This window comes from Mustela putorius, unplaced genomic scaffold (genome assembly GCF_011764305.1).
Source record: "Mustela putorius furo isolate JIRA1106 unplaced genomic scaffold, ASM1176430v1.1 tig00000813_pilon_pilon_pilon, whole genome shotgun sequence".
Classification (NCBI taxonomy): domain Eukaryota; kingdom Metazoa; phylum Chordata; class Mammalia; order Carnivora; family Mustelidae; genus Mustela; species Mustela putorius.
In genome coordinates, this window is record NW_025421485.1 from 8,869,428 (window position 1) to 9,013,606 (window position 144,179).

Genomic DNA, 144,179 nt, shown 5'->3' on the forward strand with positions numbered 1-144,179 from the left:
ACTCCAACATGACTGCTCGTTCATCATCCCTCCTGCGCTCTACCAGAGGGTAGATCTGGGGGGAGGAAAAGCCTCGTCAAAAGTCCAGCTAACCCAGAGGGGGTGTGTCTGAAAAGCACGTGATTGTGTAGGGGGAGAATTCCGTCAAGCAGGATGGAAAAGCTATCCGCTGGGTGGAGATGGACAAGAGGCCTTTCCAGGTCTCACTCATTCCTCTTCTTTCTGGACAGGCCAGTCTAACCCCATCATCTTACCCCGTCTGTCCGATTGCACCACAATTGCTGTTTTCACTATGTTTGTTCTGTCAACAGGCGCATAGAAATGGAGCCTTAATCTTCCCTACACGTCTCTGTTACTAGAGTTTGGAATGATAATAGCCCAAGTGTCACACATGTTCTATTTCGAGGAAATAGAAACTTGATTGGAAGGTCCCCTATCCAGAATATTGGCTGGAATTGGTGGATTTGCACTTCTTTATAGTTTCTTAGACTTCTCTCTCTGGCCTCACTTGGACACCCTTACGTCAGAGCTGGACGATCACCCGTTGGGGATGCCTGGTGTGACCTCAGCGGGAATATCCAGAGGAATTTCTGAGAAGCACCTGTCAGGCAAGAAGTAAAGTTTCGTGTACCCACATCAGCTGTGATCGCTAGTTTTCTCCAAATCCCGTAGAAAGGTCTGGGCATCGAAGCCAGGAAGACATAGTTTCCTTGTCCTTGGGGTGCTTCCTTTGGAAGGAATCCCACACTTCAGAAGTGCCTAACACATGATGGATTCTGGAATATACATTTTCTCTACACGTTGCTACTTGTTGGGTTGTGCCAAAGTGCCAGGCGCTGGGTTAGCCACATCGTTCGACATGTGGCGTGGAGTCTGGATCCCCCGAGGAGCTCTGCAAGGAGGTCATTAGATCCTCCAAAGACGTACACACTGAGACATCCGGAGGGTAAGTGTCTCGCTCAAGATCCAGATTGCTAAGTAGAAAATCTGGGGTTAACACAAGATTTTAAAGTTGTTCTTACAGTTATCCTCTGGGCACTGAGATCAGAAAGCAGACTATTTGAAACCTCGTGCGTCCACGCCAGGAGTCCTTTCTGTAGTGGAATGTTCCATGAGGCTCTCTTACCATGGCTTTGAGGAAAATGGCTAGAGTCATTGGGGACATCTCAGGGCAAGCAATGATCCAGGAACAGAGTCTGGGAGCTCCCGAGTTTGAGGCTCAGTCTTCTACCACTTTTACCTTCATGGTCTGAAATTATTGGAAAATCACAGCGAGGAAAACTGGCTCAAAGTTACTCAATAAAGCAATGCACAGAACTTCAGTTAGCTCCTGGTGAGCAGAGCGACATTTAGAAATTGGAGCGGAGGATGGGCAGCAGATGTGTTTAGTGTGTGAATTGCAGCCACTTGAAGAATTTACAAGGAGTTACATAAAGTGCAGAATAAATTTGTGAAATCTACCCAAGTGTGTGCTGGGGATCTGGGAGGTGCCCACCCAGTGCCAAGCGTGGGGGCAGATGCAAGGCATAGAGGCATGGATAAGACAAAGTTTTCCTCTTGGCTGAGGGGTCCTTCTAGTAGGGAATCCAGGCAAAAACGTACAAAGAGCGGTTTGAGTGTGGGCTCCACATGCGGTTACCCTGTGCTAGAACAGGGGCGACATGCTTTTCTGGCAGAGGGAATGGTGTGAGCTCAGGCCCAGGAAATCTTGAGGAGATCAGGGGAAAGCTCAGATACTTAGAAAACATGTGCCAGGAAGGGATGGGGACCGAAAGCAGCAGGAGAGCAGGCTCTATGCACAAGTAGGTGTCAGCCCTCCACAGGCACCCTGTCTTGCTGAATTCCCACTGACCGAAGCAATAGTAAGCTTGGATTCAAGGGGTGAACAACTCAGCCTCCTCTCTCCACAGAGTTCCTGCAGAATTACATAGTGAAGAGCCCTCAGGAGAGGAAAGCAAGAACTCAAGACCACGTTTGCGATCAAGCATGGATGATGAAGACCAGCATCGCCCAACGAAACATTCTGCAGTGAGGGCAGTGCCGTCCAACACTGGAGCTCTAGCCACATGTGGCCACGGGGTGTTCGAAAAATGCTGCATTTAACTATGAATCTGAATTTTAATTGTATTTAATTTTAATGAATTTAAATGTAAATGGCCATATTGCTTAAAGTTTACTGTAGTAAAGGGGGAAAAACACATTCAAACATTTTTGATGGAGTCCAGCTTCTGAAGTTTTATTTTTAATCTTCCTTGTGTTAATCTGAGCAGGAAGATAGTTTTCTGAAGCCTCATCAGCAAAGAAGTAGCCTCTTTCCATGAAGTGTCAGTCATTTGGAAGCTCTCTAGCCTGATAAAAGTGGCTTATAGTTCCTGGAAGCTTCTGGCAAGTGGCCGTAGTCCCCTGGGAGGTGTTGTCTCATACGGTCTCATGGTGTGGCCAAGTGAATTCTGAGCTGGGTGTCTAGGACACTGATGACTTCCCACTCCTAGAATCTCTCAGAGGGCTGTGGGGGGGTTGACTAAAATGCCTTGGGGTGGGGGGTGTCTGGGCTAGGTGCAGGCCATCCGTGTGGAGGTACAGGCAAGCTGTGGCTCCAGAGGCAGTCCTCTCCTGACAGTGCCAGACGTCAGCAGATAAATGCCACCGCCCTTCCGTCTTGTGGAGACCAGTCTGGCACTCACTGTCTCTGGGTCCGTGGAGCATTCCCGGGCCGCAGGACTGCGGTGGCTAAGTCAGTTGAAGGACGCCTGCCTCGTGGTCTTTCGTTCATTCTCTACTTCTCTCCAACTCCTCCTACCCCACTTTCTGGGATCCCCTCCCATGTAAGTTAGTATCAACGGAGTTTTTACCTAGGACACTGCTTTTGGGGAAATCCAGTCTGAGATATGAGGAGATGAAAAGAATGCCCTTTCATGGCCCAGGTGATGGGAATAACAGTGGCTCAGACGCGTTATCCCTGGGGGAGACGAAGAACAGTGGGCGCGTTTGATGTACATCTGAGAGACAGAGTTAAGGGAACATGAAAGTTGATTTTCTGTATGCAGCAGGACAGAAGAAAGTGTGCAGTGTGATTCTCCAGTCTGGGACACGATGTAACCAGAGCTGTCTTCTACAGGCAGAGAGAGTGGCATCTGGAGAAGTAGAGATTTGAGTGGACGATCAGGACTTCAATTTGGGGTATGTTAAGTCCAAACCAAGTTAAACACGTGAAAGGTCTGCATGGAATAAGTGTGAGTAAAGGAGTCCATTCTTGTGCTCTGTAGCTGTCTTGTCTGCAGAAGGAAAGTTATCATACCTGCTGCTCAGATATGCAAGAAATGAATGACTACTAAATCGAAGTTCAAAACACTCCACATTTGTGTGAGGGTAAAGTAGTGTGATTTGCTTTATAGATAGGAAGCTAAATAATTTGCCCAAAGATACCTTTTTGATTTTATCACATTTCCCCCTGCTCATGCAACTGAGGTGTGTTTAACCCTCTTGGCAATGGTGATTTCCATTTCTCTTGTTCTAAACTGCATCTTCTGTGGCTTCTGGTAAAGCACCATGAAGGACACCGTGGTGTCTTTTAGGCACGCAGATCATCAGTTTATCAAATAAGGAATAGCATTCAGTTTCAAAACTAGTATTTTCAGACATTCTCTTATTTGATTTCCCCTGAATTGCAAATATATTTGAGCACGTTAGGCATAGAAGGTAGACTCGCCTTCCCATGCTATATGTCAAAAAGAGATAATTAGAAAATTACATAGTCCAAAATCACAAATAAGAAGGTAACAAAGGTAGGACATGGACCCATGTCCTATGAATTTCAGCCTTGCTTTCCACAAATTATATCATACCTTCTAGAACCTTCAATCTAAATTTTGTGTGCAAAGCTTAGTTCAAAGGAATCTCAACATTCAGAGAACTATCCATTCCAAATATTTAGTCTGCTTTGGCATTTTGATTTCCAGAGCGCTGAAATGAAACTCCTGTCTCTCCCCCAAACAATTCTCTTTAACTGTTGTTGAATGCCAGAAATCTTACAATTGCTGTTTGAAGATTTGGCCCAAGCCATTCAGAGATCGTCCCCCACCATATATTATGGAAAATTCTCCTAGGGAGCTTCCATATCAGGTCAAATAATTTGCTTTTGTCTTAATGTGAATAGCTCCCCTTGTAAAAAATCACAAATCGTCCACACTTCCTTCTACTGTCAGGTCTGCACCATGGCGCACCCATCCCCGAGGCCCGGTGGCTCTCTTCCGGGGGCAGACTGCAATCAGCAGGAAGTGGCCCTGGGGACGGGTTCTACTTCTTGAGCACGAGCTTTGTGTTGGAGACCGTGACTGATGCTTCCCTCTGATGGTCCACTTGATTCTTCCACATCCGTCTGGGTGGCCGGGCCATCCCTGTTTTTATGGATGAGGACACCTGACTCAGGGGTCGGTGACACACTGGCCACCACACAACCCGTCAAAGGTATAACCCCTCTTCTCATTTTCTGTGATGCCAAACACTTTATAAGAGCCCCAGTTTGGAGAGTCCCAGAAAGCCCAAAACAAAGAAGTTCTGAGTCCCCATCTTAAAGGTTGACCGTGTGGATTTTTGACAATCCACCATGTTTGACAAAAGCAGCAATTTCATGGGGCCCCACCCGAGTCCTAGCATGGCAGCCCCCACTGGGACTCGGTTTCTGGCCCTGTAAGTTGAGGCCCCAGTTTCCTAGGGTCCTGGGTGTGCTCAGGCTGCACACCCACCTCTGTCACTCCGTCCCCATGCCAGCTGCCGTGGGGAGAGGCTGGTTCGGTGCTCTGGATGAAAGTGTTGGTTATTTCCCCAAAATTCCCCCAGTGAATTACCATCAGTTATAAACATCGTATGATAAGATGCCGCTCCATGACCTTAACCTGGTGTCGTCCTGAATCTCTGAGCGCTCGTCCCCCATGCGTCCCGGTCTTGTTCTTCCCACGTAGCGGCCATCGTGCATGGCCTTAACCTCTCCGACGGCTCACAAGAGACCGCTGGTTTGGACTCTAGAATCAGGCTTGGCTGTATTCATTTAGGCCCCCTCAGGAGCAGGCCTTGACACACGGTTTTGAGTTTATTCTGGACGTGATCCTGGGTATGAGATGGGGAGGGAGGAGAGGCAAGGAAGGGTATGTTATCAAACAAGTTACATCCACAGTTCACTCAGTTTGATCCTTCTAGGGAAATCTGAGACCCAGTGGGGGCCCCAAGCCCCAGTGTTCATAAACCAAAGGATCAAAGGTCCTGGGGCATCTATACAGCCAGATGTTACATGAGCCTTGGTTCAGGAGCTTCCGCTCTACTTGTAGGCAGACAGAGGGGCTCTGGTAGCCAGAGAAAGCCTGCAGGCAGGAACAGTACAGGCTCTGTCAATCAGAATTTGGTCAGCTTGCACCGAAACATTCAGGGATCGGGGGTAAAGATGGGGTACTGAGCCTGGTTTTGAATCCAAACTGTGGTATTATGTGACCTTGGGCAAATCTTTAACACATCTGAGCTTTCATTTTTCCAATAAAACTTGAAGGTCGTGGTCCTTCACTCATGACAGCAAAGAGTGAAACCACCGCTGTTGCTCCAGATCAAACAGAGATGCTCTGTGTACGTAAAGAAACATTTTATCTGAAACACATTTTACCCCGTTGGGATCATGCTTTTTTACAGAATTTTTCCCTATGTCTGAATTCTATTCTTGAAATCTGTGAGCAAGAATCCTGAATCCTACACGACTACATTATGTTTGAAATTGTCCGCAGATTCCATTTGGAAAGCATTTGCCCACTCCGGGTTGGCGAGGAAATAGGAAGGTATCTTGTTCTTGTTTGTTTTTCTTTGTTTCTGTTTTGAAGTTTCTTCCTGACACAAATTGTGGCTCCCTAAGCAACTGGGTCTCTAGCAAGCTCTGGCATCTGGCTTTTGTTTGGGATTAATTGTTTTGTAAGAATATTTTATGCTGTCTCAGAACTGACCTGAAACATATATAACAAAACACGAAGATAAAAGGTCCTGGTGAATTTGATTTAGGCAGACCCTGGGCTCGAATTCAGTCAATATTGATCCCTTAGTTCCCAGAAGGGGAATGGAAGTGATTTGGGGTAGGATGGATGACCGCGGTGAAGAAGTGGGTCAAAATCCCCCATTTTCCAAAGAGAATCCCATTTCCAGGTGATCTGTAGCTTTGAACAGCCCACACCACCGTCCAGATCCATCTCTCTCGCGTGCGAATTGTGCAAACATCGCCGGCAGAGTGAGTAACCAGCAAGAACGGGGAGCCGTAGCGGAAAGGGGTTCAGGGGTTGGAGTTTATTTGGTTGAATATGGGTAGATTTAGCCTTTTGCAACTGCCAAGCAATTTGGTCTTTGGATGTAGTACAGACTTTGAAGTGAGACAGACCTTTTGCTTGGATTCCCCTCTGCCCCTGGAAAGCTAAAAATGATAATGGATCTCTCTGTCTCCATTTTTATATAAAACGAGAGCAAAACAATCTACTTTACAGGATTATCGGAAGTCTTAGAAATAAGTCTTGTAAAATTATTGGCACAAAGCATATTCTTGATACCTTACAGACATTTATAGAATTTCCGACGGGTCTGCTTAGAAGACCCATTACCACTTTAAACTCAACACGTCAAACATCAAGCGTATTCACTTCTTCCCAAACAGTTTTCTCTTCTGATTTTTCTTTTCCTATTTCCACCCCCCTCCCCCACACACACATTTCCTTCTCCCTTCTGAGTAAATTTGGCCTGTGGAGCTCTTTCTTTTCAGCTCTTCCCCTTCGGTGAGTGGCAAGGTTACCCACCACGAGTCACTAAGTGGCCACCTGTCCACACTCACCTCCTGCACACTCTAGGGCATCACATCCCCCTCGGATGCATCTGATGCTCAGTGTTGTTTTCAGGACTGATGAGACTCTTAGCCAGGAGCCGTGCGGTGAACAGGGATCAACAGGGAGGGGCCTCGCAGAATCAGACCCCCCTCACGGAGCAGGGGCGGGCAGCCGTCAGGGCAGAGAGCCCTCACAGGCAACAAGGATTATCAGGGAAAGCGATGCAGCAGGATCCAAACCTCACGGGTTCCCACACTTGTGTGGAAGCCACTGGAAAGAGGTTCCACTCTTCCTAAGCCTTGGAGCACTGTGTTTTTGCACAGACTCTGAGAGTGAACACAGCGCAGAGGACAGCAGGCTCAGGGGTGGAGTGGCCCCAGCCCAGGTAAGGCCAAGGATCCAAGTCCGCTCAAGGCGTAGACTCTGTTTCACTTGAGCCAGCGATCGGTGTTTTCTTTCACAACCAGAACACTCCCTCGGTGAGAGTGTGCGGCACCAGGGTGTCAGGCTGTTCAATACCGCATCTACACACCGTTGAGTTAAAAGTCGCGCGACTTTCAAATCCCCTGCTCAGAACCTGTTTGCACACGGTGTCCTGGGTGCGTGAGAGCAGCTACTCCCTTGTGGATCCGGCCGCGCTCCTTGGTCAGGAAGCGTCACGCACAGACTCAGCAGCAAGCAGACCGTGTCCAGCTTCGAGGTCAGCCCTGGCTGGGTGCTGTTGTCTACACCCGCACGGACTCCCCCTCCCTTCCCCAAGCAGCCAGCCCTTCCAGGTTTATGTTCCCTACTTCTTGGTGCGATTCCCTAGAGAGCACATGAAGTTCATGGTTTCTCTGAATACCAAGTTTTATCCAGTATTCATCCCTCCCCGAGACCATATCCCCCGGGAGGACCTGGTCTCCCCAGTGTCATCACGAGCTCCTGCAGAGCTGTACACGGTCTTTTGGGTGGGATGAGTGTGGCTGGGTTTTCAGAGCAGCTCAGCGCCCTCCTGGAGGGGCTGGGCAGAGCCTGTTCACTGACAGGTGCACCTTGGGCCCCAAGTAAGGAATTATCCCACCTGTGAGAATTTCAGAAACTGTGATCATATGAGCTTTTTCTTTTTTTTTTATAATTTTTTTTTTAAGATTTTATTTATTTATTTGACAGAGAGAGATCACAAGTAGGCAGAGAGGCAGGCAGAGAGAGAGGGGGATGCAGGCTCCCTGCCGAGCAGAGAGCCCGATGCGGGGCTCGATCTCAGGCCCTTGGGATCATGACCTGAGCCGAAGGCAGCGGCTTAACCCACTGAGCCACCCAGGTACCCCACTTTTTTTCTTTTAAGCCATGTTTTTCACACCGGGGTCCACCAGCATTTCTACCAGCTGCCCCGAGAGCTGCGGCCGCAGTAGCCCCCTCCTCAGTGCCTCTCAGCACACACGGCCACACTCACGCACACTTAGACACACACGCACGTGCACATTCACACTCACGCACTCTCAGTGGTTAGTTTATGAGGAGCTTCTTCTCTATGTGAAGGTGAATTTCAATAACTTTTTAGGCTTCGTGGCTAATAAATCCAACATATAACAAAAATATGAAGCACTAAGAGATAGTAATGAAGACACTCCAGACCAGATGATTATACTTGGTTTACCTGTTATCCTTGAGTCACACCATCATGACTGAAATACTGCAGAAGCCCTCTCCACGGGTGCGCCGCAGGGTTAAGCGTGCGTGGACACTCTCTGATGTCTGACGAAGACAGCCAGCCATGACAAGAGACCTCTGCTACCGGAGCGAGCCGGAGAGCCCTCATTCTAGACCGAACACGCTGACCTCACAGTGTGCGTGTGACCGGGCTGCGGCGCGCTCACCCCGGGATCTGTGCTCAGCGTGAAGTGTGAGTAGTTACGAGGCCGTCACCGGTGACCGTGTAGACCAAATCCATCATCTTCCAGACTCATCGACGGTGCAGCTTCTATATTCTTAGCATCTTTTTCATCTCTGAGTGAACTTACTTTCCAAGCCCCAAACCATGGTGGTTTGAGGCTAAGATGGTTAAAAGAATACCTTAGCCGTTATTTTGTGAGAAATGCTTCTTTTGCGCTGTAAGAGCAATCCTAGCAAAGACACAGCTCCTCTAAGCATTTCCCCATTATCTATTTGGTTTTGACAAACATTTGCATTAATAAACATATTTTCTGATGTTTCCTCAGGTTTTCGAAGAGGGAAGGCAACGTACCTTACTTATTTCTTCCGACTCTGTGGCGCAGACTGAATGTGTCCACCAACGCTCATGTGTGGAAAACTAACCCCCACAAGGACGGGGTGAGGAGGTGGGCCTTTGGACGTGATTAGGTCGGGAGGGTGGAGCGCTCCTGAATGGGGTCAGAGTCCTTATGAGAGATGCTCCAAAGAGCCCCCCCTGTGAAGGACACAGCAAGAAGAGATCTATGAAAAAGCAGTGCACCCTGGCCACTGTTGGCACCCTGATCGTGGACTCCCCGGTCTCTGTGAGAAATACGTGACTGTTCCTGGAGCCACTCATCGGTGGTATTTCCGTCATGGCAGCCCGGATGGACTAAGTTAACATGTGTGCATTCTGGGTGGAAACACATGTATGTGTGTGTGTGTGATGGAGTCAAGTAGACTCAGACTTACTGCAGAGCGGGGAGCCGCCTGGCTGGGCCTGACCATGAGCGGGCGTGAGCTGAATTGAGCTCATTGGGTTTCCCTAAGGAGAAGACAACATGGAGATCGTAAAGGGACCCAGTATCTTCACAGAGCAGGTGTGCCCGGGAAATTGTCAGGTTGAAGTGGTCACCGTCAAGACCTCTTTCTCTCTCTCGTGTCACTGATCCTCCTGTGTCCAGCACACCTGGGTGCGCAAACAAGCCTGGGAAACCTGGAGCTTTGTTTGGAGTGGAAAAGTCCTATTTTCCTTTTAGAGGTAGGAAAACACGGGACTAAGAGAATTTGTAACGTTGCTATTCCGATAACAATGGTGCGGTCTCAGATATTTAAAGCAGAAGCAATTCACCTGTGGGAAATGTCTTCTCTCCTATAGAAATAGCAACACCAAAGGTTCCTAGTGAGGAAAGGAGTCCTTCTACCTCATTCTGGTTCATTCATTCATTCAACAAACATTCTTTGAGGACCCATTCAGTTCATCACAGCTGCGATTCTGAGCAGGAGCTCAGTTGTACAAACACAGAAACGTTTCGGCCGGTGTGGAAATGTCTTGTTTGGGGATCTGTGTCTAGTTCTGGTGTCCATAAGACACAGCAAGACAGATGCCCGAGAAAGCAATGGATTCCTTTTATGAGTTTGGGGAGAGGGATCTCTCGATAGTATATTAAATCATTTTCTTCTTAATGAAACAGATGCTTAGAATATTTGTCTCACCCAAAGGGATTATTTTTTTTTAATGCTATGCTCTTGCTTTTAGCTGTGTTTTAATTTTCAGGAGAGCCTTTGTTTGTTTTAGTGGGTGGGTTGCGCACGGACATTCCTCGCCGATTCCTCGCCGTTTGCTTAAATGAACTCCAGGAGAATGTCAGGTTTGAACTGCTTCTCTTCCCTTCTGTGGTCGGTCTTTATTAGTCCCTAAGCCTGTGTCATTCATTTAAAAGTCATTAGTTAAAATGAAAACAGAAACATTTGGGTTTGAAAGCACACAGAATTATTTCATGTAAAATTTTCAGCAACTTCCTTGGCTGCCTGCTGCCCCAAAGAGGGCCAGGCCTCGAGCTCCCAAGCAAAGCTTCCTTATGCGTGTGACACCTATTTTGGTTTCTCCAGAAAAATCATAAACCTGAGCCGTCCCCCGTGTTTAGCTTTTCCACAGGTACCACGGTACCCTTTGCGTGTCAGAGTCCTGGATTCTGCAGCGTTCACAGGACCGCACGAGCTCGGCGTTGCCGTAATTCCTTCTTTCTTTTCTTTCTCTCCTTCCGTCCGTCCGTCCGTCTGTCCGTCTCTCCGTCCACCTTCCGTCCGTCCTTCCTAGGGAGGGAAGGCGGGCGGCGCAGGGAGACAATGTCCAGCAGGCTCCGCGCGTGGGACAGAGCCCGACTCTGGGCTGGCTCCCAGGAGCCTGAGGTCTACCGTAGGACGCGGCACGGAGCCCCCGAGGTGCCCCTGCGCGCTTTAACTCCCTTCCCGCAGCACAGTCTTCTCCGTTCTCTATCGGACGCTCATAACCGAGGACGGAGGGTGGAAATAATCCCCGTCATCACCCGACGTCCCCATTTTAGTGAGGAAATGGGAAGGCGGAGAAGGCGGGTGTCTGGTGGCCCACGGGGACGCTGCTGGCAAGGGACAGACGCGCCCGAAACCCCGCGCGTTGAGAGCCGGTGCGTCCGCCCTGCGGTCCACCCTGCGCCCACCGGGGCTCCGACGGGGCGGGGGCGGGAGCCCCGAGGTTCGGGCACAAGCCCCTGCGGGCCCGCACAGCGCCACACAGCGCGGGGCCCTGCACTCCGACCGGGGCGTCGTCGGGAAGCTCCGGAGCGGGTGGCCGGGGGAGCCTTTCTGCCCCGAGGCCGCAGGCGCTCCGAGGGGCGCTGAGTGCCCGCTGTGGGCTCTGGACCGTCGCCCCGCGCAGGCTCCGCGCCGACACACCGGCGCCCCACGTTTGGGAAAGGCCCGCGCGTCTCCCTGAGGCTCCCGGGCTGCGGCGGCCCCGCTGGGTCGCATCGCGCCCAGATCTGCCCCCCACCCCGGCCCCGGCCTCTGTCGCCAGCGGCCACCTGGGCCTCCTCGCGCGCACACTTAATTTTCACCGTGTAACACGTTCACTGTGTAAAACCGCAAGACAGCTCGCGAGCGCCTTTGCCCCTCTGGCCGCGGCCTCCCCGTGCGCGGCAGTGGCCGGCAGTTTTATAACCTCCCAAACCACCCGCTGTCCCCATGTCTCCTTTCGTCTAATAGAAATACGGGAGGCTGCAGCGGAAGGAGACAGAACAGGATGAAAAAGGAACAAACCGTGACATCCCAGACTGCTGGAAGGTTGCTAGGACCGCTCGGACTCGCGTTTCCACCTCTTTCTCTGCAGCCAAGCGGACTTTCTTTTCCCACCAAAAACCCTACACGGAACACAGCTTGCTACCACGGAGACATTCCTCTGCAGGAGGGGCTTGAGGGGGGCTGCAGGTGCAGCGGGGCGGGGGGCGGGGGGCGGGTAAGCTCCCAGCTTCCCAGCCTCCCCGGGCTCTGCTCCTGGAGGTACCCTCGGGCTCCACGGAACCCAGAACCCAGTTTGAAATCCACTGAGGTAAGACAACCTCGGCATTTCAGGTTGGAGGAAACTGATGTTCAGAGAGGTTAGGCGACTAGTCCAAGGTCACAGAGGTCGGTGGTGAGGGAACCAGCACGAAAACCCACACCCAGGAGCCTCTTTTCTGTGCCTCAGGCTTCGATAGCTGATTCCCACCGTCAGCTCTCAGGATGTTTTCCCACTCCTCGTGGCAGCAGAAATGACTCTCTTTCCTCGCGTATTCCATTGCAAAGGCGCCAGACTCAGCGGTTCTAGAAAGGCAGAGCTCCGCTCCACACCTAGTCAGAGCAGCCCCTGGCCCTTGTCTGTCTCTTGTCTCTGTTCAGCAAATGTGTTCCCGGGACCAAACCAGATGTTGCCTTACTTTCTGTGGAAACTTCTGGGTGGCCTCTGGAAGTTCCCCGAGCCAAGCTGTTCCCTGTAGTCAGTCTGAGAATTTCCACAGATAAAGAGCGGGGCCCCGGCAGGGTCACCTGAAGTCTGGGAGCAGCTGCAGAGCGGGGTGCACGCGCCCCAGGTTCCCCCCATCCAGCTCGGCGGGTGGGTCAGGCGGCGCTGGGGGCTGCCGAGCTCTGCTGGCTGCCCCTGCCCCTGCGTCCCTGTGTTCACAGGGGCCCTGGAGTCCTTGTCCCCGAGGCACAGATACAACAAGCTTGTTTCCTTTCATCTAGAATGTTCATTTAATCAGAAGTCAGCGTGGCGGATCAATTTACCGCCAGGGAGAAATATAAAAGTGTGGGGAGAAAACATCGGAGTGTGAGTCAGCGTTGCCAGTATCCCACGGGATGGACACACTTACCCCCCAAACGTGTTATTTACTTAAAGCTCAAATCTAACTTACTGTCCTGTCTTTGGTTTTGTGTTTGTTTTCACCAAACTGTGACTCCCTGTCTTGGACTTGGAATTATCCTGTCGTCCTTCTGGCTGGTTCTCCGGCATTCAGACCGGCTTCCGACCCTGTCTCCACGCTGCCGCATGCGAGAGCTTCGTTAACATAAAATTATACTGTTGTTCCTGGTTCAAAAATTCTTCAGGGGCTCCTCAAGTAGAAATCCATTAGGCCCCTCGTGGGGCTTTGGCATCCTGCCCCCGTCCTGCAGGATTTTTCGCCACCTCCGCCTGGCCCCGGGTGCTCCCACGCTCTGAACGCCCCTGGATTTCCCCAGACGCGCCATGCTCTCTCACACCCTCGCATCACCCCTGCCTGCAATCTCTCCTGTTGGCCAGGTGTTCCTGAGGAAAGGTGCTTCCTCTTCCAAGAAGTCCTCCTTGATTCTTTGGACAGGTTTGCGCGTACTTTACACAGATCTCCACGATGGCAATTGTAATGTCGACTTACTTTGCCTGCCTGCTCTTCTGTTCCTCCTTCTATAGGTCATGGACCACGTGGCTGCTTACCTCTAAAACCCTAACTCCTGTGTGATGGTATCAGGAGACAGAGGCTTTGGGAGCCGGTGAGTCCGTGATGGGATGGATCAGTGCCCTCCTGAGAAGAGACTTGAGAGAGGGTGTTTCTGTCTAGGCTGCCGGCTAGCTCAGGGCGCAGGAGGAGGCTAGGAAGGGAGCTCTCCCTGGGAGTGGACGTGGCTGCACCCAGATCCCGGACATCAGCCTCTAGAACTGTGAGGAATCACCACCTGCTGCTTTGGCCCTCGGCTCGGCGGTCATCCGTCACAGCGAGCGCAGTCTAAAACACCACACGGCAAAAACAGCCACATCAGCAAAATGACCGTGGTGAGCACAGCTTCACCTCTGTTCAAAGGACAGCAAAACTGGAATTATGAGATTGAGATGTTAAAACTTCAGATTTGGAAATGGTGATGTGTTTTTACAGGGAAGCTACCAGCATCCAACAAGCTATTTTGCCATTTGTGTGCCCCATAGATTTTGAAATCCTACAATACACAGACAGCAAAATGACTTGTCGCTTGCCCTGAAGAAGGCTGATTACGTGGGGAGGGACCTTCCATAACGACCCCAGGGTCAGGCAGTGGCTGAGGGCCCGAGTGTCCGGAGAAGGTGGGCCTCGAGCTCCCAGCAGCTTGACCCGGAGCGAGCTCCCGCCTTCTCTCAGCGTCAGCTCCTCGCCATGAAAGCCGGGGACGGGAAAGCCGGTCCCACAGCGTCCTTCTCTGCCTCATTGCGACTTTCCTTCCACCTCCCGTTTGCTCTGTGGGGTCCACGCATGCTTCCAAAGAAGCCGCCTTTTGCCCAAACACTCACCAGCCTGTGTCCCGTTCGTTCCGGGGGACCTTGGGTGGCAGGAGCTTAAGAGCCCACTGGCCTGGCCTCCTTCTGGAGTCGCCTCCCTCACCGGAAGGGACTGGCACGCCCGGGATAAGGCAGGGAAGAAGGCTGGGCAGAACTCACCGCCTGCCTGCTCCCTTGTTCGTGCTCACACTCTGGCCCAGGGATTCTCGGCATCTCCTGATCCTTCCTCCTGGCTGCCTCAGCCCTGCACCGGCTCCGGAAGCACCCTGGTCAATCTGTGGAACCAAGGGCCTATGGCATGACGTCTTCTGAGCTGCGGGTATCTGTTCTTGCTTCATGCTATGGATTTCTAGCGTGACCTTCCAGATATGGGCTAGTTTTTATTTCACTGAGGAGATAGTATGCCTGTCCCCCTGTGTGACAGTCTGAAATTCTGCTCCCCCTGCCAGCCCTCAGAATCCGCCAGCCCCTGTCCCGTGACTGGGGTCCGGGTGCAGACTCGACTCTACCAAGTATTTCCAAGGATGAGCTGAAGGTTCTTGGTTACACAACATGTAACCTTCCTCCGGGTGCTCGAGTAGGTAATTCTTAAGCACATTCCCCCCCACCATAAGTGTGCCTTTGAGCGCCCGATTCCCTTTTCTGGAATGCCTCTGTCACTAAGCTGTTGAAAAACATTGTCCTCACTCGCTGGGAAAGTAGGGAAGGGAGCTTCGAAGCCTTGCTCTGGCACCTCCTCTACAGCAGCTGGTCATTGAGACTGGGGATTGTCATTCAGTGGCTCGGCCTCTAGGATGGAGTCCTCAATGTGGCCCTTATAGGTCTGTTGGAGGAGGGAGCGTATGCTGTGGTCCAGAACATCTGCACAGAACCAGCATAGCCTCGTGAACTGTTGATGCTACTTTTCATCTCCGGTGCTCCATTTGCGCTCTCTCTCTGCCCCCACTGTGTGTGTTTTATTGTAATGTTTTATGTATATTTAACGTCCTACATCCCTGCCCCACCCCCAACAGCTTCAGGTCTGTAGATGCTCTGAGAGTGAGTCTAGTTCGAATCAGACCAGGGCATAGCAGGGGCTGAGCACGTGTTTGTGGAGTCCAGTCCGTGTATAACTGTAGCGTTCAGGGTCCTAATCTGAAAGAACAAGTCATTCCCATCATTTTAGTCGTGGGAGATGGTCCTTGAGAGAGATGTGGGAAACTTTTAGGAAAGAAACACAGCTTTCAGTGATTCTTACCCCTGTGCTAAACTTGATCAGTGGCCACTGAAAATACTCTTCAGTCATTGCCGCGGGGAACGGGTTTCTCCTTGATGCATTTATAATTAAATTATGTTTAATTTTTTCATGAGGATTCCCAATCCTCCCCTTCAGTTAGAACACCTGTGCAAAGAATGGAGGAAAGTGGGTGATTTGAAACTATTTAGGGGCTGTTTTGCTGTGATTTCCTCTGGCCTCTTTCTTACTGGGGCGGGGGGTGGGGAGGCTTTTGAAACCTGAGGAACTCGGTGGAAATATTTATCAAGAAGTGGTTTCTTGGGGTAGCTGAGTGGTGGAGTCGGTTAAGCGTCGGACTCTTGATTTTGGCTCAGGTCATGATTGCAGGGTCGTGGGGTCCAGCCCCACGTTGGGCTCGACACTCAGCACAGAGTCTGTTTAAAGATTCTCTCCCTCTGCCCCTCCTCCTGTGCTCTGTCTTGCAAAAGTAAATAAATAAATCTTCAAAAAAATTTTTGGAACAAGAGCATAGCTATTACCGCTTTCTGACTATTCTTTAAATTTGTGTGTGGAAGGCGCTGTGTCCAGAAAGTAGCACAAAAACCAGATGCTTCCAGCACCTTCTTTCTGGATACACCCGGCATTCTATCTTCATTACACAGGGGGCACCTTCTGGGACCAAAGCATTTTTCTCTGATCCTCCTTGTGAGTCAAACAGAAAAATCCCTGTAGTCGTGCCCAGAGTACTAGTGCTGCTGTCACGGAGCCTGTCCCAGTCTTTGCATTTGAGAGAACGAAACAGTAGAGCCAGCAGGAGGTGGCCAGACAGCAGGAGCTGCGGGAGATTTTGGTGAGCCCAGCCCAGGAAGTGGGCGAACTATTGCCACTTTGCATGAAGGCCACCGACCCCGGAGCTCTCGCCGTGTTACCGTCCCACGCACTAGACCTGTCTGATCTCCATGGGGTTAGGTCTGGACTGGGGGCTGCTGGTTCATGATTCAGCCTCTGGCAGTTTAGCAGAATCCAGAACATTTTCACACTCATTTATAGTGTCTGAGAGTCCCATGACTATGTTCTGTCGAGGGAAAATTCACTGTTTTGTTTATTTGATCCAAAGTTCTATTGAGCATTCACGAAGGTATGGTGCGAGGAAGCGGAGATACAGCTCTGCGGATCAGAAGGTCTCGTCCCTGGCAGTACCAGGTCCAGAGTAAAGTACTCACAGGAACATGCAGCTTCATTGGTGCGAGAACACAGGTAAGAACGTGACACCCCACCCCCATGGCTACGGTGTATCCCGGTCTTCCATTGAAGGAGGGGACACAGAAGCTTCTGTGAGAAAGAGCACAAGTTAATTGACCATGACTGTGAAAATCTCCAGACTTTCCCTGGGAGGAAGAGCAAGAAAGCTGGGAAGAGAGGATAAGATTGTGAGTCTAAAGTCTAGACAGGTAGAGACTGACCATGCCTGTTTGATTTACTCTGTATCTCTGGCATGTGGTACCAATATGTGTTAGCTTCATCATCGGGAGGGCTTCTGTGTTTGTGAATTGAATTAAGGCTGAAGACCGAGTGGTGCCATAAAGCCTCAGGAATCTGGACAGCCCACACATAGAGCACTGATGTCCACACACACGATCCCATGAGTCCATCATTTGTTGTAAAATCATCCAGTGTCCACCTCAACCCATTGTTCAGAGGTAGACCAGCAGCTCTCAGAGGTTTTCATCTCAGAACTCCACTGACTCTTAAAAATTATTGAAGACCTCAAAAATCTTTAGTTTGTGTTTGCTTTATCAAAATGTAACATATTCTAAATCAAATGTTTAAAATACAAGAATAAGGAAGCACACCTTCCATTCACTGCCAGAGCAATGATATCGTCACACATCAGAAAATTTCTGGAAAATTCTTCCATACGGTTATTAGAGAACGAGACTGAAAAAGACCAATGACATCTTAGTTTTATTATGAAAATCATTTTATTTTCATGGATCAATGAAAAGTGTCTCGGAGATCCTCAGAAGCTCTTGGATCATACCCTGTGAGCCACTGATTGGAATTAACACTTGCATTACCCCAAGGCTGACCCCAGCATGACTAGGACCTCCTGTAGGTTAGCTTCTCTTAAGGTGTAGACCATGGGCCCTCCTGTCCTACTTCTATCTGTGCTAGTCATCTCCCTACCCACCTCAATGTATCCCTAGCCCATCGCCGCTCAGTCCCAAGTGCCATTCTTGAATCTGGTTCTGTACCTGACTGAGGTTTGATTTCTCCAATGATGATACTCAAACTCATAGATGGATTTTTAATATCTTTCTTGAGTTATAATTTACATATTTAAGTATCATAGTATTCCTTTTGTTAAAGAGTGCAATTCAGTGATTTTCTTATCTCCACAGGCTTGTTTAATAATCATCACCATCTATTTTAAAGACGCATTCAGAGTACCTGGGTGGCACAGTCAGTTAAGCATCCAGCTGTGGGTTTCAGCTTAGGTCCTGATCTCAGAGTTGAGAGATTAAGCTCTGCATCGGGCTCCAAGCTCCGTGCGGAGCCTGCTTGAGATTCTCTCTTCCTCTCGTTCTGCCCCTCCTGCTTATACTCTTCTCTCCCTCTCTCTGAAATAAATAACTCTTTAAAAAGATTAAAAAAATAAAAATAAAAGCAGGTTCATTGGCCCCAAACACCTTGTATCCATTAGCACTTACTGTCTGTACCCCTTTCTCCAGTCTGTGGAAATTACTAATCGGCTCTGTCTCCATGGATTTGCCGACTTTGAACTTCTTGCATAAATGGAGTCATATCACATGTCATCTTTTGGATTGGATTCTTTCACTTAGCGTAATGTTTCCCCATGTCGTAGTGCACCTCAGTATTGCATTCCTTTCTATAAACAAATAATGCACATTGTAAGGAGGGGCCACGTTTTGTTTATCAGTTGATGGACATTCGAGTTGTCTCCACATTTTGGCTCTTGCGAATAATGCTATTATAAACATGCATGCGCAGGTTACCTTCCTTTCTCTTGGGTCTATATCTAGAGGTAGATTTTCTGGGACATATGGTAATCCCATGTTTAACATTTTAAAGAAATGCCAAAATACTGTCGGAAGTGATGGCACCATTTTGCATCTGCGACACCAATGAATGAGGATTCTAATTTTCCCAGACCCTGGCATTGTCTGTTTTTGTGATTATTGCCATCCTAATGGGTGGGAAGCGGCAACTCGTGGTGGTCTGGGTTTGCGCTTCCCTGATGATGAGTGATGTTGAACATCATTCCATGTGCTTACTGGCCATTTGGATGTCTTTCACAGAAAAATACCTCTTAAGATCCTTTGCCTTTGTAAAAATATATGTTTTTAATATAAGTACCTCATTGACTATAGGATTTGCAAATATTTTCTCCTATTCTGTGGGCTGTATTCTCATTTTTCTGTCCTTTAAGGGTCAAGTGTGTCTGATTTTTATGAATCCAACATGTCTCCATTTTGTTTCATTGCTGTGTTTGCTATCATATCTAAGACACCATTGTCTGACTCAGTGTCACAAGAATTTACTCCTATGTTTTTTCCTAAAAGTTGTATAGGTTTAGCACTTACACTCAGGTCTATTATTAATGCTGCACTACTTTTGTATTTCGTGGAAGGTGTGTGAGGTCAGTATTCAACTTCATTCTCCTTAATGAAAGTACTCAGATTTCCCAAAACCATTTGTTGAAAGACTATCTCCCCCCCACCCCACTTTGTAAATGAGTGAATACCTTCTCACCAGCTCTGCTACTCTTGAGTGCCTGCATGCCAGCGTGAAGGAGCCAGGCCCTCTCTCTCCCCTTGTGGAACTGATCTGCATAAACTTAGCATCTCTTGCAAGGGAAGGGTGGGCAGCTTTATGGTGGACGCACATTACGGCAATTCCCCAATTTTTCACACACTCAGGACACTCTGGATCAGCAGTGGTTTTATAGATGTTGAGGCACGCTGGACTTGAAAATCTGAAGAAGTCAGGTCTGGACTAACCTCTGCTTTAATCGATTATATCAGGCAGATTTCCTGTTTTTGTTTTGTTTTGTTTTGTTTTGTTGTTTTTTAACTTTTAAAAGTACAGGAATGATCATGAAACTTGATGTTTAATGTACCTGATCATTTGCTCTTTTTCAACATTCATCATCATACAGTGAGGATAGAATTCCACAGAGTGAGAAAAGCACTGCCACAGCACTTGGCTAATAGTAAAAATTAATGTCCTTTTCCTAATTTTTTCTTTAGTTTGTTTTTTTTTCTTTCAGCTTTGACATGTGACATAGGAGGTGAAACACGACTTGCATTCAGTCTAGATGTGTCTCTTTTGGATTAGTCAATTTTGACATATTGGGAGTTTAGTTATTTTTAGAAAATGAAAGATAATAATTTTTGAAATTATTGTTTGGTTATTATGTGTCAGATAGTTTGCTAAATATTTTACATATATTTTTACTTAACCCATACTACTCCTCATGGACTAGTAGTATGATTATACTCTCCCTTTCCAAATGAGGACAATGAGGCTTTAAAGGAGATATGCAAATTGCCAAAGCTCACAATTTCTATAAAGAAGAGCTGAGAGATGACCAACAACTTTGACTGGAAAGTTCATATTTTTAATCGTTGAAGTTGGAAATTCTAGGAAACCTACCTACTCAATTTTTCCACATCATTTGTAGTTCCAGATTTATACCAAAACATATCTTGGGACTTTTTTTTTTTTTTCAAATGGTGGGTTCAATAAATAATAACACTTATTTTTTGTTTTGATTCATAATTAAGTTGAGAAAAAGAAAAGAAAAAAAAAGAAAAAGAAAGTACTACAAGGTCATTTATTTTGAAGAGATGTACCTAAATACTGAAGTCCATATTCTAGTTAGGAAAGACAGAAGGCTAATCAAGGCTAACTGACCACTCCAGTCTGGTTGGAACTCATGGATGACAGTAACATAGATCAAAGGATGGGTGATTTTTACAGAGTTCTGCAGGGTCAGGATTGCAAATGTTTAAGCTCTCCTGGCATTATTGGGAGAAAAATGATGTTTACCAGCAATATGGAAGGCTCTTTGGACCTGTAGATTAATATTAACTCGATATATTGTCTCCTTGACATGATTTCAAAGCAGTAGAAGTCATAGAAGATTTGAGGAAAAGAAGAGTGTCAAGGCTCCTGCCAGTATCTGGTTGAACCATAACATTTTGTGGCGGGGGAAATGACTTTGATGGTACCAAGAATCTCCATTGCCCAACTCCTAAGAGATTGACAAATAGTTCTTGAGGTCAGTGTAAGGGGCAGAAGCCTTAATGATAGACTGGAGTTCTATGTGTATTTTAGTTTAGTGGATGAGAGATTTCATGAGACAGCTGTGTGAAAGTCCCTGCATGGCAAAGTCAGCAGGAGTGCCAACTTTTAGGAGAAGCCTGCACCATGAATCTGAGAAGGAAGAACACTTAGGATGTAAGGACTCTAGCTTTCCAGGGGGCAGGAGCTGACATGGAGTGGACTTGTCCATCAACTTGAGAGAGAAAGAGTTCAATTGTGGACCACCTTAATATGAAAAGGTGTCCAGATTCTGAGGTAGGGATTCTGGGCATTTCCTCTGGAAGAAGTGACCATTAGGAACTGGAAGGCAGACAGAGCTTTTTGCATTTTGGTGTTATTTATCATGGGAAAAAAGTGGAAATTTTGCTAATGTCCAATAGTAATGAAATATTTGAATATGTTATCATTTAAACACATGACAGAATATTATACAATCATTAAAGTGAAGGCTATAAAGAATTTGTTCATTCTTTCTGATGGAATTTTGAATGATAAGTGCATGATGCAAAGTTACATGTATAATATGATCAAAACCATAAAATTATATGTGGACCTCTTTACAAAAAAATAAAATCTCTTTAGTTATGTGAAGAGGGTTGAAATTCAATAAATGAAAGAAAAATTGGCCAAAACTAATCAACCTTTGAAAATGTTTATATGACATAATTCCAAGACTACAGAGGAACCCTAAGGTGGCAGAATTTCAGAGGTGAGTTTAATCTGAAGGCCAATCACTTCAAAAACCTACTTTTGGGTGAAGCATCTGAAGCCCAGGAGAAGTGGCATGTTGTTGATTAACTTAACATCAGAATTGGTGTTAAATGCTGTATATTCACATCTCTTCTCAGATTCTTGCAAGAACTTTCCATGTTCACTGATGTCACTACCTCCTCTTCCTTCCCTCCTCTCCAGCCTCTGAACCCACCCTGTGCTTGGGCAGAGGTGAGTCAGGATGAGCTGGATGGGGAGGGGTGCAGGAGCTGCACTCAGCAGCTTCACCTCAGCTGAAGGAAGCAGCCTGGAGCTCCCAGGTCTGAGATGGTATGGTGTGGTGTGATACCACACTGTGGCTTTCATTATTTATAAATTCTCTTGAAGTGTGAATAATCTGTTATCAGTAACAAGTTATTTCATATTCACCTTACCACTCATCTTAGCACAAACCCTATGGTTGAGAACTATACTCTAGGTCTCCAGGTCCCTTTCTCCAAAGGTCTAGCTGTTCTGTTAGAACAGGAAAAACATACATAAAAATCCCTCATCACTGCATCTGAGAATGCTGTATTTTACGGTTGCCTTTTTTTTTTTAAGGGGGGATGGGGCAGAGGGAGAGGGAGAGATAGAAGCTCAAGCACACCCTGCTGAGCACAGAGCCCTAGGTAGAGCTTGATCTCGTGACCCTGAGGTCATGACCAGAGCTGAGATCAGTAGTCTGTCACTTAACCAACTGAGCCACTCAGGTGTCCCTTTAGTCACCTGTGTGTTAAAGCAGAGGGAATGTTTCTCTGTATTTCCTTCTGCCCCATCCAGACAGAATGACAGAACAATATGCCGACTGTAGCAGAGGCCACACCAGTGTTCAGAACCCATCATGGGACCTGAGGATCTTCACCAACACAGGGTCTGTTTGTCTTCAGATTGCACTCTTACACTCCCAACTAAAGGTCGTCTTCCCTATGAAGAAAAGTGTTGATTATCAGAAAGGCAGAACAATCCTAAGCATGTGTGGGCTTCATTGCAGACTTCACACCACGATGAGTAAAGCTCACAAAGGTTAAGGGACAAAGAGTGGGCATGCACCCTTTCTCAGGATTTCACACAACAGTAGTCTTCCCTGCATAAATACAGAGAGCATTGGATGACACTATCAATGGAATTGATCTAATTACCATTATAGAACACTACCTCTAAAAGTAGAACAGCTTTCTTTCAAGTGCTTGTGGGTCATTCATGAGATGGACCATACACTGGACCATAAAATAAGCATCATTAAATTTCAGGAAGTTGGAAATCTTACAAATTCTGTTATCTTTATCACAAGATGTGAATTATATTTTAGTATATGTGCTGCCGAAGCGAGCACTCAAGATGTGAATTATAAACCAAGAGTTGGTATACATGAAGAAACCACAAGTAATTTGAAAATAAACACCACACTTCATCATGACCCCTGTGTTAAAGGGGGGAAGAAAGACAAAGAAGGGAAACTTTAAAACATCCCAAACTAACTGAAAATGAAAACAAAACATAAAAAGTGGAGAATGCTTTTAAAGCAGAGTTTGGAGGGAAATTTCATCTCTAAATGGTTATATTTAAATAAAAAAAATAAAAACAAAGACTTAAGATTATACAGTGTAAGGTGAGAAAAACAAGTGCAAGGAAAATCTAAGGTAAACAGGGGAAAAATAGTAAGTTAAAGGCCAATGAAATAGCAAGCAAACAATATAGAAAACTACCAAAGCTAATATTTGGTTCTTCGAGAAAATTAATAATTTGAATAGACTCTCAGTAAACGGTTAAGAGTGAAAGAGAAGAATCACAGAAACCAGTATTAGGGATGAGCCAGGGGATTCTGCCGACCTTCCTGATATAAAAGTGTAATAAACGGAAGTTATGAACAACACGATGTCCGTAAATTTGAAGTGGATGAATTCCTTGAAGAACATAATTCCTGTCACAGAAGAAATAGAAACTTGTAACAAATTATGTGTATGGGAAAAGTTGCATTTGTAATTAAAAACCTTCCCACAAAGAGCAATTCAGAACCAGATGTCTTTGCTGGTAGATTTTTGTCAAGCACACAGGGAATAAATACAAATCTTACCAAAAGTCTTTCTAAGAACTTGTTACTGGTCTTCAGATTTTCTCTTTCTTCATGATTCAGTCTTGGTATGTGTTTCTAGAAATGTATTCATTTCTGCTAAGTTACCCAAATTATTCAGGAGTATTTTCTCATACTTTTTTTTTTTCCATTTCTGTGGCATCTGTTGTAGCATTTCTTCTTTCATTTCTGGTTTTTAGGTATCTGGGTCTTCTGTCTTTTTTTTTTTTTCCCCCTTGATTAATCTGGCTAAGAGTTTGTCAGTTTATCTTTTCAAACAACCACCTCTTGATTTTGTTGCTTTTTTTCTCTTGTTTTTCCATTATCTATTTTGTTCATCTTTGCTCTAATTTTTATTATTTCCTTCCGTGTGTAGTCTTGCATTTAATTTTTTTCCTGGTTTCTTGAGGTGTCAAGCTAGATGGTTAATTTGAGATTTTTTTCTTGTTAATGCACACACTGACTAAAGACTACCCTCTAAGCCCTGCTTTTGCTGCTTCTCATAAATTTCAATATGCTGTTTTCATTTTCATTTGTCTTGTTATTTTGAAATTCCTCTTGTGCCATCTCAGACTCAATTGCCGTTTAAAGTATGTTAAACCACATATTATTTTTTGTTTTATCTGTTTATTATTTATTTTATTTCCACATATTGTGTATTTTCCTGTTTTCCTTGTGCTATTAATTTTTAGTTATATTCCATTGTGATTAGACCAAATACTGTGTGATCTCAATCGTCCTGAATTTATTACAACTTCTTCTGGCCCAATGTGTGGTCTCTCACGGCAAATGTTTCATGTGCCCTTGGGAATTTACATTGTGCTGCTGTTAGGTGGAATGTTCCACATATGTCTGTCAGGTCCAATTGGTCTGCAGTGCTGTTCAAGTACAAATTCTATTTCCTTATTGATCTTCTATTTGGTTGTTCTGGCCGTTATTGATGAAGTCTCCCTTCAGGGTCTATTTTTTGGTCAAGTCTGTCAAAATTTCCTTTATTCATTAGGAGCTCTGAGTAGCAGCAAACAAGTATTTATAACCCTTGTGCCCTCCTGGTAAATTATGATCATTATATGATGTCCATCTTTGTATCTTTAACCTTTTTTTATTTAAAGTCAAGTTTGCTTGATGAAAGTTTGGCTACTCCTGTTCTTTGGTTACCATTGACGGGGCTTCTCCTTTCTGCTTCCTTCCATTTGCAGCTTACACATGCCCAGAGATCTCAAGTGAGTACATATAGACAAAATAGAGTGGGCTTTTTTTTTTTTTTCCAAACTCATTTAGCCAATCTGTCTTTTGATTGGGGAGTTTAATCCATTTACACCATTTACAGTTAAAGTAAATTTATTGTTATTTTATTAACTGTTTTCTGTATTTCTTGTAGCGTCATTGTCTCCTTTTTTCCTCTCTGTCTTTCTTTTGTGTTTCTTTGACGTTTTATGTTGATAAAAACATGATTACCTTTGATTACCTTCTCACTTCTATGTATACCCTATTGATATTTTCTTGTGGTCACTATTGAAATTACAAAAACCATTTTAAAGTATTATATTTAAGTTGATAACATCTTAATTTCAATTGTGTAGAAAACTCCCTTCCTTTACCTAATTATATTTTTATTTACCCAAAGCAAAGCAATTGGAAAAGTCTAAAATATTCCATTAATAATGTCTTCAAGAACCATGAAGTTCATAGCAGGAAGCACTAGTTATGCAACAACTCTATACTGGAAACTGTAAAATGTTGCTGAGAGATACTTTAAAATGGCCTATATTAAGAGAGAGATATTTCATATCCATGAATTGGAAAACTCTGTTGTTATGATGGCAATTTTCCTAAATTTGATCTATATACTCAACACTGTTCCCAATCAAAATCTCAGTCTGTTATTTTTGTAGAAGTTGACAAGCTGTTTCAGTTTATGTATGTGTGTGAATATTTATTTCTAAAAAGCCAAAAGCAATCATAAAATGAAGAACAAAGTTGAAGGGTGTACACTATCTGATATCAAGATTTACTAGATAGCCTCACTAATCAAGACAATATGTTCAGGATAGACAAATATATCAAACAAAAAGGACTCAAGAAATTGACCCCTACATATGTATCCCATTGGATTTCAGCAAAGGTGACAAAGCAATTCAGGGGGAGATACTAAAGTATTTTTTAGCATATGGTAGTAGAAAAAAAAATAAATACTATAAAAAATTACCTTGACCTCCACCTCATATCACCACATAAATGCATCATGACAGAATATTTAACACTTCTAGAAGACATTATATATTTAAAAGCAAAATTTATGTTACCTTAGAGTAGGCAAAGAATTTTTAGGTAGGAAATAAAAGCATTATCTCTAAAACAAAACCCCCAAAAATAATAAACTGGATTTTATAAAAATTAACATCTTTGAAAAGACTCTTTTAAGAAGATTTTTAAAAAATTTGCAGACTGGAAAAATGTAACTCACAATACATACAATTAGCAAAGGACTTTAAGTTTCATATATCGATTTCTCTCTCTATATATATCTTCTACAAGTCAATAATAATAAAAAGAAACCTCAATTAAAAATGAGCAAACTACTTGAACAAACATTGCACATGGAAAACTGTAGGTGGATAATCAATCCGTAAATGAACACAAGTTCACTACCATTAGTCTCCAGAGAAACACCAATTACAACCACAGTGAGATGACTAAAGGCTACCCCTTTCTACATGGCCCAAAATACCATAGACTAAGTCAAAATACAAACAATAAGCCAAAAAAAAAATGTAGTTTAAAAAAACATTTTTTTTCAGTGTTCCAAGATTCATTGTTTATGCACCACACCCAGTGCTCCATGCAATCCGCGCCCTCCACAATACCCACCACCAGGCTCCCCCAACCTCCCACTCCTCTCCCCTCCAAATCCCTCACTTTTTTTCTCAGAGTCCGCAGTCGCTCCTGGTTTGTTTTTAGTGAGATAACACAGTGCACTCTTGAGAACAGCTTAAATGAATAAAATTGGCCATAGACTGTTGAAGAAATGGAACACTTAACCATTGCTTAAAGGAGAGAAAGGTTAACCACATTTTATTTATTTTCTAAAGATTTTATTTATTTATTTGACAGAGAGAGAGCGAGCGCGCACAAGCAGGGGAGAGCAAGGAAGAAGGAGAAGCAGGCCGGTCACTGAGCAAGAATCCTGAGGTGGGGCATGATCCCACCTCCGCCAAAGGCAGACCCTTGACTGAGCCACCCAGATGCCCTGTTAGAAACATTTTAGAAAACTGCGCTGTATCATACCATACACAAGATTTAACAGTCCTACTCCTAAGCATTTATCCAAAAGAAATAACAATAAAGGCACACAAAAGGATGTTAACAAAAATATTTATTACACGTTTATTCATAATGCCCCAAATTGGAAACAATCAAAATGTCCATCAACGGAATAACTTGGAAGAGTTTATAAGCAATTATTGAGACATTTATACATTAGAATACTATTCAGAAATACGAAAAAAGAAATAGTGGTATTTGTACTAATGTAGATGAATCTAAAAAGAAAAAAAACAACAAACTTTATGTCGTGTGAAAAAAGCCAGCTACAAAATGTATAACTCGATGATCCCATTTAGGTGTAACTCCAAGAACAGGCAAAACCAAGTCAGAAAAACTTTGTCGGTATGGAGTGAGGAATCGGGCTGCCAGGAGGCTTGAAAACCCTTCATCAGGGTGATTGGAACTAACAAGTGTATCTGTAGTGCTTACATTTGTTTAAACTCATCAGCTTGGGAGAGAAGATTAGTGTATTCTCGGTAAGTACATGTTACTGCAATATATATGTATGTATATATGTGTATGTGCACACACATGCGATTCACCCTCATCAAAGCTTCATTGTTCCCTTTGTGCACCCCCCCCCCACACACAAGCCTGGAACTGGTTTATAGCCAAAAGCCTCAAGGGTGTTTGTTCTCTTTCTCCAGAAAGGGGTGTAGTGTGATGGAAAGACCACTGGCTCTGGGCCCCCTCCTTAGATTTCGAAGGCCTTTCAAAATAATCTGATGGCTTGACAGTCTGTCTCTGTCACTTGCTTATTCACTCAAAGAGGCCGAATAGCCCAAGAATAATTTTGTCATTTTCAGGCAGTGGAAGGCTATATCTAACGTATAGGATCATTGCAAAATGTTAAAGATTAAGAAAAAAAAGTGAAGTGTAGTGTTAATTGCATTTAGCTACACAAAACAAGTATCTGTTCCATTCCCTTGTCTCTGCCGAGGGACATCCTGCAGGAAACACGCTCATAGGAGGAAGGACAAGGAAAAGAAGAAGGGACAGGAGACCCAGTGAGCGTGTCTTACCCTATTAAAATGGCTTCTTTCATTCTGCAGCTTCTATTTATATTCCTTAGTGCATGTGCAAAAGCCCATATTCGCAACGACTCGATCTCCTGTAGGGCAGTGTACAGGCTCACCACCTCTGTGTTTCTGGTCACCACTCCTCACCTCCTCCGTAGTGAACCGGCGCCCGCGGATCCGAGGGGGCGAGGGGGTTGTCCGAGAGATCATGAGGCGCGTCCTGTGGTCTCCACACAGACGTGAGTTCATTTTCTTTGTATAGATTATCTAACGGAGCAATGAGGAAACAGAAAAACATGGACAGTGAATTGATAAAATAGAAAAGATAAAACACACTTCAGAGAGCAAAGCAAACCTTCCCTCCCACTGTAGATGTTCCTAATTTGGAAACATCTGAAAATGATTTACTTGTGAGATGTTGGAGTTCAGGAATGGAATATGGGCCTTTTCTGAAAACACTCGATCTGCACTGTGGTTTATAACGGGGGCATGTCAGAAATAGTCCGTGAGAAGTTCTGGGAGGAGGAAAAGGCCATCTGGCCCGTCATTCCCGACTCTCGGTCTTACTCGCACCGCCTGCCTGCATTTCCACTCTGCCTTTAACCCCTCCGTCTTCCCGAAAAAGACGGGAGTCTTATTGAACGCATTTATACTGTTGCCTTCAACGGGCTCCCCCGGTAACCTTTTCCATATGTTTCTTAGCCTTCGCTTTAAAATGAAAGAAACGTGTCTGACTTCCCTTCAGCATTTCTGTATGTTCAGTGCGGCGATTACAGCGTGCTGTCTTTTCCTCTTCCCAGAAATGGTCAGTTTCTTGTGTGTGTGTGTGTGTGTGTGTGTGTGTGTGTTTTAAAGATTCTACTTATTTATCTGACAGAGAGAGAGAAAGCGAGAGAGCACAAGCAGGGGGAGCCGCAGAGGGAGAGGAGGAAGCAGGCTCCCCGCTGAGGAGGAGCCCCGTCCCAGGACCCCGAGATCATGACCTGAGCCAAAGGCAGAGGCTTCACCCACCGAGCCACCCAAGGGCCCCAGAAATGTTCAATTTCTATCTATTTGGCTGAGTTTGGGCACAGTCCTTCTTTACTTTGTACCTCAGTGTCTTCAGTGACAATGACGGTGTCTTCTGATGGCTTGACACACATGTTCTACTCGCAGGCTTCCTGAACTGGAGAGTCTTGCCGGGTTACTCACAACTGAAGAGAAGATGGCCACGTGTGCTCGTCAGGACGCAGTGAGCTCCGCTGCAGGAGTCAGCGATCCGAAGTTTTCAATTTCAATTGCTTAGTACAACCGCGAGCTTTGCCTGCCCCGCTGCATATCCCGAGTGGCTCAGCCTCGGAGCTCCCGTCCTCCTGCTCACTCCAGGTCCCAGGCTAATGGACGCCCCACCTGGATGCATGCTTTCAGGCCATCCTAGGATGGAAATAGGGCTGATGCACTCTGGCTTCTCATTCTTCTCTTTGGAAGTGACGCGTGTTGCTTCTGCTCTCATTTTCCTGGCCAAAGCAAGTCTTGCCACTAGATGTTAAGGAGGTAGAGAAACACACTCTCTCGATGCCAGAAAGGAGCCACTCTGAGACTACTGGGTGAACACTGGTAACAGCCACCAGGTTCAGTGACATTGAATGTGTGGACCAGGTACCCCAAGTTGCTGCTGCTGGTTGGGGGATATTTCAGGCTGTTCAAACTGTAGAACAGACTACCATAGACCAAGTGGCTTCTATAGCAAACATTTCTTTCTCATAGTTCTGGAGGCCAGATGTGCAAGGTCAAGGTGCTGGGAGAGCGTCTGAGGAGGACCAGTTCCTGGTTTAGAGAGAGTCATCTTCTCTTGTTTCCTCACTCAGACAGAGAGAGACAGAGACAGAGAGGAAGCGAACTCTCAGGGCTCTTTTCTAATAAGAGCACAAACCCCATTCATAAAAGCTCCAGCCCCGTGACCTAATCACCTCTCCTAGGGCTTTACCTCTTAATACCAGCACACTAGGAATTTAGGCTTCAATATGCACATTTTGAAGCAATACAAACATTTCATCCATAGCAAAGGACAAGACTGGCTGGCCGGAATGAAAAGTTTGAGCACAGACCATGCAGAGTCATGGATGAAGTCTTCGGCAAGGTAACGATTCTCACCTGCTGCTGCCCTGTCTTTTGATCTGACTATTTCCTTGAAGGGAGCCTGAGCTCATCTTAATTGTGCAAATTAACAGCCCTCCAGACCCCTCTACAGCTTCTTTGCAACAAAGAGCTTCAGCACTACTATTGCTGCAGTATCAATCCGCCATCCGGAGCTGGTTCTGAAGCCGAGGTGGGAGCGGAAAGGGAGGCTGTGGTGGGAGAGCACATCTGGTGTCCGGGTGGCCCAGCAGAGATCTCTGTGACCGAGGACCCTGCAGGCCACATCCCTCGTGCTCACTGGCCGATGAGTGTAGGGTAGCCTTGACGGACTGGCCATGGAAGGCTCCCTCCTTGTGTGAAGAGCCATCTCCAAGTCAGTTAACATCCTACAAAACACGTCACTCTAACTGGGGACAGGTTAGAGCAAGTTGCCAGTTCGCTTTCTGAAAGAAGCTTCGAACTCCCGATTTCGGCATCAACACGCTTCTAGCATCTGCCGCTGCCGGCTTTCTCAGTGTCTCCAGTCACGCACAGGGTACGTTAGCCACAGGGCACGACTTGCCAATTTTCCGAGCACAGCAGTTGTTTTCAGATCTCTGTACCCGCCCCCCCCACCCGCTTTTTTTTTTCTTTCTTTCTTTTTTTTTTTTTTTAAAGGCTGTGTTCTCACCACAGAATACAATATCATTTTCTGCTTATCCTAAATTTCTCTATTTCAAGCCTCGAGATGAGGGACATCTCTCCCATCACGACCATTTTGTTCCTTGTGGCCAGAAGACATCACGTCTTTCCTTTAGCTTGTACCTCTATTCCGGGACTCACTGAATTTGTGCTTGTTTGGCTGGTAGAGGACACAAGCTGCCCCTGATGACCGGAACTGATTTCACAGATCTGCTTGCTTAAGGACAGCCTGTTACTGTTCTGCAAGCGAACCGACTAAGTCTCAGGGGTAGAGAACAGTCTTTCCAGACAGAACTAAACGGAAAGAAGCAGACGGTTCGTTTTATGGGAACGCGGGCCCCCGCTGAGTTGTGATGGGCTCAGCAGCGCGACTCGCGCAGGCAGGTCTTGTTGACCGGCCCCCTCTCGTCATTCCAAAGAGGCTCCCAGGATCCACGGACAAGAAGTTGAACTGTGTCCTCGGCGTCAGAGGTGCGGGAGGGCTGGGCACTGTAGGAGGGAGTTGGCATTGGAAATAAGACTATGAAAGGAACAGTAGGATCCCTAAGAGGGGAAAATATATTTACCCCCACACACACACACACCCACAGTGTAGAGAGAATGTGGCCCGTGTTGACACTAAGCAGTGGGTCCTTAGAGTCCCTAAGTCCTGGGAAGACTCCTATAGAGTGACGCCTGATACTTGATCTCACTCTGGCTCAACCGCACTGGGGGCACCTTTGAAGTAGGAAAGGGACAGACACAGAGGAAACTGGGGGAAACACCCGCCGAGGGCCCAGCAAGGCTGCTTTGGGATCTTCCCTTCCTCTTCCTTCTCCTCTTCATATGCCAGGGGTTGAGACAGGGAAGTCATCCCCGACAGGGTAGGGAGTGCGTGACCAAGAAGTCAAGAGTGGGTAAATGGCAGCGCAGGAGTGGGTGTGGCAGAGCAGAGGCAGAGCTTCCGATACCGGCCAGTGACGTCTACATTGACATGATGCAGCAAAGGCAAAGACGGCCACGGCGGCAGAGGCCCCGGCAGAACGTGCTCCGGGTAGAGGACAACATCAGCCTTGTGCGTCCCCAGAGCATCACAAGTGAAGGAGAGGAAGAGCCTTACAGTTTGGTAGGTGAAGGATGAGGGGTTGCAGACCCCATGTTCCCAGGTGTAAACTCTCAAAATGACCTCACCAAGACTCTTCAGTGTGGACTGTTGGAGACATGTGGGTTGTTGGAGTGTAATTTGCCATTTCATTGGTTTTCCCTGTCATGTGGTGCACCCGAGCGGGCGTGCTCTTCCTATTCTTCCACGGTTGTCTTCCTCCCGCACCTCTCCCCCTCCCCCTCCCCCTCCCCCTCCCCCTCCCCTTCCTCTCGTCCCCCCCTTTCTTCCCCTCTTCCTACCTCTCCCTCCCTCCTTGGAAACAGTAACAGAAGATACGGAATCCTAAACCACATGGATAATGACATTTCCACTTCAGCCAAGGGTTTTTAAAATTTAATTTTAGGTTAATTTCCAGTTTTTAACAGATTGGTTTAAATTATGTTTCCATTCACCAGGGGTCATGACAAAAGGTTCCCTGATAATGACTTTTATGGCTTCTGTACCCCCCCTCAGAATTTTAAGAAGCCTGGGGCTTTACATATTATCATCCTGTTTCGCTTATGCTGTGTAACCTCTGCTGTTCAAACTGTAGTTAGATATCCAGAAGGAAGAGTTAGAATTGCTTTTCCCTTTTACTCCCTTTAATTTTCCTTTAAGAAACAAAACAAAACATGTGCATTTATGTTACAAAGAAATTAATGAATACCAGATTTCCCCCACGATTCTGCCCCATTTTCCAATTTTCTGTAGTTTATCTCAGACACACATTGATTTTAACTTCTTTGAAAAGAAATGAAGCTTTTGATAAACTTGACTACAGCTGTATCATATTTCAAGAAACGTTAAACTAAGCATCCATCTCACTTTCCAGTAATTTCATTATTGTTTGAAGATTATTCGATTTTTGGTCAAACTATTTTCCTTTAAATTCAGTGGCTGTAAGAACACTTTTTTTCTTTCAGAAAATAATTGAGAAGAGAAAATTTGCTCTATTTTTCTCCCCCATCATTTTCTGGAGTAAAGCCATAAAAAAGATGGTCAGATGGTCAGAGGCACTTTGCCGGTGGGCAGTGGGGTGAGGGTTGGAACTTGACTCTCAGCTCACGAGGAAGCTTTAAGAGCAAGTGATAAATGTCGAAGTGATAGAATTTGCTTTGTGAATAACCAGATCCCTTCTCGACTGATGCCAAGCCCTGAGCTCTACTTACAAGCGAACCAGGGCATTTCACAGAGCAATCAGTGCACATGGCCGTTTGTCTACACTTTGCAACCTTGGCAACAAGAATACCTTGAACATTTCTCTCCCCGCTGAGTCGTTTCTCTCGGTTCCATTGAGTAAGCATGTTTTTGAGGATCGAGCATGAGTGTTTAGGATGAAGTCGATCAGCAAAATCCTTGGACCCAGTTCTGTGGGTTTAGGAGATTGTTAACCCCGAATATTTGGGGGGGGGGAGGTACTCATGAAATAAATTAATCTATGAATCATGAGGGATAGTTTTTGAGTGTTTTATTTTCAATATGGCTGGGATCTTCTGGGCAGATGATGTTAGATTTCACGAATGCACTTTGATTAAAAAAACACACGGCAGGTTTCTCGAACAGACAAACAAATACATGGATAAGAGACAGAAAGGAAGGAGAAGGAGAAATTAAATACAAGATATTTCCTTTCTGTACAGCACAGAGACACCATCTTAAAAATATATATGTAGCTTCGTCAATGCCAAGAGCTTGAGGAACATTGTTTAAAAAATGTTATATCTTGTAATAAACTCTAATTATAATATTTTTCTTGCCAAAGTTTGACTTTGCTCCAAAGAAATTAACCCCTAAGTGTCAGTATTAGATTAATCCTCTACTTGCAAAGCCGTGAATAATAAATCTTAAAAAACAGTAACTCTCTGTAGCTAAGATCTTTTACTCACTATGAATTTACTGTGTATTCACTAAAATCTCAATGGAAGGTTTTGGTAATAAAAAGGTTTTTTTCGAAATTTGAAAATTTTTGATGAATTTGGATTTAAGTAAAACTGTGTTTTGGTACTTACTGGAACTTATTAAAAATGTATAAGACTGAGAACTGAGGGTTTTAGAGGGGAGGGGGCTGGGGGAGCCCAGTGGTGGGTATTATGGAGGGCACGGACTGGATGGAGCAGAAACAATGAATCACGGAATACTGCATCAAAAACTAATGGCATATTTTATGGTGACTAACTTAGCACAATAAAAAAATAAAACATGCGAAGTAAAAAAAAAAAGTATAAGACCATGTTTTTGTCTTATGAGCAGATATGCTTTTTTCGGAGTGCCTGGGTGGCTCAGAAGCTGTTCATGGCCAGGCAAAGGGGTTGACCTCTAGCCAGTGGCACGTGATCTAGATGATGTCAGTATGCAATTCATGTGACATCACGATTGCTATTTTAAACTTCTAATCAAAACGGAGCCTACATTCTAGAAAACTATACAAACCAAACCAATGTGCCACTGAAGCAAAGGCCACATACCATACAGGCCAAGAAACAGAGCACTGTGGTCAGCCGGAGATTACCCCACATGTGGCGGTGGGATTTGGCCCATTTGTGGAGTTAGAGAAGCTGCCATGTAACCCCAGTTTTACAATTAGAGATTATTTTCATGACGAATGATACAAGAGCATTCCTAAGTTTCTAAATTTCATCATTCTTGCAAAGAGATAGATGGTAAGTTACAAGTGTGCTATGAGATGCCGTAAATAATTAAAATGAAATTTCACTTGTCCAAGGGCAGTAAGGAAATTGCTCTTGGTGATGAAATCTCCATGTGGTTTTATCTTAAGCTTCTCGATTTACTGGGTGGCAAAATTTGCCAGGTGGTTGGTTCTTCCTGTTACTAATATAAACAGTGAGATTTTGCTAGGTGTATTTAGAGTTCTGCTGGAATTCACAAAAAATGAGTATCAGCACCAAATAAGATGCTCTCCTGAAATAAACCCGCATGCACTCACACACGCACACACGCACCCACGCGTGCGTACGCACACCCATTTAGACCTGGTTAGTTTGGTATACATACTCGTACACATGTATTTAAACCCATCTGGGAGAAACAACGTTAGACGCCCACTGTAAGCCCTCCTACAACAAATGGGGACAGCAAAGCAGCGCTGACTGGGCGCTTCACTCCAGCCTTCTGAGTGTTTCCAGCTGGTGCTGTCGGACACCCTCCATCTCCCCGTGCAGACCCTCACCTGCTGCTTCCCCACCTCTCTCCTCCACTTACTTATTCATGTACTCATGGATTTCCTGCATTATTATTTATTCTTCATTCTGTAGGAGGGACACGAGTGATGATCTTTGGAGCACGTCCAACGGGCTCTGTCCTCATGGGCCTGCACCACAGAAACCAGGCTGTGCGGAGTCTTTGTAGGAACCATCCAGTGATAACGCACACGGCAGGGGCAGTTTCTAATGAACAAACAGGCTTAGAAATGCTGTCGTCTGCTCAGCAAAGACGAGGTAGGGTGGCTGTCCGACTAGGGCTGCAGAGTGAGCCCATATTCAGGGATGACATCCAGCTGGAAGCTTCTGGAAGTCTGCGGCTGCCAAGCTGCATCCCTGAGTCTGTCCTTGGAACCCGTGTCCTCCCGCGAGGGTTGGCCCAGGGCAAGCGAGCTTCCTCCCATAGCTCGGAGTCCGCAGTCCCAGCTACTGGGTGGTGGGAGATGTCGAGGTGCGCCCTGACTCGTACATGACAGTGCAGCTGGCATGACTGTCCTTGGTGCTTTTTCTGTGGATGCAGCCTCTATAACTGGTGAAGCAGCGCTGGAGAGGGGAGGTGCACGGGCCGGTGTGCGAAGGCGCTCCGTTTGGTTGTAGCTGACACAACCCCGAGGCTGTCCCTGCTGTGTCACCCCGCTCTCCGGGGAGCTCCACTTGCGCTTACGGGTGCTGGCACGTGAGTCCCCAAAATAAAGCCACTATAGGTTTATCAGACTTCTGTCTCTGGTGAATAATAGAGCGCCAAGGTTTGGTTCTAAACAGTATCATCGTGTGAGATACCCAGAGACAAAACAAAGTGCCCTTTGAAAGCAATTCACATGCAAGGTGCTTCGAGGTCACCTTTCGAGTTTCGATTCAACATCGGACAGAGAAGTGCTCGCCGGAGGGAGGCCTCGTCCACGGATTTTGCTTCTTTTTCTTTCCTGCACGCATCTCCTATTTCTGTGTAAACCAAGGGACTCTGCTCTGAAACTGGAGACAGGTCAGAGATTAATTAAAACCTGTTTATTTTCATAGTTTTCTTGAATTTTTGTTTTCACTTACTGAAAGGACACGTTTCTAGTCTGGAAAGTAGACGTTTAAACATTCGGCCACGTTTTCCGGAAATAGCCTTTCCTGTGAAAGACCCGTCTCGAATGAAGCGAAGATGTGGCCGACGGCTCTCAGACCAGGGAGGCTTCCCCTCAGCTCGTGCAACGCTGCATGATTTACCTGTGAAGGAGATGTGCTGTGTCCTCCGGATGGGGCTGTCACCCCTCCCTCCTCCCCCGCTCCGTCCGGTATCAGCTTGTCGGGTTTCCTGAGTTCTATCTTTGGCGGAGGTGAGTGAAGGCAGATGATAATCATCTTTTGCTTCTGTGATGTCCAGTGTTTCTGGATGGGGCAGATTCAGTTTATTTGCCATTTACGTGCGAGGTTTTGGAGCAAAATCTATCAGAGTATTAGACCCAATTAGATCCGTTTTGCTTTTATTCATTTTAACTTTTCCTTTCTTTCTTGAGGAAAGTGGCAGCGAGGTTTTGCCAGATACCCTCACTACACTGTATTTATTGCTGAAATCGCAAAGCCTTTAAGTGTAATACATTTTCCTTTACTTAACTCAAACACACGCCCCGGAGAGCAAGACAGAAGAAATCAGTTATATTGGGATGAGGCTCCTGACACACGTACACACTCACGCTCACACACCCACATTCTGTTCTCAGTTTGGCAAATTCAGTTACTTTATTTTTGTTGCAAACATTACGTATCTCCCGGGGTCTAAGCGTAACACCTCGTAATAAAGCCTCTTCCTCTTCGTTTGTGCCCATTTTAACTAACTTATAGCCAAAATGTGGCAGTTTGTTGCCACCATGCCTTAAAGATCTTAAATCACTGCACTGGACCCATTTCAGCCACGGTTAAGCACAATGTGCCACCCAACATGTGTGTGTGTCTGGGGGGGCAGATGATTCCCTTGCAGAAGTGTTTGCAGATGCCAACAGCTCGCTCTGCATTTAAAATGTGTGTTTTTTGTTTGTTTGTTTGTTTGGTTGGTTGGTTGGTTTTCATGGTTGTTGCTGTTTTTCGTCTCTCCGCTTAAAAAATGGTGTATGTGTACACACACACACACACACACACACACACATACACACACAGAGCGAGGCCCCAGAGGGTATAAAACACCATAGTAGGCCGGTCTGTTAGTCCACGATAAGGAGTCAGGAGAACTGTGTGTGCATTTGCACACATGCAAATTAATGTTTCGGATTTCTTTCCTTTATTTCACTTTGTTCTTTAAGGACTTTGTTCCCGTCGTAGTGCCAGGTGGGCAGGAGAGATGTTTCCAACAATTGCAAGGCCACAGCGGTGCGTGTTTGAGTAGTCCGTGGCGAGCAGCACCCGCCCCTCCGGAAATAGGGGCTTATTTAAGGGCGGCCCCTCGGCCTCGGCTTCCCTTGGACCACGCGCTCCCGTCCCGTCCCGCGCCACTTCGGCCCTTCTGGGACGCATCGCGGCGGGTTTGAGAGCAAAGTGGCTCAGCCTGGCGCCCTCCTCTTGCCCTAGGACCCCCGCATCCTGACTCCGTGAAGCCGGTCCACAGGCGCTCCCCCCGCTGGCCACACGCGACGGGGCCGTGGACTGAGCGCGCAGCGGCGGGTCCGGCCTGGCCGCCGCGATCCGCCCCGCGTGCGCAGGACCCGGGCTTCGCGGACAAACGAGGCGCCGACACTGCTGACAAGTGTGACCTCGAGTCGGTGCGAAGACACCGAAGGTTTCCCAAGCGGGTTCGCGGAGGGGGAGCCCCGGGGTCCAGAGTTCTGCAGGCCGCGGCTGAGGCCGCCGCGGGGAGGCGGCCGCGTACCCTCGGACCAGCGGTGCGTCCTGGCGCTTCTGTCTCCGGCCGGGCCGCACAGGTCCTGCCGTCACGGCACCTTGGAGTTCCGCGTTCTCGGGCCCTTTCCTGGGCCAACCTGGGACCCAGACACCGACGTGTCAGCCGCTTCTCTGGACCTGCAGGGTCTGGGGGGGGTCGCAGTGTGAGCCGCCGAAACCCGCAGACACAGCCCCTCCCGTGGACGTCTCTCCTGTGCTTGGGCCCGCATGGCCCTGCTGCTGTCAGCGGGCCCGGCCTGTCCGAGGCGGGCCGCAGCCTCTCCAGCCCCGGCCCTGGCCGGCTCGCTGCGGCCTCGTCGCCGCCTCGCCGGCCCGAGGAGCGGCTGGGCTCCGGCTCCGGCTCCGCATCTGAGTGCAGACGCGCCCGTGCACGCTTCTCCGCCCCCTCCCCGCCTTCTCTCCCTCCCCCTCCCCCTCCCTCCCCCTCCTCCTTCCCTTCTTAGAAGGCACAAGTGCGTTTCATCTCCGGCTGTAGGGAGCTGCCCCGCGTGACTTCATTTCTGTGAGTGTGTCGGCGCAGCGGGGCGGTGGCCAGCAGTGACTGTGGGGGGACGGCCGACCCAGCTGAGCTGCGCCCCCACCCTCCCCCCCACACCCCCCACACCCCATCCCCCCAGGTATCTTAGAAAGGGCCCCGCGAATGCCACACAGCAGAGCACCGTGGTGGACAGCGTGCTTTCCCCCTGGATCCCGCCTGGTTTTACTTTTAGTAAGAACTTGTCTCTGAGACGTTAAAAATTAATAATACTGATGAGGTTTTAGTAAAGGATAAACACTATTTGAAAGATGAGGACTTAAAATATTGGATTGTATATGAAAATAAGTCAAATCCAGCAAAATCTCAATAATTAATAGAGGGACTTTTAGGACTGTATCTTGCCATAAGATTGTGGGAGAATATCTTACCAGTGCCTGAGCAGACGCTGGTCTGGACGTTGACCAGCACGTGGGGACGCCCGCTGCTGCCTTGGCCCGTCCTTCTCAAGGTCATGTGCATTAATCTGCGGAGTAAATGTGCTCTGCCTTCATTTAGCTCCTGGTGTAATGCTTCTGTTTTGACAGTCTATTAATTTTACCCTTAACTGTTTTTCCTGGTCACCTCACTTTGCTGGCAGAAATTCAAGTTTTGGCCTTAGTAACTGTCTGAAAAAGAGCAATGTTTTATTGTAGAGTCATCCTTGGATTAAAAAAGAAGAAGAAGAAGAAAAGAAAAAACAAAGGAGCCATTTACTATCGGGTCAGAAGCATAAATCTGTAGTCACACTGGCCTGTTCTGTCTCCACCAGTCCCAGTGCGTTGTAGGAGAGCTCTGGGGTTTTTCTGGGTTGTATCCATCTGCCTTATAACCCGGTGCTCCTGGGAATTCTCAGAATCATCTTCTGTCCACTGGGTTTTCCTTTTGACTCGAAGAAGGTCTCCACACGCTTACCGAACTGAAGGCGTCGTGCCCACCCTCGTGACGCAGTTCAGCTCTGCAGACACTTAGCAGCTCACGTGCTGGGCTGGGATTCGAGAAGGTGAGATGCAGGCTCCTGCCTCATCCAGAAGACAGTCCATCTGGTCCCGGGTACATATTTCCTGTCTCAGCTCCCCGAGGGGGGGTGTGTCTGTCTGTCTGTCTGTCTCTCTGTCTGCATTCATTGAAGCCCTTCCCACCTCACCAAGTGCCACAGTTCTTAGTGAATTACAGGGAGATTTGGGGCTGGAGTCCCTGTAGTAATGCCCTTTGTTTTGTGACACAAGAAATTTATCTACCCTGGGCCTCCCAACCTCTGTCGTGTGCACGAGTGGCTGATTTTGAGTCTCCCCTGCTCCCCACTAACTGCTCTTCCGTTCCCGCCTCACCTCCGTGGGATGAAGTCTTCACAGGGTGGTCAGGCAGATGCCTTGACCTGGGGGTGATCAGCTGCCAGGCTCCTGCACAGAGTCTCAGATGAGTGGCCTATGTTCTGACTCTCTACTTGAGTTGGAGGAGTAATTGGACAAATAAAAATTTTAAATGCCCTTCGCTTAGATAAAAAAATATTTGTTAAGACATCCCTCCTCATCGCAGAACCACGTGATCCTTTGTGGACAGGAAACCAGCAGAGAGGCTCCAGGTGGAGACGGCAGCAGTGGTGGTGATGAGGTTCGTGGGGACGGTGGAGGCGGTGGGAACGGGGATGGTGGGGATGGGGGGCTGGGGGGCGGGGATGGTCGGGAAGGTGGAGTTGGCGGAGATGGAGTGTGTTTACCTCTCATATCGGTTGCCAGGAATCTCAGAATCAAATGGTGTAAGTGCCTATGACCTGCATGTATACATTTTATTTTTCTCAGTCTAATTTATACCATCATACCGTGCACATGTATTTATATTTTCTACTTTATTTTATATATATATTTTTTAAGATTTTATTTATTTACTTGACAGACAGAGATCACAAGTAGGCAGAGAGGCCGGCAGAGAGAGAGAGGGGGAAGCAGGCTCCCCGCTGAGCAGAGAGCCCGATGTGGAGCTCGATCCCAGGATCCTGAGATCATGACCTGAGCTGAAGGCAGAGGCTTAACCCACTGAGCTACCCAGGTGCCCCTATTTTTTATATTCTTGAAAGTCAGCTCAAGTCTCTGTAGAATGTGTTTGGACGTTAATAAATAAAATGCAAGAGCCATGATCACATGTCTACTCATTACATGTGTCATGTCCTCAGCACACCATGGCATGGAGTCCATCAGACCTGCAAAAGGAAATGCTCAATGGAAAGCACTTTAGTGTTCACTCAAAAAGTGGAACACAGAGTTAACACATGACCCCAAATCTTGCTCCTGGGCATGTACATACCAGATTGAGAACAGCGACCTGCTAGATACCTGGACACAGATGTTCAGAGCGTCACTGTCCATAAGAGCCACAAGGTAGAAAGAAGCCAACAATGTGTCCGTCAGCAGGTGTGCGGATGGGCAAGCTGTGGCGTGTCTGTATCCACACGATGGACTGTTACTCAGCCATAGAAAGGAATGGAATTGAGGTCTATATGACAACATAAGAAAAGCCTTGCTCTAACTCAAAAGATCCAGACACAAAAGGACAAATCTTGTCTGATTCCACTTGTACGAAATATCTGGGACAGGCAACGTCAGAGCCACAGAAAATGGAGGCGGAAGGAGGGGTGAGGAGTGACTGTTTAACGGGGGCAGTTTCTGTCTGGGGTGAGGCACAGGCCCTGGAGACAGACAGCGGCTCTCGTCCTCCCACAGTGGGGATGTGCCAAACGCAGTGCGTTGCCCCCCCTAAAAATGGCTATAACGACTAGTTTTACAGTCTGCTGCTATCATACCACTGCAAGAAATAATCTCTGATGAAGGAAGCGCTTGGGAAATTCATACTGTTCCCTGGGTTACTGGTAAGATCAAGAAATTATTTGGGTGGGGGGAAGCTCTAATTAATTGAAGTAACGTGTGTTTAGGCTTTGACTTGTTTTGAAGACCGTCGGAGTCAGAACCTGAGCCTGTGAAGACGGGATCCAGAGCTGGAAACGGTGGCAGAGCCCATCCTTCCCCTGCACCTGAAAGATTCTAGCACACACAGAGATTCTGCTCCCCGGAGGGAAGATCGTTGGGCAAGAGGCAGGGGACACCGGTCCTGGAATCTGCCTTTCCTTCTGGAATCCTGTAAACAGATGCGGTTGGAGGAGGTGACATTCAATGGCCATTCAGTTCTCAACTATTGTCAGGCAAACAAATAACAAAAATAGTTGCATTTTTTGTACATAAGAGGCCGAAGAGGTTCATATCGATACACATAATAGAGCAAGTTAAAATAAATAGAAAACAATTGCGGGTCCATTCACAGAATGCGTCATAGTTATCAGAGCATGTGTAAGAAGTGCACGCCGTGTCCCGGGGTGAGGAAGCGGACGGGTGGCGGGTGGTGTGACCCTCGCCACAGAAACAGGGTCTATCTTCTGCCAGCCTCCCTCCCCCACCCCAGCCCCCACCCCCGGTGCACCCTCCGGTACCCACCGGCATTGGCGGTGCCTCGAGCTGTGTTCAGTTTATGGAGAGAAAACAACATCCGGGTCAACCCATGCTTTTTTTTCTTCTCCTGACTGTGACGATTCCGCCTGTAATGCCCTGCTTTCCGTGAGCCATGCGTTTCACATGAGTTGAACACTGTTTAAACAAGCCAAGGATCACATTCCTTTTGTCCAAATAACGGTAAAGAACATATTTTAAAGTAGATCAATTAAGAATGGGTTTTCTAAAAGTCTCCGTTTAGAAAGGTGAGAAATCAAGGGATGGGAAGTGTTGTCCGAGGCAAGTAGAGAGACTGGAGAGCGGGTCGGAAAGAAGTGCTGGTGAGAGTGGTCCCATGGCTGACCTGAACAACTGCCCAGGCCGGGAGTGCTGGGTGGGGCCTCTGTGATGCGGCACCTCCTGCTGCAGGCTGCACCTGCCTGTGTGTGTTAATACTCTGTCGCAGAGGAAGAGACCTTCCAGATTGCCCTTGGCTCTGGCCATTTGAATGCTAACTGTGGATAATAACCATCATGATTTACACTCTAATATTGAGAAAATGCATTTAGCAATCCTAACAAAAAATCACATGCACACAGCCCAAGCTCTGAACAAGCATTTTCGTAAATGTCATTTGTGAGCCTAGAGCTTTCTTTTCTGGCAAGAAATGCATACCATTTTTTGCTGAATATTTTCAATTTGCAATCCATTTTCCCTTGGGAGCTGCCGGATTGATTGCTGGGGGAGGAGGGTAATGGGATTTTTCAAATGGCTGAGGTCATTTCTGACTGTGGACCAGGATTTTGTGATTTACAAAGAAGCTGAAATCTGTGTTGAATCTGAGAATTTCCTGGTTTCAGATTAATCACTCAATGAAGAATCATGTCTGGTCTGATTTAGTTATTTTTTTTCACCTTTTATTTCTTCTTCTTGAAGAGTTCTATCTGAAGCACAGAGCTTTCCACTCACAGAAAATGTGTGATTTTTATTTCACCACTTTTTATTGTTCTTTATTTAAAAAGGGGGGGAAAAAAAAGAAGTTAGTCTGAGAACTCTCTGGGAATCTTTTAAGTTTTTCATGAACTTCCTGTGGGGCTCGGCATGCTATAAAGAGGTTGATTCACCCACAGCTGGACAGGTGACCTTGGACGGGTCACCTAGCTTCCAACCTCCGTTCCCTCCCTCCGAGCAGAGAGTGTCTGTTATAGAAGATGATGGAGAAACTCTGCAGTGGAAGTCTCCTTGACATAGAGGCATGATCTTCCATGCCAGCCAGACATCGGTTTCGTTTTGGGTTCAGTCAGTGGATGCCACAGCTCAGAGCTCATCCAAGCTCTCTGACCACATGGAACAAGGTGGCGCTGTGTCTCAGGTCACCTGAAAATGGAACAGAACCTTCTAGACCTGTGGAAACTCACACCTCCTTTACTTCAAGCTGGAGCCAACCTCTACGTGTGGAGCGGGAGATACACTACCATTGCCCTGAGGAGCAGAGGTTTTTTCTTGGTCATGTCTGAGGTCTCCCACGGCCAAGTTCCCGTTCCCGGATGGTGCTTGGACTGGAGGTGAGGGCCGGGAAGGAGCAGGGTCCCCTCCTGAAACAGGAGCACTTATTACTCATTCCCTGCCCCTTTCAGTGACTTTTAAACATCTGCATGCTGGAGGAAGACGTTCTCGTGGGGAGGCCCCTTCCTCTGGGGCTCGGCTGGAGAGCAGACCTCATCCCCACACGTCACTTCCATGGTACCCACCCCACCTGGCGACTCTAGGGTAAAGGAGAGGATCGGTCTGCTTTGGGCACCGTACGGAATCACATAAAAGATCAACAAACTAGTATCTACCATGTTGGTAGTCACAGGGGCTTCTGTCCCCTGTCCGGTCACCGACATCTCTCTAGGGAAGTCCATTCCTCAGGCCTTTCTTTTCTCCCCCGCTGATATGAAGCCAAAGCTATGGGAATGAATGATCGGTGAAGTCCGTCACGGGGCCTGTAACTCCCCACTTTGGTGTGGACGTTTCAAGTGCGAGTTCTGAATTTTGGTGCACATGGAAATCTCTGGAAGCTCACTATATGTGCAGGTCCTGAGTCCCTTTCCAAGATGTTCAGATTTTCTGTCCATCCGTGTAGGACCAACAAGAGTGTTTTACAGAATCTCCAGAAGTGATCAAGAAACTGTTACAAACCATAAAGCCCTCGGTGCACAGGGACGATGGGATTGCGTGGACAGCTTACCGGGGGCCACGGAGTGGGCTCCACAGGCACCGGAGTGGGGGGACACCTACGCGTGGGCACCCCGCGCTGGAGACCAGACAACCGCACCAGCACAGGCTGGGGAGAGACTCTAGGACCACAGCGAGCCCCACGGCAAGGGATTGTTTCAGCGAATGATTTATCGACATTCTTCAAGTGGACGGGCTTTATATAAATATCCGAATGGCAGTCTTCTCTGAAAAATTAGATCCGACAACGCAGAGCCCGCATTCCTGCCTCCCTCCTGGAAACAGTCCACCACGTGGAGGAGGAGGAGGAGACCTTCTGAAACAGAGGGTGCACGTGGTGGGGATGACGTCCGTCGGTCCCACGGGCAGCTGGGTTGGCTACTCTTCCTTTAGGCTACAGTTTTGAAGAACTGTTTATCCACTGAGAGAGAAACTTAACAGTCGATTGAATTTATTTATGCAAATTGGTCTGGCTACTTTAATGATTTTAAATTGGGATCTAGAGACACAGACTGTTAATCTCAAAATAACCTTCAGAATGATCTGATCAGGACTTTTTCAAGTTAAATTACTTGAGATCTTTAAGGGTATTAATACAAATAATGGTCGCATGAGCAGAGGAACTTGGTAAGAGGGGGAGCAGACCTCTTCCCTAGAGTTGTGTGGCATGTGGCACCCCACCCAGATGCCTGTGGGGTGTGCTGTGCGGACGCCTCTCTCTCCACCGCACCCCTCCACGTTTTCAGGAATATCCTTTGCAAGTGGAAATGTATTCCATCTCCTTTTTTTTTTTCTTTTTTTAATCCTCAAGGACTCTGAATCCCAGAAGATGTCATGACATTGAGAATTAGAACCCTATGTTGCTTTTTGCACTCTGGTGCTCTGATTATTGTACAAAACCAGGCACCGGCCAGCTTCAAATCAATCATTTGGATGAAATCAGAAGGTGGGTTCCGGGATACACATTTGTCTCTTGTCTCTTGCCTCCTCAGGCTGCGGTAAGCAGGGAGGGGGGGTGACTTTCCTATAGGGTTTAGTCAGGGGTTGAGTCATGCTGCTGAGAGAGTCTGTGAGTAATAGCTCACCAATTTTTATGGTTGGCTTTATTATTGATGTTATTAAGGCATCCGTAAATGTAGTTTTCTTGGTGCATGACAACTGGCTACGTTGATTTATTCACTGCATGCATGTTTCTCTTGGTGTATAAAGAAGATCAGTTACAGAAATACCCTCATTCTAAATCAAGGGAGTGCAGAGTTGTATGGTCAAAATTAAAGCCAATTTTGATTTTTTTTTTTTACAATCTCTAAATTTAAAAAAAATCTCCAGTTTACCGGTCATCTTCAAATACCACTTTTAGATCTGACCCCCGTTCCCTTCCTGCTGTACCTCTCCACCCCACCTCTCCGTCCCACTCTGCGGACAGCCAAAATGTCCCCCATTCTAGGTTTTGCCGAAATACCATGTTTTTTCTTAAAACCTGGGGTCATCCTAACTGGGAAAATCTCTCTCCTACCTCTGAGTTTCAGTGTTTTGAATTTGCCCATTTTGTAAAACTTAACCATTTTAACCTTATATTTCTTGGGAACATAGTTCTTACCAGATTGTAACCTCTTTAAGATGAAGAGACAACTGTTTCTTGCCAGATTCTGCGCGATGTCCTACTCAGTGCAGGTACGTGCTTGTCTTAGTCACTTCACGTAACAGAGAATCCTGCCCTGGGCCGCTTAAACAGCAGACCTTCCTTCTCATATGCTGGAGGTGGAAACCCAGGATTGAGGCACTGGTGATGCAGTTCCTGGTGAGAGCTCTCTTCCCAGTGTGCAGATGGCTTCCTTCTCATGTGTGTTCACATGGAGGAGAAGGAGAGAGAGGGAGACGGAGGGGGACGAGAGGAGAGAGAGAAAGGGAGAGAAAGAGATGGAGGGAGAGAGGGAAGGGGCTCGCGGTCTTGCTCTTTACCAGCTCGTCCCGGCCTCAGGGTGACATCGCAGCTCCGAGGTGATGGAGGCTGTGGCTTTGCCCTCATTTCGGAGGACTGGATCACTCTCCAGGAAGACGTTTTTGTTCCCTGTTTTCTTGGTTTATTGCACATACGTGTTTGCAGAGATGCACCTGCCCAAACCATCCTGAGGCTTCTTTAACACCCAGCACCCCCCCCCCACCTCACCTGTTCTGTAAAGGACATACACAAAAAACATTACTTTAAAAAAAAAATCTAAAAGCAATAAAGACTGCTCCTTTGTGTCAATGTTTAATCTTCCCAGAGTTATAATGATGCATTCGTTGACCTTTACGATAACGGACTGGAAGAGAGGGTGAGCTCTACATATTTATACTACATTTTTTAAAGGCAAAACAAAGCAAGCCGAAAGAAGCTTCCAATTTGTACAGATCTTGGATCTGTTATTAGTAAGAAGTGGGACTCCCTCTCTGCCGTATCAAGCAGCCCTCAGTTTTGTCACCAGCCGCATGGCAAGGCCACGGGCTCTCACCAGTTTGTTTTGCGGAGTAAGTGAGAAAATCCGCCAAGCGTTGAGTCCATGGGGAGGCGGCTCCGTGTGGAGACAGCGTCCCTCACTCTTCCCCAGCGGACGCGCCGGCCGCACAGCCCTCGTTGGGACTTCCTGCGGAGGGCTGCCCTCCACTGCGGGGCTGGGGTCGTGTTTTCTTTGGCTGGTTTTAAAGTCGGTAAGCAAGGCTCTGTCTCTTGGCGGATGTCTTTAGAAATCAAACTGGACTCAGAAACAAACACGTCAGAACTAGATGCATCACCAACCAGCCCCATCGCACGGCCCTGTGAAAACAAACCCAGGCAGGAGACCCCTCCAGCCTCACGTTTGGGTCAACAAATTGGTCCCCCCCACCGCCCACTCCTGCCTGTTTTTCCAGAAGTCTGCGGAGTTCCACATTCTCTGTGTCTCTCCTTCGGACGTGCAGGGCGAGCCGGTTGCGGGGCCACTGTCCCAGCCTGCCAGCCTCCGTCACTAGGAGCTTCAATCTCTTTGCTGTGGGCAGAACCAGAGCCTTTCCTGCCAAGACTGAAGGGGCTCCTTCCCAAGGCAGGAAGGACCCAGCATTACCTGAGCCGCGTAATTGGTCATGGGGACACAGACACCCTTCGCTTGTCCCAGGAGCTTGGTGAAAATGGCTTTTCTTGACCCATTCCCTGAAAGCACCGGTGGATCCCACTGAGATCACTTATCTGACGGTTTTGGCCTGTGCCTGCTTCTTGTCCCACCAAGGCCTCCTGCGTCAGGGCCTGGGGTCAGGAGATGTCCCTGCGTTCTGAGTCGTTTCCTCTGTCGTAAGCGAATGGGCTCCACTCGAGACCGGACGTGGGACCCCCACTGCATGAGCCCCGGGCTCCACTCACTTGAACTGCCCAGCGCAGATCTCAGCCATGCTCTGCCGAGTGCGAAGGCGGCGGCGTTCAGTCCCACCCCTGCGTCTGGGGCCATGGGGGGACCCTGGGGCCTGTCCTGCGTTTTCGCTGTGAGCCGAGCATGGAGAGAGAAGCGGACAGGGCTTTGCCGAGACAGGCTGGAGGAAACGTCCCCGAAGCGGGAAGCCCGTCCCCTCATCCCCGCGGAGCTCCGGAGTCGCAGGTAACACACGTGTGCGTCTCCCTTTGATTTCAGAGAGGCCGCGGCTAGTAACACGCGTCCGCAAACCCCAAGCCCGGCCTCTGCTCCGAGTATTAGGTCTCTCCCACCCCGGAGGGACTGCCCTCTTTCTGCACGGAAAGGGCTTTATTACACACAGCTTGTTAAATGGGCGACGGCAGATCTGTTGGGGTGGTTGGTCCCGCACGTTTGCCACACACACACACGCACACACACACACACACACACACACACACAGCCTGCTCCCGACTCCGAGGCCCTGGGTTCGCCGTGAAGCCCTCTGTGCTGCCGACCGGCGAGTGCCACTGACGCGGGGCCGTCATTTGAGTCTGGAAGGGTGTCTGCTGACCCCACTCACCCGTGTCTAATGGAAGACTGGCTGTCCTGCGTTTTCTTATGGCAAATTATATATCGGGAGGCAGAAGGTTTAAAAATTAATTCAAGATTAATTTAAGGATGATGGCCCATGGAATTATTTGGCCAACTGATGAAAAATGAAATGTTCACTACAAAGAGGGAAGATTGTAGAAGTGTCAAATTTTAATCCCATTTCCCATAAAGGATTATCATGTCTCAAGACCTTTCCGGAAACCCCAATCCATCACCCAAGCACCTGCCTTTCCCACACCCTTGGTGAGCCGGCTCATGTAAGCTACGGTGCCACTGGGGTTTGGTGAAGGATTCGTGTTTAGGGGCAGAATAAATGAACCAACTCTTTATAAAGCAGGAAAAAAATAAATGTTGGGCTGGACATTGAATCCAGATCTAGGAAAACTTGTTACTTTTTTAAGCAAATGAAAAAACACACACACACACACACAGAGGGCAGGGAGCATCTTTCTTATCTGACGTTCTATTAAATTTTAAAGACTACTGGAAACAGCTCAGTCCTCATTGTCCCCCTAAATCAAAAGAAAAGTAGCGAGTTAAGAAAATTCCATCTTGTAAGTGTGAAGGCATTTTTGGTGACGATGGGATTGTGGATAATTGCAGTTAACACACACACATGTGCACACACACACATGCACACACACACACGTAGACTAATGGAATCTAGTATTAGGTAGAATTATGTCATAACCTAACTAGTGTTTTGTCTTGGAGAAAAAAATACATATATTTAAGGAGACAGAATTACCCATCGGAGGCATAGGCTCCTTAAATAAAAGCCATGCAAGAAAGTCACCCTGGACTGGCTGCCCTCTATTTTAAAATATTAAAAGCTGAACTTTCTCTGCACGTCTCCCAGTTTCAAAAAGCAGAATGCATCTGGACAGCTTTTTATGGCTTGTTTTCTCCCCCTCCAGCTTTCTACATGAACGCACATTTGAGGGAGACTATACGTGAAGCAGTAGACTAACCTTCAATAATGCATTTTGTTTAATGCCCTATTTGGTCTGATCATTTCCTGAAAACTACTCATGTGATACCTTATTTTCAAAGCACTGGGAAAAAAATCAAGTCCATTACAACGGCGCTGTGGAAGGCCCGGGACGGCATCGGACGGAATGGAGCGTGCTTCCTGAGCCAAGCGGTGCCCTCAGTTCTGCAGGAAGGGGCCACAGCCAGCCTCACGCCCAGGCTGTGCCGACCGGTGCGCCTCAGCCACCGTGTCAGTGCTGCCCGTCGGGGGTCCTCCGTCTGGCCAGAAGCGTCTTCTCCACCTACGCCTCCCGCCGGGTCCATCTTGCACTTCTCTGTGGCTGATGACCTCATTCAAGAAAACCATTTCAAAGGGCTCCTCTGGGGGAGCATCTTTTCTTCTCCTCCCCCACCCCTCCCCCTGCCGCCCTCCCCTCCCCCACTCCGGGTCCCTCCTCTTGCCTTCCTTCTCCCCCCACACCCGCCCTCTTCCTCCTCTCCCCCCCCCCTTCTTCTTATCTGAATCGGCAAGCTAGATGTTGACTCAATTTCCACAGCTTCTACTTTTTTGGAAAACAAAAACAAAAAACAAGTGAACAGAATGATGTGCTTAATCTTCAGAATATGCAAAGACAAAGGAGAAGCGGACACAGAAGTGTTGAGTTTATGTCTTCCAGTTTTATCACTCTTAGAAGTGTTCCCGCAGTTACATTTTCAAAATCGGGTAGGGATAGAAAGTCACATAGCCAACTGGTTTCTGACATTTCAAAACCCCTTTCCTCCCCACATAGAAGAGACAAAAGAGGAAGTGGTCTGCTGGGACACCTCACGAGAATCTGCAATTTGGCAGAGAGTTTCCAGTCCAGGTTCCGCACTCTGGGTCTTCCCTGCTCCGTCCGACCCGGGGAGCCGCGGTCCTCCCGCCGTCGGGCAGGAAGAAGGCCGAGGCCGCCGCATCTTTCTTGGGGCAGCAGCACAGCAAGAGGGACAGGCTGGTGGCCCGGAAAATGGCATTCCGCTGGGAATCGATGGGATTTGACGCGTCTGGACCCGCCTGATCCCAGAGTCAGATACAGGACACGGAGAAGAGACCGGGAAGGCGGCCCGAAGCTCGCGGTGGGCGATCGAGGCAGGGCGCACGGCCACTGCTCTGCAGGAGCCCGTTTGGAGAAAGAAGAGGAACGAAGTCGAGTCCCAGAATCTATTCTGGAGTAAACTGTGTTTTCAGAGGGGGACAAGTGCTCCAGAATAAGAGGCAGTCAGAGGCAGTACGAGAGCCGGAGGTGCACGGGATCGAAACCCGGGGGAAACCTGGTCAGGATAAGCCACCAAGGAGGGAAAAGTTCGGGACGCAGGAGGCGGGAGAACCTGGGAGAACCTGAGACAGAACCAGGCCCCGCAGGAGCGTCAGGCCAGCGGCCGCTGCACCACCACAGTCCAGACAGCGAGGACGCTGTTTGGACGCCGTTTGGATGCGGAACGGAGACTGTCGGTCGGTGTCTACACCGCTCCGAGTAGGTGCGCTGTATGGCAGGAAGCGTCAGGCTTTCCAATCTGAGCTGCTTCCACACCGACCCGGTCCAGGAGTTCCGGTCACCTTTACGGGCCACACACACAACGGGATGAGCTGTCAGCCCCCGAGGAAGAGACGGGACAGAACGAGGGTAACTGAGAAGCAGCAGGTCCGCGGACCCGCTCACCAGGTCTGTGCGGGAGGGAGCGCCTCCCTCCCTTCCTCCCCAGCGGGTGTGCGCGGCCCGTTCCTCCACACACGCCACTCGTTTCCGAAGGCCAAGAAATGGAAAGGCTTCCTTTATGAAGTTCCCAGAGCTGCTGCTGGACGCACAGCAAGGCCTCCGAAAATCCTCTTCTAACTGAATGCATGGCTCCTTCAGAATAACTGACGATGGGGCTAAAACAACAAACAGAATCTTGGAGATAGGATCTGGGATTATCATCCGATGATGAAACCTCTCCAGGGCTACCTACCAGGAACTTCCCAACTGCCCTGACAGCCTGCAGCGAGTGTCCCCACAGCCGGCAGCAAGTGTCCCCACAGCCAGTAGAGAGTGTCCCCACAGCCGACACAGAGTGTCCCTGACAACTGGCAGAGACTGTCCGCACAGCACAGCCAACAGGCATCAGGCATGAGGGGCTGTGGAATCCAGTTGTTGGATGTTCTGCCGCCGGGGACACCTTCGCGCCTGGTTCTAATCCCCCAGGCCTGCCAGCCTGGGCCTGTGCTGTTTTCTGGAAAGCACGAAGGACCCCAGGCTCCAGCACGTTGTTTATGGAACTATTACCAGCAGGGACACCTGGGTGGTTCAGGTCACTGAGCAGCTAGCTGCCTTCGGCTCGGGCCATGACCCCAGGGTCCTGGGCTGGAGCCCCACACTGGGCTCCCTGCTCGGCGGGAATCTGCTTCTCTTTCACGCTGCCATCTGCTCCCCCTGCTTGTGCTCTCTCTCTTTTTGACAAAATAATCAAATAAAATCTTAAAAAACAAACAAACAATTATCAGCATGAGCTCGTGGAAAGCATTCAACAGAAAGTAAGACCAGGTTTGGATCCCACTTCCCGGAGCGGTGAGATCTGGCCACACCATTCATCCCTTTGGAATGTAGGTTTGTGCCGTAGTAGACGGTGATGGTCAAGACTATTTCTTGATGACTTTGGGAGGACGTTTCAATGGCGTGGAAGCCCTTTGTAAGTGATAACTGTTAGTGGGGTCCCTGACCTTGAACAAGGAGTTTGAGGTCTCACTTTTCCCACCCTTCCCTGAAAAGGGGGCTCTCTGAGATGAATTCGGCCCCGGTGCTCACGATGGGGACGCAGTGTGGAGGTGTCGAGGGGTCTCAAGTCATTCTTGCCCCGTAAATCCCGCCGCACGTTGCTCTTCTCCCGTGTGAACCATGACTTCGTCATTCTTGCTTTTGAGGGTTTCTCTTGTTTGGGGGGGTCTCACGACCTGAGAAGAGAAGAGTGGGGCCTGGGGCTGGCCTCAGGGAAGAGGAGGCTGGAAGCAGGGCTCTGACGTGGATGGCCGAAACCCAACGCTCACGGTCTCTTTCTACCGTGCATCCACAGCTAAGAACTCCTTTCCCAGCATCCCTTACAACAGGCCCATGCGAGGAGTATCAGTCCCCCAACAGGATGTAGCAAAGTCAGAGGTGCCACCTCCAGGCCGAGGCTTCCAGGGCACCCTCTTCTCCATTCCTCAGCTAGGTGCAGGCGACGGCGGCATTGCCACCACAGCAGAAGCCTGGGTCCCCAGGCGCTTCAAGGAAAAGACCCATCCTGCCCAGGAACATCCTGGTTGTCCACCTTGGACAACAAATGGGAGACACAGAAACTTTTATTTTGCCCTATATATGGTCTACATGTTAACCAACCCTAGCCAGTCCCTCGTCTTTGTCTTAAGCTAGAGGGAGAAGAACCACCCCAGGGCTCGCACATAGTCCAGACCAGCTCAACAGCATGGTGTTTTCCGTGGAGGCTCCGAACCGAAGTCTTCACCGATTACAGAGCGTCCGCGGGCTGCTTCCTTCTCTCTCCTCTTCCGTGTGTTCACTCAGTCCCCGGAGCAGTTCCCAGAACGGGGCTGAGCCGCTGCTCATTGTGCCTTGGGTTTGGGGCACCTGCGACCCCTTCACCTGCTCTGATTAGGGCGCCATGGATCCAAGGTACAAAGAAACACTCAAAATCGCCCGAGAATATCAAAATGACGGCACAGGTAGCAAAAGATGTAACGCATACATGAGCTACTTGGGGTTTAGAATTGACCCTGAAACGAGGCGTGCCGGGGACTCCCTCCGCAGTGCTCGGACTGGCTGCGCGTCTCGGACCGGCTGCGCGCCTCGGACCGGCTGCGCGTCTCGGACCGGCTGCGCGCCTCGGACCGGCTGCGCGCCTCGGACCGGCTGCGCGCCTCGGACCGGCTGCGCGCCTCGGACCGGCTGCGCGCCTCGGACCGGCTGCGCGCCTCGGACCGGCTGCGCGCCTCGGACCGGCTGCGCGCCTCGGACCTGCTGCGCGCCTCGGACCGGCTGCGCGCCTCGGACCGGCTGCGCGCCTCGGACCGGCTGCGCGCCTCGGACCGGCTGCGCGCCTCGGACCGGCTGCGCGCCTCGGACCGGCTGCGCGTCTCGGACTGGCTGCTCTCCGCCCTTCCCCGCTCCCCCACCGTTTCTTCTCTGTAACCCGGGCGAGCAGATGGAAGACATTCTCTCCAGCCTGGACTTCACGGGGCTCTGGCGGCAACACCCAGGCAGGAACCGATAGCTTTGTTCTTTTCTTTACACCGAGTTCCCGAGAGCTGGTCTGCCTGCTTCTCCTTTCGTGCGCGACCTCAGGGCCTGGCCCGGTCTCGGGGTCTTGCCTTCCCCACCAGTCTAGTCCGTTGTGACCAGGGTTAAATGGAGGTATTTCTTATTTAAAAAATTACTTTGGGGGGCATCAGGAATTCTGGGCAAAGCAGGTGTTACGTGAGGCGTTGTGGGATGAGGGGCTGTGATCAGCGTCTGTGACATCATGACGAGCAGTAGTGACGAATGTAGGCTTCTACTGCATGACACCAACGCTAACACGTAATACCTTTCATACCAACTGGGTTTTAGGCACTGTTGTAGAGGAGCGGGAAGACAAATGATAAATAGTCCTATGTGGTAGCAGTTAGCAGCTTGTTTGGGGGAGGGAATAAAAGCATGCCATTAAATAATAAATAATAGTAAACCAATAAATATGTGTACCAATTATCATATCTAATTAACATCTTGAGTGCTTTTTCATGATTTATCTCTTTTTTTTTTTTTTGAAGAAAATAGCACCATCAGTTTATGAAGGAGAACATCAAATTCCAGAACTTTGTGACTGGTTTGTGAACCAACATTTATCAGTGCTTCTTCTGGCTCCCACTCAGCTCCTGGGGGGGTCTAAACCCAGTGACCTTTCCATAGGATCTTGCCACGCGACAAACACCGTATGTTCCCAAATCCTTTCGCTGACCATATAGAAGGATTGAAGGAAGACATTTGCCAGGATTTTGGGGTCTGGTCATTTTGGGGAGCAGAGTAGAGCAGGGACAAGGGCAGAAGCGGGAAGGACTGCCCACCTCCTGAAGTACGCGATGTAGTTCGGGCTGAGGACAGCACTGAGCAGGCATCTGAGGACAGAACCTTCACCAGGAGCACACCCGGTGTGGCTGGCGAGTCTTAGCGGGGGCTGGACACTCGGGGATCGTTCAAGACACACCTGTCTTCTGTTGGACTCTGTGTTCGGAGAGCATCAAGTAGAACTTTGGACGCTATTGCCCTGCAGTTGCTAAATCGTGTAGGAGATGGTAAGGCCGTATTTACTAGGGCTGCGGCACCCAGTACATGTCAGTCATTTGGGAATTTCTATCTGCTCTTGTTTTACAGTTTAAGCATTTGAGGATTTAATTCATTCCTAAAAACATCCGAAAAACATCCTTGAATGCTAATCAAATCCGGGGCACTGGGAAACCAAAAATGAACAGACCACATCTTCAGGACTTCACATCTTCAGGAGCTTACTGGGTCTGTATCTGGACAGAAAGAGGTCGCCCTTCAAGTGTGGCTTCTGGTCCCATGACCACGGGCCAACAGGATCCTTGGTTTCCTCCTTCACGAAGGCGGGGGATCCGCAGTCCTCTTGTCGTGACGTCATTCTGCGACTGAAATGGGATGGTCTTCCCAAAGAGACAGCCGCTCCCCCCACGTGCCTGGCTGTGGTCAGCACACGCATTGCACCCCAGTCACCCCACTGCACCCAACGTAGGCACTGACGAGACTGGGCGCACCGCATATCTAGACCTCTTGTTTTATGGTCCCCCTCATGTCTCACCCTCGTGATCCATCCCCAGAGGATGTACCCCTTTTCTTGGATTCTACAGAGCTGTTGGCTCAGGAGCAACCCCCAGGGCACACGGTGCTCCCCTACTCTGGCCAGAACTCCCCGGGGGCGCTGGTATTGTGAGTGTTGAAGTAAAATGAATTTGTCTTTTGCATACATCTATTCCATTGTATATGCTCTTGCTGGAATCCATCCTGTGTTTTTATCGGCCCCTTTTTCGAAGAAGCCACATTGGACAACTTGAAGTAATTGTAATCCGCTGGATGAGCATTTCCCAATACAGCGCCCTGTTCCGACGTGCAGTTTGAAGGGGCTGTCGGGCACTTCGAGTGCATCTGGTGCTGTGAGGGAACGCGTGTTAGTCTGAATACTCACACCGTACGGGGCAGCCAGTGTAGGCGATGTGGAACGTCACGCCGTCAGCTGCCACTACGTTCGTCTTTTCCACTCAAGCCGTTTGAAGAGATCGTGAACTGAAGGGACACCAGACTGAATCCAGGGGGACCACAGTCTGTCCTGCTGGTGGCTCCCCACCCTCCCAGTCCACCTGTGAGGAGCAGCCCCGAGCGCAGTGGACGGGGCAGCGGTCCTTTCCGGAGGGCATGAACCTCACGGTGTGGGGTGAGCGAGACCCAGACCACGCAGTTCTGTACGGTGTTCCTGGACACTGGGGCTCACAACTGAGTTTCGTAAGAGAGAAGTGTGTGTCCGTGTCTTGATTTGGATCAAGGGTCTGCTAGGGACTCGGGCGGGGGCTGGCGGCATGGAGCCGAAGGAGGCCCGGCCGCGGTGTCGGGGACCCTCAGCAGCGCTTGGTGTCCCGGACTCTGAGGGAAAGCGCTGTGACCCCAGATGGCCGTGGCCTCGCCTGCCATCTGGCAGCAGCTGTGCGGACAGTTTGGTCCGATGATCCTGAGCCAGACAGCTGGTGCTGCGTATTAGAGAAAGTGGAGTCTGCGCTCCACAGCAGCGGCCTGGGCCTGGGGTTCTGGGGAGACGCCGCATTTATAAAGCTGGGCAAGCGACGGAGGATTTTCCGCATTTATACGTGGATTTTTAATAGCCTCGTTATTTCCTCATCAGGGAGAACACTGCATGTTAATTCTTACGCTCATGTTAGCTTGTGGTCCTAGCGCTGCCTTGGCACACAAAACCTCACTCTGGTTTTTGTTTTTTTTTTCCTTTTCAATATGATCTGGGAAATCCTTCTTCCAACAGCAAGCCTCAAGGGTACCTGTGAAATATCCTATCGAACGTCCCAAATTATAGCAGTGTTTGGGTGAAGAGACATCACCAAACATGGGTCTTCTCAGGAAAAATCCCCAGATATCAGAGTGTCCTAGTGAGAGCCTCGAGGAAGTGTGACAGTCCGGGGGCAGCTGGGAACCCCCAAAACATGACTTTGCCATGCGTCACAGAGGCACAGCCAGCCTCACTCCAACACCCCGTTGACAGAAACGGACTCAGAGCTTGTCCAGCCCCGTTGACACCCCGACACGGGCTTGTCACTCAGCACAAACGACTCTGCAGAACGGGCGTAGGTCGCAAGCCTGCGAACAGAACACTTCCTGTTAAAGATTACGGTCACCATGTTCTGATGTAAAGAACGGACCTGGCATTTCTTTTTCCCTTCTTCCGACCGCTGCTTGGTGCGAGTGATCAAGCCGCGTCACGCCAGGAAGCCAAGGGTGCGCGTCATGGATGGGAACTTGGGAGACGCTGCCCGTTGTTCAGTGTGCGGGTCACGCGCTCTCATGAAAAGCCCCGTCTGCCTGACTCCGAGGCAGTAAGAGCATTTTTAGGAAGGCAAGGATGTGTAAGACACTGCATGATCACCTAAATATGCAGCTGAAAACGAGCTGAGAAGATGTACCCTGCCCCAGCCCCCAAGGTGGTTTCCGGCCAGCCCATGTGGAAAAGGCATTAGTGGGGAGACACGGTGGCCAGGAGAGGTCGCGGCAGGAAGCGCAGGCCTGAGGATTTACGAGGTCCAAGGTCGGCTACCTCAGAACTGCAGGCCAGAGCGCCCTTCTGGGCCTTCTCGCTGAGCTGGGCCTCTCCGGCCAGGCCCTGGAATGCGTCCAAACCTGTTAATTGATCGGTTTCTCTGATCGGCGCCTTGCAACGCTGGAGTCGCGGGATCTCTGGTAGTTCTGCTTCCCGGCCTCGTTGGCGCCTGAGTGGTAGCGATGATTATGTTGTTCCAACTGAGATCCACAGGGATTCTCCTGGAGGGGTTTTTGGAACACAGAGTGGGTTTTCCTAGGTTGGTTCATTGCAGAAGCTCCCAGGGGAAGTCTCAGACCATTGCTAGTTTTGGAAACCCTTCTCCTGTAGAGCGGGATGCCCCTGGACTGGATTTGGGGAGTGGGGAGGGAAGGAATATACTCGAAACAGGGAGAGGTGCTGTTAATGGGCAAAATACTTAAAAGAACGTAAAAATGATGAAGATCTTTCAGCAAATGCATGCTGGATGGTATCCTGGAAGCGACGGTTTTGTGAACGGTCCTGAGCCAGCTGACCCCCAGCTCCCCACGCCCGCTCTTCCCCATCGCTGACCCCCTCCAGACAGGGGTTCCCCATGTCCCCTTCACGCATCTGCTCCTGCACACGGCTTCCCGCCCAGCGTGGGGTCTTCCTGTCCATCCTGTCTTCCGTCCCTCAGTGATGGAGCAGAGATTCATGCCCGTGGACAAGGGTGTCGGGCTCAGGTGAACGAGTTCAGCCACTCTTTATACCATACGGTCTTTTAAAGTCCGTATTCTCTGAAATGCCTCACGGAAGGACGGCGAGTTGTGCTGCTACGCCGTTGCTCGCGCTGCGGGGGTGTCCATCCAGGCGGGCGGAACGTCGTGTCTGGAAAAGTGGGGAGAAGAAATCAGCAGCCGTCCAGGCAAAGCCCAGATGAGGGGAAGCTGGGAGTGTCAGGACAGTAAAGGGTGCTTGTCCCGCTCTTCTGGAATTTCAGCCAAGGAGCTCAGGTCGCAGCCCAGATGGTTGTGTCTGCACAGAAAAGCTAGCCACCTGCACGCAAAGCTTGAGGACAGGTGTTCAAGATCGTCTGTGCCCGTCGTCTCTACCTCTGGTCTCTTTAAGAGAACCCTTTGAATTCAACAAGGATATGATATTTAAAAGGAATTTTTATGAGTAGAGTATGAGTAGGGAGCACTGTTTTGTATCTGGTCGCTTCTCGAGAGAGGAGAGATAGCTCGGAGACACCCGCCCATGAAGACTGAGGCGTCAGCCAGAAGGTGAAGCTTGTCCCCAGCTCAGGGGTTGACCAGCTCAGGGGTTGCCCAGGTGCAGAAACTCAAACCTCCCAGAGCCGTGCACAGAAGACTGGACGGTCGGATTCTGGGCACAGAGGGGTGGGTGCCTGATCCCAGGCTGGAGAAGGGGGAGGTTCTGGTGGGGCTCCTGGGGGGACAGAGAAGCCAGGACAGTAAGGACAGGGGCTTGGACTCCCGGCGTCTGGCAGAGCAAGGATGTACAGAATTTCCACACAGGCCAAGTGGATTCAGAACATGTCAGTCCGCTAGAGCCTGAGAGCCTGAACAGATTCGGAGGAAGAAACACTAGAATTCCGGGAATGCTGGGATGTTCAGCCTGGATTTCTTTCTCTTTTTTTTTTTTTTTTTTTAATTTGTTTGACAGAGATCACAGGTAGACAGAGAGGCAGGCAGAGAGAGAGGAAGGAAAGCAGGCTCCCCGATGAGCAGAGAGCCCAATGCGGGGCTCGATCCCAGAACCCTGGGATCATGACCCAAGCCGAAAGCAGAGGCTTAACCCACTGATCCACCCAGGCGCCCCTCAGCCTGGGTTTCTAATACACCTCTCCCCGAAGCAGACTGGCTGAGAAAACAAACAAACCAAATGTAGACATGGCTAAGAAAGACTGCTAGACAGTGCGAGGGGCTCGCTCTGGGACCCAGCACACATTTTGAGCCGTATTCACCGAAAGCAATACAATGAAGACGGCACGAGAAACGTAGACACGATTCTGGTTCCCGTGAAGGTGGTGTCGTGAAATAGGAGAGAAGTGAAGGAAATGTTGTAAAACTCACTTTGGGGGGGGGGAAGCCGGGGGCCCAGGCCCCAGAGATGAGCCCAAAGACCCCTGTTCGGGGCTCCTTTCTCGGCCACGTCCAACAGAGCCTCCTGAGCCGGAGCAGCAGAGCTGGAAGGGCACGTGCCGGCGGCCGTGCTGGTAGCAGGACGTCGCGTGCCACCCCCGCACCCCCAACGCCCCCAGCCCCCCACCCCCGTTAATGAAAATGCAGAAAGAAAATGCAAGCCATGGTTGTGCGTTGGAACAGAGAGCGTGTCCTGCCATTTGGGCAACCTGGGAAGAGGGAGGCCGAGGGCAGAAGGCAGCACTTGACACGCGGAAAAACACGAGGTATTTCTGAAGAACGTTTTCAAAACGGAAAACCAACAGAAGACTCCTGTTGTCCATCAGGCAAAAAACCCTCAGGACACAGGACTTGGATTGTCAAACAGCCTCCACGCCAGAATCGGACAGACAGACGACAGCCGGACAGAGTGGGCTGCGCTCCTGTAGTTCAGGATCGCGGCCCGAGTCAGGAGGGCCCTAACGCCTCCTGCATCTCCCTACAGCCCTGCGTTACTGAACAGTTGAGGCGAAGCCCGGCACTCAGCGCTCTGACCACCCCCCACCGCCGCCCCGGCCAAGGGTTAGGCCAGGCGATGTCCATTGGTGGGTCAGGACGGGGAGGGACACGCATCCACCCACGTGCGTATGGACGGCTGAAGAAGAGTTGCCTCCTGCTGCAGGGGGGTTGCACGTGATAAGCAGAAAGCCTTAGTGGTACATCTTGGAAGACGTACCTCAGGAAATCGATGCTTTATCAAAAGTATCGTACGTTCAAGAAAATTAAAAAAAAAAATCTCTGAAATAAAAGATTATGTGATGACAACACCTTGAGAAGTAGCGGGAGTTTTTGTAACTAAAGAAATAAACTTAGGAGACAGGCAATATTATTACAGCCTTAAGTGAAGATTAAAAACACTCAAGTTGTTGCTTGCAAGTGATGTCCGTGAAAACAATCCCCAACCTACAGCGTCTGGTGGCGTCTCTTCTGTCGGCCTTCCTTCCCGGGGCGTCTCGGTGAGGGTGTGGCAGGCGTGTCTCATCCACAGACAGGGAGCTGTGATGGAAAGATCTACCAACGGGGTCCAAGCCACTTATACATGAAATTAACTCCAAAGAGTTAGATATTATGGCTTTTTAAATATGTCGGTGTCTTCCTTCATGCAGAAAGCTATGGTAACGTGAGCACTGAAACAGGGGCTCATCAACTGGATGAAGCTGTATGTGCTTGAGGCTCTAGTCCCCCAAAATAGGACTGGGCCTGGGGAGCCTAAGTAGTGGCATTAACTCTGCCTGTCGCACAACTCACGGCCAGGGGCCGGGCAAGATGACATGAAGGACATTTCTGAGGTCTCCTTAGGAAGCCTTGGGTCTCACATGATTCCCAGACCATCAGCATTTTCTTGTACTGTGGTTCCAGCATTAAAGGTCCCCACTTGCTATACAGGGACCCCTGAAAGCCAGCCACTTTACATGATACTTAACCAAAAAACTGACTGTTGTTTGCAACATTTTGAATGAGAGACTGAATGTGTTCAACTTATCGAAAGCCTTTATTAGCTTCCAGTAATGCAAACTCCTCAGGAACTTTCAAAGCTGATTTTGACAACACATGATTTTGGGCTCATCCATGAGATTTGGAATAGCTCCCAAAAGAGTAAATCCCATGTAAAATACAATTCTGCAAAGGTCATTTAACTATAATAGACTAAGGAAAAGACTTGAATCCTTCATTGCCAAGCCTGGAATGGGAAATAGGCAAGGATGTGGATATCCTAATGTTATTCTCTTATATGGAAAGACTATGCAGTCCTCTGTTTAATATTGGTTTGTCAACAGTATAAATTAAAAAAAAAAGATCATTCCTTCAAATTAAATAGGGCAACACACAGAATGCAAAACACAAGACCACATAGCAAATCATTAAAGGTAGCAGTAACACAAGCAAAACCAAACAAGGATAAACTCAAGGAAACAGAAAAACATGATTTGGAGATTGAAACCATGCATGACCACGTCTTTACTGGGGAAATCATGGGAGGGGTTCAGATGTACGCAAAATTGTCAGCATTGGTTGACTCAGGTGAGAACATTTTGGGAATTACTGTTTAAAGTTTTCTCTTTCATCGTTGGGAGGAAGAGGAGGAGCAGGAGGAGGAGGAGGAGATGAGGAAAAGGAAGAAAAAGAAGAATTATTTGCTGATCAAACCCAACAACAACAAAAAATCCTCTCATTTGAAGAAGAAAATAAAAGAAATAGACAAATAAAGGGGGGGAGGTTAGGAGCAATATTTTCATGGTGTTATTTAATCCCCTGTCCCATCGACAATGAAATCTCCAGTCCCGAGTTTCAGGATGAGAAACCAGAGGATATGAACGGTCTTGGGTCTTTGGAGAAAGACGTAGCGAAGTTCAGATTATAATCTTCTCTTAACTGAGATATGAAGTGCACTTTACGTGTGAACTCTTAGCAAGAGGTTTTACATCAGTAAAGCTTTAATTAATCTCCTGATCCCACAAAGCATTAAATTAATCAGTATCCCACTCAAACACATCCTGATTAGTTGACGGATGGAAGCCTTCAAGACCCTTCTGGAAGAGACACTGTCCATTTAGCGTGAGTGAGGACGTCCGTCTCCTGCTCTCTGTCCTTCAGCTCCTACTATCCCTTTTTCTCTCACCTGATCTACAGATTTATAACTGTGTATCTGGAGACACGAGTAAAGTCTTAGGATTTTCATAGGTGGAAACTTTTCTGTTCTGTGAAACTTGTGGAGATGGCGTAATTGTCAGTGTACGTTTTTCATCATAGCCCACAGTTCCTCTTGCAAGCTCAAGCCAGAAGCTCTCGGCTCTGGTTTTGCTTTGAACCAAGTCAGGTAGATCAAGCTTTGTTTCAGTTTTTACCAGATAACCCAAGTAAAGAGTGGCAAAGTCAAGGTTTCTTCCCCAGGAACAGAAATTCTTTCCTCTGGAGGAAGCCTGGAATAAATCTACTAAATGACTTTGGTTAAAGCTGGGGGAAATTCACCAGGAATCCGGTCCATCAGCTCTTTGCCTGTGGATTCGAGAACTCAGCAGCACTCGTGATGGCTGTTGGCACTAGGCTTCACACGCGGGAAACCACGTGCTATAAACTAAAGCTTCCTGTCTATTTTCAATCTGAATCGGATGTTTGACATTTAAAGGGGCTTCAAAGGAACATTTCCATGGAATTAGACTGGGACACTAGCAACTCTTTTGCCAAATTCAAAAGATAAGACAGCTATCTGTGTATTTTAATAAGTAGGAACTTGATGATGTGGTATGTAGGCTTTAGTAAGTACCATGCATGCAACTTGCCGGCTTTCGTAAAAGCCTCATCTCCATCCTTTTTGGCCAGAAGTAAGTTGAGTAAATACTTAAGACCCGAATCTGCTCCAGCTCCTCTGGTTGTTATCAAGGTATCAGTGACGACAAATTAGGTTTTATTATGAATGAGCTTTAATGACGTGCTGATGACATAAAAATAAACATAAGGAATATGGACTGGCTTTGTAGACTTTTCCCTTTGCTTGCTGGCGTTTCAGCCTGATTCCTCATGCTATTTTAAGTATAAACAAGCCTGGCTCCAAAATCGTTTATTTAGGGGAAAAGATGCAATAAAACTGTGGGGAAGCAGGGGACCGAGGGAGCCACTCCCGCCGTAAGATAACAGATCTGGGGGCTTCACCCTTCCTGCTTAGTTAAGAAACAGCAATGGAGCAGCCCTGTCCAGGAGGCAATGAGTTTTCAATTAGACTCTGTTGCTGAGCCTATGGGTCACCCCTAACACTCAGCAACATCTGCTCCGTCCCCCCACTGCCCGAGTGAGCCAGCAGCCACCCTGAGTGGACCGTAATGAACTGGCTTCCAGAGGGAAGCCAGAGAGATGGAAACTGTCACCTTCACACCATGATGGTGGTTCAAAGCCTGTGACAGAAATCCCGGTGCCATCCTCACCAGATCCCCATGTGTCTCTCCGCTTCCTGGGACCGGTAAGACAAAACCTGTTTTCATTCATCCACATCATTAAAGTTACAGCAATACCCAACATCATGGTTTCCTTTCAGCACAAACAATCCACTACACTTAAAGGGGGAAAGATAGACATCTGCATAGCAGAATCTCAGCATTATCAGACGTTCGGTGCATCTAAAAAAAAAAAATAGACAGGGAAAGCCAAGTCAGTTTGAAAAATCATTACATAGAAAAGGTTTTGCTAAGATGGGTTGTAATACAATGGCTTTTAAAAATTATTCTAGAACATTTGAACCCAAAGTGTTAATCTCTTGACTATTTTTCCTTTTTGAAACTACAGTGAAATATAAAAGTGCCTGGGATCATCACAGAATTCCAAATTTTACAATTTGAGCTCTAACAAACATGAGAAAATAATTAAGGAAATTGCTTTGAAAATTCTGCTGACTTTTAACGTGAAGAATGTTATGGCTTCGTTAACGGTCTGTAATAGATCACCTTCTTCCAAGCTGCCTTCCCAGCCCAGAAGCGTCTTTAGTTTACAGGCAGGTTCCAGTTGCTCTCAGGTTGGCGGCTCTGGGCCTCGGACATGAGTTCTCCAGGGGCCTGTCCCGGTGTGCTGGAAACAATCACAGGAAAGCCTGATCTCAAGACTTTTCATTCTTTGACTTCTCCTCTGAGACCCCCAGCCATTGTACCGACGGAGGCTCACAATGACAGGAGCTTGACGAGGCCGGTGTGCTCCTCTGGTGGGGCCTGGATGGAGAGGATTAATGCTTAGCACAGACCCTGCAGCAAGCCGAGGGAATCGGTTTGGAGAAGTCCTCCATCACCCCTGTACCCACGCAGTACGCATTCAGAGAGCACGGCTCTGGGCTGAGCCTTGCTCTCCACACTGGGAACGCAGCCTCGAAGCCAGTGATGGCCTTGCCCTCCGGGAGCTTCCATTCCAGTGGGGAAGGCAAGCAGGGCACGGATGGAGGAGGCGCTCGTGCACCGGGGGTGACATGTGTGACAAGGAAGCTACGAGACATGCAGGCGAAGGCTAGAGGGGGACAACGGCCATGCAGGTCACTACACCGAGTGTCCTGAGCCCGTGCTTGAAGGAAGGGAGGCAGCTAGTGATGCAGGCTGATGAGGGGGAGCTGATGACGGCCGGCAGGAGGGTTCCAAACAGAGGGACAAGCAAGTACCAAACTAGAACAGCACCCCCGAGCAGGAGAGTGACAGAGAAGGAAATTGGTGACCCTTCTCAGTCCTTGTAAAGATTCTGGCCTTTACTCTGAAGGGATCAGGAAGCCATGACAGGTTCAAGAAGAGTGACGGCACAATCTGGCGAGTTTCCTATGCATGGTTTTGGCACCACGTAAAGAATATTCTAGAAGGGTAAGCAGGGCCCAGGCGGATGGGTAAGGAGCTAGTGGCTGCTCCAGGAGCGTGAGCCTCTGTTCAGGGCTGAGACCTGGTGGTGTTCTGCATATGTATTGAATGTAGGTGTCTGAGGGGAAAAGTCCAGAGTGAGTCAAGTTTGGCTTCAAGGAAGCTGGAGCATGGCGTGGCCGTCTGCACTCCTTTGCTGGGGCTGCTGGGTCAGAGCTGCACACACTGAGGGCTTACACAACACACACGCAGCACCACACGGCTCTGGAGGCCAGAAGTCTGAGATCAAGGCATCTGCTGGGTGGGTCTCTCTGCGACTGGGAGGGAGAGACTGCTCCCACTTCTCCAAGCTTCTGGGGTTTCTTGTCTTCTGCAGCATCGCCAGCATCTCTGTCTTCATCTTCACATCCTGTTCTCCCTGTGTGTGTCCCAACATCCAAATTCCCCTCTTCTTGTAAGGACACCAGTCCTGTGGGATTAGGGGGTCTACCCTACTCTAGTGTGGCCCCGTTCCCCCTTAACTAATTATATCTGCAATGACTGCATTTCCAAATTAGGTCACATTCTGAGGTACCAGGGGTTAGTACATTAACATGTGAATGGGGGGCAAGATTCAACCCACAGCACCATTTATAGAAATGAGAAAGACTCCGGAGGAGCGGGTTTTGACATAATTCTGACTTGTGTTCCAGGTGGAGGTGCCAAGTAAATGGTTGAGAATCACTGTGTTGGAGCTCAGAGAAGAAGAAGCAGCTCAATAGAAGCGTATTTAAAGCCACGGTCTGTGTAATATGAGCTACGGAGGGTCTAGGCATGGAAAAGGGAAGAGATCGGGAAACAAAGCTTTGGGGACCCCGACAGCTAGGAATAAGAGAGGGGAGGAGGTGCCACCAAAGCATGGTCAGTGAGGAAAGAGACAGCCCAGAAGACTGGGACACTTGGAACAAGCAAAGGCTGTGTTCCAAGATAGAGCAGTGACCCCCGGGGGTGCGGGACACACGGCCAGTGAGCGACACCTGCCGCGACTCCAGGAGCTGGTGTCTCTGTGATGGGGTGTATTTTCAGTGGGGCCGTCGGGGTGAAAGTTTAATTGAAATGGATCAAGACACGATGGGATGAGAAGGCCGGAGACAGTGAGTATGAACTTTTTTTTTTTTCGTAGAGTTTCCCTCTGCAGAGAAATAGACGGGACAGTGGGGCTTGGAGAAAACTGTGAGGTGCAGCGTTTGTTTTTACAACAGGGAAGATTTCAGCATGTTTCTCTCGTGACAGGAAAGGGCAAACAGAGAGACACGGTAGCAGAGGGGGACGGAGGGGTGAACTCCGTAGCATGTCTTTACTCTAAAAAAGCAGGTGACAAGTGCCGAGAGCTTTCTGGTCATATGTGGAAGCAGCGATGTGCCATCCATCAAGAAGGAATGTCAGGATGTGGTGCTGACCCAGGTTTGGCTGATGTGGCGCGGAGGGGTGGAGAGTCTCTTCTGATCATTCTTTTATTTTTCAGTCAGAAAATACAAAAGCTAGGTCATTCCCCTAAATCGGAAGGTTGAAACCTTACCATTAAAGATGATAATGGTAGGAGGTGGGGCCTTTGGGAGGTGCTTGTCACAAGGAACAAAGGCACAGGGGAGCCGCTGACCTGATCACCCTGGCCTGTCCCTTGCCTGCCTCAGCCACTGTCTCTCTTCCCGGTCCAGCTGTGGTTCTGTGAGCTGTCTACACAAGCCCGACCTTGCTTCTCTCTCACTGTCGGACGCGCTCATGAAAACCCTGGTCATACTGAGTTATCTGTCTATTCTGTGCGTACGCAGGATGCTGGCTAACTCTCACGGACCGATCTCTCTTTAAATTCATGACCATCTTCTTAACTGGGGGATCTCCGTGGTGTCCACCACCCCATGCCTGATCCTGATTCCTTAGTCTGCGCTCTTCCTGGATGAGCAGCTCACTCCTCCTCCAGTCAAACCTTCAAGACGCTCCCCGCTCTGTCCCCATCTCCACGACGCTCCCAGCCGCCACTCCGCTCCTCTCTTCCCTCTTTCCCTGCAAAATCCTGATATCGTCTAGCCCCTTTGTATCTGGGCCTCTAATTCATTCCACCTCTAGTCACTGAAACCAGGCTCTTACCTGCCTCAGTTGAGGGAAGCTGCTCTTCTTGAGGTCATCGATGTTCTCTTTATCGTTCAATTCAGTGATCCATCCCCCCTTTCTCTCATTCGATCCATCGGCTGCTTTGGGTGCGGTCCACCCTGTACTCCCGTCTGAAACACTTTCTTTACCCGTATGTCCACTCACGGTGCGAAGACCATGCTTGCCATTGTTAGCCTCCGTTCTTGTGACCTGCTGACTACAGGAAGCCACTCTCTCGTGCCCTCAGGGAGCGGCCAGCATGGCTGGGGAGCTCAGACTGCTTGCTCTGGTTGCGGTCATGGGCGTCAGCACTCATGGCTGGTCCAGATGCAGGAGAAGGTCCCAGGGGCAGGACCCTAGGGAAGCTCCCAGAGGACAGAAAACAGGGCTGAGGTGACCTGGCTGGAGGGTGGCGTGTGGTTGTGGTGCAGCGTAGAGGGACATGGACGAGGGGATGGGTTTGGAGGTTTCCTCCTGCCCCTCCAGGTTGGGCAACGGCGAGTTACTTTTAGGAAGCAGGAAACGTGAACACCCAGAAGAAGATCCCTTATTTGGAACATTTTGAAAAGATTGAAGTTGCTAGTTGAAAAGTCTAGACTCCATTCTGTGGCGAGGAGCAGACAGGGACCGTTCTGAAGGGACCCGCTGAAGCAGGTTTTAAGAAGAGGGGACTCAGGTGCGGCTTACACTGAGCCTCTCGATGCGCTCGGAGGGACGCCTACCGGGTCCTGATGATCTTGACATCCCCATTCCTAAGCACCTGTGCTTCCTGTTGGCAGAGGGCTTGGCAAGGAACAGTATCATCTGGGGGAGCCGCTGGCCGAGACAGAGATGGACATAGGCCAAGAGGTGTCCTCAGCCTCCTTGGGTGACACATGGGGCAGCTTCCTTCTGTGTCAGGACACTTCCCGATGCGGGATCGCACAGCTTCACGGCGCTGTAGCCCACGGGGGGTGGTGTGGCCCGTGTGGCTCCGAGACACGGTGGGTCGGGGAACACGGGCCGGGGAATGTGTGTGGGAGGCTCCCTTCCTGGGAACACAGCAACAGAGAATCCTGGAGGGCAGCCTGGTGCCAGGGTGTGCCTGGGCGACCCACAGGGATCTGTCCTGAGCAGATGCACACGGTGCCACATATACACATGCACACACTCACACACTCATACACTCACACACATACAGTGCCACACACACGGCTCCACACACTCTCTCATACATACTCTGACACACTCACACACATTACCACACACACAGTGTCACACACACTCTGACACACACTTGTCACACACAGACAAGCACCACACACACACTTATACACACAGTGCCACACACACTGTAACACACACACGGAGACACACACAATCACACACACACAGCATCACAAACACTGCAACACACAAGTTACATCTCATCAGCACATATAGTCACATCATGTTCCTAAAGGAATAAATGCAAGTTATGTTAAGAACATTTCCAAGAAAGTACCGGAAGTTCTTGATCCATCGGCGTGGAAACTACATTTCCCCTCACACTGGAAGTCCTCCTCAGGGACTTAAAAACAAGCTAAATAGAAGATGAAATAACAAAGCTGGAAAAGAGACTGATTTATTTAAATATGAACAGTTAGTCCTTTTAAACGTACTTTTTCCCCAAAGAAGTCTAAGAAACTATCTTTAAATTAGCAACATTAACATAAAAACAACAACAATAAAACCAAAATCTTATTATGTGTCTCCTCTTAAAGTAGATTTTTATGAAACTAATTCATAGTATTTTGGATATTATAATTTTTTCATGACTTTTTCTGCATTGAAAAATTCTGTTACTTGAAAAAAAGCTTGACACTCTATCGTAACTTAGTAATGTTGACATGGATGTAAATTAGCATTAAGAGACACAAACTGTGTTTCGTGTTTAAGAGTACAAAACCCGCCATTATGTTGTTTTTGCTTTTCATTCACACATCTTAGAGATGTTTCCTGCCGAGCTCCGAATGTTAGGAAGAAACATGGTCTCAAGTTTAAATTAATAAGGACATGTGAGCTGTGTTCCTGTAGATTAGACATGTCCACGTCAACTCAGGGAATTGCGGCGAGGGGACAGTGGCGGGGACCACAGAGTCATCACAAAGCGGGTGTTCCGAGGCTTGTCCTCTGACTGCCATCAGCCAGGTCGCCTGCAGCCAGCAGACAGGCCCCAGGGGCTGTGCTCAGAGCCCCAGCCTCTTCCGGGACCCTGCGCTTGGGGCAGAGGGAAGGGCGACTCTCCCAGAAACAGCGGAAACACGGGGATTTTTCGGGAGCCTTTTAGTTGAGACGTTTTCCTGTGGGCCTCTCCTAGGGACGGCCGCCCCAGAGAAGGCAGCCCACAGGCCCATCCCTTTGACCCCAGCCCCCGAGGCCTCAGAGGGGTCAGATTTCAGGATTTCGGTGCAAGCCGGAGAAAGCTGGGGCATTCAGGGGGCCTGTGGGCTAAGAGCTTGCAGCTTCCACACCTGGGCCCCTGGAACCATTCTGAAATACAAATTTTGTGGCAGAGCAAACTCGAGTGGTTTGGGTCTCTGTGCCTCGCTCACCCCCCCCCCCACTTCTCCCCTCTCTCTCTTTTCCCTTCTCCCTGCTCCACTCCCGCTAGGATCTAAAGTGCCCCCTCCATGTCTAGTGGGGGTTTGGAGTCCAAGCATGCAAAGGAACCGTCTTGTTTTTCCTCCTGAGATGTTAAAAAGATGGCTTTCCTCAGCCTCAGAATATTCGCAGCCCTCCCGCTGTAGAGGAAGCAGGGTTCTAGGGTCTGGAGTTGACACAGTTGGCCTGAATTTTAGCAACGATTCAGAAACCCCTTCTCCAAAGCCCAGCTGTTCAGGAGGCCCAGCTGGAAAGTGGCAGAACACAGCAGCCCCAACACATGATGGTAACTTAACCCCTATACTTCTGGACCACCCAGCTCTTAGAAGCTTTGGGTACCAATAAGCAAAAAAAGGGCAAGCGACACAGTTCTACATGCAGCATGATGTCATTTTGCTCAACACTTTACGGGAGAACCATGGGTAAAAGCAACATGTTGGCACAGGACACAGGTGGGAAGGATGTACGTGGAGACTTAGCCAAGCTCCGGCCAGCTGGCTGGCTGGGCGTCCAGTGACGTTCATTTCCTTTTCCTCTGCTAAATAGTACTTCTAAATATCCTGCTTATGTCAAAGTAAGTGTTTCGTGTGTTGGTTTATTTGTCAGTAAGTAGGACACAAAATTGTATTTCTAGAAAATGGTGGAAGGAAAAAATAAAGACTGAAATACTGTAAGATGTCAGCAGTGGTTTTTCTGAGTGGTGAGTAGTCTGTAGACTTATTTTTTCTTAAGTTTTCGGTACTGTATATATGCTAGTTTCAATAGAAATGCAGAAGGTTTACTACTGTTGACTTTCTGTGTCGAATCTCTGGGAGAAAGACCAGAGACTGCCTTCGAGCTTGAAGCAGAAGATTTGGTTTAGAGCTTAAGGCACCATTCAGAATTAGGACTCAGGGCTCATAACAAGGAACTCCAGGTGGAGAGACCTGCTCTTTTGTTTCTAGGTAAGCTTTTCCATTGGAATGACAATAAGGCCTTCCAGGGGAGAAGAGAAGAAGCTGTTTCTTGCTGATCCCAAGACCCTAACCTGAATAGCAAATGCAGAGCACACCGCCCCCACCTGAACTAAAAAGTGTTGAAAAGAAGAAAGTCTTGAAATGAATGCCAATTAACCTCCATTAACATCATACATGGCCATTAAAATATCCCAAAGCCTTAGATTGGATTAACAATTTCTAATTGCGTTGATAAAGACTCTTTGTATCTCTTTACTGATACTCTGTTCTCACCTTCTTGGGTCCATCTGGAAGATCTCAGTGGCATATAAAGGCAAGTGAAGGGATGACTTACCCGCGCGGTGTCGTGCGCGTGTGAAAGTCCACACTCCCAGGAAGATTCAGGGACGAGACCCAGACTACCTCAATGTGCTCCTTCAGGCTGTTTGCTCTGCTGGAGGTGCTCCCAACGGTGGATAAAGAAATTTTATTTTAAGTGAAGTGTGTTTTTATTCCAGGGAGTCAAATCTAGTGATTGTGTATACTATATAGTTATTTAATATATTAAATGTTATATGAACATTTAATACATGTGTAAATACAAGTGAATCTAATATATGCTAATATCTAATAAGCATAATTTCTATAATATAGTAATATCTATCACACAGCAATGTAATGCAAAAATATATATAATATACAAATTGTATATATTGCTCTCTTTCCAGAAAAACTGTCATTCTTTTTAGGCATTAGTACCTTTACCTTGAGGCTATCTTCAAAGTTATAACCCATACCCTAAAAAAATGCATGTCAATTAAAAAAAAATCAAATTGGCTCCTAAAGAAGTTGGCAGCTGCGTTTTCATAAAACTGGGAACTGTGAGTACAAGCTATGATCATTATCTAGTCTGAGGAGAAAACAGTGGTTTAATTAAAATATCAGTAAGCCTGTGGTGGCCAAGATCTCAAGCTACATTTACTTGAATTTCCATGTGAGGCCTTTCAAAATCAGTCCTGGAAGATCCGCAAATGAAGACCCCTCATTCAGGGTGACATTAGCCTTTGTAATTCCAGAGAAAACCAAAAAATTTTTAAAATGTATCTCCCAGAAGCTCCCACACTCAGACTGTGGGCAACATCTTTTGAGCTCACCGCCAGCAATAAAGATTTCCTCTCTCTATTTGCTCTGATGAAAAAGTAAACGTTCCTCGTTCCTGTCAGGGCCACTCACCAGGCTCAGGCATATAAAAGAGGCTCAGGGTCAGTGCATAAGAATGAGAAGGAAAACTATTTAGAAAGCCTTGCTTCAGAGCTCTGTTTTCTTTTATCTCTTGCTTTTAAACTTTAAATTCAGTAGAACCATGCCTTGTGTCTGAAATCTATCCAATGTATCCTGGCTTTCGTATTCTCCGGACCTCGGCCATCAGTCTCGGCTTCTGCCCCAGACTGCGTTCTGGGCTCAGGAAGAGTGGCCAAGTGAGGTCCGGGGAGAAAACCTTGCTTTTGAAAGCAGGAAAAATAACACTTGTCATCGCAAAAACAGGGCTAACTTTGTGTTTGGGGTTAATCCTCGTTTATGCTTCTATTCAGGGGATTTCATAGATTCTTAGATTTGAAAAGCAACCTGGAAATTCTCCTCTCTTTCTCTCTGTCTTTTCTGTAGAAGCTGAAGATAGGTCAAGTGAGTAACTAGTGACACGGAGACAGAACAAAATCGCCTAAACTGGGACTGGCTGCAACTTAGATGCCTCTTGCGAATGGATTCCTTACAATAGACTATACTTTTGGATCAGGTCTGTTTTTCATTAGTTTTCAGCATTAACAATGGAAACCATGCACCCTGCTTCTCTAATTATTCCAGTGCCATGGACTCGGGTCCTGAAGCCCGAGGCCTTCGGCTGGCCTTCAACGTTTGGTCTATCCACTATAAGCTTTTCTTTATTATATGCTGGGGGGAGGGCAAGTTGGCTCTCATAAAAGGAAGTTTCTTTTGGTTAGAGTCAAAAAGATCTGGAATAAGAAAGTGGATATTAGATACTTGAAGAGAGATAAGGTTTAGGGGCAAGTCTTCACCACAGGAGCCCAGCTACTTCCTGCAACACAGGGATGAAAAACGGCTTTGCAAGGACAGGGTCGGACTAGAGCATCTGTCGTGTCCAAACCTGGATGCGTGTCTGGGCAGATTTCGGTAGAAAAGTGGGGTGGTCTCATAGGAATAAAATAATAAGGATTGAAGAGAGGAGCAACATGGTGAGGAAGCAGGAGACCTAAAATGTTCAAGTCCCAGGAATTCAGCAAGGTCGTTATCTCACTATTCTGAACACCTATGACCTCCACAGGAGACGGAAGAAAAGAATAGCAGTGATTCTAGGAATGGAAAAGCGACCGCTTTCTGGTACATAGGACATGAGGAGTGCGAAGGCGATACAGGAAGACAGACCGCAGGTGGGGTGGGGAGGAGCGCCGCCGTCAGCCGGCCGTCAGCGCGAGAGAGCAGCAGAGCACAAAATCTGAATTTTTAGAAGTCTGCTCTGCAGAGGGATGCCACTCCAGTGGCTAAGTGGGAGGTAGAGCCCTTGCTGGGACAGTGTGGTCTCAGGTCCCGTGGGGTCGCAGAAAGATCAGGGGTACCTGAGTGTGGCAGAGCTCACAGGTATCAGAGTGCGGAAGCCCGTGGCAGAGACAGAGCCAAGGAGGGGGCCCTCAACTCAGGGTTGCCATAAACCATGATCCCTGGCATAGTGCGGTCACTACTCTTCAAACAGGGCCACCGTTTTCATTCCCATCCTCCAAAGCTATACTGAAAACTTTCACGGAACAGAAGCTCCCAAGAGCAAACCTGAAAAGATGATTTAGCCTGGCCCCTGGCAAGGGTGGTGCAACTCTGCCTCGGGCAAAGATGCTTGAAAAATCAACACAGTAGGCCCTGCCTCCAGATCAGCACGAATATCCAGCCAAGAACAAGTTTACTGACCAATGAGAACTGCCGAACTCCAGCGCTAGGGGAATAAAACAGGGAATTCATGGCTTTTTCTCCATGATACTTTAGTCTTTGAAAGTTCATTTTTAAAATTTTCTTTTTTTCCTATTATTTAAAAATTTTTCTTCTTTCCTTTTTCAACCAACTTCTTATCTTATCAATTCCCTTTTTAAAAATATTTTTTAATTCTCATCTTTACAGTCATATTCCATCCCCTCATTGTATTGACTCCTATTTTTGTATATAATAAGTTTTTCTTTCTTAAAATGATATTAAAAAAAAAAAAAAAAAGTTTGGGAGGCAGTTTCTTCTAACAGAACTAAATATACCCAAAATCTAGTATGTGGTTCTGTTCTATTCAACAGCCTGAAATAAACACACACACACACACACACACACACACACACACACACACATATGTATATATATACTTTTCATTTAAGGTCTTTTCTGTTTTGTTTAGTGTGTTTGGGCGGGAGGCATTGTTACCCTTTTAGCATTTTGTTCTCTCATTCATCTGTTCTTCTCTGGACAAAATGACAAAACAGAAAAATTCACCACACAAAAAGGATCAAGAGGCAGTACCAACTGCCAGAGACCTAATTAATACAGACATTAGTATGATATTGGAATAAGAGTTCAGAATGACGACTATAAAGATACTAGCTAGACTTGAAAAAAAAAAAGAGGATACTACAGAGTCCCCTTCTGAGGAAATAAAATAACTAAGATCTAACCACATTGAAATAAAAAAGGTTATTAACGAGGTGCAATAAAAATGGAGGCTCTAATTGTTAGGATAATTGAGGCGGAAGAGAGAATTAGTGATATGGAATACCAAATGATGGGGAATAAAGAAGCTGAAAAAAAGAGAGACAAACAACTACTGGACCACTAGGTGAGAATTTGAAGATAAGTGGTACCACAAGATGAAACAATGTTAGAGTAATTGGGATCCCAGAAGCAGAAGAAAGAGAGGGGCAGAAGGTATATTGAAGCAAATTATAGCAAAGAACTTCCCTAATTTGGAAAGGAAAGAGACATCAAAACCCAGGGGACACCGAGATCTCCCCTCAAAATCAATAAATATAGGTCAACCCCCTGTGATCTAATAGTAAAACTTACAAGTCTTGGAGACAAAAAGAAAATCATGAAAACACCTCAGGACAAGAAGTCTTAACCTACAATGGTAGAAACATTAGATTGACAGAAGACCTATCCACAGAGACATGGCAGGCCAGAAAGGGCTGGCAAACATATTCAGAGCAAAAAAATATGCAGCCAAGAATACTATATCCAGCTAGGCTGTCATTGAAAATAGAAAGAGAGATAAATTCTTCCAGGACAAACAAAAACAAAAAGAATTTGTGAACACCAAACCTGCTCTAGAGGAAATACTGAAAGGGGTCCTCTAAGCAAAGAGAGATCCTAAAAGTAACATAGACCACAAAGTAACAGAGACAATACACAGTAACAGTGACCTTATAGGCAATTTAATGGCACCAAATTCATATTTTTCAATAGTTACCTTGAATGTAAGTGGGCTAAATGTCCCAATCGAAAGACAAAGGGTAACAGACTGGATAAAAATGAACAAGACCCATCAATATGCTCTCTACAAGAGACTCATTTTAGATCCAAAGACACCTCCAGATTTAAACTGAGGGAGTGGAAAACAATTTACCATGCTAGTGGACATCAAAAGAAAGCTCGATGGCAAGCTTTCTTCTATCAGACAAATTATATTATATTTTATTTTTTAAAAAGATTTTATTTATTTATTTGACAGAGAGAGAGATCACAAATAGGCAGAGAGGCAGTCAGGGGGTGGGGGTGGGGGATGCAGGCTCCCCTCTGAGCAGAAAGCCTGAGGCGGGGCTCAATCCCAGTGCCCTGAGATCATGACCTGAGCTGAAGGCAGAGGCTTTAACCCACTGAGCCACCCAGGTGACCTGACAAAACATATTTTAAACCAAAGACAATAATAAGAGATGAGGAAGGACACTATATCATACTTAAATGGTCTGTTCAACAAGAAGATCTAACAATTTCAAATATCTATTCCCCAAATATGGGAGCAACCAATTACATAAACCAATTAATAACAAAATCAAAGAAACACATCAGCAATAGTATAATAATAGTAGGGGACTTTAACACCGCCCTCACTGAAATGGACAGATCATCTAAACCAAAGATCAACAAACAAATAAAGGCTTTAAACGACACACTGGACAAGATGGACATCACAAATATATTCAGAACATTCCATCCCAAAGCAACAGAATGCACATTCTTCTCTAGTGCACATGGAACATTCTCCAGAATAGATCACATCCTAGGTCACAAATCAGGTCTCAACTGGTACCAAAAGACTGAGATCATTCCTTGAATATTTTCAGACCACATTGCTTTGAAATTAGAATCAATTAGAATCAATCACAAATGAAAAGTTGGAAAGAACTCAAATACCTAGAGACTAAAGAGCATCCCACTCAAGAATGAATGAATCAACCAGGAAATTAAAGAAGAACTTAGAAAATCATGGAAACAAATGAAAACAAAAACACAACTGTTCCAAATCTTTGGGATGCTGCAAAGGCAGTCCTAAGAGAAAATTAAATAGTAGTACAAACTTTCTCAAGAAATAAGAAAGGTCTCAAATACACAACCTAACCCTACACCTAAACGAGCAAGAGAAAGACCAAAAAATGAAGCCTAAACTTAGCAGGAGAAGGGAGATAATAAATATCAGAGCAGAAATCAATGAATTAGAAACAAAAAGAGAACTGGAACAGATCAATGAAAGCAGGAGCTGGTTCTTTGAAAGAATTAATAAGATTGATAAACCTCTTGCCAGACTTATCAAAAAGAAAAGAATAAGGACCCAAGTTAATAAAATCATGAATGAAAGAGGAGAGGTCACAACCAACACCAAAGAAATACAGTTATAAGAACATATTATGAGCAACTATACTCAAGAAGATTTGACAATCTGGAAGAAACAGATGCATTCCTAGAGACATATAAACTGCAAAACTGAGCCAGGAAGAAATAGAAAGTCTGAACAGACCCATAACCAGTAAGGAGATTGATGTAGTCACCAAAAATCTCCAAACAAGAGCCCAGGGCAGACGGCTTCCTGGAGGAATTCTACCAAACATTTAAAGAAGAATTTATACCTATTCTCCTGAAACTGTTCCAAAATACAGAAGTGGAAGGAAAACTCCCAAACTCATTTTATGAGGCCAGCATCACCTTCATCCCCAAACCAGACAATGATCCCATCAAACAGGAGAATTACAGACCAATATTGCTAGTGAACTTGGATGAAAAAATTCTCATCAAAATACTAGCCAATAGGATTCAGTAGTAAATTAAAAGGATATTTACCACAACAAAATTGGATTTATTCCTGGCATGTAAGGTTGATTCAACATCCACAAATCAATCAATGTGATTCAATACATAAATAAAAGAAAGAACAAGAACCATATGATAGTCTCAATAGGTGTAGAAAAAGCATTTGACAATGTATAGCATATTATTATTATTATTATTATTATTATTATTATTAAAACTCTTCACAGCCTTGGGATAGAGGGAACATACCTCAATATCATAAAAGCCATCTATGAAAAAACCACAGTGAATATCATTCTCAATGGGCAGAAGATGAGAGCTTTTACCTTAAGGTCAGGAACACAGCAAGGATGTCCATTATCACCATTGCTATTCAGTATAATACTAGAAGTCCTAGAATCAGCAATCAGACAAGAAAAATAAATTAAAATTATCTGAATTGGCAACGAGGAATTCAAACTCTCACTCTTTGCAGATGAAATGATACTTTATGTGGAAAACCCAAAAGACTCCACTCCAAAACTCCTAGAACTCATATAGAAATTCAGTAAAATGTCAGGATTTAAAATCAATGTACAGAAATCAGTTGCATCTCTATAACCAACAACAAGACAGAAGAAAGAGCAATTAAAGAGTCAATGTCATTACAATTATACCCCAAACCATAAGATTTGGTTATAAATCTAGGAATAAATCTATAATCCATAAATCTAGGAATAAATCTAACCAAAGAGACAAAGAATCTGTACTCAGAAAACTATAGAATACTCATGAAGGAAAATGATGAAGACAAAAAGAAATGGAAAAATGTCCCATGATCATGGATTGGAAGAAAAAAAAAATATTGTGAAAATGTCTACGCTACCTAGAACAATCTACATGTTCAAATTAATCCTTATCAAAATACTGCCAATTTTTTTTTTTTTTTTACAGAAATGGAACAAATAATCCTAAAATTTATATGGAACCAGAAAAGACCCCGAATAGCCAGAGGAATGTTGAAAAAGAAAACCAAAGCTGGTGGTATCATAATTCTGGACTTCAAGATCTATTACACAGCTGTAATCATCAAGATAGTGTGGTACTGGCATAAAAACAGATACATGGATCAGTGGAACAGAATAGAGAGCCCAGAAATGGATCCTCAACTCTATGGTCAACTAATCTTTGACAAAGCAGGAAAGAATGTTCAGTGGAAAAAAGACACTCTCTTCAATAAATGGTGTTGGGAAAATTGGACAGCCACATGCAGAAGAATGAAACTGGACCATTTCCTTATGCCACACACAAAAAATGGAATCAAAATGGAAGAAAGACCTCAATGTGAGTCAGGAATTCATCAGAATCCTTGAGAAGAACACAGGCAGCAACCTCTTTGACTTCAGGTTCAGCAACTTCTTCCTAGATACATCACCAAATACAAGGAAAGCAAGGCAAAAAAAGAACTCTTGGGACTTCATCAAGATCAAAAGCTTTTGCACAGCAAAGGAAACAGTCAACAAAGCCAAAAGACAACTGACAGAATGGGAGAAGATATTCACAAATGACATATCAGATAAAGGACTACTATCCACAATCTATAAGGAACTTATCAAACTCAATACCCAAAGAACAAATAACCTAATCCAGAAATGGGCAGAGGACATGAACAAACATTTCTGTAAAGATGACATCCAAATGTCCAATAGACACATGAAAAAGTACTCGACATCTCTCTGCATCAAGGAAATAGAAATCAAAATCCCAATGTGATACCCCCTCACACCAGTCAGAATGACTAAAATTAACAAGTCAGGAAATGACAGATGTTGGTGAGGATTTGGGGAAAGGGGAACCCTCCTACACTGTTGGTGGGAATGCAAGCTGGTGCAGCCCTCTGGAAAACAGTATGGAGGTTCCTCAAATAATTGAAAATAGAGCTACCCTATGACCCAGCAATTGTACTACTGGGTATTTACCCCAAAGGTACAATGTGTTGATCCTAAGGGGCACGTGCACCCAAATGTTTATAGCAGTGATGTCCACAATAGCCGAGCTATGGAAAGAACCTAGATGCCCATCAACATATGAGTGAATAAAGAAAAAGTGGTATATACAGTGGAGTATTAGGCAGCCATCCAAAATCTTGCCATTTGCAACAGCATGGATGGAACTAGAGGCAAAATAAGTCCATCAGAGAAAGACAGTTATCATATAATCTCACTGATACTAAAAATTTGAGAAATAAGACAGAGCATCATTGGGGAAAGGAGGGGAAAAAGTGAAACAAGATGTAACCAGGGAGGGAGACAAACCATAAACGACTCTGAATCGCAGGAAACAAACTGAGGGCTGCTGGAGTGGAGGGGGTGGGAGTGATGGGGTGGCTGGTGATGGACATTGGGGAGGGGATGTGCTATGGTGAGTAAGCCTGATGTGTAAGCCTGATGATTCACAGACCTGTACCCCTGAAACAAATAATATATTGCATGTTAATTTAAAAATTAAAAATAAATCAAATAATAAGAATTTCTGCCATAGGGAAAAGCAAGGTAATTGACGTAAGCTAGCATACGAGGTCATAATAAGGTTTTGTAATCAACAAGGGAAACAAGAAGTTTCTGAGTTAGAATAATGTCTACAATTTCCATTGTCTGTCTACTGAACTGACCAGGGGGGCTGATGGAGACAATAGCCATGGGACACTACAGGTCTAGTCCACTCGTGATGCAAGTTACTGATGTTATCATCTCCCCTGTTATTATAAATTACAGCATGAGGGCTTAGGAAGTCACTTCTGTCAGGGGTCTTGAGAGATGGCTTATTTTGGTGTACCCTAAAGAGGAGCCTGGAGACCTCATCTTGCGTCACTGGACAGCGCAAAACATCATCTTTTCGTCTTTGTGGAGGTGTAGCTCTCAACACACACCAAAGCAGCTCCACCATCCATCAGACACATCCAGAACTGTTCCCAGCAAGGAAAGGGGACAGAGAGCTCAAGTTCTACACGCATGCGATTGTGATCTATGTGGGAAACTTTAAAGAAATGAGCTACATTTCAGCTACATAGAGTTTTGATTATGAAAAAACCCTTTCATATGTTTTTGTAAAGATAGTCTGTTTCACTTAATATAAATCAAATGTTGGGGGGTGGAGGAAGAAAATGGCACTCAGTGTTTACCCATGAGAGTGAGTTCCCTGCTACCCAGAGAGAAGACCTTCCTCTAGTTTCTGAGCAAATATTTCCTTGAAGATGTCAATTTACAGGCAGGGTTCGAAGTTCTGAGAGACAAGAGGGCAGACATGCAGGAGAATCCCACTGTGAGTCGTTGAGGAGGAAGGGACTGCCATGGCGAGGGGGGGAGGGGCAGTTCTAGACATGCCTTCCCTTCGGGAGCAGAGGGTTTGGAAGGATCACAGCCTGCCTGTGTCCCCAGACAGCTTGAAAATGTTCCAACAAAGCAAAACCTATATGGTGTGGCCTTAGACGTCTCCCATTCAGAAGCACAGCTCTTAAATGACCAAAGAGTATTTTGTAAGCCTTGCTTTAACCTTTGCATGATTTGTTTCTACAAAAATGCTCTGGTTCTTCATATATGTCATCTAATCTTTTTAAGATACACCCTTAAAAGATAGACACACAAACCATTAGGCTACTCGTTCTTCATTCAACAAATATTGGAGTGCCTTCAATGTCTATGACAACGTGTATTACCGTCTCGTTCTTCCAAGACACAGACCCTTAATGTGAGTCTCACTTACGGGCTGCAGACAGCCTGCCCAGCTGTGATGGGATCTAGTTGACAGCAGGAGGTGACCAGGGCCTTGGTGGACACATTGCTTAAGTAAGATGAGGTCCAGGTACCAAGCACAGAAAATGTCAAGCAATGCTTGTAACTCCCTGAAGGACTGTCTACTTCTGGAAGGCTCTTTGTCTGCTTTTCTTGGCAACCAACCTGTCATTGTGTGATATTTCCCCGTGAACCTGGATTACTCCACTCTGGCTTGCCCAATAATCCTGTCTTTTAGGTCAGGAACTGAATCTGTGGCCTGTTTATTGCTTCCTCTTTTGTCACTTGTGATGGCTGCGAATTCACAGGAACAGGGCATGTAGGTGGGGGTCGGGGGTTGTGGGGGCGTTGAAGAATGGGTAGGGGAACACAGAACAGGCCTGATTTACAGTCCTTGATCTCAGGATGCTTATAATCTAGTGGGAAGATGAAACTGGGGCATGAAAAACAATTAAATGACAGTGAGTATTCACGTACGTCGTCCAGGATTAAGTGGGTGGTAGAGAGTCTGCCCTGGTGCTTAGCTAAAGATGGACAAGTCAAGGCTGGGGGACTTGTTATAAAAATACTACAGTATTTTCCAGTCCAGTTATAAAAATACTACAGGTTGGTCCCTCTATCCATGGACATGGGAGTCCCACAGGGAAACATCTGTGAATTGAAGACAACAGTAGCAGCAACACCTGAGTCACGTTCCTCTCTAGACAAGACACAGCCACTTAACTTAGAAAAGAGAAGGAAAAGAAGAAAATTTTAGTCCTGCAGACACTCGGTTTGAAAGGGAAGTGGCCTCTCCCTAAAATCACACTCTAGAAATCTATTTCTGGGGAGAGAAAGATACACTGTTGCATTTAGAAAATAAATTATATTAAATAAGGTTATAAGATTGAATCTTTTTTTTTTTTTTTTTTTTTTAATGTTGTCCTGTGGCCTGTGGGTCCATGACAGTCTACGCTGGTGAAATAGGAAATATGCTGGTCTCATTCACTCCGGAGAAAACTTCTGCAGCCTTACTTCATGTTAGGCATCTCTCCTGACAACTTCCAACACTGCGGATTCAAGTTTCAAAGCAACAAGAAGGTAAAGAAATCTTCACAATCAACTTCTCAAGCAAAAGTTGCAGGATGTAAAAATATGTCCCATCATTTTTGTACTCAGAGCAGGAATATCTTAACTAGCCATGATGAGCCCAAAACCAACATCGATGAGCAGCTGGAGGAATGGATAGTTAAAGAGGAGAGATGGTCCTATATTCAAGCAGTGCAGTGACTGTTCTAGAAACTAGGGATGTTAGGGAGGGAGCCATTTGATTAGTCCTCAGAGGGGTTTTGTGTCATGTAGGGGTAGCAGGGGGACAGCAAAGATGCCCTCAGGGAGATGATTCTGGAGATGGTACCTGGGAAAAGAGAGGCTTGCTCTCCTTACTAGCTGGCCGCAAGGGTCAGAGGGAGGAGAGTGGAGATGGCGGAGGTCCCATGCAGGTGGACAAGACGCAGGAGGTGGGTTCGTCCAGAGCATTGGAAAGCAAGTAGAGCAGAAGACACCTGCTACGGGTTAACAGCAGTCATTTAGACTGGACACAACAGGAGACAGAGGGACTCGGCGGTTGTGTGTCCTGCCAAGGCATACAGACTTTTGCCTGCAGGCAGTTGGGAACCGTTGGAGGTGCAAAGAGCTACAGATCTTGAGCAAGTCCTACCTTTATCAAGACTTCATGTTGTCACTATGAAGCAGCTCAGACACAGGCCACATGCACACCCCAAGAATCAACCTCAGCCAATCAATCAACAAATCAATCAATAAGAGCCAGGAGGTGGTAAAGGGGGGATGATCACCCATGATACCCTCTGAAAAGGAAGAGTACTTTGTCCCTGGACTCACATTGTAGTTCCATTATGAAGCCCAGGATGTCCGTTTGCTTCCACTCCCTCTTCTTGAGCATGGACAGAGGCTACTGAGGTATCTTTCAATCCTGAGTATTGTTGAAGTTTCCTTTTAGAGGGAGAAGTCCTCATGCACTTCCTTGCTAACCTAAATAAATCTCTTAGCGCATACTCTATGTAGTAACAAACCTGCGATCATCTTGGTAGCTGTACGGCTGTAGTACTATCAAACTATGAAACACTTACATGTTAAATACCAGAAAGCAGTAAAACCAATACAATACAGTTCAAATGAGCAAACCTTATCAAAAGGGATGTTTTGCTGAAATAAAAATGCCAAACCGGGGTTTTGTAGGAATAGTACGTTTTGATAGTTCTCTTGTCAATCAATTCATTCTTTTGATTTCTGGTGTGATGCCGTCTGTGTAAGTCATGGTCAAATTCATACGACTGTGAGATTGCTGTGAAATATATAAATCGGGGGGTCTGCTGCTTTCATAAGGTCTGAAGCACCAGACATTTGCGGCGGGGGTGGGGGGGTGGGGGGGCTCATTTAAGAAAAGGGATATGACACTGTGAAGAGCGAACTGCTGGTTTCCCTCCCAGGTCAGCGGGGAACCCACTGCCCGGGGAAGGCCTGAAGCTCGAGCTCCGTAGCTTCACAATAAACCCATTTCGGTGTAAGGGACCCAGCATCAGAACATAGCAACTGCTCAGTAAGGACTCGTTTCTGTTGACTTGCCTTGAAACCCAGCAAACCCTTCGCTCCGGGTGACATCCGAGGGGCTCCCTTCCCTCGGGAATACCCCGTGATATGTAGTTGTTCAACCAAACTTCTTAAGTCTCATGTACAAAACAGTGTAACTATTGGAACAAAACGACCTAGCAAATCAAAGTGGTCAACACGACGGAAAAATCCACCCGTGTCTCCTGAAAGCCACCCGTCCAGTCCCGGGGTGTGAGCTGGTTTGGCGTGTAGACGCCATCGGTCTTGCAAAACGCGTCTTTGACGTCTTCATCTGTTTCCCGCCACTGCTGTGACCTCGACGGCCATCAGATATCCGTGGATGCATTTACTCTAGGAGCTGCGAAGGAGGCATCAGGACTGTGCACTCATGTTGACGTCCACTTGTGATGGGCATGTGCCTGACAGACGCAGCCCTGGGGTCCTGGTCTCATTCTAATGGTACCGCTTTGGTCATAAATAAAATATGGACTTGCACATTTTAATGCCATCATAAAGGAGCCAATAGAAGCTGAAGCAGAACCCCACTATTGGATTACTCCTGATTAAAAATAGAATCAATAAAAAAGAAATCGACATATCTTGTAAGTCATGCTGAAAGCCTACCTGACACCCCAGCAATAAGCTAAACAAATACGTATGTCGTCATCAACAAGTCAGCTGCTCTGCCCTCCCATCTAGCCTCGGTCTTCCGCAGCCAGGGAGGGAGGAGCTGCCCTTGGCACTACGAAGAACACAGAAGACGGTGCCTTTCTTTGTCTGGAGTCCACCAAGAAACGCCTCTCAGTGACAGCCTTGTAAGTTCACAGAGAAGGTACGTTTTCCAAGTCTCTCTCTTTCTTGGAAGTGTTCTTTCCACATAGAGGATATGAAAAAGGAGAAAGCTCTCTGAGGGTTCAGCTTGCAGAAGTGTGGAATGCTGGAGGTCCAGCCAGTGCCGGCAGAACCCACTGGAATCCAGAAGCATCATTAATAGAGCGTCATAAATAGAGCAGGAGACTGTGGGTTCTCTGCACCAGCGGAGGAAAATCTCCAGGCCCCAGGGTGTCATTGACATAGAAAGGCAGAGGGCAGCAGACCAGGTGGAAATGTTCATAAAATGGGGAAAATAAAGACAGGAATCAGAAGCTGGTGGGAGAGAAGAATGAAAAGAAAGGAAGCTCTCAAACGAGACACCAAGACAGAAAAGAAAAGGGAGAATTGATTATGGAAAAGCATTTACAGAGCTCTTATCCTGGAGCACTGGTGCAAAGAAAGAATCCCGAGTTAGATAATTTTTAATAATCCCATCGGTTCTTAGCGACGTGCTCTGGCCACATCAGTGGGAACCTTCTCTAGGATCAGGCTGCCTGATCTCCCGGGTTCCTGGACCACCTTTTCTTTCTGAGGTAGCGTCGGGGTTTTGGGGGGGACAGTTGCTTGCTGGCATGCTTGTTTGTTTTTGGACAGACATGAGAGACGAAAGGGAACGTTGAGAGGATTTAATTGAGTGGTTCTGGGTAGATTATTGCGTTTTCAAATTTTTTTTTTCCTTTGCAACTATTTAAAGATAATAATAAAAAACAAATCAAAGAGATTCCACAATCCTTCCCACTGCCATTCTGAAAGATTAAATCATGTTTCTCAGAGATGAATACATTCAATTTCACCCTGGGAAGGAAAAAAAAAGTCAGCCTTTTGAATGAACAATAAGGAAACAATTTTATAAAGTACTGAGATGTTTAATATTGAATAAATATTTAACGCAATCATCTTTCTGTATTGCATATGTAAGCACATATAAAACATTTATACCCTGGTTTGTTTATATCCGACATAATCTATCTGATAAATGTGATTTACGGAGGGGCAGGGAGTTATCTACCTGCGCGTGACCCCTATTATGCTAGAAAAGGTGGTTGGGCCCGGTCACAGGCTTCAGATAATGAAGTACATAAAACAAGGATTAACTCATTGTTCACTGCTTTATCTCAAACTCAACAGACTGCAGAAGCATTTACATTTCAAAACAGGGATTTACTCAAAATATTCAGATAAGCTGGGGAACACCTGCTTTTTAGCCTTTGCAAATAATATCTGTGCCTTTTCCCTAGAAGGCGGCCCAGGCCTATCTTACCATCAAGTAAATGAGGCATGTGTCTCAAGAGGCAGAGGAGAGAAGTCCGTGGGGGCAGTGGGTGTTGAGGGGAAACAGAAAGATGCGAAATGAGAGACAAGCGCAGGGAAGACGGTCTGGTGACTTCCCAGAGCATTAGAGTCTCAACCCTGTCCGGGCCACACTTGCGTTAGCTGGTTTGCCTCTGTCAACGTGTTTGCAGACGAGGCAGTGGGAAGCGGGCGTCAGTGCACATGGGGTGCCCGGCCTGGGCCTGGCCTGGGCTCCATCAGGACCACGAGGTCAAAGCCTTGCGACTGGGACACCACCCCAGGCGAGTGGGGGCTGCGTGTGGCGCTCACTCCCAGCGAGCAGCTGCCTCCCAAGCGTGTCTGGCTCCAGGCCCATCTCCTTCACCCTCCCCTGGGGTCCTTCAGTCCTGGGGGCTCAGCGTCAGGACTTCTGATGGCCCTGGACACAGAGTGTCTTCCCTGGGTCACCTGCCCTTCTGTGAGATGGGGCACGCAGGCTGCCTGGTGCTGTTGGATGCCGCAGACATCATGGGCCGCTGTGACCAGCACCGAGAAGGATCAACGAGCCAACCTGAAGCCTGTCCTTGAAGCAACTCTCCGGCTCCAGGAAGGAGCAAGACAGATTCGGAAATGACCACCTTTTCAACATTAAGCTGATGTAAATGTTGACATTACTTTGTCGCCCATTTTTGCTCCTCAGAGAGGCTGACGGAACCACGTGTCGAGGGAAGAGTGTGGACCAGCCCACCCGCCAGCGCCAGGGCAGACACGGGCAGTCCCCCCCGTCTGCGCGTGGGTGTGACAAGCCCAGACAACGCCACAAAAGGAGGCCTGGGGACGGGCTCCGATGTCGCGTGAGATCCTGCCAAGCAAACCCAGTGGTGAGAAGGGGTGTTTTAAGGAAGCAGGAACATAAACAAATGAGCGGCAGCAGGAAATGTTTGGAGAGCGGGGGCCCTGGTAAGTTGAATGTACTTTTTTTTTACCTCCCAATGGAGGAAGAACAATCTTTTTAAAGAATATTTATAGTTTTTAAAAATTCAGTTCCTCCTCCTCATGGAGTCGTAGAGTTTGAATCTGGAAGTTTTGCCCCATATAGTGAGTGCCACTAGTTATAATTAGGACGGAATATGGTCTGCCTGTCGTTTCAGATGTCACTCACACACTCACACACACTCACACACAGATGCGCCCTCACTCACACTCAGACACACACACACAGAGCAAAGAAACTCAGCCCCAGGGGCGGCTTCATACGAAGGCGGCCGTTCGAAGGTACCTTCATTTGAAGGGGCTTCATTCCGCTTCTAATGGTTTATACAATTATCAAAGCAAATTAATTTAGCTTTTTCATACCACTCAAAAACACAGAACAAGGGATGTGAGACACTTCCGCGAGAAGCAGCGGGAACGTGGCCACTGCAGGTCGACGTGGGTCCTGTGACTGCCCCACATACCTCCTAGGAACGGGGTCTGACTTTGTGAACCTCTTTTTTCTCCCGTACCAGCTGGGCGGGGCTTTGCTCACCCTGGTCTCAGGCAGCCGAAGAGCTGCCTGAAACCACTCAGTCAGTTTAACCTATTGGAAGGACCAAGGGCGGGTATCATCTCTCAACGTACCAAATACAAAACATTTAGGGGTCCCTCTGTCCTTTGGGCCTAGGGTTAGGCCACTTCTATATACCATTAATTTCTTGCCGTCGACTTCGAAAACAAATGCAACTGTATTTTTACAAAGAAAAGAAGCATTCCAGTGTACACAGCGCGCCATGGGTCTGAGTAAGCCTGGCCCCCAGCTCTGTCTCACTCAGGAGCACGAGCTTTGCAATGCGATGCCTTATCAAACAGCATAGGCGTTGAGTGGCAGAACTTATTTTAAACGGTGATAAGAAGCGAAGGATTTGCATGGCCTTTAGTGCTGCAGGGAGAGAATATCATCCCCCCTTGCATGAACCACAATGTGTCTTGCACACAGGAGGCCGGGCTGGGTGTGATCACTGTGCCGGGCGGAGAAGGATCAGAAGGGGGGCTCAAATGCCGGTGTCGTCCGAAGGAGGCTCCGAGCCCTCCCACCGTCTTCCTAGACGCCAGGCTCTGGGCCGAGTGCTGTCGGGACACAACACTTTCATGCTTACAAGGCCACGCGCAGCTGCCCACTCTCATTACCCCCAGTGCGCTATAGAACAGGGAAATCAGGGGCAGGGCTTGAAGCATGTGATCTCCGCTAGAGACCCACTTTGCGGTAGGTCAGGAGATGGAGACCCTTGAGCTTGGCTGTTCTGATTCCAGATGCCTCCTATATGTTCCTTACATGGGTGCTAGTTTTCTGGGACTTTCTGGACAAAGTATCACAACGGGGTGGCCTCAAACAACAAAACGTATATTCACTCACACTCTGGAGGCCAGAAGTCAAAAGCTGAGGAGCCAGCAGGGCCACTGTCCTTCTGAAACCTGCAGAGGGGACCTTTCCCAGACTCTTCCTAGCTTCCGGCGGCTCCAGCAGCCCCTGGCCTTACTCGGCTTGTAGCTACATCTTTCCAGTCGGGGCCTCTGTCCTCGTACGGGCTTCTCTCCGTGTCTCTGGCTTCACACGGCCACGTTCGTGTAAGGACACAGGCATGTGGGACTGAGGCCTGCCTACCCACACCTGCAACAACCTTATTTCCAAATAAGCTCACTCTCTGAGCCAGTGGGGGTGAGGGCTGCAGCTCGCCATTTTTTGGAGAACACAATTCAGCCTGTAACAACAGGATATGCCGCTGCTACCTACAGGACTCCAACCCACAGGGCTGATACTGGATGTAAATTCAGTATACGTGAACTTCAAGAATGCCTCATTTCACATAGAAGGAGACGGAGACTGACAGGGTCTCATCCCCATTCGGTACTGGGCAGATAATACGGAAACTGGCACTTGCGTGACCTTGCCTGAAATGGGCCTGGAACCGGCAGCCCAGCCTCTTTCCTAATCCTCTGTGCCCCTCTCATTGCCCTGTCTCTCTTTGTCGTCTCCCCAAGGGGGACTCACTCCTTCCTGGGTTCTGTGTATCAGCACTCCCTACCGTGCGTGGTGGGTGCTGGGTGCTGACTGAGCACAGAGTTCAGAGCTGGCCAGGCTCGTTGCGCTACACGTGAGCAGGAAGCCTAATGCTGATGCCCTTCAACGTAACTTTTTTTTTTTTTTTTTTTTTAAACTCAAAAGCCACTACCACACCATTTCCTGCAATTATAATGCCTCACTGCAAAAATCTTGGTGGGTTGGGAAATTTTTAGAAAGTCCCTCAGAATTCCCTAAATATCTGTACTCTACCTGAGGGCCAGAGGTGGCTCAGACGTGGCTAACAGAGCAGCCACATCCTTGGCATCATTAGGTCCAAATGATAAGAGTTGAGAGCTATATGCTATTTTTGGCATTCATGCAAACTAGGACTACTAGGGCGATCGTATCTTCATTCTGGATATGAGCAGGCGGCCTTCATTTCCTCGAAAGCCCTTGCATCTGGGGCCTCAACCAAGAACTTTGTCTTTTCAACTCACCTATGAAGTCTTAAGGTACAGTTAGGACAATACAATCCAAGTCCTAGGATTTGGAACCAATTTTAAAGTGGTGCTGTCAGGTCAGGGACCTCGTCTGCCGTTCCAGGGCCGTGGAGTAGAATCTCTGGCAAAGACGTTCATGACCATCTCAGCAAGCAGTTAACGGGCTGTAATTTTCCCATTTCCTTGACTTTGGGGGGAATGTTCTTATTTCCTGTAACTATGCATAAAGAACACATTTATTTTCATCTTACGTACGGAATGCCATTTAACATGCGGCGGGGGGGGGCACTATTCTGGGCACCGTCTTTGCTGGAGAAGGAGAGTTGGGTGGGTCTATCCCTTCCGGCAACGAGACTCAGAGACACAAACAATCCATCAGACCTCGTCGAACCTGGTTCTGAGGTCAGAGTCAGACACAGGTCTGGCTGCCTCGGCCCAAAAGAAGACAACTTCTCCTCTCTAGGTTTTGGGTATCAGTCTCTGGTCCCAGCCCCCACGGCCGTGTGACAAACCTCCCCAAGAGGTCACAGCTTCACGTTGCTGGTGGACACGGACTTGCAGTGTGGCTGGGGCCCCGCTGGGATGGCTCACTGGGGTGCCCGCGAGGGGGACTGCAGACCCCTCCCTCACCGGCCAGGGTGACGCTGACTGTGGTGGACACGTTAGTGGGGCTGAAGGCCAGAACGCCTCCAAGTGGCCTCTCTCTGTGGGCCCAGCTTCCCCAACACGGCAGCTATTTTGGGGGCGAATGCACTTCGAGGGAGAGCTCGGCTGGGCCCACTGCTTTCCGTAACCTCGCTTCAGCAGTCAAGAAGCCTGGTGTTTTGTTTTGTTTTGTTTTATTTTATTATTTACTTATTTTATTTTGTTTTGTTTTACTTTATTTTATAAATGATGGGCAGGTCACAGAGGCCTACCAGTTCCAGTGGGAGAGGACAGACGTCCCGACCCGTGGTGGGACACCTCAAGGTCTGGAAGAACATGAGACTAGAAACACCTCTGCTGCTCTTTCGGGGAAAGGCAGTCTATCACACCAGAGGGTCAAATAACTAGGCCACCTCCACAACCTTGCTTTTAGCTTCATTCACATTTAGACACAAGTTAAACACATTATTGTTACTATTATTTACTTATTTTTGGTGATTTTCCTATTATTTGTATGTTCCGTTCACATGGAAAGAGGCTTCTTATTTTTATACATGATCCCCCTCGACGCCCTGCTCCGCCTTCCATTCTACCTTCCTTTGCAAACCCCTCGTGCGTCAGTGAAAACAGTCTGGCCTTCTGTTTCTCTCAACGTCTTCTTTTCCATCTTCTTAATCATTTCAAAATCTCAACAGAACTTTAGGGCAGGAGCGTTTAGTGGCTGTGGAATCCACCACTGTTACTTGCAGATGGACAGCCAAGTTTCCCAGAGAAGGATGCACGTAGTCGAGGGGGACATAATCCAGGGAGAGTTCATGCGTCCCAGCCCTGACATGGGAGTGTCCAACAGACCCTACTCCCCTGGTGTAAATCCACTGTGACCTTGGAATTTCTAAAGCCCCTTAAATCTCTCTCTCCCCCTCTCTCTATTGATCATGGAATGCTCTGTCTCAACCAGGAGTGTTTTGCAGTTTTTAGCACACGGCATTCATATACACATGGGGAAACAGGGTTCCTTTGGTGATTCGGGAAGCACTTTTGGAAAACTTGAAAAACCTACTCATGGTGAGCCCGCACACACTCCCCTCCATGTGGCCAGGCCGGAAGTGAGAATGATTTCCCGAGACGCGTCCTATAGAAGACTCTGGGCACTACCGAATGCCGTATTCAGGTTTCCATGCTGTGGTTTTTCAGGCTGCGGGCCTATTACTCCGTTTCCTGCTGTGTTTTCGGCCTTCTGCACTGACCTATGCAGGGATTTGGGGGGTGGGGTGATGAATGGGGGCGCAGACCCGAGGAGGGTCCCTAAGTAGAGCTCTTTCATCTCTGAGGAAGCAGAACAAATGGGCTTCTCATCTCCTGCTCCCTGGCTCTCCGTCCGCCGCACAGGAAATGCACGGTGACTTGGGCTGCAAGCTGCAAAGGTTTTATTTCCCAGGAGTCCCCACAGACGCTTGTCTGGCCAGCGGCGCGGAGCCTGCAGTGTGCTGGAATAAAGTGATTTAAAAATCATTTTCTAGCCCAGGGAGAATGTGGTGGCAAAGCTTCCAAATAAGGCGACTTTGCATCTCCCCTCAAGCCCTGCGTCCCCTCGGGGTCGGATTTCACAGTCACAGATTAAAATGTCAGTTTGAGAGTCCCCACCGCCCAGCTGCCCCATCGCCTCCTGGGCCGGGAAGCCGAGCCTCAGGGAAGCCGGAGCCCCCGGCCCCCGTGAAGGCACCAGGGGTGAGGTGCACGGTTCTCACCGCACCCGGGACGTGCCCGACGTGGGCAGGGCGTCTGGACTTCGCCGCCCTGGTGTCCTGCGGGGTCCGTGTGCAGGGTCGGAGGCTCATGCTCCACCCAGGTTGTGTGTCCCCCAGGATCGTCCGTTGATGGCGTCTCTGCTCACCCGGGCCTCGCGGAGTCCATCGAGCCTTGTCTGCCCTGCGTTCATATTTTAGGACATGTGTGTCTCGGCTTGCTAACACAGCTGCTTTCCTGACCCAAGAGAGCGGGACCTGAGAGGTCTGTCTTGACCTCTGATTGTCCAGGCGGCCGGAGGCTGAGGGACCAGAAGCCCTGTGCTCAGAGACAGCCTCGAGACCTGGAGTCTAGAGCCTTCTGCCTGCCGGGCGGCCGGTGTCTCCCAGATGGGCACGTGTCCTCCACGGAGGACAGGCTGCTTTGTGCTCAGAGAGCCGAGGCTGGAGGCCACCGGCACGGCCCTCTGTGAGGCTGGGCCGCGAAGGCCGGTGGTGCTGGGGACAGGACGGGCTGGTGGAGGAGGAGGACCGCGGAGCGCGGAGAGTGGGAAACTGGGGGCAGACCGGTCCCGTAATGCGGTGCGCTGGGAAACAGGCTCAGCTCGCTGTCCTGCAAGGACTAAAAAATGTTTTTCTTAATGAGAAAACATCTTTAGGAATGTCTAAAAATGTCAAGTCAAAACATACAACTTCTGCAAACTGGCCAAACCAGAATCTTGAGAAAGACTCTTTGTGTTTCCCGTTGGCTGAAACTGAGCTTGGGGCCGTCAGATCAAGCTCCTGCACAGCGTTCAGACCCCTCCTGAGGCCCCACGGTGTCTGGGTGAGGCTCTGAATTTCCACCGTGTTTTCCCGGCCCTCGGTCTCCAAAACGTCACCCCACCCTGCCTGTTAAGGCGCGGACTCCCGCAAGGATTGCATCCCCGCCGGAAAGCGGATCCCGCCTGTTTGGTGAGGTTTCTCCAGCTGCTTTCCCTCCGCTTGCGCGCTGGAGACAGAACGTGCCCACAAAAGGGGTTTTCCAAAGAGCCTCAGCTGCAGCACGGAGGGACCTCACGGCAGCGAGGGCTGAAGGACACCTGGCGTCAGGGAGCCAGAGCCCAAGCCCCACAGAGAGCAGAGCGGCTGCCAGAGCAAAGTCATCAGAAGGGTGTCCACGCTCAGGGGCCCGGAGGCCAGCGCAAAGCCTCTCGGCTCAGCTGTGTGGTGAAGCCGTGACCTCCATCCAGCTCAGCCTCTTCCTGCTGCCTCGGAAGGCTGAGCACCGGGCATCTGGTCCCGGCCTCCCAAACCGATGCAGGAGCCAGTAGAGACCGCCGGCAAAGGTCCCCAGCTCTCCCCGCCGGGGCCTTTGCCTCGGGGAAGGAGGTTTGCTGCTGACAGAAACAACTGGCCAGCGTCAGGCACCCGTGCAGAACCCAGAGATCTCCCGGGAGCTGGGCTGTGTGTGTGTGTTTTCCCTGTATTTGTTATTCTTTGCGCTGAGGAGCACCCCGTTAATTAAGGCCCAATTAAGCCACAATGAAGATCTAGATCTAGTTCGTTCCTGATTCATGACAGAATTAGCTGGTGGCCGGGGATCCCGATCCCACGTTGCAGAAAGGAAGACGCGGTTTGTGGGTGGCTTTGGGCATGGTGCTATGCTGAAGACACGCTTTAAAAAGGACCTGGCGCTCAGGGCCCTAGCCCTCCTGTTCTTCCTGTGTCCGGCATTCCTAATCTGGTGACATGCCAAGTCACAGCACCTGGGAACGGGTGATCCAAGGACCAGCGTCCTGGAGCGGGGCTGGAAAAGGCTTGTGGAGGGACAGTCCGGCCCTGTCTTTGTGGAGGAGGAACAGAATTGGCCTGATTCATTCAAGCACCGTCTGTCCCCCACGTTCCGGGTGCACCCCAGCCTGGGCGGGGCTCACTTACCGGCCCTGTCCGTTCTGTCACTTTCTACCCAAAACATCCCTGAACGAGGACTTAGAAACCTCTTTTCTACCAAAAATACATTTATACACACCTATGCATATATGTATATATGCACAGGTATAAGATATTTAAATAGAGCGTATCTATTACATATTAAGTGTAGGAATATATTTAAATTATATCTAGAATACAATACGATTGGAATTCTTTGGCACAGAGAAAATAAAGAGCGGGTTATTTTGTGTTCGCTATATATGCTCTGTCATATATAAGTGCTTATATACATGTGTGTAGTATGTTTTGAGCACGTGATCTCTCCTTTGAGGAATTTTGATGTAGAAGCTGCGAGGAAATTATCACAAGCTGTGTCTTTCAACAGCATTCAAAGACCGTCCGCTGCATTTTAGAATCCAAGACACAAGTCGCTCATATCGTATTTAAACTCGCTGCACTTCTCACTGGGTCAGGAGAGTGTGGTGGTTACTACACGGAGTAGGCAGCCACCAGTGCTTCAGTGTTCAGGGAGAAAAATGATATTCTACAAGCACAACAGTCACTGATCTTCCAAATCCTAATCTGTGATTCGATAGAAGCCGTCTCCTAGGAAATATGCAAATAGAGCAGAAAGGAAAAAAAAAAAAAGAAAAAAAAAAGAAATTGCTCTGCAGACTCAAGCCTAAAAAATCACAAATGATCTAGTTTCACTAAAACAAAAGGAAACAAAAACGGAGAGAGGGAATCCTAGGAACGCATATCCATGAGAACATCTCCCTCTTAATTACTTATTTATTAACCTGCTGGGCCCTGAAATCCACCCCCCAGTGAGCGCAGGGCTCCCGTAATCTGGACCTGATCTGCATCTCCAGGCGATTGTGGCTGCAACTCTACACCTCCCCCAATGGCAGGATATAAAATTTGGCCCACCCCAATGACACACCGTTAATTAAGCTGAGCTCTGGTGTGGAGAGAACAATGATGTCGACATCCAGCCCTCAGGGGAGGGAGTCTCAAATCTCAGTCAACACCGTCCCCCAACTGAGGTCTTAAAGGGAAATGTGCCCACAGGCTTCTGCAAGTGGCACCCGCCAAGGCAGGCCTTGCTTTGATTTGTAATAGCCGTACGTCGTTGTCTGCTTAATTTGGGGTGCGGGGAAATGGTCCCATGCAATATTCATGGGCGAATCTTCCTTCCTCTTGGAGGTGAAAGAGCCTGGAGACCGGGATGCGGGAGTTTGGGGCCCCCTGGGGCAGAGACAGCACCACCTCCAGGCCTCACCCCCGCTGGTCCCTGGGCTGCCAGGCACAGCGTCGTCACCCAGCCAGACGCAGGCCGCGCCGTCCGGGACCCTGGCTCTTCCCCACAGCTGGCCCACAGCTATTGAGTAAGACCTGGCTGTAGGATGAAGAAGAAGGCTCAACTGTCTCAGAAAACGCATTCTCTGAACAAACAAGCAGGAGGCGGTTGGCAACATCTCAGAGGACATCCGGGTTCTCAGTCTGAGGAGGCCGAGTCTCCACAACGTTGCTCACACAAGGCCTCGATGCATCTACTCTTCCTCCGGGATCCGTCCTGCAACAATCAGAGCCACTCCCTAGGCCTGCTCCAGAGAGGGGCTAACTGCAGGCTCTAGGAGTCAGGGTTTGGTAAAATAAAATCTTCCATTTTCAGGACAAGGTTGTAGTGCATGGATTTGCCAGTTTCTTGCTTCTTTCTTTACAGTTAAAGTGCCAGTTTCTCAGAAAACAAACAAACAAACAGAAGAAGACAACAAAACGTGGAATGAATGCTGATCACTATTCTGAACTTGTCCAAGTCCCCCTGGGAGAGTTTCTGACGCGGATCGAGAGCGGCGGATGGCTGGAAGATATTAAAAACTAGATGAAACAGTAACGTAAAAACACACGAGTAATAGTGTATATATTACAAGGGCCTAGGGCTGTGAACTTTATTTTTTATTAAAAAATGTTGAGATGAGGACAGTATCCAAAAGAGCCCCTTCATGGATGAACTAAGAAGTCAATTGTCGAAGTACAAGCACACATAGATGATAAGCCCACGGACGCCGCCACACGCGTCGTGTCGTTTCACGTGTGAGCGCACAGATAAATGCGCATTTTACTTCTTCGTGTACAGAAGTTGTTTTTTGGGTTTTTTTTTGTTTGTTTATTTTTTAAAGATTTTATTTATTGATTTGACAGAGAGAGAGAGAGATCACAGGTAGGCAGAGAGGCAGGCAGAGAGAGAGGGAGAAGCAGGCTCCCCGCTGAGCAGAAAGCCCGATGCGGAGCTCGATCCCAGGACCCTGGGATCATGACCTGAGCCGAAGGCAGAGGCTCGAACGTACTGAGCCACCCAGGCGCCCCCAGAAGTTGGTTTAAGTAAGTAGCTTGTGCCGGCGACGTTGTGCCCCAGCCAGCCCGACGTCGTTGCGGTGGAGGAGAGCCCAAATACTTCACTTCTTGGGAGAAACGTCAGCTCACGAAGTTTCTCCAGGCAGCCGGCCGCAGACATGAGATCTGAACCCAGAACGACTGATTCCAAATCGTATGGCCTGCTACCATGTGTTTTATGCCATCAGACTCTGCATGTCTGTGCATCTGTGCAAGCACGCATTCCGTGTCCTTTGTGTTCCTGTCAGTCGTTTACACTCTAGACTTCCTGAGAACAGTTGTTTCTAGGTCTCCTAATATGCTTGGTTCCTTGTCTCACCTGTATCAGATAATTATTGTCAGAGGGAGGAAGGGAGAAACGGGAGAGAAGCAATCTATTTGATATAAAGGTCGAGTGATTAAAGCTGTCAAAACATTGTCTAAAAGTATACAAATTCACGTAATGTAAATACGCCCAAGTACACCTAGAGAATGTCGGCCTTTAACCCTGCACTGAAGGGGAAGGAAGGTTTTCCTAGAAGACCCGGAGACCAAACGGCCGGTCTCAGTGCAGCTGAAGTCTGGACGACTGCGTGTGGGGCTTGGCCAGATCCCAGGTTGGGAGCAAGTATGTGGTGGTGGGACAAGGGCCGAGGGTACACACACATGCACACACAGACACAGACACACACACACAGAGGTACACACGCACACATGCATACACACACACAGACACGCACACACACACACAGAGACACACACACATGCACACACACACACAGACACATAATATGTCACTACATCAGAGAGATCTTTCCATGTTTTGCTAAGGGACTCAAGTTTATTTCTGATCAAGGCAGTGACCCTACCGTCGCTATACTTCAGTGGGCTTATGCTTGTGGGAACAGGAAGAGACTGGAAAGGTACACGACGGAGAGGAGTCCACTGGGAGACCAGGTGTAGGTCAGTGCGTCTCTGAGTGAGGTCCCCGGAGAGCAGAAGCCTCCACAGGTGATTAATGTCCTAGAGGAGTCATGGAGTGCCCTGATCTGGGTGGCTCAAAACAACAGAAATTTACTCCCTCACAATTCTGGAGACGATGTCCAAACTCCAGGGGTCGTGAGGCTGGTTCTGTCCGAGGTTCTGAGAGAAAATCTGCTCCTTTTCTCGCATCTTCTGGAGCTTTCCTGGCAATCTCCGGTGCTCCTTGGCTCGTAGACACATCACTTCAACCTGATTCCACATGGAACTCTCCCAGAGTGTCTCTGTGTTCACATTTTCCTCTTCATATAAGGATGCCAGTCACTAGACCAGAGCACACCCTGGTCCAGTGGGACGTCATCTGAGGTTAATTATTTCTGCAAAGACCGCCTCATCTGTAGGTTCCAGGGCTTAGGAGGCCAGCAGAGCGTTTGCGGGACACAATCCAACCCAGAACACCTAGGGTCTTGTTCGAAGTGACGTTTCCTTACTCCACCCCTGACCTGAGTTGGCCCCGAGCATCTGACCCCGCCATCTGTGTTGGCCCCGAGCCCCCAGGGATCCTGGTGCTCACTCCCACTGGGGGCCCACCTGCGGGGACAGGTGGAGGGGAGGGTTCGGCCTATGTGGGGAAGGAAGAATGGTCCACTGCCGGATGTGTGAGCGAAGGAGGGAGGAGGAGGAGGGTGGTTATCACTAGAGATTATTTTGGTTCGCTCAAACATCATTAAGCAATTTTCCAAAAGATTTTGTTATAGAATTTATTGGGGGGATCCCAGAGGAAAGGTCAGATTATAAAAGCCAGCATGAGCTGAGGAGCTATGGCCCCCCACCTCTTTCTCTCCCACTCTCTCCCTCCCCTTACCTGCTTTCCCTCCCAGTGTGCTCGCCACATTTCCACCCTGTCTGTGTTTAAGCAGACAGCAGAGACCCGCTGATCCAGAGAGTACCCAATCTGGGTTGCCAGCAGACTGGATCTCTTCGGCATGGCTTGGGTACAGAGTCCAGCTCTAAGGCCCTCATCTGTGCTGAAGGACGGGATGCCTAGGGTCAGTGTGACTTCCAAGACCATCCCTGTGGGAATGGGTGATGTTTCCCAAAAAGGAGGTTTCAGAGACCAGGCAGACACCCCAAGACAGATCACACTGGCCAGACCCCTGAGCCTATGCTCCTTCCACTGGTCTTTAATGACCTCTCAAGAGAAAGAAGACTCATTGCTGTCCAGAGAACTTAAGTCAAAGATTTTAGAAATTAGATCACTAGGTAGAATTTGTGAATTGGGTCTTGAGTAAGAGAGCAGACTACAGATTGGAACTAAGTGGAATTAGGATTAAAGATAGGGGCACCCGGGGGCTCAGTCAGTTGAGCATCGGGCTGTTAATTTCAGCTCGGGTCAGTCTGGGTTTGGAAGGCGGGTGTGAGCTGCAGGAAAGGGCTCATACTTCAGGGCTGAGGTGGAACCACTGGGGAGAAAGAAAACAAACCAGGACATAAGCTGATCATCTGACAGCGATTCTCCCCTAAGACAAAACATGGGGAGGAAAATCCAATGCATGCACCTGTCTATTAAGCCAGAGCAGAGTCTGAAATACCCCGGCAAAGTTGCTGAAGGAACCGTAGGTAGGTGGGCGTCAGAAGAACCGGCCCCAGCATCGTGACCAGCTGGCTTTGTGATCCCAGAAAAGCCCACTTCTTCCCATTCAGTCTTTTATGGGGAAACAGCAAGGTTTTACCAAGTAACCTCCAGTGTCCCATATGCCACTTAAGTCCCCGATATTTCATGAGAGCTTAGAAGAATCTCTAGTTTAGCATCGCTTTGAGCTTCCCTGTTTTGAGAAACAAAATTTAGAAAGAAAAAAAGGAATCCAGGTAAACACAATGGAGACAGTTTTTGTGAGGGTTGAAATGAATGCAGGAGACTCTCCATCCTCGCTCTGTATGGCCAAGACGAGAGGAATTCTCTGCTTTTTCACAAATCCAAATAATCCTTCTGAACTTGTGGCGAATCAGGCACATAGTTGCTCAGTCTTCGACACATGCGGTGGAAATTATCTGATTTATTTGCTTGATGTACTTAAAGCATTCCACTCGTCTGAGAGCACCAGGACGCACGGAGAGAACACACGTCCAGCACTTAGACTAAATGCTATGGGCCGTCGCCCTGCCACGCAGAAATACACATCGATAGTGACTGGACACAGCCAGTGAGGAAGCCGTTGACGGGGCTTTGGGGACAAGTAAATCAAAAGTCAATTATAGTCGCATCCCTGACTGTAATTTCATTCTTTTTTTTTTTTTTTTTTTACCTGACGATTCTTCCCAAAAGAGCCTCCAATGCAACATGCTTCAACCCTTCTCCCCACGGATGACCCCGCAACCAGACTTGGATTAAAAATGAAGTTGGCATGCTCGAGCTTTTACTAGGTGCTTTACGGAGTGACACCCTTTAACACACGGGGTGGGTGAAATCACCCGGATTGCACCTGAGCAGTCTGAGGTCAGAGAAGTCAAATAGGACTTACCCAAGATCACAGAGTTCCTGAGGTGGGAAGGGTGGCCGCCATTTTAGTGATGGCGGTCAGGGAGGAGGAAAGCTTCATTTTTGGTAAAAAACTTAAATGAGAGTAAAATTCACCTGAGACACACAAAAAGCCTTTCATTTGCACTGACCTTATACCATACCTCGTTGGATCATGACAGCCCTCTGAGCAGACGACGTGAACACGTTTTCCAGGGGCAGTTGGTCACTCAGAGAGCCTTAGCAATGTGTCCGTGATCGATCCGTTCCTGGTCAGGCCGGAATTTGAATCATACCTCCTGACCCCCGATGCCGTAATTTTTCCTAGAACCTATACTATCTATCCTATCAGCAGGAAATACTATTTCAATATAAAGTAGCCATCACTCTATTCCTGGTGAAATTTGCATACATTTTCTTTTGAGCAATATCGAGTAGAGCCATAACTATCGTAATAAACAAGCTGTACAGCCCTATTCAGAAAGCAAGAAATAATACACTTATAGAAGTGCCCATTTAGGGGTATTACACGTATTACCCAGAGAATATGAATACTACTCTACTCTGGTTGACGTTTCCGGGGCTGCTTGGAGAAATCCTTCTCCCCAGATCAATCATGGAGTCAATCCATTGGCATCAGCTCCCATGGCCCCAGGGGCACTCCACGTGGAGTCTGCTTCTTGCACGGGATGGGAACTCCCCGAGAGGGAGAATGTCCGCCCTCCCGCTGTGATCTGGGCCTCAATCTCCAGCCGACCTCTGTGTGCTCTAGCCTGGGTTTGAATAAATGCAGCACCCCATTCTTGATGCACAGCTATAGGGTCTTGTGCAAAGTAGACCAGAACCCTGAGGGATGTTGCTGAGCCCGGTGACCGTCTGAGTTGGCCGTAGCCCATCCCGAGATCCTTCCAAAATGAAGTCCCCTTTCAAACGACTGGATACCAAACAAAGTCCAGTCATATCTCGGTAGCTTGGTTTTTCGTAAGGCGACAGCAGCTGAGACGCCCTCCAAGACACTTCTCTAGCCTCTGCTGGGTTAGTCTGGGACTCTGCCTCGATTCCTAGTCACTATTTCCCCCCGCAATACATTAAACTGATTTTCCTGCTGGATACATTGGAGGTTTCTTTTTATGAACTGCTTACTCTCACTTTTCACGAGAATACAATGTAAACATATTTCTACTAGAACTGCTGCTCCCGAGAAGGGTCTCACCAGCCATTTGGTTACAGAAGAGGTGAATCCGTGCTTATTGAGCACGGGGACAATCTCGATCTGTCACCTGCAGCCAGACAAGCACTGACGCCCACGCAGACCTGCCCTTTGGATTTGCACTTTGCATTTTCATTGCACACACACATGCAATACTCCTACACCACACATGCACACGTGTACATACATGTACACACAGGCAAATGCACCCCTGCCACTGAGACATATATGCATGCGTGTAACACACATGTTGCACACACGCACACGCACACAGACATCTTCATTCCAAAATGTAAAACTGAAATATAACAGCTCACTGTCGGGGAACCAGGTGGTGGGTATTGGAGAGGGCACGGACTGCATGGAGCACTGGGTGTGGTGCAGAAATAATGATACTGTTATGCTGGAAATAAATAAATGAAAAAAAATTTTTAAAAAATGGTCCCCACTTGGATATTAGGGCTTCTGACTAAGCAGAACTAAGGGTGATGGAAACAGGAAGGACATATCACATCAGTGGGTCAGTGAAATGATGGTGAGAGGTGCCCATCCCCCCCCCATCTTCTGGACCCAAGCTTACATACTCCAGCTCTGAAGGGCCTATTACCTCTACCTCAGTCATTGCTTTGGCACCATTTTGATTTCCCAATGTCACTTAAAGTCCACCACCAAACTCAGCCTAAAGCAGCCACTGTCCCATTCTATCAAACTAGATGCTTCTTCTGTGTGATGGTGTTCATGGTAAAACCTGTGGTCACATGCACACAGACTCATAAAATCATTTCTACAAAGTCATATGTGGTCAGCCTGCAACCAAGTGGCTCTCTGGTCCTAAGGAAGGTTGCTAGAAGATTCATCATCACTTCCTGATGCTGGCCCTTGGCATTAAGCCATGGATGTAGATAGTCTGGCCATGGAAGAGGAAGCCCATGGAAAGAAAATAGATTAATGATGACATTATTGGTCCAAGAAATCAACCATTCCTTGAACCCCACTTGTAAGACATCATCCTCCATGAGTCCATCTATTTCCCTATTTTTATCAGCTGGTTTTGAGTAAGAGATTAGGCTGGCGAATGGCAGTGAAGGAAACAGAACTATAACCATGATATCTGAACACATTAGTTTTCCTGCAGTGTGTTGTGAAAACATCATTAGTATTTTTTGGTGCTGGACCTTTTCTCACTTCTCTTGATACATTTTGAGTGGCAGTAGCTAAATGAAAGGGTGAACTTTATCTTGATGTTTCCAGGGCAAGTTCACAGATGCACTACCAATTTCAAAGTTTGTAAAATAATATCATCCACAGCACTTCTCCAAACCCCATCTGCATGCCACTTCCATCAGAATAACCAGATTGCTCATTGAAAAGGCAGATTCCTTTGCCCTCCTGCCGATCAAATAATTAATAATCTCGGAGAGGAAAGCTTAGGGATCTGCATTTTCAGCAAGCTCTCTGGATAATTTTTATTCACTGCCAAGATTGAGAACAAATGTCTAGAGAACATTGGCTCAGATCAAAGCCAGACCTGGAGCACGTCAATTTAGCTCCCAGGGATGAAAAAGTTCTCATTAATCCAGGCTCAAGATTTCACATCTCTGTCTGAACTTTTTGGGTTGAACTAGAAAGGACAGTAGCTTCCTGGTCAGGAGAACTTTTATACTCATACCCTGCCCGTCTCTAGCACTACAGAATTTTGGAGAAACCAGCTTTTGGGGGTCTCAGCTTTCTCATCTGGCAAGAATGAGGGAGAGGATTACATAGGATCACATATAAGAACCTCCCCTCACAAGACATTCCAAAGCACTCAATGACATCAACTTTGGTGAGTGACTGCAAAACTTTTATATTCTCAGGCAGATTTGTGTAATTTTACTTTAATTCACTGATTGTGACTTTTCTATTCCCACCACGACATTTTTATGGGTAAGCAAGAGGGCAATGGGAAGGGTGTGTTTAGCAGTAGATGGTCCCCCAGAGATACTAATCAGTGGGAAACCATCTCTGAATTAAGAGCCCTGTTCTTGAAACTGAACTTTCACATCTTGAAAAGAAATTACATGATCTTATGGTATACAGCTCTATGACATAGTCGAAAAGTAGTTCACCAGGTGAAATTTAGTCTGACTTAGATTTTCCACTGCCAGAACTCACATCATTTGAAAGCAAATGATATAAAAATCTAGAAGAAAGCACTTGCGTATTCAAATTATCGTAGAGAGATTCCGTGTTATTTTAGCCGAGACATTATTGCCACGTGGACTGTAGGAATCTCCCATCTAGTCCATAATGCGTGCTTTGGAAAGACTGCTTTCCCCTGGAAGAATTTGCTCCCAACCCTATAAATCTGATGTGAAAATGCATCACATTTTCCTGCTACAGACAAATCCTTGGTGTCAAAACACTGCAACCCCAGGCTTATAAAAACAACCCAACTGAAATGCTGCGATGGCTTTTCTGGAAATCCTCCCCCTCCCTCGCTCAGGCCCCACAGTAAGTCATGAAGTCTTAAAAGTTCTCAAAGGAAGCATTGTGAGGGGTCGGTCCCAGGACCGATGCTGCACCGCAGCCTTGCCGGGCCGACGGGCCGGACGATCTGTGGCCCACAACAGCCGAACCTGACGCACTTCGTGTCTTCTGGTCTCTTCCATTCTTGTGTTCAGACATCTCCTAGCACGGCTCAAGGTAGAGAGTCCATTTCTTGCCATCGTGGAACTCTTAAAGTCGAATGTAATTTAACGACACTCAGGAAAGACAGGGGTCCTGTGTGCCCACGTCTCGAGCCCTTGCCAGAGACCCGCCCCTTGACTTGCAGGTGAGCAGCTCAGGGGTGAAGCTGAGGGTCCTCTGTGCCCGCCAGCGCATCCATCCTCGGCCACGCAGGCTCCCGCAGTCATCAGGGTCCTGTTCTAAACCCTTTTCTGTCTGCTGGAAATACGCCCCTTGATCTCCAGCCCCACCGCAATCCCTCCGCTCAAACATGGTCTCCTCCTCATGCGTTTGAAGGACCTTGACTGGCCTTCCAGTTGCTGTCAGTGGACTGATGAAACGTGTGTGCACGGCAGCGGCGGCGTGTCCTGTGGGCTCCGTGCTGGGGTTAATGGAAGGGCTTTCTGACCTGTGCAAGGCGTGAATTCTTAACAAGAGCGGGTGTGTGCAGACTTTAACAGCTTGTCAAATGTGTGAGTTGAAGATAATGAATTTGAGTCCAGTGGTGGGGTTTTGCTCTGGTTTGCAGGTTTATTAACAAGGATGATATAGATACAAGAGACACCTGGAAAAAAACAAAAAACAAAAAACAAACAAAAAAAAAAAACAAAAAACCCCAAAACCCAGCATGCCCTAGGAGGACCAGAATGGAAAGGTCTCTTGTTAAAGGCCAAATTGACTGTGAAGAGTAACCGGTGCTGTCAGCTCCCTCCTCTTCCCCACAGAATCAATCAGCCTTCATTTCCACGAAGCCTGCTCTTAGCAAAAAGTAACCCCAATCTGGCCATTTTGAAATACAGGCATGATTTGATGGGAAACCTTATCTGCAGCCCCTGAGAACGCAGCCAGCCACTGGCCCCGCGTGACCACAGAGCCCTAGGAACGTGGCTGGTCTGAACCGCAAGGGGCTCTAGGGCTGAAGCGCAAACTAGACTTTAAATCCTCATGACAAAGGGAAAATGTATCATCCATGTCTTTATATTTCTTCTACACAGAGAGGACAATATTTCAGATGCATTTGGTCAAAGGAAATGTAATATTATAATGAAGGATATTTATTTAGTTTCTCCACTGTGGTTATTAGAAAACTGAGTTATGTGCATGGCTTTCTACAGGATGGTGCTGCCTGAGATTATCCTGAATAAGGACATTTCTTTTTTACGCAAGCGAATCATCTACTTTTGATGTACTTCAAGTTCTTGCAATTATATCTACTTGGGGATTTGCAGATGATGGGTCATAAATTAATTCTTTCATAGAAGGTTACTCCTAATATCTATGCACCAGATTTTATATTTAAATTCATAAACTCACGTGACTTTTGAAAATAACCCTGAAGTAGTAAAACAGTGCAAATGTGAGCAAAACACAAGTTACTTTGTAATCTCTCCCAAAAGCTTTCAACTTCTTTTCCTTTTTTTTTTTTTTAAAGATTTTATTTATTTATTTGACAGAGAGAGATCACAAGTAGGCAGAGAGGCAGACAGAGAGAGAGAGGGGGAAGCAGGTTCCCCGATGAGTGGAAAGCCCAATGCGGGGCTCGATCCCAGGACCCTGGGATCATGACCTGAGCCGAAGGCAGAGATTTAACCCACTGAGCCACCCAGGTGCCCCATCAACTTCACTTTCACTATAGCAACTGTTAAAAGAAGACAGATTTTTTTTTTTAAAGATTTTTATTTATTTATTTGATAGACAGAGAGAGATCACAAGTAGGCAGAGAGGCAGGCAGAGAGAGAGGGGGAAGCAGGCTCCCCGCTGAGCAGAGAGTCCGATATGGGGCTTGATCCCAGGACCCTAAGATCATGACCTGAGCCGAAGGCAGAGGCTTAAACCACTGAGCCACCCAGGCGCCCCAAGACAGATATTTTTTACTTCTAATCCACTCATGACCCACTCTACCAATTATTTGAAAGACAAGTGTCTTAGCAATCAAAGACTCTTATCTCCTAGAAAAATCCTGCTCAATCTTTGCCTCTTTCCCTGCCTCATCTGTCTTTCCTTTATCTTCAACAAGCTAACTGATTCCTTTCTGTCAGCTTATGTAATTTGTAGCATATCCATGTATTTTTTTTTTCCAGAAGACTGCATTTTTTGGTATCGAGTTGATATTTACACAACACAAAACTTTTTAAAAGTGTGCAATTCAGTGGCTTTCATGCACTCACCAACCCCTCCATACAACTCGAAAAAAGTTTCATCCCCTCCAAAGAGAATCCCATATCCATTAAATAGTCCCCCTATCTCTGGCTGGCCTTAGCTCTTGGCAACTACCAATTCGCTCTTCAACTGTATCGATTTACAGGGATAGACTAGAACTTTCAGAATCATATAATTATATATCATTATATATAATATAAAATATATGGAATTATACATATATGTATATAAATAATTATATGAGTATATGTTTTAAATGTATACTCGTATATGTGGATTATAGCATATACTATACAATCCTATGAAGTGATTATATGCATAGTATCGATCTATAATTATATTTATGGATATAGTCCATATGTATGCAGATTCTTTCAGGATGTTGTTGAGTGGGTCCATTCTGATGGTGTATTTTGAAACTAGGGAGAAAGCCACAGGGTGGGCTTGGAGACCCGGTGGGCCCAGTCCAAGACATGGACCTGAGGCTGACCACTCTGGACCCCTACTCTGACTGGTGAACCCCAGTGACATTGGGTTTCCTGAAAGTAGTGTTAGTTCAGCACCATTGTCCAGAAGTCCTCCCCAAATACGAGTATTTTTTCTCCAATGTTGAGCCATCCCAGCAAAGGCTAAAGATCCCTTTGGGGGAGGCTGAAAAATTAACAGTATAAATCTGGGGCATGGTAGCCGAGTCCTTCCCCGGCACCGGAGGGGTTGTGGCTCAGGGAAAGAAGGGTGCCTTCCAAACCGCTGTTGTAAACAACAAAGGGTGTTGAATGAATGACCATTTGCAACAAGAAAGTAGTGTTCTCAACGGGCTCGTGCATCACTGTTTATCAAAGGTTAGAAGGTAGCTTTAAGTAATAGAAATAACAAAGTAGTAGATTAAAAAAAAAAAAGCAAATATTTGTGAAATCGTGGCATAGGGAAGAACTCTCTAATCATGATGCAAAACCAAAAATTATAAAGAAAAATAATTATAATGACTGAAAGCACTAAAACGAGAGTGTTGAGCAATGGGAAGTCTAGAGGCAGCAGACTCTACAGGGTGGCCTGAGAAAGGACTCCGACTTTGGCTCCCATCTACCGTTGTAGTTTCAAGTGCTCCCGACCGTCACACAAACCCTACTTCCCGCCACACGGTGTGCACTCACGGAGTTACTCACCATTTCTTAAACACGTCAGGCTTCTACCCGACCATTTCTCCCTTGTTCATACTGATGATTGTTTTCCTCCTCCTGCAGGAAAACTCTGTTCCTTTATTAAAGGCTATTTTAAATGCCATCTCCTTGAACCTATCTGTCTCCCTTTGCGCTCTGGGCTGGGCCCTGTAACCTGCTTTGGCCAGTGGGATTGCAGAGGTAAAAGGCAGCCTGAAGTGCTTGTGTCTTGGCCACGGCCATGAGGCACACCCATGAGAGGGAGACGGATGTGGGGGACAGGAGGCACAGCTGTCCCCATCACCTTAGCGCAGACTCTTGACCCAGCTGATAGCAGAAGACCCTTCCCCACCCAGCACCGGCAGGTCTTGACTCTTAAACGAATGCCCTTAATCAATGCTTCTTTCTCTTTTTTTAAGTTGCTGAGATGGGGATGGCTTGTTAACAGCAGGCTTGTAGAGCTGAGAACTGAGCGTGAGCCATCAGAAGGTAGGGACAGATGTCCCTGGAGTTTGCTGGCTCACTCGAGCGCAGACACTGGTGGCTGTTTCTGAGCTGGGGGTGTGCTGCCCTGTCGACACCCACACCGTTTGTCGCGGCGAGGAGCGGGGGTTTGTTTTTGGCTCAGTGGAGAGGAGTGGAAACCCTTCTACATCCAGTCTTTCATGGGTGCTACGCCCCTGGCTCCTTTATCCCTGTCTTCCCACAGCCAACAGAGTGAGTTTACTGGTAAGGGAATACAGGAGAATAAAAGGCTTGGCTGTGCCTGCGGTCCACCTTCATGGGGAGGCAGGGGCGCGCGGGGTGCAGGGTCCCCTCCTCTCCGGCCAGCTCGCAGCCGCCTGCCCTGCGGGAGGCACATCACAGTTCACAGCTGCCGTGACTGCTGGGCTCTCACCTGGCCGTGTTCTTCATCTTGGTCTCTTTCTGGAACAAGGTGAGTCGTGTCTGCCTCCTCTTCCTGGATCGACTTTTCCATTTTTCCAGGACCTGGGCAGGGAGAAGGGTTCTGTGGGCTGGAATCCCCTTGGAGACCCAGCAGGGAGTTTCCATTGCCTACAAGCAAGGGGTCCTAGTGTGAGAAGATTCTAGAAGTAACCCAAGACTTGTAGTCAGAGGCAGGAACTGGGCGCACTCGTGAGTGTGGCGAGGGCAGCGCGCCTTCATCCTGCTGTCCCCCGCCTCGTCCGGACCCCGCAGGGCCAGCTACCCATAGGAAAACTGACAGCACGGCAGTTAGGGAAGAGGGATTTCGCACTTTTCAAAATGAGTCCCTTTACCCAGCCCTTCTCTGGGAGAGCCAGGCAAGGGGAGGGATGGAGACCGGACGGGGGAAGGGTACCGGCCCCCCCGCCTCAGGGAAGGGCTGGAGCCAACCGAGGGCTTGGACAGGACTCGGAGATTAAGTCACCTCAAGTGTACTTTTTTGAAAACGGAACGTAAATCTTAGGTCCCCAAATGCGACTGTCCTTATAATCCAAAGTGATTGGGAAGCTCTGGGACCTCCCAAGATGTTGTCAAATGGTAGGAAACGGTAGATATGGTGGAGACATGTGAAGGCAGGGTTTGGAGAAAAATAAAGCAATTTTCTTTCGTCCCACACCGAATCCAGACTGAATTACACCGGTCCCACCGGGTAGCCTGGATGCTACGTTGTCCGTCCCCGACATGGGGCTGATCTCTTAGGTATGATCGTCCATCAGTGGGGCACTCTCTCTTTCCAGACCTTCCCCCGTCTACTCCCCACAGGGTTCTCAGGGACCCCCAGCATCGCCCTCTTGAACTGCCTGAAGGTGGCTCCCCAAAGTCGCCCCTGTTAGCCGGCAGAATGGCATGGTTCCTTTCTTGGCTCAAAGTTTCAAACCGTAAAGAAGCAGTTTGTCCCCCAAGTACATTGCTCTGACCTTAAAGAGTGAGGGGTCAGGCTGCAGCCATTTCTTAAAATAATGATTCTTTTCTTCCCAATATAAGAGCCTCACCGCTAAGTCAACATCACAGGAGGATGTTAGAGGAACCATCTGGTTCTATGGAAGCGGGAAGCCCTGGGGATGGAGGCGTTATACGGAAAGTGAAGACACATAACGGGATAATTAGGAAGGAGATCCTGCTCACTTTTGAGAAGAGAAAGTTTCAAGGCTATGAGAACCCCTCACCTCAGTGCAGGGGGAACAGAGTGCCTGGAATTTGACAAGATCCCACGGGAGTTCCCAGCATCCAACAGGCGGGGATGGCCCTGGTCTTCCCTAAGAGGCCATCTGTCTCTACCCACACTCCCCTGGACAGGGCAAAATTTTCAATAGTGAGGGTTCAAACAAACGACTGCTAGCCCAGATAATTTTCTTTATCAGGCATTTCCCAGTTCCTAGAATATCACTAATGGACATTCTTTATAAGTCCTATCATGTTCCACCTTTTGAAGTAAATTTTCTGGCTTTTAATGGGAAGCTCGCATTTCAACAGTAAGACTGAGCACAACATCATTACTGACTTCTCCGTCTCAGAAGCACAATCTCTCAGCATTCATGTGCTTTAGGAAAACAAGGGACATACGCATTTGGAAATAATAAGACTTGCAAATATAAAGATGCACAAATTGAGAACATTTCAAGGTAATCATTTCATATACAGCCACCTACAAATATCCAAAAAAAAAAAGCAAACCTCCTTCCCTGTACCAAATGCAATATAATGAAAAGATGAGGTTACGGTGACACTGAAGTCCTTCCACCCGACTAAGACGGAACCAGGAAAATTCTTCCAGAGGAGTGCTTGGTCCTCTTGAAAAACGTGATCGGTCCGTGAGCAGTGGTAGTGGAAATGAGCATGGGCTTAGCATGACCGGCTGGTGAGGTTTAAAATCCTTGCTTATTTGGTGCTACACTCACTCAAAGGCCATACTAACTTGATGAGTTAGTATGGACCAAAAATTAAGAAAAGATCTTGATTCCCTATTAACTTTTTAAAAATGTAATTTAAACTCAATTTAATTAGCATACAGTTATTCTTAGTTTCAGAGGTAATTTAGTGATTCATCAGTTTCATGCAGCACCAGGTGCTTGTTACATGGCGCGCCCTTCCTGATGCCTGCCCCCAGTTACCCCGCCTGCCCACCTCCCTCCCCTCCAGCAACCCTCGGTTTGTTTCCTAGAGCTAAGAGTCTCTTATGGTTTGCCTCCCTCTCTCTTTTCTTCTTATTTCTATTTTTAACTTTTTGAGGAACCTCCATACTGTCTTCCAGAGTAGTTGCACGAGTCTGCGTTCCCACCAACAGTGTAAGAAGGTCCCCCTTTCTCCGAGTTCTCACCGACATCAATTGTTTCCCGAGTCGTTGATTTTAGCCATTCTGACTGGTGTGACGTGGTATCTCATTGAGGTTTTGATTTGTATTTCCCTGATGCTGAGTGATGCGGAGCATTTTTTCATGTGTCCGTTGACGATTTTTATGTCTTCTTTGGAAACATGTTTGTTCATGTCTTCTACCCATTTCTTGACTGGACTGTTGTGTTGTTGTTGTTGTTGTTTTTGGGGTGTTGAGTTTGAGAAGTTCTTTATAGGTCTTGGATACTAGCCTTCTATCTAATAAGACATTTGCCAAGTATCTTCTCCCATTCTGTAGATTGCCTTTTGGTTTTGTTGATGGTTTCCTTTGCTGTGCAGAAGTTTCTTACCTCACTGAAGTCCTAATAGTTCATTTTTGCTTCTGTTTCCCTTGCCTTTGAAGATATGTCTACCAAGAAGATGCTGTATTATATAACCATATAAAATTGCAGCTTCCCATCTGTGGATGCCCCCTCCATCTGGTCTTTCTTGCCCACCTGAATATCCTAAATGTTTGGCTGCTGCTAGACTCACCAAAGTCCTGGAGAGTCAGGTGTGAGGTCCTAAGACACTGATGAGATTTTTTTTTTTTAAAGGTTTTAATTATTTATTTGACAGAGATTGAAGTAGGAAGAGAGGCGGGGCGGGGTGGGCGGAAAAGCAGGCTCCCTGTGGAGCAGAGAGCCCGATGTGGGGCTCGATCCCAGGATGCTGGGATCATGAACTGGGCCAAAGGCAGAGGCTTTAACCCACTGAGCCCCCCAGGCGCCCCCACTGACGAGATTTCAGCCACATACAGGGTGAGAGTGAGAGGGGACATGTACTTACTTTCTACTTTCCCTGGTGCCTGGAAGTCTTGATGTTGTTGTTTTTATGGTTTGTTTTGTTTTGTTTCTTGAATGTGCCAGTAACAGCCCTTTCTTCCTTCCCCATGGTCACCAGGCCTTCATGCCCTCAGGCCAAGATTACCACATACTTTCCTGGTTCTCTCCCTTCTGGATTCACTTATATCTAAAATTATCTGGACACACATCGATTTATCTCCACTGCTTAACTCTTAAAACCTGAAAACTCCATAATGCCTCAATGATGAAGTCTTCAGATATGTCAGTTTCTAGTATAATTTGTAAGTATCATCGAAGAAGAACCCTCTGGTCTATGCTCCCTAAATACACTTGGTATTTATCTTCCCTGATGATGTCATGTTTCCTTGTTTTCTGCTTATTTCAACAGAAACAGTGATACTTTCTTTTCCTTTATTTCTACAACCTTTCCAAACTTCTGTACCCCTCTCTGAATCCTCTGCTCCCTGGACCTTCCTCAGACAGCCCACCTGGTTCTCACCACATCCCTCAGAGCCCTTGTCTCCTTGTTGGCATCGGGTGTCTTTGGCGTTGAGCACGTGGGACTTGGATGGCTAGTTGGCTTCTCATGCACTATTCCCATCTCCCCCATTAAATTGTCATCTCCTCAAGACAGGAACCCTGGCTTCCATTCAGTTTGTTCAAAAATCCAAAAATATTGACTGAGCATCTAGTGTTGAGCGAGGCTACAAGAAAAACAAAGATCTGCAAAAAACAAACATTTAGCAGTGGCCTGGAGAACACCCTGGTTCTTGTGTGAGCTCCGAACACTTTGATTCTTCACATGTGTTCTCACCGTCATAGTCTTCCTTGGAAGGGTATATGTGATGCAAGAGTTAATAAAATATTAATACATAATTATTTAGAAAATTATTTCAGAAAATAAAGAGGAAAAATATGTAAAAGCTTCTTAAGGGTTGCACTTAAAAATTGTATTGTAGGCGCAAGTTATGCTTTCGATGCTAAAATCACCAGCCGCAGGCTTGCCGTGTGCATCAGATGTCAGTGAGGAGCCGACCGTGCGGGGGTGCTGGGGAAGCACAGACAGAAGCCGAGAGCCCACAATACCCTTTTGCGTCTTCTCCAGTGAGCTCTCCTGGAGCCAGAGTTTCTGTCTTGGTGGCCTCTTCTTCCTGTTACATTACAGATGTAGTACAAGGACAAGGTCGTCAGTAGATGCCCCATGAGTACAGGCTGGCTCTGGGGTTGTGGCTGGGAGTCAGACCAGTAAAAGAAGGTAGAACTTGATGAGATGAATTGGTTTTATAGCCCAGGAAGGGGGTGCGCGAGGTAAATAGCATGAGAGAAGACGATGCTGGGTCCAGTGGTGGTGAAGGGAACGCCCGGTATGGAGGAGGCTTTGGAGAGCCCGGGGCAGAAGGAAAGGCGAGTCCCCAGAGGACCCCTCAGACATCCGTCTTGTACCAAAGCCTTCAGCTGAGAACACATTCTGTTTTCCTGACTGCATTCTCGGTGTCCAGCGCTATCTGTTAAAAGAATGAATGAGCACAAGAACACACAAAGGCAAATCATCATCTGCTCTGTCACTTTCTCAGCACTAAACCGCTCCTCTGACTGGCCAGCCTCTGCTCACGGCCCAGGGCTGTGTCTGCATGCTGTGCTGGGAGCCCCCAAGGAAGGAGACCCATGTCCGCCCCTCCAGGATGTTCACAGCTCTGGACGGCAGGCATCACCCTTCACAGCCCCTCTCTCTCTCCCTTCTGTTCGCTCTGGGCGCTTGCCTCGCCCTTGATCGTGGATACACCTCTCCACCATCAACCTTTCCCTGCAAGGCCATCTCCCTCGGAGCCCTCCCCCACGGCCTGTCCAGAGCCAGGCTCACAGGGCATCTGCCACTGTATCCCAGCTCAGGCTTTGGGGGTACCTCATCGGGGTCATGGGGTAACAGTCTCTCGGTAGAAAGGTAGTCAGGCCCCTTCCACCATGTCTCGGCTGTGATGTTCTCTGCTGTCCCAACAATGCTTCTCTGCTTGCTCTTCTGGACGGGAGGCAGCCGAGCAGGTGTTCCTCCAGATAAGCCTCCGATGTTTCTGGAACTGACTATTCTCTCTTCCTTCTCCACACCACACGCACCGTGCATGGACTTCCCTGGAGACTGACACTGTGTGTGCCTTTCCCTGATGACTCTGGGAATCTGGTCTGCTTGGGCCATCCGGTGGCCCTCCCCCTCCCCCACCACCATGCCAGCCCTGTGCCATCCCTCCTCCTGAGCCAGCCGTGGCCGCAGAGCACCCTGGACCCAGTGTTCACGCAGCTGCTAATCATCAGTAGGAGCTGGGGTGTCGGATACAATCTTTTCGCTGCCTTTCCTCAAACTGTTCCCGGGAAAGGATCGTGTTGTTCTCTCTCCCGCGAGCCGGTTGATGGCCGTTTCCCCGGATCTTGGATGTGCCCTTCCTCTCCCAAACGTTTTCTGAGTAGAAGCACGTTTGCTCTACTCGCCTTGAATCCTTTATCCACCTCCCGGTACCATTTCATTTCTCTTGTCCAGTCATCCTGCTGCTTGAACTTACTTGTATACTATACGCTGCTTTATACCGCCCGTGAAACAAGTTTATAACCAAGAAGAAGACCTTTCCAGGGGCTCCGGTAATGTTTTGATGTTCTACCTTATAAAGAATATTGTTGGAAAGGACTTTCTGCTTGTAGAAGTAATGGTTTAAAGATTAATGATCATTATGAAAATTAAGTCATTCTTAGTCTATTTCAAAAAGTCTGGCTGTCTTAAAATACAAACCTATTAGCAGGGTTTTAATTTCATTTGTTTATTTTTTAAAAGAAAACCCCTGCGGCACCTGGTTGGCTCAGTGGGTTAAGCCTCTGCCTTCGGCTCGGGTCTTGATCCCGGGGTCCTGGGGTCGAGCCTCACATCAGGCTCTCTGCTCAGCGGGGAGCCGGCTTCCTCCTCTCTCTCTCTGCCTGCCTCTCTGCCTGCTTGTGATCTCTCTCTGTCAAATAAATAAATAAATTCTTTAAAAAAAAAATAAAATAAAATCCCCTTTCCCCACCCCAAAAGTCCCATCTAGGTAAATTCCCAGGGCTTGGAAGGTGTCAATCATTCCCCAGTCATCTGGTCTACCAGAGAGTCCAGTGATTTTTTTGCTTCCCTGTGTTCTCTGAGTACAAGCTCTGGCTTCTTCCTTCCTGTTGGTTTTCTTCTCTCTGGTTTTGAACCAGGCCCACCCTGTTTCTCTGGCTTCCTGTACCCTCTCCCTCTGGAGTTCTTTTCTGCGTTGTGTGGGTGGGCCCTGTGCATTGTGCTGCTTGGTCTCCAGACAGAGCTTCTAAGGACTTTGATGGGAATTTCACATGGGGCCTGTGGCAGTGTTGGTGGGAAGGAAACTGAACTCAACTCAGACGGACTTTCTGAAGTCAGAGTCAACTCACTGAACGGACATGAGCCCAGAGCTGGTAGCTACTGCAGCCCTAGGATGGAGGTGGGGCAGGAGCAGGAGAACCAGCCATGTTCTAGGACACAGCAAAGGGCAGTAGGAGGCACTTGGGAGTTAAGGTCAGACATTTTGAGGAATGTTAGGTCTTCTGCTCATCAACTGCATAATCTTTAGGAAAATCTTTGTGGAAATGCACTCATTTGTAATGAGAATAATAATGCTAAGGGGCTCCTGGGTAGCTCAGTCAGCTAAGCATCTGACTTTTGATTTTGGCTCTTTCATGATCATGGGGTCCTGGGATCAAGCCCCACACCAGCTCTGTGCTCAGCGGGTTCTGCTTGAAAGTGTTCTCTGTCTCTGCTCCACCCACTCCCTCACTCTTAAATAAATAAATAAACCTAACAAACAAACAAACAAACAACGCTACATGCACAGGGCTATTGGTAGGATGAAGTAGAATAAGCATGTGGCATGCCTAGGAGATGACACAGTGCTCCTTATTACTTTGCTCCTTCTTCAATTTTTATTTCTTAAAAAATTTGTTTTACTTTATTTTTATTTTTATTTTTTTAGAGAGGGGGAGGGTAGCAGGGGGAGAGGGAGAGAGAAAGAATATTAAGTAGGCTCCATGCTCAGTGAAGAGCCTCATATGGGGCTCGATCTCATGACCCTGAGATTATGATCGGAGCCGAAATCAAGAGCCGGATGCTAAAATGACTGAGCCACCCAAGCGCCCCCTTCTCCGTTTTTTTTTTTTTTTTTAACAAACTTCTGGAAACTGCATGGGATCCCTTGTGTTCTTTGAAATTAAGGAAGCATGTGGTCTGCCTGACCCAACATCCTAGCGGCCCAAGCCCAAGGGGCTGATGGGTTTTCTTCCTGCGCCATGCGTCTTTTCTCCGGCTAACTTGGGTAGCTCTGGACCCCTCGCCTCACTCGGAGAGTCATGCACAGCTCGGGTGAGCCGGAGCGTGGTTCAGGCAGGGCGTGTGAGCCGCGCTCCTCAGTGGCACAATTAGCGCGGCTCTTTCTGTCACTTCCCCAGGGGAATGTCTAGCCAGAGCGTGGCCATGACGTGAATTGAATTTAGTCACTGTCAGCTGTTTGTAATCTGCAATCTTGTTTAATTTCTGGCCAGAGCCCTTGTTTTGAATACTCTGCAGACTTTTAATAACATTTATTACATTTTCTTTGCTCTATTGAAACCGTATAAGATTGAGACAGTGTAAAGAAACTCGAAACCACTCGCAATCCCAACACCCACAGATAACCAAGATTAATATTTTCTTCTATTATTTTCCGATCTTTCTTTTAATATATTTTGCATCATGTTTCCTCTGCTCTAAGATTCCATAGATTATAGGATGCACTGTTAGTACAAGAGTGCGTTTTGGAAAAAGAAAAGTGTTGGAAAACACATAGGCACCCCCTTACCCAACGTTTACATGGTTTGTAAAATGCGTCGCATTAGTTTTAGATGTGTTGCATTTTAAAAGTGATAAGGGGTGGATATCAGAATCAAAGGCAAGTAAATGTAGATCCCCTGTGACCTAAATGTTTCCAGTTTGGAGGCCATGACTCCGTCAAGCACCAGCAGGGCAATAAATGGAATCTGCCCCACGTGTCTGTGGGTTGTCTGCATTATTCCCACTTCCTGGGTCTCTCTGGGAATCTCCACGTACAGGCAACTTCTTCCAGTCCCCGCGTGTACACAGAGGGGCACTTGCTGCACAGATGCACCACCAATATGTCTTTTGGAGATAATCTGTTGTGCTTTAAGCCTTACAGAAACCAAACACAAAATAGTACAAAAAGTGTGCCCGGCATTGTCCTACACCATCCGATGCCCGGAAGGAAACAGAATTCTAAAATAAGGAAAGGAAGCCCAGCAATTATTTTTACCAAATACATATAAATGTTATATGTAATATATCATATTATATAAGTATGTTATATATAAATATAATTATGTGTATAATAATATTTATTTATAATATACTGATATAATTTCAATAGAGCAAAGAAAATGTTATAAATGTTATTAAAAGGCTGCAGAGTATTCAAAACAATAATTATATATGCATAATATTTATATATAATATACTAACCTAATTATGCATAATATATTATCTTATATTACATATAATACGTATTTTAAACATGCACAAAATATCAATTTTAGGGGGAATTCTGCTCCTCTCTTCTCTCTTCCCCCGATTTTGTTAGGCCACCAGTGGAGCCCACCTACCTTGGTGGCTGCCCGTTCTCCCCTAGCTAATTCTTTTAGATTTCCATCCAAAACTGACATATGCTTATGTCGTCATTTCTTATTGAGATGTTACATTCTTGTAACATACTTCATAAAATGGAGAAACAATCGTTTCTTTATATTTTGAATTGTTTTGAAGTTAAATTTGACTTGGCTGCCACCTCCCTGGCGTGGTTGAACGTCAAATCTCACTCCGGGGTTTTCCACCTGCTCCCTTGAGCTCCCACGAAAATCCTCGGCTTATGCAACCTAATACCTCTGGCAGTGTGCTTCCGGAAACCTCCTGAAACCCAAAGAAACAGTCGATTCCCCGGTGCGAGGAAGCCCAGAGCGCAGAAGTAGGGCGATATTTGCCCGAGACAGCGGGAGGCCGAGCCCGGCCCTTCCTTCTTCCTCCCCTCAGAGCGTGGCCAGAACTGGGCAGGGATGGGCAGCCTGGGCCAGAAATCGCTCGCTGCTCATCCAGCCGGGACACGTCGTGAGGCACCAGCTCCCAAGTGCCCTAGCAGGTGTGGGCACATGATGGAGCCCAAGACGGGGACAAAGGCGAGGAGGGCTCCTCCTGGCGGGGCCTGGGCTCCCTTCCGCTATCTGCGCGCGGGGGCTCGGAGACCCTAGCAGGAGGACAGACCTGCAAAGCAGGATGGGTCTCCCTCTCAACCAACAGGTTGTCCGCCAGAGACACAGACCACCCTGGAGGGTCATGAGACAGAGAGACAGAGAACCACTGCCGTTACAGGATTTATTGGTTGCATAGCTGGCATTACCTTAGGAAATACATCTCTCAATTATCTGTATACAATCTATACATGTAAAATATAATTATAAAATGTATATAAGACAGACATAATCATCACTTAACCCTCTGCTTATTTTTAGACATTTTGGTTCACTGACATTTACCTATTACAAATAATACCATAATAAATATTCTTGAAGAAATATTTTTGCATACTTGAAGAAATAGTTATGAGAGTATATATGTAACTTATAAGGGGAAACTTGAAGTGAAACAGAGATAACAAATTGCCCTAAGGAAATTTGTGCCAAATTGGACTTCCCAGATAATATAGGAAAACATTTTTTTGATATTTTTTCCAAACAAACTACAACTTATTATTATTATTTTACTTATTTACTACAAGTGACACTGGATTTCTTTTCCTTTCACATCTTCTGAAAAGTCATTTGTATTTTCTTATGTGTATTACTTTTCCATGTGTTTCCTGCAAGATTTGTTTTAGTGGATTGTTTAGATTTTATTGATGTGTAGAAACTGTTTACATATTAGGAAAGTTGTGCTTTTGTCTCTTATTTATCTTGAAAATATTGTCTATTAAAGTGTCCTGTCTTTCAGTTTGATCTTATTCATAGTATATTTTGTCATAAGAAGCAACTACATGTATATGTATATGTATTTTAATTTCAATTGGACATATTGTTGATCTGTTACTTTATGACAAATAGGTATTACTGTTTGCTTCATAGGCCACCATTCCCACTGACAATATAACAAAAAAGTTTATATTTTCTTGTCATTAATGCAAAGATACAAGTACACGTGCACACACATAAATTTATGTATATAAATATATTTACTTTGTATAAATATGTTTATGGTGTATTTATATACAGAAGTTGATGTGTGTATATAGACAATCAAAAATAAGTAAGTACATAAATATATCTGTGTGTGAGTGTGTGTATACTCCATCTGGGCAAAGTATGACGTAAGAGAATTAATAATTTCCGTGCACGTAACAACTTTTAGCAACATTGTTGATTTTGATTCCTGACATAAAATTCTGCATTTGTCACACACTAAATTTCCATAGATATCTGAATCAGCCTCTGATGCTTCCATGGACCCACCCACACACTGAACGCATGATTCTGAGCCCTGTTTTACGTGATTGCACGGGATTTCATCATGGGGCTGCACAAGAGTGCCCTTGGCTTATTTCCTCCTTGGTACCTTGCATGTTATTTCTTCAAGATCAGTTCTTTGAATTAACCCCATATTGATACTTTAAAACCTTTCTCAAAAAAAAAATTTTTTTTTATTTATTTGAGAGAGAGAGAAAGAGAGACAGAGAGCAGGAAAGCATGAGTGGGGTGAGGGGCAGAAGGAGAAGCCGAGTCCCTGCTGGGCAGGGAGCCCAAGGCTGGTCTCCATCTCAGGACCCCAAGATCACGACCTGAGCTAAAGGCAGACACTCAGCTGACTGAGCCACCTGGGAGTCCCAAAGATTCCTTTTTGATATGAACTCAGAAAGAAATTACTGACGACTTACATCTCCACCAGGAGTGGGTGCGAGTTCCTGTTGCAGCATATTCCCACTGCGTGGACACTTTTGTGAATGTTGGCTCATTGGAGAGGTTGAAATAGCATCTTGACTTCACTGTGAGCTCTGATCTGATCATGAATGGATAATTTTAAAAATAGAATGTTAGCACCCAGAACCTGAATGTGCTTGGCAGCAGGAAAGTAAACACACCTATGTCTGAGCCCGGTGGTATTGTAACGGAATACAGAGGCCGTTCTCTCTCGGGGAGGAGCCCTTTAGTACCTCTAGTGCTTCAGGTGGGGTTCCGCGGCACCGAGCACAGCTGCTTCCTGGAGGTGACTTGAACGACCAGCACTGCGGTGGGAGCTGGTCAGGTCCAGCTCGGCTGCGGCTGAACCAGGAGCTCCCGCCAGCTCAGCAGGACACGCTGCACTGTCACTGTGTGCGCAGGAATGATGGTCGGGCCCAGCCCTGGGTGCTCAGGTTAAATTCACCTCTCCCTGAGGTTGCACAGAATCCCGCTCTAGGGGGCAGCCCTAGGACCTTCACGGCTAGTGCAGATTAACCCCATCCCTCCCCTTTCTTTCCTACTGGAAGAAAGCTCCACCAGCAGCATGCGGCATTGCCTGTGACTCAAGGCTTCCTGGTTCACACCAGCACTTCTCCTATGGCCCACGCACTTGGAGAAGCTAGAAATACAGAGATGGGAAACGGAACTTCAGAAGCTCCTTCAGGTCAATGCTAGACCGTGTTTGCTGTTGGAAATGCCCCATAGCCTGCTGGCGAGCTGCTGCCGGAGGTTGGACTAATGCCAGGGAGGGGGAACCTCTGGAGCAGAAGAGAGGCAGTTCTGCTTTCTTGCCCTGCAGAACCCTTCCTGAAGAGTCTGGTTTTGTAAAATCGAGTGACCCCCAGAAGCCGCCTTTCTGACTAAGGGCCAGCGGCCAGCAGCCTGCTCCCCCAGGACAGGAGGTAGCTCATAATTACCAGGTTGGACAGGTTGGAAGAAAGGCAGGAAAAGAAAATCCTAGTGCCCAATAAACATGACTATGAATAGCAGATCTCCCCACCAAGAGAGAGAAAACTGGAGACGAAAAGCAGCTTGACTTACACCAGTAGGAGCTGCCATCACCGGTGAGGCTAGTGTTTACAGCTCAGCTGGGGCAGCCTGAGGCAGAGGGCGTCTGGGAGAAGGCATGAGGGAGGGTTTGAATCAACCACGCCAAAGGCCCTGGGTTCGCCAGCCTGGCCTTCACAGCCACGTAAAGACTCCTCCGATCGTCTTGGGGGCAGGCATGGGAAGAGCGAAAGGCAGGCCCTCCCGACTCCAAACCCCGAAGGCCCCAAACACAACCGAGCCCCAGTGCACCGGTGCATTCCTGTGTCAGTCATCATAATGCCCTCTTACAAATCAGCCCCCCAAAAAGAATGTAAATAAGACATTTAGATACCAACCTAACAACCTACCAAGCTGCTCTACCAAATCAATCAATCAGTTACGTTTGTGGGCACAAAAAGGTTTACATAGATGCTTTTCCTGAAAGGGGAGGAGGGAGTGTTTTCGAGGTCCGTGTAAATATTTGCCTGCACTAACAAATGTATATATTTAAAAACCAGAAGGGAGGGGCTGTTGAAGGTTAAGTAACAGGATGCCTGCTGTTCCACATCAAATGGAATTTTCTAAAAATAGGTTTGACGGTGCCCCCTAGAATAGAGAGGAGAGCGTCCAAGGAAGGAGTGGGGGCAGGGCAGGCAGGAAGGGCCACCATTGTCTCCACTCTCCAACCTCGCTGAGCAAATCTGCCCTGGAATGAAGTCACTGCGGCTGTTCACGTCTGGAGTACGGCCTACATATGATGGAAATACCCAGCTTTGACCTCAACTGGCTCCACATGGTGAGGGCTCCACGTTTGCACTCAGAGATGTCAATACCATCTGAAATGCTGAGTGAAACTAAAAAGCATGCCCTGACTGTCTATGTCCAATGAGTCCCAAGATTTAAATTTCATAGAACTTTTATAAATGTATCCATGTATATTTATTTTATTCTGAGCTATTGAAGTCCACCGTCTCCTCTGTCATGGCCCAGAGAGTCCCGCTTGTTGCTCTCGCTTGTGTCCAAGAGAGAAAGTGAAGAGATGCACGGGGAAGTAGAAACAGCCACCCGTTGAAGGCCCGTCATCCGAGTCGCACGTAGAAACTGCATCGTCAGCAGAAGAAAGATAGCATTGCTCATTTTTGTTCTTTTGAGAGTGGAGAGTGTGGCTCTTCCAGTCTGGTGGAAGGAGCCTAGGAAGTAGCTGATGGCCCCCAGCATCATGCATTCACCCAATGACTCAGGCCTGAGGTTTTTCCCAAAAAATGCAGTTGAGGACAGCACCGTCTCGAAAGCTTCTATCCAAGGTTTGGTCATTTGAATACTTCGGCATCAGCTTGGAAGCTCAGCGGTGGTAAGAGCGCTGTCCTGCCCATAAATTTCTTCAAAGATGGGTATCGTGGTACTGGGAATGGTTTCCACCCTCCATGTGCCCAGGAGTTGCAAGATTGAGAACACGTGCTTCTTCTTGGCTTTGCCAGAGGTCTCTAGCGGATTTAGTGAAATAGAGTCTAAAACGTCATATTCCAGTCCCCGGCTTCAAATCAGCTTGCCGTGACCTTCTGCAGCACTGTACCTTCTGCCTGAAAGAATCCTGAATTCTGTTTTCTTCATCGTGCATGTTATGCGGGGCATTTCATGCAACACGTTACACAACCCTGGTCACAGTTCTTCCTCTGTGACCACCGCTTCTGGGTCAGTTACTCAATCTTTGTCTATTGCCAACCTTCACAAAGGATTGGAAACGCAGCCCCATTTGGATGTCCGAGAGTGTTTTGGACTGATGGGGTGCTCTTCTGGTCTGCCTCATGGTTCTCCTTGTCCTGCCTTCTATAAACATGCTCTAATGTGACGTTTCTCTACCTCATCAATCCACGTCAACATCCTGTCTTGTCTTTCTTCTTTCTGTTGTATGAATTAGCCTGTACTTCATGTTTTCATCTCCTACTTCATTTTCCTCAAAATCTTGTTTCTATTTTCATACTCTGTTGACCTAAGAATTTCTAATCAGAAACATAGTATTTCTTTTCTTTCTTTCTTTCTTTTTTTTTTCTTTTTTTTTTTGTAAGACCTTATTTATTTATTTGACAGAGAGACACACAGCAAGAAAGGGAGCACAAGCAGAGAGAGCGGGAGAGGGAGAAGCAGGCTTCCCGCTGAGCAGAGAGCCAGACACGGGGTTTGACCCCAGAATTCTGGGATCAGGACCTGAGCTGAAGACAGATGCTTAATGACTGAGCCACCCAGGCAATTCTCGTATTTTTTAGTTCACTTCCCATTTTGGAGAATCAAGAGAGGGGGCCCGGGAGGAGATGGTATTGAAGAATGAGTTAGAGTTCCAGTTTCAGAGAGACCATTAGGATGGGAAAGGACACTTTAAGGTGAAGAATTTATATAGAAAAAATATTTACCTAGCATCTACTGTGACAGAGGTTATGTATTGAGTGTGTAACAAAGACCAAATTACAGTCTATGATTTTAATATTGGTCTTTAATTAGTGAAATAAGACATCCATGTTCATATGTATATTGTAGGTTTCAGGGATTAACGATGTCACACGGTAGTTATAAATGACTTGCTTCTAGAAAAGGGACACATTTTCCCCAAGTAGGTTGGTCAGGGAGGACTTCCTGGTGGACTGGAGCTGAAATGCATCTGGAAAAATGAGTAAGAGGCAGGAATCAGAAGGAGGTGTGTGCCAGCGGAGGTCTGCTGTGCTGGCAGAGGCACAGGAGGAGGACAATCCGAATGGTGTGGGGTCCGTCAAGAGCTTTGGGAGAAGAATATAGGAAGGCTGGCTACACACAGCTTTAGAGAGCTTTAAACAACAGCTGAGGAATTTGGAATATATCCTACAGACACCAGCAAATCTCTGATGGGTTAGAATCGAAAGATTCTTTGTGCAGAAATTGCGATTTTCTGGCATGCCAAGCTCAATCCTGCTAGCTTGTGGCTTTCTTTCCATGTTTCTGGTCGACCCCGCTAATTCCCTCATCTAGGTTCAGCACGTCATTCCAGGGGAGTGGGCTGCTCTTGGCTTCCCAAACGAATGTGGTCTCTCTCTGCCTAGGCATGAACCTGCAAACTGAAACTTATCAAATGTTCTCTCATTTTGAGCAGTGCTAGTTATGAAAGAAAAAAAAAATGTGCCTTTAAATTTGAAGAAGGTGGTAATTGTCTTCCTTAATTAAGAACTGGAAAAATATTTGTCTGGACAGTCTGAAACTGGAAAGGAAGACACGATTTTGAACAGAGAGAAGAAAACTGGCATTAATGAAGTGTCTAGAGGAGATACTTGAGAAACAATTCATGCCGGGCAGAGCATTTTGTAAACGGCTTTATTTCCCTAGACCTAAAGGCCTTGAAGAAGTTTCTGTAAATTGGCGTGTCTTCCTGAGTAACTATCTCTTCAAATGCGCCATTTATATGAAGGCCCTGATCTGCTCTGACAAACGTGTCATTACATCATGCTTATTTTAAAAATGAGAGTGGCTTGACGGGTCTCCCATGTGGCTGAAAATATATGAGCTTGAAATTTAGGAACCTCTCTTTTAAATAAAATTGAAAGGGGAGGTAGGTCGCCATTAAAAAGTATCATCCATTCTACAGAAACCAGATTCTAAAAGGACGGTTTGTCTCAGCCTTCGGCCCACACTACCCATCGTGAAGGTCCCCTTCTAGGAGCAAGGGAAGCTCTGAAAAGGCACGCTATGGGTTTCTGTCATTTATATCCATTTTAATGGATTTATAATTGGATTCAGGATTCCAGCTGGAAAGCAGGAGTAGGAGTGCGGAGAATGTGTCCCTGGGTATTTCCTTTATAGGGATCATTGAGAAACAAGCCACATGCGGAACCAGGAGAGAGGTGGGAATTGGGCTCTCCCGTATTGAGCCATACCTACAACCAGATATTTTACCGAAGTCGTCCTGAAAAAGCTAAGCATCTGCCATCTAGCTAGAGAGGCTGACAGTTTTGACACCCCGGGTCTGATCATTAATACGATTATTCATTCCAACCAGGACTAAGTCATTCTATTTGCATTAACTAAATATATTATGAATAGAAGTCACGCTGGCCACGGCAATACTGGGACACGGAGATCCCACTCACTCCTCCGGCAGAAACCCAACATCCTTCCTGTTCCTTTTCTGCCCTCACAATGGACACAGCTGGGAACACGCATATACAAACAACAGGGCAGCAGCGTTGTTTTCAATTCCTCTTACAGTTGAGAATTTTCACGATTACAGCCTTTGCTAATTTCAGAGTGATTCCAGCGTATTTCCTCATGTCGCAAAAACAGAAATCGCCATTTATTCCACTAAGGCACATAGAAATGTTCTATGTCCTCCTCCTGGCTTTGTATTTTTTTAATAGATATCTATGCAGATTTGATGATAAAACAGAGCTTGAAGTATTGAACAGTCACTACGGTTGGGTGAACTCTTATCCAGTCATTAAACAGAAATTGAATTATTAAGGCTGTTACTAAGCCAGTAATAATTAACAGAATCGGTTATTAGCAGCTGCCTAAATGCTGTGCTCTTCGGGCATTTTTGCTTTGAGAGAAGAATAAGGGATTTCAAAGGCGCCTTTTGTGTTTTCCCAGATATTCTTAATACAGTTGACGGAAACCCCTAGACCCCATTCCCTAGAACCGGTTGGTGTAGAGAGGTGACTTGAATTGTTTCTCTAAATTGTCATCATTTCCAGTTATTTTTCACGATGACCGCAGCATGCCTGTACCGGCGTGGTCGGGTCTCCACAACCATAGGGGACTTTCTCTTGGACTGAACTTGAGGCTGCTGTTGCTGACTGCTCTGTTCCTCCCTCAGTCCTGCAGTCATGGCTCAGCCGTCCCAATCCCAGCGCTCTCGCCAAGACGCACACTGTCCCCCAGCTGGCTTGGAACCGCACTCCCATTCCTCCTGCCAATTAGCCCTTGTCTCCTCCTTCAGCACACACACACACACACACACCCACACACGCACGTACGCACAAGCATTGTCTCCTCCTTCAGCACACACACACACACACGCACGCACGCACAAGCACAGGGACACACACAAACATGCAGAGACATGTACAAACACGCACACACACAGAGGCACACAGAACACACGTTCACACACACATTCCCACGCATGCACACAGAGACACATACATTCACATGCACACGTAGAGAGACAAACACACAATGGGATCCCATGCCAATCTTTCCTTTCTTGTGTCCCCTCAATTCTTACGTTTTCTTTATTTTGACATGTATTTCGCATTTGCTGTGAGAAGCCTGTGATTTCATAAATTATTCTTCTGGGTAAATGTTTTCTTCCAAACAAACTGTAACTTCGTTCAGGAGCTTCCATGATTCTTCTGCAGACTTTAGACCATCTAGCAATGGAGTTGTCACGCACGATGGATGCCCAGGAAAGACTTGACTAGCCCTCTCTCCCAGAGCCACATTTTGTTGTGTTTTTCATGGCCTGGTTACCTAACTACAATGGTCTTCATGGCCCTGAGGTCATTCCCAATACCCTCCTGGTCCTGGTCAGGCTGCAATTGTCACCATATTAGCTTCTCCTTTTGGCAAAGATGCCATTGGCTTCTGCAGGCCGGCAAGCAAGCTCCTGCCTCTGCTGAGTGGCTCTGAGCACTGCACTCCTGTTCTACTACCTTGGGGCCAAGAAGAAAGCAGTCCACAGAGGAAAACCATGCTTACTGTGTCCCCAGTACATTCCCCCTGCATTTCTCACCCCCTATATATTGTGGGAGTTTTCTGGTAACAAAGAGTTTTTGGAAAAACATTCGTTTATGTTCTATATAGCACAGACACAGAAATGCACATAAAAGGTAACATATACAACGTAATGAGTTGTGTGAGGCCAACTCCCTTGTCATGACCGTCCAGCTTCGGGAACAGAAACTCAAGCCCCTGAGTACGACTGACACCCCCTCTCCCTTTCATGGAAGCCACTTCCTTCCTTTTCTTCGCAGTTTCATCTCTCCAGTGTAATACTACAATTTAGCTTGCCAATGTATTTTCATTATCTGGTAATGATTTTAAGAATTTAAGATCAATTGCTTTCCAAGTATTTGTTCTATGTGAATGCTTCGGTAAGCGCTGTGTGTCACCGCTAACACACATACGCTTCATCTGCGTCCTGTTACCCATACAGCACAGACATCCGTATGCACACCTGTGTTCTCTCTACCCCCATCTCTCTCTCCACGTCTATATCTAGCTATCTGTATACACCACTTGCACGGAAATCTCATTGCTACTTAATTGTCATCCTGACTCTGAGTCATTAAGCATGGTATGACCTCTGTGATTTTTCAGGGTTTTTTCAATTTTGGAATAAATCAACAACTATGATCCCAAAGTTACGGAAAATGTCAATATAAAATATACTCAAGTATGTGAATACTTATGGGTACTGATGGGATGTAAGAGGAAAAAAAAAAAAAAACCTCTCTTTCATTAAAGGGTTGTTATAAAATCTATAAGGATGGTTTTCAGAAAAATTACTTTTCATGCAAGGAAGTACTCCTAGAGATGGTATTAAGTGCAATTCAGGCAGTGATTTTCTTCAGAAGGGTTTGAATGATTTGCAAACATTATCTTCTTGTTCTAGCTTTTTAAGAGTGTCGAATCATGTGCAATTCATGATGATCTTATTCTGAGTCAAGCAAAAAAGGCAGAAAGGAAAGGCAGCAATGATGAGGGAGTGAATGAAATATATATGTGACTTAGCTCAGAATCCCAGGAGTCAGGTAAGCTCTCACTGTCTCCGACACGGGACAGCTGGTGAGCCCACACGAACACAAACATGCAAAAGCCAGACCAAAGTCCTTGCAAGCCGACAGAGTCCATCTTTCTGAGTATGAAGTCAGAGTAAGACAAAAGGCAAGAAAATCAGCCAAGGAACTCAGCAGAGGTGTGGGAGTTGTGATTGAAAGGATGTCCCCTGGAAAAAGCATCAGAGCACTGAGGGGCTTTCAACATTATTGAAATTGTCTCAGGTACAGAGATATTCCCAAACAGCCTGTTGGGTTTGCATTTGTATTTTGCGGCCTCAGACCCAATGGCAGGATCTAATTCCCAATGAAGTCAGTGTAACAGGGACGGGTTAAGGTCCATCTGGAAAAGCCTGATGTCTGCCCTACGACACCCTCGCTCAGGTGTGTTCACTGCTATATTCAAATGAAGAGCTTGAATGATTCCAAATGTAAACTAGGGTATCCGTCCTTCAGGTCCAAGAACATCAGTGTGAAGTAGGAATCTGAAGGCCTATCTCTCTGCTGCTAACCGTAAGCAGGGATTAATATCGAGCTAACGCCTGTAAAAGGTCAGTAATGTGTTCTGTTGTTGGAGCACAGGGAATGCAATGCTTTCACTACAACCAGTTCTAAGTCTCTGAATCTCATTCTGCTACTCAGAGTTATGATCAGAAATCAGGATGCCCTCTTCCTTGAATTAAAAAGGGCTTTAGCAAATACACTGGAGTGTCACCCACTCCTACGGACCATGGGCTTGACTTCAGTCCTACCTCAATGGGTTTGAAGTACCAATAAGACCTCCTCAAGCTCAAATGTATGATATACAAAAAACGAGATCAATTAGAAAAATCTGCAAATACGCATTTACCCCTACTGCTTATAATGGGGGTTATGAAGCAGAATAATAGTGACCTATGGGTGAAAAAATATGAAGATAGTCTGCAATATAGAATTCATGAAAAGTCCTGAAGCTGTTTCTGTTTCTGATAAAGATTTTCTTTTCCACTTGAAAAAGAAAAAAGAAAGAAAAGTAAAGAGTCTGGAGTTCAGCTTACTTGGCATTTGTGGGATGATTTGTTTGGTTATTGGCTTATCAGTGGGTCTCACTTGCACTCTATCTAAGTGACGTTTAATCCATTAGGATTAATGAATTAATGAAAGCAATGAAAAAGTAATTGTTTTAGGTTGGAGCCCACAGGAACATCTATGTTGCAGTTTCTTAATACACATGGCATGGTGTGTTAGCTTCAAAAAGGGGTGCCTCTGCCATGCCCCTATCTGGCCCCACTTGCAGTCTGGGATCAGGGCCACACCACCATCTCCCCAGAACCACGACAACAGACAGGAGCCTTCTGTGCTCAAATCCTGGCCCAGGCCACAGTGTCCTTGAAGATCAGACATGGTACGGAATTTAGAAGTGAAGCGACCACATTGATGACGTAGAGTATCTTTCATAATAGGAGGTAGGCCCCGTTTTAGGAAGGGGTGTACCTCAATGGCTAAGACCTTGAGTTTTTGACAGATTGAGGCTAAAAATCCTAGCATTGTTGTTTTCATTTCCCCTCTGCAGTACAAGGCTTCTCATCCAGGAGACTCTGTTTTCTGTAGTATCAGGTGGAAGGTACCCATTATAGGGGACACTAGAAGAGTTCAATGAAAAGATGCATGTAAGGTGCTTGGCAAGGTAAGCGGTGGAGTTCACAATCAACGAGTTCTTTGGCACTTGGTCTGGTGGATGTTGGGCTTCATGCTACAGTCCAATGGGAAGCCATGTTGTGACATTTTAATGAGAATGTGTAAGACTTTACATCTGTTACCTGCACATCTTGAGGCAGTGGATACTGGGAAGGAAGTTCTAGAAGATACTAGAATAAAATGAGAGAGGATGATGGGGCGTCTGTGGCTCTGTCAGTTAAGCGTCCAAGTCTTGATTTTGACTCACGTTATGATCTCAGGGTCAGTCAGTTAAGCGTCCGACTCTTGAGTTTGACTCAGGTCATGATCTCAGGGTCGTGAGATGGAGCCCCGCAATCAGCAAGGAGTCTGCTTGAGATTGTCTCCATCTCCCTATGCCCTTCCCCAGTCTGCCTCTCGTAAATAATTAAACACATCTTTAAAAAAAGAAAAAAGAAAAGAAAATCAGAGAGAATGAGTCAGACAAGTGGAGAGAGGAAGGGTAAGAGGGAAGAAGGAATTCCGTTCCCCAGACTTTCCGTTGCGCACTGGACGCCCTGACTGCCTCTGGCTTCAGGAAAGGCAGCAAGAGCTGAGATGCATCTCTGTGAAATGGGCCACCCTCCGGCCCTACCTGGCCCTGAGACCAAGACCCTCATCAGGGGCCTTCAGCCTCAATCCAACTGCTTCGCTCAGGCCTCTCATTTCATTAAAAGAAAGAAAGAAAGAAAGAAAGAAAGAGAGAGAGAGAAAAAGAAAGAGAAAAAGAAAGAAAGAAAGTGAAAAAGAAAGAAAGAAATAGAGAGAAAGGAAGGAAGGAAGGAAGAATCCGCCTGCTTAGAGTGGTAACTTGGGAAATTACAGTTGCGGCCAATATTTAGAAAACGAACCGGCAGCCTGACAAGAGCACAGCGCCTGCGAGCAAGGAGCCAGGCTCCCCGAAGCCCTCTTGCCTGGGATGCTGCTATGAAAGACAGCCCTTCCAATGTGCGGACATGGCAGGCTTCCGAGCAGCTTTTTAAGCAGCAAACAGAGGAAAGATGTCTTTTTTCACAACCATTGTGCCTTTTGAAAGAAAGGGGCCAGAGTGTGTCTCTCTGACCTGTTGTGACATCCTGCTGTGGTGTGACAGGCTGTCACACAGTAAGTAAACAAACGACGAGAGCATCCCCCATGGGACAGTGATGTCATACCCGCCTCTGAACGAAGGGACCTCGGGACTCAGTAGGGGAGGGGGCAAGGCGGTGCCAGCATCCGGTTGGAGAAGAGAAGGAACAGGTTTGTCATTCTCCGCACAGTGCTGTTTTGGATTTCCACTTGTATTTACTTCCACATTCTTTACCCAGTCAGCTCACTCATCTCTTGACATTTTTATACACGGTCTGATAACCCTACAGCAATGTTCTGGTTTTGGTTCTGTTCTACTGCATGACGTCACTGACATTATTCTGAGCTTCTACAGCCCATCTCTTCCCATCATTTTCAAGCTTGGAAGTGCATATGGATGGTTTTCATTCAGAGATTATCTCCCGAAGAAAATTTCCCGTAAACATTTCTAATTCTTTGGATTTTCTATTCCTATTACCCCTGCTCCTATGACTAATGCCACCACAAATAATGCTGAGCCCCTGCTCTAGGCTAAGCATTGATACTCCCTCTGCCCAGTTTGTTACTACGAGGACGCTGTAGGGCGAGCATTATTCTATTATTTTGTAGGTTTGGAAGCGAAGGGTAAGAGAGGGTAGATGACTTACTTGCCTCATGCCGCATGGCTAGCAGGTGGTGGAGCTAGAATCCTGAAAGACATCCAGGAATGGAAGACACAAATACTCAAGGCAAAGGGGCTCCCAGACACGGATTGAAAGTGGTGAGGGAACCTTGAGCAGCCGCTGTTGGTTACCTGTGAGGAGAATCCGAGTTCCTGGGACTCAGCAGGTCCCCACACGTGTGTTCTAGTCGGGGGCAGACTTTGAACGCAGCAGCTTTCAGAACCTGGCTATGGCCAGGTGCTCTGGCCTCGACGCTGGTCCTCAGGCTGACAGCTTGCGTCTCGGCCTTGATCTCAGAGTGCTCCCCTCAGTGACCGGCTGTAAGGAGACGCCACCAGCATGATCTTTGGCCTCATGCTGCATCTCAGAGAATGGTTATTTAAAATGGAAACAGTTGTTTTCTGGGGGAGAAAGAATATATGGTAACGTGGCTGTGAGTGGTCCCAATCTTACTTTGCACACTCAACTTCGACTTATCTGCAATCTCAACACAACCCCTGCCTTTGCATGAACCAGGGAGTTTAGCGAACATAAGTGAACTAATTATCTGTAAGTGTTTTAAAGTATTGTATAACTGAAATAATTCCTCGGGTGGCTAAAAGAGGTCTGGGATTGTTCAATTCTAAGACAATCCATCGACCTCTGATCCTATGTAAAACTAAAATATCATGTGAACGATGAACAGCGCCTAAGAGGACCCCCTACCAAAGCCATCTCCAGTGTCGCCCTGGAGGACAACAGACAAAGGAGGTTTTCCCAGAGAACAAAATCAGAGCAGTCAGACTCATGATGAGGAGCCTGTACGACTAGCCATGGAACCCTCACCACTCCCCCTGGCAGGAAGTGAAGTGTGATGTGGAACACGGACCACAGAGCCTTGTTTTTTCTTCTCCAGAGAGAGGTGGTCCCCATCCCTCCCACCCCAATGAGTCTGGTTCTCCCTCTTTGTGTACACTGGGTGCTTAACTGCCTAATGTGTCATTTAGCTATAGACCACCACACCACAAGAGAGTAGAGGAAGACTGGCCAGAGAGTTGCATGTCAACCAGAGATCCTTAATCTTGACTAGAACTGAGGGAATGGACATTTTTGTAGATGTACATGCACGGGCAGAAGCAGCTACGAAAAGCAGGAATCTGTAATCGGTGGCTGTCACTTTCGCCTCCTAGCTTCAGTATAACCATATTCCAAAGCCTGGAGGAAGGATCCCCTCTCATGCATCGAATCCCTGGAAATGTAAGGTTACAGCGATGGAGGAGTTGGTCTATATTACCTAAGGAACTCACTTCACTTTCCCAACCAGGCAGACTTCAGACAGAAACAAATGATCCAAATCAAGCTGATTAGGACCAGTGGGATTCAGTTCCAAGTATGTTATTTGTGTTTCATGGAAAATGAACTCTTGCTCTCTCTCGAGCACATGAAGTGTGGACATACTAGAATGGCTGTAGCTACCTTATGAGGAGAGAGAACCACAACCAGGTGAGACCCAGAGGCAGCAGAGATGAGACCGGTGGGCAACCTTGCTCAGTTAACACTGTTTGAGCCTGGGGTCAGGTCTAGTCCCAGGACTCTCTCTTGTTTGCTCTTGAACCCTGTTGAGTTGGATTTCCTCTTGACAAGCCACAGAAATCATCTCATCCAACCGATGGCAATATTCTCAGCAAAATGAGAGATATGGTCACTACTGGAGAGTCTGCAAAACACTTTGGTGCTTTTCATAATGCTTGACTTATAGTACGGAAAACTGATTAAAGCTTCTAGAATAAAAATTTGAAAGAACTAGGGCAGATTACATTACACAAGAATAGGAAGAGGGGAGTAATATTTTATTTTCAGTATTTGTAGGACACAAGGTTAAACAAATCTGGCATGAATTCCTTTGGGAGCTTTTATTTATTATCTTTAAATTCAAAGTATATCTTTAGATGTGCATCTGGAATTTTTTACTATTGTGAATGTTTCCAACCACTTGGGGGTTGGGGGTGGTGAGAGATTTAAAACATACACAAGTGTGTGTGAACACACACGCCCATGAAAGCTTGCCAAGAAGTATAATTTTTGTACTTGAAAGTGGCATCTTAAGAATTTTCTCAGGGAGAATGTGCCTTTAGAAATTCTCCTTCTGGGGCCCCTGGGTGGCTCAGTTGGTTAAATGACTGACTCTTGGTTTTGGCTCAGGACATGATCTCATGGTGAGCTTGAGCTCCACACTGGGCTCTACGCTCAGCGGGAAGTATGCTTGAAGGTTCTCTCCCTCTGGTCCTCCCACAACTCTCTTGCTCTGTCTAAAATAAATAAGTAAGTCTTGGAAAAATAAAAAGAAAAAAGAAATTCTCTACAGAGATGGACCAAAATCAATTTGCCTATTGGTAACACCTGCAAAATCCAACTGATGACAGCATTAAATTAATCTAACATCTTTTTGACATAGTTTGGGCTCACTAGATTTTACCATTCTCTCCTAAGTTGAACTTTGGTAATTTGCCTAAAAGCATAAAGAAAATGCTGCAATAATATAGAATTATAATAGAATTGTTATAATAGAATTGTTTCTATTATAAACTTGGTACATCATCATTTCCCATCTTGAAGAGTATCTATGTATGTTTACAGCCTTAAAAGATTCAACTGAATATCTGCTGCATAGACAAATGTGTTATATTAGTCTTTTTTTTTTTTTTTTTAAAGATTTTATTTATTTATTTGACGAGAGAAATCACAAGTAGTTGGAGAGGCAGGCAGAGAGAGAGAGAGAGGAGGAAGCAGGCTCCCTGCTGAGCAGAGAGCCCGACGCGGGACTTGATCCCAGGACCCTGAGATCATGACCTGAGCCGAAGGCAGCGGCTTAACCCACTGAGCCACCCAGGCGCCCCTATATTAGTCTTTTTAATAATTATGAAATACAACTAAATATATATTCAGAAAACACTAAAAAATGGAATATTGAGTGTTGAAGAGTTAGGCTTTGTCCACATTTCCAAAGAGATATAACATGGGCTTTCCAAAAAGTTTTTTTTTTTTTTCTTCTGTGGTTTGGTTAGGTTTTAAGCATGGAAAATGCATTTATACAGATCCCCAAATGCTGTTGTATAAAAGGTCATGAAGGAAGATTGTGTATTGGTTTATCAGTAATATTATCAATTGGGGAGTATCCAATATCATGTCCACTTTGCATCTCTTGTGAGATAATGAAACTGTCTATAAGACTTCCCATGGTAATACCAGCAGGAAGGTAATTACGTGAACACAGGGCAACTGCCTCTAGGAAGAAAAGGAATGTCGTAGCCAGCATGAGGAAGAAGGGAGCAACGCATCTGCCTTCCTCTTAGCTGCTTCGATTCTCAGTGTACGCTATGCTCACCTTTCTCCCCCTAGGCTTGAACAGTGTCTGCAAAAACTCTAGGGAGTACTGCATATCTAAGATCATCCCTGCATCCTAAAATAATTTCCGTGTTCAAATTAATCACACCTTGGATGAAACTCCTCTATCTCTACAGCTTCTATCATTTACTTTAAAAAACATAGGAGACCCCATTTTTATTTTTATTTTTTGCAGCTGGAGTGGCTGTTAATGCAAGCATGCTAAGGGCTCTAAATGCCCAGTCATGCAACAACTTGGAAACTTTCAGGCCAACAATTGGTTGTGTGTTTGGGAACTTGAATGGAAAGATGGAATCTGGGCTACATTATTTTCCATTCTCAAAACTTTCCTTCTTAGCTATACACCAATGAAATGTTTCCTAGGAACAGTTGTAAATGCATGTTTTATTTATTTTTGTCTTTTACTGCTGTACATCACTAAAAAGTGCTAATCTTGCCTCCTGGATAATTGCTGATGTTTTGATTAAAATATTTATTGTACCCAACATAATCTACTTTCCAAATTCCATAAGGCATAAATTCAACTTTATTTCTTTATTATCTCATCTATGTAAAGGCTGAGGAGGTGGAATTCTTATAGAATCTGGAGTGTGGAGGTGGTTTCTGTAAGCAGTGATGCTTACCTTGAGTCAATGAATACGAACAGTGGTTTCCAGTACAGAATATTGTCTTCACCAACCTCAATTTGCTTTTCTGGGTTCTTGAAGTAGAAACTCAATAGTGAATGAATATTGTGAAAATCCAGTACAGAATGATCTTTTAATGTGGAACTCAGAATTTCTCACCACTTGAGTTCTTCCATGAAATGATCCACATCTGATAAGTCTATCACTATAGTTACAAACGAAATGTTCCAGTTAAAAGCAAGAACCAAGAGGTAGAAACTCCAGTTAAAAGCAAAGGGACTAACTACAAAATTCCAAATGTAGGTAGCTTATGAGAAACACATCTAAAACATAAGCATATCCCAAACACAAGGTTAAAATAAAAGCAAAGATAAGAAGGTATAGCAAGGAAATATCAATCAAAAGAAACCTAGGTAACTATATCATCTTTGACGAAGTTGGCTTTATGGAAGAGCAGTACTAGAGATAAAGAGTTAGTAATGAAGGGTCCAAAAGAGAAAAGATTCAATTTACTGGGAGGATACAACAATTTATGGGTTTTGTGTAATTGTATGGCCTCAAAACATGAAAAGAAGAGACTTTTACAATTATAGGAGTAAATGTAAAATAACCCACTACCATTGGCGGAGAATGTTGCAATGTCGTCTTTAATAAGAAAAAGAACAACCAGCTAAGAAAATGTTAATAACAGGAAGATTTAAACAAAGGTAGCCAATCTGGCCTAATGGAAAGAGAAAGGGAAAGAACGAGACGGAGAGGGAGGCGGGCGGGGAGGAGGAGCGAGAGAGGAAGTAAACGAAATCAACTCCATTTGCTTTTGCAAGTATACTCGGCGTAATTTTTTCCAAAATTGAACATATCCTGGTCCAGAAAGCAACTCTCAATACGTCTCAAAAGGTTCAAGTTACACAGAGTATGTTTTCTGACAACTGTGCCATTAAGTTGCAAATAAACAAACAAATTAACAAAAGATACAGCAGAACACACGGATGACTGGGAATTAAGAAATATAGTTTTAAGCAGCCCATCAATCAAAGCAGAAATTATAATGGAAATAAAGTATTTTGAACTGAACTACAACAAAAATATATATGTCTGTACTTGTGGAATATCACTCAGGTAGTACTTAAGGAATATTCTTAAATATATACATACATAAATGTATACAAATTAATGAACCAAGCATCTATTTCAAAAACTTAAGAGAAAAAGAGGTTGACCAAAAAAACTCAAGGAAGTAAGAAGTAGAGGAGAAGAAAAAAATTAAAGCCACAACAGAAGTTATTAAAGTAGAAAAGCAATACAGAGAAGATACACACATCTAAACGGTGGTTCTTTAAAATAATTCAAACTGGTAACCTCTGTTGAGACGAGTCAAGAACAGAAGAGAGAAGGCCCAAATGACTAGTTTCATGGATGAAAAAGATCCGTCTCTGGGGATTGGCAGATATCAAAAAGATAATCAAATGACATTACGGAAAACTTTAAGCCAATAGAACAGACAGTTTATGGAACAGAGAAAATATGTTATAAAAACTTAACTCACCCAACTGCTCTCTCCACAGCCCTGGAGATGCCAGTAGTCCTTGCTGTAGAACATTAAATTTCTAAAACATAAAATCCTTTCCACTAAGAAAACCTTAGGTCAAGATGGCTTCACCTCCACGTTTTTCCCAATTATTTAATAAACATATAATTCTAATTGTACAGGATTTCTTCCAGAATTCATTTTATGAACTAATTCACCTGCTAGAGAAATAAAGGAGAAAAAATCACAGGTCATCTTTGTAGTGAATAGTGATTAAAAAAAATCTTGAAGTATTATTTGGTTAACTATAAAGTATGCAAATTATGACCTCACTGAGTTAATACTAAAATGCAATATCAGTTTATTATTAGAAAACAAATCAGTGTATTTCAACTCAAAAACAGTTATTAAAAGAGAACCATGGTATAGTTATTTCAAGAGATTCTTAACAACAGTCAATGAAATCATGTCCATTCATAATAAAATCTCTCAGCATTTAAGAATAGAAAGGAACTCCCTATACTGACAAAAGGTGTTTATCAGAACATCAGCACATAATTTGTTTAATTTGAAGAGCTGGAGGGTCTCCTTTAGGTTCTAACAGAGGAGGAAATATGTCCTCTGTCACCATTTCTTTTCAGTATACTGTACAGTTCTTAGCCAGTGTATTAAGTATGAAAAATTAATTTTCTCTAGTATTTTAAGTAAAGAAAAAACAATTAAAGGTACAAGAACTGGAAACGAAGAAATAATTCTGAAGGAAGAAAGAAAACTGTAATTATGTGTGTGCTCTGAAGGAAAGTCTCTGAAAGGATCTAGCAAAAAGCTCAAAGAATTCATGATGTTTACCAGAATTGACAAAATCAATTACAAAAATAAACTGTATTTCTCTACCAGTAACAAATAAACTTGTGGGAAATGTACTATGTAGAAGAAGATCCCCTATATCACAAGATGAGAGATAATTGTAACAACAACAACGAAGTACAAAATCTCTTGGTGAAAAATGTAAACTTTCATAGATAATATTAGACTAATGGAAAGGTAGGTCATGTTTTTACACTGGAAAATTAATAGTGTCACGTCATGAAAATGTTAATTCTTCCCATATTGAAGTGCATGTATTCAGTGCAATCCTAAACAAAACCCCCAAAAGTAAAAACAATATATGAGGTAACTTGATGAAATTATTTTGAAGCAATTATGAGAATTCATATAACCAAAATATTTTCACACTCTCAAGAAGAATCTGGGAGATCGTGATGTGTCTTCTGTTAAAGCTTTTTAGGAAGGTATAGAAAGCAGTACAGTGTGGTGTCCGGCCCAGGGATACACCAGTGAGCAGGAAGGGAGCACTCAGGGTGGACCCTGGGATGTCTGACCAAGACTTCTGATGATTTAATGACCAGTTGGAAGCGAGGGTCCTGTTGATACATGGGTTTCAGTCAATAGGGGACCCATGCACAACGCAACATGAGCTTGAACTTCTATCTCAGATACAATTTGACTGTAGGTGGGCTGTTCGCCTAAATGAAAGGGGAAGAACAAAACACATAAAATTAAAGTGAAATAAATAAAATAAGATATAAAATGATATAAAATGTGAAATGTTAGTACAGGACAATTTCGTTCCTTCAGATAGAGTAAGATATGTTTTAAAAGCACAGGAGTTTATAAGACTGAAATGCTGAACTAAGGTAAAAGTAGACAACTTATTGACTGGGGGCATTAAAAAGAGAGTGACATTAAGCCAGCCACCCACGGGGCGATTACATCTGTGACACTCACCGATCTACAGATGATGTGTAGCTCATGAGCTCCCATAATTTGTGATTATTATAAGGATTTTTAGAAGACGAGCAGAAGAATGAGCAGAATGAGCAAAAGATCCAAAAAGGCACCTCACAGGGGGTCAGACACATATCTAAAGAACATGTGAGAAGGTGTTCAATGTTCATAAACATTGAGAAAACGGAAATTGAAATTACCGCGAGATAATACATGCCCACAGCCTGAAAACATAAAATAAGCGGCAAAACCCAGTGGGGTCAAGGACTTAGAGAAACAGGAGATCCTGCTCTGCAGGGGAAGAACAGCTCCGTTGTCTCTGTGGAGCTAAAACACACACGTGTGGCAGCAATTCCTGTGCAAATTCCTGGGCAAATCCATGTTTCTGATAAATCATGCAGGCAGCGAAATCAGGGATCTGTGCCACTGGGCATGTACGAGAGTGTGGACTGCAGCACGGTCCACAAGGATCAAAGATCGGAAATAACCCAAGCACGTATCATCAGTAGAATGGGCTAACAGCTTGTGAAATACTCAGACAGTGGAATAGTACACAGGAGTGCAAAGACTACATTACTTACCACTAAATAAAAAATACATATATTGTTGAATTAAAGAGGCACAGAGCAAAATAATGCATGCTGTACAATTCCATTTCCATAAAGTTCAAAAATAGGCTAAACTGGGATATTTGGGGACAGGTGTGTGGGTCATAAGAATATAAACTACGGAAGGGAGGCAGGGTCGGGTGCATGGTCGGGAAGAGTTAGAACCAGAGTTAGAACCAGAAGTGAGGTTAGGAGTTGGAGGACCCCTGGGATCTTGTCAATGTCCTCTAATACTTTGCTTTCATAATGATTACATGGGTATTCATGGTGATTTGTTTAAATTATGTATTTATACTTTGTGGATTTTCCTGGATGTGTATTATCTCAAAATAAAAAGTTAAAAAATTTCACAATACAAACTTTTAAAAAAATCTCTACTTTACACAGAGGCGTTCTAACTAGCTGGTACTAATGAGAGAAAGTATGAAAACTGATCTATGTTGCAAGACCTGAAAATGCCAGTTTTACTTGTGACTTTTAGGCAGTGTGTTACACACTCCTACACTTGTTTAAGCCTATGCGCAGTTATAGGCCTAGGGGATGGAGATAGGCAGAAGTGAGGGCATTTGTAGCCCTGAGCTGCTAAATCCTTATTCCTTGTGAACCCAGTGATTCACTTTGTGTTTTTCTAACATCCAATAAAATTAATAAACATGAATTTTCACCATGCTCAAGTGACTGTGTAAAGATTAGTTGTCATTGAGCTTCACATGGAGGTAACACATTTCACATCATTCTCATGTTTCAAACATTAGAAACACCTTGTTTCAAACTCAGCTAAGGTTCTTGAAATATGGATATGAATGAGGTAGAAAGGGCATCAGCCTCAGACCGACTTCTGAGGTTTACTCCTAAATACACATGTTCCTCTGTAATGCTTTACTGCTGACTAAGAGGATTTTCAGAACATCTGATGTCTGTTTTATTTTGAAACAAAAGGTTTGTTTCCCATGGAAATGGAAGGATGTGTTCCACTAGATCGTGCAGGAAGAGCGTGGGGTATTCAGACTTAGCACCACCTCTGGTTGACCAGCCTGTGGGATTTAGGGTGTCCTCCACTCCACTGACAATGAAGTCCGCCATTTTGCCTTGACTTCCGAGGACTTGGCCCCTGGCAAAATGGAGTGAGTTTGTTGGGTTTTGTCGTCTTCCACTGCACAGAGGTAAATGCTATTAAATTAATGGGGGAGATGTTTGTACTTTCAATATAGTATGCATGAGATTTTATTCTTTTTGAGACTATCAATCATTAATTGGTGTGGGAGAGCTCATTCACAAGGGAAAAAAAAAAAGTAAAGCTTGCCCTTTAATGTAGAGTTAGAACCAGATCATACTGATCAGCATCTCATCTTGTGATAAGAGTGGGAAGCAGTTACATTCAGAAAAGCTGCTAAAACTGCACTTTTACCACTAAGAAAATTGTACTCAGAATGTAAGTGAAAGTAATTATAAGTTGACTCAATAACGAACATCTGATTTGACTAAAGAGCTCTCTATTTTCATAGAAACATCTTAATTGGTTATGGAGGAGGGAAGGGTCTCTGCCAATAATAAGATGCACCTGGACTGTGTCTCCCACTTGGGTCTGAGCCCCTTCCTGTATTCGGGAAAGAATACTTACCCCCAGGGTGTGCATCTCGCAAACTCAACTTACTTCACTATGGAAAATATCAACAAGGCCAGTATGGATTCCATTATCCATTTCGTCTGCTTAGCAGTTTTGCCAGACAGGATGGGCCCTAGAGCACCTCACTCCTAACCTGCCCCAAGTTGAACATGAGTGTCTACCCCCAAGCTGGCCCTCCAACTAAACAGATGTGTATGATAATTTGCAAATGTGTAAGAATTTGGTCCAAGCTCACCTGAAAATATTTTGAAAGAATTTTCTGAAATGGTGTTCTGCCTCAGGCATGACACCAAATCTGGTGGAATGTTGAGAGAGATGGCAGACTGGCCAGCCCTCGCTTTGCTGTCTGGGACGACAGCATATGTTCTAGATTTAATGTCCCAAAACCTGGTCTGAGCCCCCACTCTGTGCCTGAGTAGTTGTTTTCCCTTGAGGAAACTGTCTTACCTAAATTCAAGAGAATTAAGAATTAATTAATAATTAAGAAGAATTTTAATTAGTTCTAATTAATTAAGAGTTATTGTGAGGTTTGAGTGGAAAATGCATCAGGATGTCTCCTGGCAAGAGGCATCCATACTTCAAACAGGTGGAAAGATGTTCTCACTCAGTCACCACTTCCCCCGTGGGGAAGCAGGGCTGTAACTCTCATACTTTGGTCACTAACATTTTTTTTTAAAGATTTTATTTATATATTTGGTAGTGAGATAGAGAGAGAGAACAATTAGACGGAGTAGCAAGTGGGGGGAGAAGCAGGCTCTCCACGGAGCAGGGAGCCCAACGTGGGGCTCCATCCCAGGATTCTGGGATCATGACCTGAGCTGAAGGCAGATGTCCAATCAACTGAACCACTTAGGCAGCCCTAGTTACTAACCTTTTGATAAAAATTGTTACCACTCAGTTTTCAGTGTGTCTCTTCATTTTGTAAGTAGATTGCAGGAGTAGAGATTAGTTCAATGGTGGAGATTTTACCTATTAATAAATGTACTTTAAGCTCCTGTGTGTGTGTGTCTGTGTGCGTGCACGTGTGCACACATGCGTGTGTCTTTGCACTGTAGAGTATGTGACAGTCCTATCATCTGCTCTGGTGTTTGAATCTAATTTTAATGTTATTAATATCCTTTGATTCTTATAAAATTATTTTCTCAAGGGTAGGTGGGTCTCTGTACAAAATAAAAATGTAGGGCTGTTGATTAAAAAGCAGGAGGAAGAGCCATGAAAGGTACTGAGTTATAAAGTATTTTCTGTTTTTGTTTTTGTTTTGCTTTGTTTAGTTTTTAATTTTTAAAAATATTTATTTATTTATTTTACGGAGAGAGAGAAGGGGGAGGGCCAGAGGCCTAGGACGGAGAGAACCTTAAGCAGACTCCCACCTGGAGCCTGATGTAGCATTCGATCTCATGATACTGAGATCACAACCTGAGCTGAAGTCAAGAGTCAGTTGCTCAACTGACTGCATCACCGAGGTATCCCAAAGCTTTTTCCTTTTAAAATTGGTTAAAGTATGTTATTAGCTATAAAAAGGTAATAGTTGTAGTGGTGATGCATGAGTGACAAAATTTATAAACTGCAGAAATGAATTTTCTACTGTCATAAGCATATAATGTAATAGAGTAACTTATGCTTCATTAATACGAGAACTTGATTACCAGATTTTTCTGGCTGACTTTCTTACAAATTTATTAGACCATTGAAATTTATATTTTAGCAACTTCACTTTCAACTGATAACTGAAAGATCTTAAATCTTTAATGACATTTAATTTTGAGAAGGATCTGCTGATGCAGTTACTATTGGGAATATTAAGAGTATTTTGTAGGATGTGGCAAACTGGGATAAATTTCTGCTGAATTATTTTGAACTAGAAATTTTAGTACACCCAGGGCTGATGATGCGTTCATCAGCAGAAGTTTTCTTCTGTTATTTTTTAAATTAATATTTCCATTTCAGTTGTTCAGATTTTTTTCTTTATGAACTCCAATCACCTAGATATTAAGTCCTTCTTCTTTTTATCTGTGAATGTGCATCCTTTCTGGACTCTAAGACAACTAGCCAAATTTAACTTCTACATCACCAACATTTTAATTAGTATCAGTTTGTTTCTTCGCTGCTTTCAACATGAATTTGTGTGAGGTGTACTATTTCTGGCCATATTGTCTGTCCTGGTGTTGTTCTGCCTTATGACACCCATTTCCTCCTTATTGTTTTGTTGTCATTTAATTCTTAGGGCTCTATACTCCTTTTAAACATCTACCATTAACTATATTCCATTTGTGAGCACTTTCCCTTTCAATGGTTTTCATTGTTTACTGCTCTTTGCATTCTTTCAAATATGTTCTTATATACATAATTGCCAATATTTCTGTAGAATAGGTGCTAAAAAGAAAATTATTGTTCAAAAATGAGGACATTTATGTTTTTAACCAATGAGCCCAAAATGGTATCTAAAAAGGTGGCACAAAATTAGCTTCCTTAACAGCATTAATTTTTTGTATACCTATCCCAATTTGGCCATTGCCAAAGATGCTAATTTTTAGAAGACTGTTGGGCAAATAACTTGTGTCTTCTTATTTTGTTAATTGGTGTTTTCCTGACTACTGAAGAGATTGAGTATACTTTTACATGCTTATATTTTTTCTTCTGTGCTTTTTCCCTCTGTAAACTTCCTATTCTTATTGTCTGCACAATGATTCTTTGTTGGTCTTTGTGCATAGATGGCTTTAAACTCATCAGGTATTAAGTATCATCTGTTCCATACATCTTAAATATTATCTCCCAAACAGTCACTTTTTAAAAAAATTTAGTCAACTAGGTCAATGTCTTTATTAGTCAAGGATTTTGTACTTGTTTAAGAAGTTTCTCCCACCTCAATAATTATAGCCCACCATTTCACAGGATAGTTTTCAACCCTTTATTTGATTCACTTTTTGGATTTTCAGTGAAAACGCAACTTGGAATTTTTCTCTTATTTCCTCAAAGAGCGCATAAAACGTATCCCTTTGGTTTGTAAGGGAGACTAGAATTCCTGGACTTCGATGGTTTCTATAACTAGTAAATCTACTGACCTGAGGAGAATCCCACTTCTCAATCCTCCCAAGTAGCCCACAACCATGACATGAAATATAGGCAACTTTGTCCAAGAAAATTAAATAAGGACCTTGCATTCTAAAATCTATCCTCGTAACAATTGCATGGAGAGATTGAAATTTTTGTGCAATTTATACTTGCCCTCACATAAGGAAATTGCCAATGAATAGGGACCAGGTTACAGTGGAGAAAATCACTAACTGCTCAGAATTGTTTAATAGAAGAACCGTAAGATTCAGCCAGGAACGGGCTGAAATATTTATCTTAGGCCCCGTAGTTAACAGTGACACCAGCACCTCAGTTATAGTATTATAGTTATTAGTATAGTATAGTATTATAGTTATTAGTATAACCTTAGTTATACTAATGCCAGAGTCACACTCAAGCTTCTAGATGATCATTTTATTAAGATTTATTTATTTATTATTTTTTAGAGAGAGACAGAGAGACAGAGAAGAGGTAGAGTGAAAGAGGCTTCCAACAGGCTCCCTACTGAGTGTGGAGCCCAACGCAGGGTCGGTAGGACCCTGGGTTCATGACCTGAGTGGACACCAAGAGACAGATGCTCAACTGACTGTGCCACCCAGGTGCCCCTAGATACATACTTTTAAATCATAATTTATGTTTTTTATGTTCTAGTTATTTAGGACATTGTAAAATTTCATTTCTCTACTAAGGCTTTTTATATGCATTCTAAAGTTAATAATGAAAGGGAACCACTTCAGGAATAGTTACAGAGAGAAAAAAACGAGCTGACCACTGTGGCTGGACTCCTGCTGACCCGGGGGCACACACAAGGAGAGGAGCCCTCCTTCCATACTGAGGTCTGCAGGAGGCTTCTGGAAAGCTCCTTCCCAGGCTCATAGGCATTCAGTGACTATTGACTGAGTAATTGATCTCTAATTACAGTATTTAAGCCTCGAGTCTTCTATAGGAAATGACAGTTGTCCTGTAGAAGACAGCAGGCACAGATTATTTAATTGGGACATAGCGATGTAAACACTATGTTTTTTTTTTTTTTTCCGTAAGCCGTTCTTGTGAGTTTCATAAGGAACATCAGCTGAGATATTCTGAGGATGAGTCACCTTGGGACTGAAAAATTCCTCATGGAGGCCAAAGTGTGTCAAGAAATGTGCAAACAAAGAATATACCTTTCTTGTGTAGCATGCTCTTTGGGGAAGAGAATCATTTGCTAAGACCTGGGCTTTAAGGTAAGCCGCATCTTTGGGGGCTGACCATCTGGGTAATGTGACTCTTCCTCCAGCTCCCTGATCTGCTATGGCCGTTCCTCACACGGATGCTGTGAGGGAAAATGAGATAATAAAGCTGAGATAATATGCTTTGAGAGGTGCTAGATTAGTACAAGGTATGGTTATTAATTTTGTAGGCTACTATTAATAACCCATAAAGAAAACCTGAATTTAACTCCATGCCAGTTCACCGGACTGTGAACTGAGAACAACTGCGTGTCAGAATAAAAAGAACATTATTTCCATAATCCCTGTAGCAAAATTATTTGCAGGACACACATGCTCCTGGGGATTTCGCTGATTAGAAAACCATTCCTACCAGATATTCGGTAGACCAAACCCCGTCAATTCACAGGAAACTAGACCGACCCAAGTGCCAACTTCTGTGAGCACGCGTGGTTCGCTGCACATGTTTTCAGAAGCAAAAGAAAAGGAGGGAATAATTTTATTTAGATTCAGTTTCTCAGTCCTAGAGAACATTTTTGAAGGCTGAAGACATTTGTAGTTCTGAGACTAAGGCTTTCAGATTCACACATACAGCAAAGGGAACAATACGGAGACAAGACGGCTAGGCGGCCCGCATGCGGGGAAGTCCCTGCTGTTTTATTTATGGGCCGGTCACTAAGACTCGGAAATTGTTGAAACTGGAGGGAATTTAGAGGTCGTTTGG